This window comes from Calonectris borealis, chromosome Z (assembly GCF_964195595.1).
Source record: "Calonectris borealis chromosome Z, bCalBor7.hap1.2, whole genome shotgun sequence".
Lineage (NCBI taxonomy): Eukaryota > Metazoa > Chordata > Aves > Procellariiformes > Procellariidae > Calonectris > Calonectris borealis.
The window spans coordinates 44,536,042-44,680,220 of NC_134352.1; the positions used below are offsets into that span (position 1 = coordinate 44,536,042).

Here is a 144,179-nt window from a genome sequence, read left to right on the forward strand (position 1 = left end):
ACTAAATAAGAAAAAGAAAAAACAGACTATTCAAAAGAATATGCCCATCTGAAGCTATACTAAGAATTACAAAGTCCATTTATTTATCTAAATACTTAAAAGTCTTTTTTCAAGATCCAATCTACACCCTTTTCATTCAGAAATACTGTATTATCTGTGGGAACGAGACAGAGTTAGCCAATTTAGTGTTAGCCAATTCTTGGTCTGGCAGGCAAAAGTAACATCTGCTTCATGCCCATATTTTTCATTCTTGTTTTAACAGTCATGAACACTTTCTCAAACTGAAAAAGAACAGGGCTTTAATTCAGATAAATTAAGATTTCTGAACTCTGAAAACTGCACTTAGAGTTATTCACCAAATCAGAAGAAAATTGATTTTATTCCCAGAATGTCACACTACACAAGTACCAGACAAGGTTTCAGCAGTTTTGCTCATCCATTTGCTTTTGAGTTTTGCAATCCCAAGAACACCAGTAATGACAAGCACTCAGGGCCATACGGTTTAATCACCTCAGCCACCTATATCATATAAGCACTACTCCAAAGAGCTGTTGAAAACCAAGAAGTCTTCATACTAAGAAGGTTAACAATAGTAAGTTGATCACTGATGACTTGGGAGTAGAGGACCTTCAGGAAACTAATCAAATCCTGAATATATCTTCTCTTAATACTCACACTGTGGAATATTATAAATTAAGAAATATTTCCAAATATAAAGGAGCAAAGTAAAATCTCTCTTTTCAGTTTCAGGAGAGTTTTATATATCATGTTCTCCCACTCTGAGAAAGGAATTACGTAAATATTTATATAGGGTATACAAGCACTGCAATACACTAACAAGAAACAAATATACTTGCCAGGCAAACAGAGTGTTATATAAAAGGACAACTTCTGTAGAACATATAAAACCTTCCTTCACATTTAAGTACAGATTTTCCCTGGACAGAAAAGGATCAAAATATATGCTTGCATGATTTCCTGAAGCTGAGCCTTAGATGACTCTTATTAAAAAAAAAGAGTACAAACCCTCTTTTATTACAACAGATATAACACAAAAAAATGGGTTTTTTCCAACATAAAGAAATTTCCTCTCTCTTTTATCCAAGATAACACAAAGGTCCTGATACTTAACAATTCTCATTAAGATCAGACTTTTGTTTTAAGAACTGTAATCACTTCAGGCTCACCTGAACTTCAAGTGCCACCACATTACAGGACTTATATATCTAAGACACAATTCTTCTCTGAAATGTTTCACTCGCTCTTTCATTTTGCAAGAGATGGAGCAGAAAGATTGAACCAGAGAACTAGGCAAAAGTCCTAGGAAATCTAAAAATGTTCCACACAGTTGAAATACACACACACACACACGCTTTCAGTACACAATACTATAATTACATGGTCTCATGCAAATTATAGTAATGAAAACAAGGGCGAGTTAAAAAGGAAGAGTAATAACATTTGCTGATTAAAACTGATATAAATTCGATCTCAGCCAGTCTAGAAATGTATCCTGTAACGGACCCTCTTAAGCAACTAAAGGAGAAGGCCCTGGAAGCTTTCAAAGATTCAAAGGGAAAAATGGGATGGAAAGAGTAAAAAAAAAAAAAAGTCATTTCATAAACCTGGTATATGATTTGCATGGTACACAGATCTCACAAGACAACAAAACTACACCGTTGCATACATGAGCTGGATGAACAAGGACTAGGTGGTAGAGATTAATTATATCAGCAAGCTCATATCTTAAAAAACCTTTGATGACTTTTGCCAATAGCCAAAAGCAAAAAACAGCCATCAGAAAGGCTGAAAAACATGTATAACTTGATCAGTTAAAACTGACATCTAAAAAAAAAAAAAATAAAAATCTTTCAGGTAATCACAGCAGACTGGGGACCTGCCTGGCATGAGATGCCCCCAAAGCACACTCATCCTCCCATGGTGTGAGAAGTCCACACTATCTAACTTATTCCTTTGAAACAGCAGTCAGACGGAATATCCTGCCATCAAGAATTGCACACGGCTGTATTTATCTACATACAGCCTGTATATGTAATGCATCCTGCTTGACAGCCCTGTTAAACATTTAAAGACACACACTAACTTTTAATGAAAACATGGTTTCAGACTACACAACCCGCCTGATGCACTTCAGCTTTCCAAAGAAAGCAAAGTCAGTGCCTGTCAACTTTATGCAAATATCTAATAATTCTCTTCCAGACTGCAGGAAAAGTTCAGGGATGCAATACAACAATACAGGATACAGCTCTGGAAAAAAAAAAAACCACACCCAAACCAAAACCCAATCATAATCAGTAAAGAAATCTATTGCCCTGAGTGAAGTCAACACCTAAGGCATACTGGAAGTCTCTCCAGCCTAGGATGTTTCAAAGGTCCAAAATGTCTGAAAAGCTCAAGTGAAGCCATTTACCCTTTCACTTTTATCCTGGTACTGGAAAAGGAGTGAGGAAGAGTCTCAAAGCACAATTTAGGAAGGTACTCTAGCTGCCAAATTTTCTATTGTAAGCTGATGGGACTGAGGTGGCCAGGTGCCTTTGAAAGTATCCCCTTTAATTGCTTTCTTTTCATTAAATCTTATAGTGAGTAATACTCCTTATGTCTTATAAGTGAATAACACTTGTTACAAAACTAGTAAGAATCTAAGCCCAGGTAAAGGACTGTTTTCTTTATTTCACTTCCAGAGTATATTGTAAATATTTTTACACAATATGAACAGCAAAAAATAGTGCATGACCTACAGTAAGTCTGAAGAATCTTATTATTTCATACTAGTAAAAACAAAGTTTTTACACTTTGAAATGTTTTTAATGTAATCCATGCAAATAACATAAAATAAACCAAAACACTAAAAGGATTCAGTGACTGCATTTAATTGGTTTTCCACAAACCAGGATATATTTCCAGAGGCAAGTGTTAGTCTTTCTTGTCGCAACAGACTTTCTTTTGTGGATCCTTTTCCTGAGCTGCCAAAAACGTTTGCCCCTTGGCAGGCAGCCAGCTCTGATTTTAAGCCCATAGCAGGAGCTATTCTCTAACATGGTTGCTTTCACTGAGAGGAGCTTTCTCAGCGTTATACTGGTGGTTTCTGCAACAGTCAGCGCATTCTTGGAAACATGCTTTAGCTCTAAATTAGGGATGAGATGCTGTAATACATTGCTCTAAATTTTGCACGCCCGTCAGCAGTAGCTTTTGAAGCTTTCAAAGTGCTGCAAGATGATCCTCCTTCTCCATTGCCCTCCTGCACTTCAAGGTCTCCTTGAAAGTGGCAGCAAATGGCACCAGGGGCAGGTACCTGCTCACCCAGTCCATCTTCTCAGTGGAACGCCTCTTCGTGCTCTCACATTATGTTTCTTCTAACAGCCTCTCCCAGCCAGCAATACTGGCTGAAAATCAAAACGCCGAGTGATTTTCACACCCACAGTGGATTAGTAAGGAATAGACTTCAGAATATTTTTTTTTAATGCAGAAAACAGTGTGAGGTGGTAGTAGGTTGAGCTGGAGAAAAGAGATTCTTTCCCTGGTGGTTAAGAGCAATTTGAGATAGAAAATACCTTTCACGCTTGTTTATTGCTCTTCCAATGGACAGATTACTGCTGCAACACATGACCCAGTGCTTGGTAGCATCTGGCGAGAATCTTATACTCTCATCACTCTTGTGATTTTGAGAAGATAGGTTACCAGAATTTCAGTATGACTTCTAAAGCACGTCTCCGTATTTTGGGAAGATTGCTCAGCATTTCTTCACGACCGCTCAAGCTCATCTAATCACACATCACTAGCAATCACTAGGTCCCTGTTGTCCCAATACAAGAAAAGGACAAGAAAATTTATGAAATACCCTTTTGTTAATAAGCGTAGTTGCAGCCAAATTCAATTCTCTTAAGCTCCAGCCACTTGTACCACAAGTGTGGTTTTGCATGGCTTTGCTCTTGATCTTCTGCTGTTTCTGTGAATTACTTGATGTGACCTAAAAGCATTTCAGGATAAGTTTCTTGGTGAGTGCATGCAACAAAACACTGTATCATAATCAATAAGTAGATGTCTGAATGCTAAGAAAAACCTCAAACTACTCTCTTTAAGACCTTTGGCAGGAATTCTCAGGAAACAAGGTCAGAGAAGTGGCATTTATCCATTCTCCTTCTGCTGCAGAAAAGAACATATCTGCGAAATCTGTTAGAGTAGAGCTATTCACGTTCCTCTTTTTCTTCCTCTGCTTCCACCACCACAAAAAAAAAACATTAAAATAGCCTATTAAAAAATTACTTTTTACCGTACTGCAGAGGGAACTATGAGGCCTTCATCCACTTAGACTTGTCTGCAGTATTTATTTAAAAACATGAATTTTTAAGAAAGAAAGGCAGCTTCAAAACCACATTCATCTGACGATTTTCTTTGGACATTAGAAAGAGAAGAGCAGATAAACAGAATAATCTTATTCCAGCCTTCTTTGGCTTAAACAAAGAGCTCCTTCTTTAGCTATGAGTGTCCTTTTGTATTCTGTATTTCAAGTATTTCATGGCAAGTAGTTATACAGATCAAACTATCTTGAAGATTGTTGGTCGCCTTACAACTGGTCCAATTACAATAACAATTATTTTTAATATCATGAATCTATCCTTGCTGTTGATTGCAATTAAACATTCACCTATTTTCTCGAGAGTGCAGATTTAGCTTTTTGTATACAGGTATTACCTCCACGTTTCTATCTTTGCATTTCCCGATTATATTTACATAACATACGGATTATATTTTTGAGCACTCCTTTCAGCAACATATTGTTTATGAGAGAAAAAATTTTTTTTATTATCATCTTTCCCACCTGCGTTGTACTTCACATTTGACTTGTTTCTAAAGAAAATAAACCAAAGCTCAGAGTCAGTTTTCTACCATTTTTTGTTCTATGAAGATGAAAACAGGTTGGGTTGTGGGTTTGGTTTTTTCTTTTTTTTTTGACAGTTCATATTAGAATTCAGAGAAGGCACTTTTCAAAAGCATTTTCATAACCCAAGTATTAGTTGCAGAGCAATATGAGCAAAGTTGTTTAAAAGTGCAACTACAAAGCCTAACTGTATACCCTAATCTTGGCTCTAGACCTGAGGCTTTCTCCCTAAACAAAAATACATGCAAGTAAAAGGTAATTTGCCCAAGCGAGACCAGATGAAAATCAAAGGACTGCCCCTTTAAGAAAAATTTATCATCCTTTATCGCTCTGAATGGTTGCATTACAGCTCTGCTATTTTTGTGCTTCAGTTGAGCAAGTTACAGATATTAAACAGAATGGCACATCACAATAGGACATGAATTACAGCATAATGAGTGAACACATCTACTGTATTATTATACATAGTCACCTTTTATGTATTATGTAAAAGAACCCAACTTGAGAGATCTAGCTCATTTTTCATTTCAAAAGAATCTTGTAGAGAACAGTTACAGTGTCAATTACTTCAGTATCACATAGCAGATTTTTTGAAAGCTGTAAGGTGCAGGAGGGCCAAGCAGAGGTAAGTACATCACCAGTCACTTGGACAGCACTGATCTTAACACACAGCAGCAAAAAGCAGCAACAACAAATTTCAACCCTGTTGTGCTATCCAGCAGTATAACTGCTCTGCTTGGGATAAATAACAACACAGTGTCAGGACTACAGCCTCTGACAGGCTACACCGAGATCTTACCGGTGTCTTGGGAGGATCTTCACCGTTATACCCACCATCCTATGTTACAGGTAGCTGCCTGCACTGATGAGGGGCTTTTATTCAGTAAAACTGATGTCCTGTGGAAAATAGGGCAAAGCAAAGTGGAACAAAACATTCCTTTCCAGGAGGAAATAATCATTCCCAACAGTAGCTTGCAAAAATAAGGTTGCCTGCAGCAAAGAGGGAGGCAGGTTAAAACTGATTGCATCTTTAAAAAGAGATGACAATGTTTTCAGAATTTTGTTACTACTTCTCAAAACAAGGGAGCATCAGACTTTTCAACTATCGGACGCATGTTCAAGCTAATGACTAGGCCACCCACAGACTATCCTGCACAAGCTCAAGCCTATGTCCACCAAAATTTACAGATGCTTACACAGAAAATAGTATTTTGCCTTAACTTCTTGAATTATAATGGCTCATATGACCTTGTGATATGTGTTTCAGTTATTAAAAGAAAGATTTCAGCTGCAAATAAGCCATCAGAAAAACATAACAAACAATGGAAACTGTACATTATACATGGTGTCTCCAAATGGAAATGACAGCTTTTTTTTGTTCAAGATAAAATATTTGGTTTATAGATGTCATTCATTTGTAGCTTATCTGCATGCCATCCATGCAATAGGATGCATGGATAGGTGAAACACTTAAATAGGCTAACCATTTTTATATAGCTGATAGTGGTTTAACAACCGCAAGAAATATAGTTGTCTTTAGAGGAATAACTTCATAATCTTTTATCTACTGAAAACCAAATACATTTTAAGGAATTTATAAATATTCCTTTTACCTTACCATGATAAAGAGATTTACTGCAAACATTAATGTACCTACTCACCACACATAATTTATAACAGGGGAAGAGCTTGAAATTCTTTTATGTAAACAATCATAGATTTTCCTATGGTTACTAAAAGGCTGTTTAAAACTCTTTAGTAGCAGGGGACCTTGAAAAACACTGTTTCTAGCAAATCTCAGTGTTTCCTTTAACTTTTGCACAATATTTACCCTGCTGACGCCATTTTTGTCTCAAATCCCTACATAAACAAGGTCTGTAATAAAAGCAAATATATTTTCACCAGTTTCATATAAAGCAGGCCTGGGAATAGAAATGCAAACAAAGATACTGGTGTAAATTAATGGAAGCATCTTCCAACTCCTAGAGCTCATCAAGTACCTTCAACCATCTCCATTCACAGAAAATGCCACATTTACCCTAACTGACAGAACAGAAAATATACAGGACTCCAAATATCATACAACAACCAGACTTCCATAACTACCACCACCTGTTATTATAACTGATGAGCAAGGATGCACTTGAAAGAAAAAGAAGAGACACAGTTACACACTTGTTCTATGCCCTCTATTCACATAACAATGCCTAGAGAAGGCTTTCAACTACAATGCAGTCTTTTGTCAAAGTTCACCCATCCAGAATCTGGGTTCAGAAAAGGAGAAACTGTTGTGATAATTTATTTATTAGAAGGATGTTTAGAGACTCAGAGTAAGCTTAATATTTTAAGTTTATGCCTGGGAATCTACTACAAGCCGCCCTGTTACATTAAGTCCTCCCAAGAGACTAGTACCTCCAAGAGTAACATCATAGTGCGCAGGAAGCACCAACTGACAGACATTATGATATCCCTCAGGCAGGTACCTCATTTTATACGTGATTCTGCATAATGAGACACAACGTGCAAGCGTTCTGGATTCTGGAATATCTATAGATGGGTCAGGTTTTCACACTAGCCTGTCTTTTGATCTCAAATTTCCTGAAGCAAATATGTTAAAATATGTTTCTGTCCTTTATGTAGTCTTCCACAGAAATAATGTTACGTAGTTTATAAATGAATGCCTAAGTAAAAGATAATAGTTACACTTCCCACTTCTAATCCATAGATATCAAAGTGTCTCATAAAGAGGCATATTTATCAACTATATTTTAATAAGAGATAAAAGCTAAGTTAAAGTAGCTTCATGGAAAAATTTCCATAGATTTCAAAGGAGGACATTATCAGAATATTTGATTAGGAGCCACTGTGGAATAATTGATCCATTACAGCCATTAAAGAATAAAGAAACGTGATTTACATCAGAGTCTAATAACCCATACTCCAACTGAAGTTACAGTTGTAGGCATACGTAATGTAACAGAAAGAAACATCAAACATGCTTTTAACATCTTCTAGCTTGGTTAGAATAGGATTGTTGGAGTTGATACCATGTCTCCTAACCTCCAAGACAGCTAAAAAGGGTCCCAGTCCTACCATAACCAATTGATGTGAAAGTTTATTATAACAATCAACTGTAAAAAAGATTAAAAATTGGCAATTAGTTCAGAGGGACCTTTAGGCCCATGGTTCAGTCCGGATCTCTAGAACCCGCAACTGGGACACAACTTTATTTGTATTCTGGCAAAGCACAAAGATCTCAGAGAGGCCCAGGCACTGTACACATAGAAAAGGCAAGCCTCGCATCCAAAGAGGCTGCAACCTAGGAAACAAGATAGGAAAAAGACACAGACACACAGATATGTATCTGATGGCTAGGGTCAACAGCCTGCAATGTTGGCAATAGCCAGCACGCAAGCTCTTGCTCTGAGTTCAGCAGAGCAGGGGACTGAATACGAGCTGCCCACCTCAGCAAGTGTCATGCTCAGGGTGCCCTCATGCGGGAAGGGAGCTCGTCATTTCAGCAGAAACTGAGCTCTGAGTCATGAGAAAGCTTCCAGATGAAAATTTGTCTAAAATGCAAATTTCAATTTAAAAAGTGAAGTAGTATCAATTACCTGAGGTTTCCCAGGAAGGAAAAACGTAACTTTTTTTTTTGAGGTACTTTTAGTTTGTTTGGGGGCTTTATTTTTTCTTTTTTACATTTTAACTGGCTGTAATTTAGAATCGGAGAATCATAGAATATCCCGAGTCAGAAGGGACCCATGAGGATCATCAAGTCCAATTCCTGACTCCACACAGGGCAACTTAAAAGTTAAACCATGTATCTAAGAGTGTTGTCCAAAAACTTCTTGAACACCCACTGGCTTGGGGCCATGGCCACTTCCCTGGGAAGCTTGTTCCAGTTCTTGACCACCCTCTCAGTGAAAAACCTTTTCCTAATATCCATTCCGAACTTCCCCTCATGAGCTTTAAGCCTTTCCCTCACGTCCTATCATCAGACAACAGAGAGGAGATCATCACCTCCCACTCCGCTCCCCCTCGTGAGGAAGTTGTAGACAGCAGTGAGGTCACCCCTCACTCTCCTCTTCTCCGAGGTGAAAAAAACTAGTATCCTCAGCTGCTCCTCCTAAGTCATGCCCTCTAGTCCTTTCAGCACCTTTGTTGCTCTCTTTTGGGCAAAACCCCTTTCATTTAGTATGGCAAGGTTGCAAAATGAAACAAAAGACCAATAATAGAACGACAAACATTCATCCAGTTGGGCTAGTAAATAGGACTATGCAGCATACACACTGTGACAGAGTAGCTTGAACACTTAATCTGGAACACGAACTCACTTTTTTTCCTAAAGAATATGTTGCCACAAACCAACACTGGGTTAGGGCCATATAGAGATGTGGGGTAAGAGGCAGAAAAATGAAATATTTTCTTTTATCTCCAATCCCATATCTTTTGAACAAATTCAGTAAAATTCTTAAACGAATTAACTCTCTTACACTCTGTTGCTCAATTATGCTAGTACTTACAAAAAACAAAAAGCGGTAATGAAAAGATTTCTACTTTTTGTTGAGCTGCAAGTACAGCAAACCCAGAAATTGCCAAGCTGCTCAGAGGCTTTGGTTGGACACAATAGACAGCTGTCCCAAGAAGCTGAAGGGCCTACATAAAACTTTTTTTTTTAAATAGAAAAATATTATCAGGAAGTGATATAAAAGACAAAATTCCTTTCCTGAAAGACTCACTGAGACTGTAGCTCAGAGAAAGGGCATATCTCAGATGAGGTGGCAATGGCCAAGAGAAAAGCCCTTGTACGGACTGAGAATGCTCCCATTTTACAATCAATCCAGACCACAACTCTTCTAGATGCTTTAGGGCAAAGGCAGACTTCCTTGCCTCTCAGCTGTTACCACAGGCGTGGGAATGCCCCTAAGGCTGGAAGACATAGAGCTGCGGGTGAGATGCACTGGGAGGGGGTCACCAGATCATGTGAGGGTGAAAGCCATACAGTATGCCCCTGAAATCAGAGTCCCTCTGTACCCAGACAGCTAGGACCACCAGGCAGAAAAGACTGATGGTATGCTCCTTAAGTCTCAAATACTTCAGTGCCACCAAGGTGGGTCAATATTTCAGTAAGAGATAACAAGAGAAACCTAAATGTTCCATGAACATTTTGTGTCCTTCCTCCTCAAGAAATCTTACTGCCACAGTGTGAACAACTGGGTTGGGAAACAGATGATAATCACGAGGGATTATCAAAACCTGCTAACATGAATAAGTGCATCATGGAACACATCCCTACTAACAAGAAGAAGTAGCTATCCTGTATTTTCAAAATAATATGGAGTTACTTATCCCTTAGTGTGTATGCTTCCTCTGCTAAGTAGCTGCCTCCCACCAGTCCTGCAACAGCTGGAATTCAGCAATAAATAAGTTTTCCCTGGACTGTGCCTGTGGTTTGTCAAGTGCACTGGACGAAGGTGCTATATAAATGTCACTAGTTATTTTAGGTGATTCCCTAAGGGAAAGCTGCTATAAATTATGTAAGGAATAAGTGTTACCACACAGCTAGCAGTAGTCACATTATACTTTCAGGTCCTCAGAAAAGTATTCAGCAGTCTCCTCTCATCAGACATTAATAGAGTGATGAAAAGTTACACGGGAGCAACAAAGCACAGGTGCCTGTGCTCTGTTATGTACATCCAAGGTGCAGGAGAACAGAGGGTTGTTCTTCTCTTTTGATTTGTGGGTTTGGTTTGTTTGTTTGTTTTTTTTTAATATGGCAGGTACAGTCAGACTCATAACTCTTTTCTGCATAAGAAAATTCAGCCATCCATTTGTTTCATTTCTTCTGGGTGTTCCACTAACAACCTGCTGCATTCCAGTCGGGTACCATTCCAGGTACCATTCCAGGCACCTAACTTCAATTGCATCAGATGATTGTTTTTTTTTCATACCTAAAACCAGTGTGAGGTCACACAAAAAATTTTCTTGGGTTGTTACCATTGCACATTGGTACATTAAACAAGTTCTTTGAAAAGCTATGCACGATGGCCAACAATGACTTCTCCGATGGACTGATGTTCAGCTTCAGAAAATACTATGTTTGAAAAGAAAAAAAAAAAAGGGAAAAAAGAAAGAAAGGAAGGAAGTTGATATGAAACAACTCTCCTGGTGATCTATCAAGCCTGCACATGCATGTTCACATTCTTCCAGCTGCAGACTTGCCCAGCCCGAAGTATACAAGTACTTGTGGCAGGATAGGAAATTTTCCTTTTGCTAGGCATTAAGAAAAGAAACGCCTGATCTAGAAGACAAGGCTGGTAAAATTTAGCCCCGTGTGAGAAGGCCGCCTGTGTTTCACATGGAACAATTTGGCTTTTAATACCATTTTCCCTTACTCTTCCTGACACGGTAAGTGGAAGGATCCTCGGCAATCCTTGTCCTCAAGCCACATCTCTCACAGCAGTGCACAGTAGCAGCCAGTACACGCTGACTACGCTGAGCTGTAATCATCTTGCCTCCCTCCTGGGAGCCAAAATCATCTTCCCTTGCTGTTATTCTGAGCAGCTTACAGACTGCATAGCTGCAGTCTGGGATACTCCACCAAACCCAAGTGCTACGGACACGACCAGCGACAGGCGTGGAGGAGAAGCATCTGCCATACCTCCAAGCTCAAAAAAATCCACACACTTTGACTTATAAAAGAAACCAGATGACCTGTCTGGGCTGAGGGAGTACAAACCCAGAGAGTCTAAGCAGGCTGGAACATGCTGCATTAGAGCTTGAATGATGTCCAGTTTTCTTTTTAACTATTGTTTTTAGATAAACAGTATCATAATAAATAGACCTAGGGAGAAGTGCTCGTTTTTCAGCTGCAGAGAAACACTCCAAATGAGTGTTTTCTGTTTGACAGCCCTTCTCTCCCACTCTCTTCACTCACCTTCCTCCTCTCCCTCCCTCACACCAAACTTTTTTCCAGAATAAACATTCCTTCACTCCATTACCATTATACATCCTTTATATAGGCAGGTCAAGCACGTAGGAAGGACGGGAAGAGACCTATAGATGGAAGAGGACTATAGATGCCAATGCCCTGCTATCACATGCATCCCTTCATAAATGTATCGTGCTTCACCTTAAAAGCAGTCTGCTTTTTTCTTGGCGGTCTCTGGATTGGAAAGCTGCTCCAGGGCCTCCTGCTCTAATGGGAGCCTCTTTAATTCCAGGCTACACTGTTTTCCTCACTTGTTTTTCATGCCAGCATTATCTTTCAGTTGTAATACCTTTTCACCCTTGATGAATAGACATCTGAAGCATTTTTAGACGACGTTTGTATCTGCTCTCGGTCTGCCACTTTGCTAGATTAAAAGGACGTAGGCTTTTCTTACATGACACTTTCTCCATCCCCTTGATTTTCAGTCTCCTGTAGGCCCTTCTCCCTATCAGTCCCATTTTCAATTAAGTTTTTTGAACACGGGTGGCCAGGTTTGTACTCACTATTCAGGTGAGGTCTCGCCAGTGCCTTGTATCATGGCAGCAATACTTCCCTATCTCTGCTGCAAATGCCTCTCCTGACACATCCTAGACCACATTTGTCTTTTTCATGGCTGTCTCCCGCTGGCACGTTGAGCCCAGCTAGGACTCCCAGCTCCTTCTCCTCCTCCGTCATTTCCAGCTGATGAGCACCTGTGAAACTTGGTAAAGCAGAAGGGTCAGCTAGACAGAGGACTGCTCCTACTGCATCTCTTTATTTAAGACTGCTCAGAGGAAGAGAGAGACATAAATGAGTCTGTAACAGCTGTCACAGCAGTTGTTACAGCCAGCCAAATCCTGAGAACGCTTTCCATTCCCATTTGCTGAGCAACCCCCAAGATCAAGACCAAGCCACACGCAACAGCATCTCTTGAACACTGAACACCAGCTTTGGGAAGGTTCTCAGTGGGGGCGGAAAGAGTGAGAAAATAGCAGCGGAGTCACACACAACCCCCCAAAAAACCTAAAATTGATACGACGTAGAGAAGCTATTCTGACTGTTTCTTAAAAGCCTGAATGAAACAAGCTAATTTGCAATGGAGGTGGGCATTTTTTTAATCCAGCAAAGATGTGTGCATAGGTACATGGGAAGATGACATTAACGTTGCTCTGGAAAAAATATTTTCATTGAAATATTAACATCGTTGTCCACACTTAGGAGACTATACTGTAAAACGAGCAGATTTTTGTGTATAGTATTGCTTCATGTGTTGGAGAGGAGAAAGCCTGGTAACTATCCTCATTCTTTCAAAGTCACTATTTTGTGTAAGATGGCTAGCCATGCCATCATTTAATATCACAAGAGGATTCATGTTTGTTTATTCTAAAATGAACTTTGGACTTCATACCCAATACCTTAAAGCCATGCTGAAACGCAAGGAAGTCTATTATCTTTATGCCATGTGTTTTAGGATTTTTTTTTCTCCCCACTCCAGCAGAAGACTGACAGTTTATAACGCAGTGGTGCAACTGCCTCATTTGCACATTTACAGTGCTTGGTAAGGGGTTGAAATGCTTGATTCCCCAGAGGTCCTCCTTGTTCCTTCCCCAACAGAAAATGCCTCCCTGTATTTCAATGCAGCTGTGACAAACTTTTCCAAATAATGGATATCTAGCCTTTAGATAATGCTTTTCATGCAGAAGAATGTAAAAACACTTTACTAAGGGCTCATGCAAATAATTTCATTGCACACCAGGCAGCACAGAGCAGAGCCTGGAATCAGAAGCGGAGCAGCCTGTTCCATGTGGCACCTCCAGCCCCTGGCCCTGGGACCCAACTCATCCCTATGCACCATTTCTTGCATAAAACGCAACCTAAATTACAATAAAAAAGCAAGACAGAATTGTTGAAACCCCTCAAAGTTTCCCTAAGCCATACTGGACAGACATCCAAATGCATTCAAATATACTGCCAAAAATCCATATTGCCTTTGCTGAGGAAATGAGGTAACACCTTCGACCACCAAGTCACGCTGACTTTTTTTTTTATGTCAATAGCACTGTCTGAAACCTGGCTTTCAATAGCAGCCATATCACCTATCCCCATTTATAGCATTACTGTGGATTGTGCCACAGCACATTTGTTATAAAATTCTTCAAGAATAATGACAATAAAACCAAGACAATTACTCCTCTAAGCACTAGCATTGGGGTGTTTTTTAAAGAACAGATTTGATTGAAAGGTAAAGATTAGCTTTAAATTCCTCCACCCCTTCTTTTATTTGAATGTGAAAAGAAGGTGTAATACAGATGCTTACCTTAATATGACATTAAAAGACAGTTTGGGTCAATATAATTACTGTAGAACAGCAGAATTTTTTTTTAAATCCTTAAATATTTGTACTTACTGATTTTACCCTTCAGATGCATTTTAGCGTTCTGGGGTAATCAGGTAAGTCCAAGCCACAGATGCAGAAGTAACTACTAGACAGTCCCTCCCTTAACATGTATACTATGCATATAGTATCATAGGTTAACCCCCCCCAAAACAAGAAAAAATTTATTTCTGCAGCAACATTTTAGAACGTAACCATGTGAGTCAAAGTGACCCCCGAGAAGAGCTTCTTTGCACTTGACGGCAGGTTTATGGACGTCTTGTAAATGTCAGACTACACCATTTTTAGTAATAAAAAAAGACACTATAATACTGTTTCCTTGTAACCAGGACAGAAAATCATTTGGTAAGAGTAAGAACATTTATTGGTTTTGACATAAAAATTTCTTGCTGTGAGGTGGAAACGCTGTACTCCAAATACCGGAAGAAACGTGAAATCTCAAGGGTTATGTTCAGTAACTCTTGGTTCAAAAGCAGACGCGGCAGGTGCATTATTTAAGAGCTTGTCAGAGATGATCTTCTACAGCACACTACTCCAGGATTCATCTCCTGCTATGCCTGGGAAGGGGATTCTCATGTAAATATATGGCAGAGCTGGCTGGCTGTACATCAAGCCCATACTGCCCAACTCCCTTCAAACCACCACGGTCACTACAAAATGTTAGTATCAGAAAGGGTCTTCAGTACTGAATGCAACTACTCCTCCCACATACCCCACGTCACAGTGGCTCTTTGGCTGAGCTCTTCAGAGTGCATTTGCTCAGAAAAATTCAAAGCGACATTTTTCTCAGGAGCCACACTTGATGTTCTAAAGCGTATTTTGTATTGCTGAATTCCGCGCTAATTTGGTGCCACAAAGACGTAGTATATTCAATGCAAATGAGAAACAGTTGCAGCCTAAGCTACAGCTTTGAATTTCCTGAATCCTGCACATACAAAAACTTGAGCATGTTTTATTTAACATTTTTTTTTCTTTTCATTCTTTTAGAGCAGAAATCCTTGAGTAAAAGCTAGTCACATCAGGATTTCAGTAGGGATGATCACAAATAAACATGCTAGTAGAAAAACAGAAGAGGCTCAAAGGACCAAACTGTTAAAACCAAACCAAAACAAAACACCCAATCCAAATGGGTTGATTGGGTCCTCTATGCCTATAGCAGTGAGCTAGATTTTCAGCTGTGTAAGCCATGGGAGCACTGCTGCCTTCAGCACAGATGAGCTCATTTGTGCAAAGGATCTGACCTGTGTTTCTGTAGAAGATACTCCAGACATACGCGGATCTGCACAGCTACCTCTCTGTTTCTCTCACACACCCATCAACATTTCAGGAAGAAGGGATGTCCTATGTGTTTTGGGTGCCAGAGTGAAAACAAACACAAAATCCAATTTGAACTATTCCAGTACAGACTTAAAAAACCCTCATACAGGCAAATCACAGCCAGTGAAATATATCTTTTTTTCTTTTTTATATAACTGAGTAGCTTAAAAAGAAATAGGAGAGAAAAATCACTTTCAGCTAAGAACAAGTAGGAGAAATATAATTTAAAATTGCATATTTTTAGAAAATATTGTTTTGATGGGAAGTGCTCCCCTTAAACATGTCTATACTGGCCAGTCAGAAAGGATACAAAGATTAGAAAGAAATGGCTTTCCTAATGTATCACTGCACTAAACAACATTTGAGAGGGGAAGAAGAATACAGAGAAAGCCATGGTTGTACCTTGAATATGGAGTATGCTGGCCACATGTTTGTGGCACAAAAAATATCTGCCACAAAACATTTTGCACAAAATTGTGCTCTGCAGAGGCAAGAGAAACTAAAAAATGAAAAAGAAAGGTGACCCAATGTACGCTTAACTGAAAAACAGAAAGTAGCTCTGTGCCATCTCTCACTTGCACTGAACTCTGAAGGGGAAAAAATTAGGATGATTACACATTTAACTGCAGTAATCCTGGATTAAAGTATTTAATTCCTAGGCTGTTTACAAGCCATCAATACAAACATTAATAAGCAGATATATGGCAGACTGCTTTAAAAGTATATTACTTCGCTGTCAAAACTAGCTCTGGTACAAATCCAGGAGTATGCAATGTTTTACTCTTTTTAAAGGACGGCTTTATCTTAAGGGTTTTAAGCAATCTCTTATGCCCGAACTACTACATAAAAATATAACATCCTCTGCAAACATTAAGTAGGTGGTTTCTCTTTTGTTAGCAAATGGAGTATATACCCTAGCCTTTTAAATTTTTGAATGCCTTTGAAAATAAAAGGTGTCTCCAATATAATATTTATAACAGGTAAATTATATCTCTTCAGACAAGAGTAACAATTAACAGAAAGCATCTGTACCATGTTTACCTTTATGAAGCATTATTGTACTAAGTAGCACAGAACCTCGATACGAGTGAAAACTTAGATTATTCTGGGGGACGTCTGGAAAACTCTTCACTGTTAGCTCTAAGGAAACTGATAGCTCTGAAGGAAACTTGCCTCTACACTCTCCTCCATGAACAAGTATTGCCCAGTCACTCGCAGTACAGGTAAATGACCTCATCAGCTTAAGCCTTGCTTTGGCATTTCAAAAAAACCAAAAAATTCCTCAGCCTGGGTTCACGTACCGGCAGTCACCATGGGCTGGCATGTCACAGCAGGGCAGGCTTACATGCCTGGGAATTTCCAACATGCACAATGTCGCTTTTCAGAAATGGGTTACGGGAGAAAGACTTATTCCCAATTTCCCCCCGGATTTTTTCCATTTCTCCTGTTACGAATAGCACAACCCCTCCCACAACCCCCTCCCCCCCAATAGTGTATAAATTAATTTCCCCTAGTTCACTTTAACCTGTGTCTTAACTCAATGGAAGCTGGGTTAACTTCTTGATCTAAACCCAACTGTAGTCAAGAGAAGCCTTTCCACGGGCATGAACAGGTTTTAGCTCTGGATGGGGAAACCCAGGTGTGACGCTGCAGTGCGACACCGCTCCCCACGTCCTGCTGAGCTCCGCAAACTTCAGCAGGCGCGGGAGCAGGAATCGTCCCCAGTTCCACTCTCTCCAAGGTATGGGACAACGTAAAGCTATGTATCAGACGGGAAACTACTCGGGAGGCGTATCAAACAGGAGGTGGCAAACTCCTAGGTGACACGGCCACAGTCTTGTGGCTGATGCCTCCAGGAGTTCAGAATCACTGCAGTCAGGTAACTTGGGAAACTATAGATTCATTGATTTTGCTAGCTCAGAGTAATTTTGTGAAACTCTACATTGTCCCTCAGTGACAAAACTGCAAAGTATCTGTAGTGGCATGCTCTGCGACTGACTGCCTGTTGTCCTTACAGATAGCATTCTGCACGCTTAACTGAGATTATCACATGCAAAAAGAATGAGGGAGGGGAAAAAGAATAGAAAAATGCATCTTAGAAGTTACTTATGTTTAATGCTTAAAAGTCTGAATGCACAAACAATAATCTACCATTATAGAAGTACTGGTGGTCAATACAATGCATTAGAACTATGTACAATGACACAGTTTAGTATCAAAATCTTTCTACAATGTAGAGTATTACGAAACTGTTAATGACATCAAACACTAAGCACTTAAGACACCATTTTTTGCTACCACATTTGGAACTTCAATGAACAGTCCATTTTAACTTGCAGCATCAATCCATTTCTAGTATGAAATTAAGTAATTTTCTACTTATACAATAAGATTTATCTACACGGGTCTTTTGATTTTGATCCATAGCAGCAAAGGCACTGTACATCAGCAGATCCACAGACTTAAAGATTTTTTTTAAAGCATTCAAAAAAAAAAAAGTCACAGATCATAGTTTAACAGCAACAACAACAACATAAAAAGATAACACGTTGTCTCTGGCACAATGGCTCAGTCTGCGTCCGTTTTAGGGACATCCAATCAAGACTTGGATTGAACTGCTGGCGAACAAAGCAAGTCCTTATCCCAATGAGAATCCATTCCTTTTTGTATGTCGGAATGAGTACTCTTGTAAATCCTACCTCAGAGGTCATTGCTTTTGTAGTTTGTATATTGGTAGGCATCCATTCTTATTTCAGTGCAGTTTCCAAAGAACATATCAAATATTTTTCATAATCTCTTGTAATTGAAAAATTGCCCAAAGACACATATCCCCATTTTCAAGGAAACATTGCAAAAGTTTCCAGAAGTAACAAAGGTGATTCTTTGAGGCAACTTATTGTACTCTCTACAATATAACAAAGAGAGGTGTTTATATTAAAAAACCTAGCCTGACACCAAAATGCTTTATGTTTATCAACAGAAAAGCATTGAGAACAAATCTGTACACAAGATGCTATATTAACATTGCAAATATATAAATTAGCACATTCTTACTTAAAGTGAATTTAATTTAGATGTGAACTGAATTTGCCATTCATCACAGGCATGTAGATTACTGGCTACAGTTTGCAATTTCCTAAGTTTCCAAGACTGTCTAAAATAGTTAAGATACAGCATCTTCCCACCAAATAATTATACTGTAATAACACGTAGAGGTCTCATCCAAGAACAGGACTAAAAAATATAACAAAGTTTTTTTTTTTTAAATAGAAACTACAAGTCTATTTAGTGTAACTGTAACTATCTCCTGAACATCCTTCTCCAAGATCCCCAATTCATCCACCTGCAAAAACACAAATTATACAATGCACCTTTTAAACTAAAGCCGGGCCAGACAGCTTTATTTAGTCAGTTCATTGTTAGAAAGCCTTCTTTAAACAAAATAAATACATTACAGCTATAATACATAATTAATGAGTCAAGTTCACTGTTAAGTATGCTTATTCCATCTTCTTCCAAGTAAGCTATCTGACAATTTGGTATCACAAGTTTTTAATGAGCACTCACAAACCAATAGCAAGTTAAGAAGGTAAAAATAAATTCCACAACTGTGATGAGCATTTAAGGTCTCTGTTTAGAAAGAAAAAAAAAGAATATACAGCAAAGTGCTAGGAGAAGGAGTTCTGTCTGCATTCAGATTTGTCTCTAATAAATAACTTCATAGACTGTAGCTTTCTTGTCCCCAGAGCCAGTGACAATGTATTTGTCATCCACAGAGATATCACAGCTAAGCACAGATGAGGATTCTTTGGACTACAAGAAAGAAAAAAGAAAAAAGAAAAAAGAAAATTACGTCTTTCCAATCCTTCAATCCAGAAGAGTTTGAAGATTAATTGGAAGAGTTTATAGAGAGGGAATACACCGAAAGCTCATTCAAATATTAGTACCGTAGTGGCAGCTTTTGTTACAAGACTGTTTCTCCAAACTTGTTCCGTCTAAAGCTCTAAGGCAACAAAAAATAGCAGCGGAAAGGGAAGTGAATGTTATGGACCTAGAGATAATCAATCAATCAAACAAAAAGAAGCAGTCCTTTCTACACACTTTACAAGCAATGAGCATTTACTAATATTTTATACGTTAGCTTTTACATAAAAATGAATGGAAAGCCATCTCCTTCTTCTTCTTCCTTACTTTTTTTGTTGTAAACCAGAAATCTGTATGAAGAAGCCCTACCCACCCACAGGTATGAAACAAAGACACTCCACAGAAATAACTGTATCTCCTCTCACTATTTCCCCAAAACAGAAGACAAAAGCCTTGCACAAAGGAATTCACATTATTGGGGAGGATGCAAATATGAAAAGAAACTGTGGTAGAATAGGATGTGCAACAGTGTACAGCAGGTGAATAGAAGACAGGATACACCAGGATCTGTCTCTCCCAGCTTTTCTGTCTTTTCTAAGATGATGTGTACGTATTGTCACATTTTACTTACTGTTTTAATTCATGTTTTCTTCACATAACATATGTCCACATTCTTTTCTGCCTGTCACTGCAAGAGCTAAACACTTCTCAATCATGCTAAGTTTTTGCCACGAAACCTCTGCTGTTCTGCATAGGAAGTTTCTTTCTCTACTCCTCACTAAGAAAGCTGCACTGGGGTTTTATGGGAGATGTGTTCTTGTTAGGACGATTTGGGCTTTCTATGGGAGGTGGTTCCGGAGCTGAATAGCCTCCCACAGAAAGCTAAGAAAGCTCAGACCTCAGCTTTCTCATGTCAAGGCAAACTGTGCTGTCCCCACAGGTGGAGACACAGCAGGTATCAGTACAGGTGAGACCTGACCATTTAAACTGGAACACCAGTTAACTTAATTAAAAAAATTCCCAGCCTAGAGGTACCTGCAGCCAAGAGAAAAGAAGGACATGCCAAAAATCCCACTTTTCTTTAATGGCACTGAAGTGCCATTAAAATCGGGCACAGAGGGATTAAAGACTATAGAAAGGTTACAACTTCCAGCTACACTCCACGGGGCTCCTCCGTAAGGATACAGTCTTCAGCTCAGGAGTCTGTCCAATCCACTGACTTTATGTATCTCATCCAAGAAAAATACACGTGCTGAATATGACTTTCACTCGTTTAGCTACATTTTGGACCTGCAGTGAATGCTCACTTAATGACATGACTTGGGTACTGTATTACAGCAATACGCACAAGAAGGGGAGAAAGAAGGGTATTAAAAACAATTTCAGATTAAAGGGCTGCTTTATTTTAAGAGCCTAATTACTCAAATGTTAGAAAGGACAAAAGCGTACCTCTCTTTAATTACAGCAAAGTCTTAAAGGAACATAGTAATTAGCCAAGAATTTCCATTTAAAAACTCCTTAAGCTAATGACAGACCCTGAGATGTGCAGCTCTACTGCACTGTAACGTATGTGGAAAACAGCTTTTAGGAGATTATTACCTGGAATATACTGGCTCCATAAGGTGTTCTCCAGGCATTAAGAAGATTATCTTTTCCAGTGCTTACAAACCATTTGCCTGCAACAAATTGTTTAAATGTTATTGTTGCATTTTGTTTTCAAGGAATGCACCCCAAGAAAGAGATTAATCATAAAAACAATGCATCTACACATTAATGGGAAACATATCCACAGAACAGTTGCATTCTCATCTGATTGCACGACGATGTTTGATCACAACATAAGCAGTTCACACAAAAAAGCAGTCATGTAGAATTTTTAAAATAATTTTAATACTTAAATTTAACATCTATATTTTAACTATACCCCTACTTTCATTTAAAGGTAATCTTGAACGAATTTCTCAGGAGGGAAAACGCTGGCATAGAAAGATTTGCTTACCACAGTGAGCAAATTTGAGGGACAACACACAGCTCTCGTGAAGATGCAGCTGATACTTGTCCGGCTTAGTAACATGCAGCACCTCGACGTTACTATTCTCCATTCCTACTGCCAACCACTCACCAGTTGGACAATAACCCAGTGAGAAGATCTGGAATGAGCACAGCACATGCTTCAATCAGTAAAGAAATAAGCTTGAGATATTCAAAACCGACTCCTGCTACACTGTTAACACTATACAAAAACATATTTTGGTCTACTACAGTTTTAAAAACATGATAATCCAATTACTACAGTAATCAAGATAAATTAGTTCATGTAAACAAAGCTCAATTAAAACCGTAATAGTAAAGCATTGAATCAAGCTATAAAAGTTAATGTCCTAGCTTATCTGACAGCATTTAAAAATATTTTTATAAAATATTTTTGAACAAGAATCTACAGAAACGGGAACAGATTGCACACAGGAACACTTTAATCTGGCAATTCTTTTATAAAAAGGATTCTCCGCTACTCTCATGGGAGAAGTACTAATCTGTCAAATAGTTATAATCCAGAAAGATGTTTAGCTGCCACATCAAAAAAAAAAGAAAAAAAAAGTGTGAGACTAAGTGAAAAATTCTTTGGAGTTCTCTTTGAGACTGCTTTTTTTGCTTTAAAAGAAACCCAAAAAACAAAAGTGCTTGTTTTAGAAAACCATGACAGATTTTTCTTAACATGCCAAAGCTTCTGAGATTGAACCTGTGATGTGAAGTCATGTTGCTGTAGCTGTCTCCCTTCTCTGAGATCCCAGGATCTGACTGTATTGTCCAAGCCTCCCGTCCATAGTTTGGTGCCGTCATTAGAAATGTCAATGCAGCTCGCTCCATCCGTGTGGCCCTGAAATTGCCTAAAAATATTGAAAGAAGATATGCACATTCTCACACTGGAAAGAGTTGGTTCTGAGCATGTATACAAAACACCTCCTTTTTCTTTCAATCCCTGACACGCAGCCATTAAAGACAACAGTAACGTAGATTCCAATAGCAATCTGAGATTAATATAAACTCTGGGATGACCACGTGAGTTTTGTGATGAATTGATGAAGCAATCAGGCCAGACAGCCAAGTGCTAATTTGATTTCAAAAAGCACGCTTTACGAGTCAGATACTCTGGGGATCTCTGCTGCTGACTGTGTGATACCCACTATTCGATTGAAAATACCCCCCTCCCCCCAAAGGAATGTAGCATGATCACCAAAATTCACTTAGTTTGAGAAGAATCTGCAGGTCACCAACAACGCTGGAAAAAAAGAGCAGTCTAAATGGGACCATTAGGGAGTAAAAGCCTGCTTTTACATGCAATACTGATATATTACATAAAACAACATAAACACAGTGCAGTGCACAGAGAAGGTGTGTATGACTGGCTCCTAGCTTACTGTAGGAGCTGTAGTGTTGAGCAGCAACCCATATGCGACGTTTGCAATGCAGTAATTTACACACATCTTTACCCAAGACATATTTGCTGGAGCACTGATTAAAGAGATTGGAGTGTGAGCACAGTCTATCGCAGGGAAACAAAGAAAACCGTCTGTTCAAAGAACCTACGGCAGTGTCAACACCAGCTGATCTTAGGAAATTATAGTTATGGCCTGCTCAACAGGCCTGGAATTATGAAACTCTCAAAACCTATAAACAATTATATAGACTTTCGTCAAGGTATTACCATGGCTATTGCCTAGCAATGAAATACTGGAAGCAGCTATGCAGACACCATGGAGAAAATAGCATATGTACGCAGAAGAGCACGTAAGGCCGTGTTTAATTAATTCTTCACAACCTGAGGATCCAGTTCTGTCGACCTACCTTACTAAAGTTTGGTTATGTAGATCCCACACTGCAATGTTCCCATCGCTACAGCAAGAGAAGCAGACCTTGGAATCGGGGCTGATAGCTAGGGCATAGCAAGCCGGAGCAGAAGATGTCAGCTCTGCTTTGATGCGAGGAGTTGGAGCTGCCAGGTCCCAAATGGATAACGTGCTGGCTTCCCCGCCAACGATCAGGGTGCGGCCGTCAGGGAGCAATCTGCAGGAACGGATGTAGTTATCTCTGTTCTGTGGAGACAGAAGCCATCAAGAGATTACTCATGAGGAAAGGAAAACAGCATTAACATGAGAGCAGAAATCCATAAAAGTATTGTATTCCCTCCTGGTTTTAATGAGCCATTTATACTTATGACAATGATAAAGTGTATTAATGCCAGAAAATTACATGACATTAGGGAAGTACTTAAACTTGATCTACAAAATTCAGTAGTGAGAGATATTTAATCTTAATTAGCATCAAAATGCAAAGACCTGAACCCAGCCCAAAACAATTCAAGATAGCTGTATTCGACAGCTTGTGTAGAAAGTTACATTTTCATACTCTGTTTATTTCAGCACATTAACCTCTCAGCATGGGGGAGTACCAAATTCCCTGCACACTCCCCCCTCCTCTGTTCCAGTGAGACTTGCTGCCACCATCTAGGAGATGTCAGAGGAAAATATTTGGGCAATTTTCTTCATTTGTGTAGCAACTTGTGTAGCAATTCATTATATGTCTACATGTGCAGCACAGTTCTCATTTTACTGCCTCTGTAACAAGAAGCAACATCTTACCGAGAACTGGTAAGTGACACGAGAAAAGCTGCTAACAATGGTTCATCTTGTTAGCACATTAAAATAATTTGTGAATAACACTCAGGGATATTTTTAATTGTCACATTAAGACAGGGCAATGCATTCACACACGTACACAGACACAAAATACGTGACACAATCTTCCAATATTCTCAGAGAATACAGCTGCAAGACAGCCATTTTTAGCATGAGAGGATATCAAGCTTTAAGATTGCCAACAAATGTCAAAGTTTATAAACAATATTTGCTGTGCTGTCTTTGATCTTTCCCTCTACCAATACAATTTTAGGATATTAAAGATGTTTTGATTCATTGGGGGGAAAAAAACACAAGGAACATACTTCAAACTCAGTTCTAAAAGAAACAACAAAATTACAAATGAAATATCAAGCTTTGATATCAATGACAGCACTCAAATAGCCACTGTTTTTTGTACCTTAACGGTATTATTTCAACATTAACACAACCTGATCTCTTCTTGCAGTGTCGTATGCTGCTGTTCACTTACCAGGCAGTCCAGCTGAGAGACAGGGCTCTTGTTGCCAGGGTGGCTGATGTCCCAGACTTTGACGCATCCCTTCCCACCCGTGTAGACGTGTCTTGTGGGGTTGCTGATGGTAACTGCACACACAACTTCTCCGTGGTTCAGAGTGTTGATCTGACGGGCATGGCGAGGGATTCCTGGACCGATGAGGGCGTCAGGAGGGAAAGGAACTGGCTGCATCTGACCATCTGCACTTACATGAAATGAGTATGCTCTGAGGGAAAGAAAAAATAGGGGGTGATTTAAGAAGTTTTTCTTCAAGCCTATTTAAGAAAACAGAATTAAAGGTGTGTTTCCATTGCGGGCAGTGCAGGTTGTGCACTTAGCTCCTTTTGCAATCTTTTTAGTCAGGTGAAGAAGAAATTATTTATTTATCTGTAGCATGGCCCTCAAAGCATAAACTTCTTTTGACATGGAAAGTCAAGCACCATCTACCAATCAAATGAGCTTTTACAACTCATGCAATGATGATTTCTGGCATGAGTGAGGATACACAACGCTACTCTGAAACTTGGGGCACGGGGCGTCCCGCACATGCAGAGCAGGGAAGAAAGGTCAGGTCAGGGTCCCCTGGAAGACAGAAATAGTTGGCTGGCTGCTGCAGAGCATGGCAGGTAGCTCAGGGCCAGGGGCTATTTGGCTGCTCGCTTACTGACTCTAATGTGCAAACTTCAGCTGGACTGCTGCCAAGCTGCCCCGAACGTGCCGCGGGTCCCACGCCCCTCGAGCAAAACTGCCCAGCGCTGTACCGAAGGGTGCAGTGAAACCTCCACCGACAAGGAGTTAAGTCCTCAAGGCACGGTTGCTGACATCTGACATGACAGACCAGCAAAAATGCACTGGAATTTTCTTCCTTCTTTTGGGCTTGCTGCCTTTCTTCTTTTCTTTTTTTTTTTCCCCCCTTTCTTTTCTTTTTTTTTTTTTTGTGTGGACCTGACACAACAACTACAAATCCCAATTTCTCTTGCCAGAATCAGAGCTCTCACTGAGAAAGAATGTGTTGTGTGACTGCTAGTTGTGCCACCTGTGAATAACCTATCAACAGCTTCATCTCAAAATATTTTCCAGGGAGAACAGTTAGGTTGTGAAATTGTCTTGTTCCGAGATGCTACCTAACACATCACATCTAATAAAAGAGCACAAACCTTATAAAAGGGTTCACCTACACATACCAAGGTATGCTTAACAGAAGGCTTTAGTTTCCTTAGACCTAAAAAATCATCATAGTACTGACGAAAAATCCATTGTCACAATGGTGGGATGAGAAGAGCTCACGAAAAAAATAATTTTATGAGAATACTTAGGAAGATCACTTCCTTAACTATTGCTTCAAAGTCACTGAAGAAGGCGGTCTTCAGAATTCAACTACTGAATTTGTTATTTAAGATTCATAGCACATTAACACTAGAACAGTAATTTTCAGTGGGACAAAATGCAACTGCATTTTCACCTTTCTGTCCTATTCCCAGAGCTTCACACACTCTTCTCATCCTGCACTCTGTTTCTTGTTCTGGCAGGTCTGAGTGACAGATCATATCACCATTCTCATTTTTTGACATTAAACGCTTTCAGGAAAGACTATGACAGATTTCTGTGGTTGTCAGAAGCAGCAAACTGCCTATATGAGTAGAATTAGGGTTTGATTATCAGCGCAGAAATCTGAAATATCTTCCTCCTTATCTCCCTAATTCCTGTTTGCTGCAGTAAGGTGCTGAAAAAAGCAGCTGACGGTCACCTGAAATTTCTAACGAAACAAGTGGAACTTCACTATCACCTTTTCTGATTTCTGTATGCAGTCACTCTCTGCAGAGCCATGTTGAGCACTGAGTGTATGATACTCTCACCAACCAGGGTGCCTTTTGGCATGCTTATAAAGTACACAGGGAGCATATTTAACAATTACAGAAACAAAGCTTAGATCTGGAGTGATCTGTGACTACATTATTCTCACTCTATTCATTACTCCACACCAGCACATGTGATTAAACTGTTGCTTTGTTGCTTGGTTTGATTTTGAGGTGGTTGAGTGGGTTTTTTTTTTCCATTCTGAGAACTAACACCGCATGTTGCTTATTTGAAGTACTCTAAATATCTTACAAATATCTGACACTATAAACACCTGGCGAGCACTTTTTTCTTCTTTTCACATTAGCTACCCTTGCTATTTATATATTGTACAATCCTCAGTGTTTTGATATATCTCCAAAGTGAAAAGAGAGTTATTAGGGGCTTGTTCCCTGATGTGCCGCACGCTGCCCCCTCCATTTCAACAGACACTCAACAGTGTGGAGAATTTACACAACTTTTGCTCTAAGGGAAAAGGAAGAGTAAATGAGAAAGCAACAATCCTGAATGATAGCTGTGAAAAGTACCGCACTTAAGATGAAGAAAAATCAATGCAATTGTGCTAAAACAACCACAGATTTCAAAGGTTTCAGGCCCTACAGCAGATAAATGACAGATATATTTAAATGTTTAAAACAGTCATCAATACGTCAACAACATTCAAAAACCTTGGAGACGCACCAGAACTGAACCGGTTTGATTTCAGTCGGCCTCACATTTTATTCTCCCCATCTCTAACATGAGTGAGATGCGAGCAGGGAGGTCTCCGCACCCCTGGTATTGCTCAGACCACAGCAAGCAAAGCCTGGTAGAGCCGGTCACCCCTCCTTCCGAGCGACCGACTGCACCAAGGGTGAACCTGAACCCAGCGAACATCTGAACGTTTCGTCAAGACATTTCTAAGTGCCCGCTGCATGTGTAGGACGAAGAATTTTCAATGCAAGCAGCTGGTCCAGAAGCTGCTCTACACCAATTTCCAAACTCGCCTTATGCAGCCACCTACCAGGGCAGTGCAACTATCAAAAAAGTCGACTTGAGGTGGTAACTAGTGTGTGACATCTGAAAGAGCTGGACGTGGTTTAATGATTTGTATGACACATTATGTAGAAGAGGAGTTACAGGCACTAGGACTGATTGCTTGTCACCATGATATATTATTAATCCTGCACGTCCGCAAGCTCACTGGCAGGTAAGCGTATGCATTTACTCGCATGCATGCAAGCGTGTGACTACCCCCCAACCACTCCTCCACTAACACGTTCACACATTCGAGAGTGAGAGAAGGAATGGCACAAACATCCCCTGCCCTTCAAACTCCCCAGTATTAGCTGGTCACAGTTTCCCACAAGTGTCACGCAAGAAATAGAACTTGAGGACCCTTACATAAAATCTGGATCAATATGGTTTGCATCACTGTTTTATTTTTTCCCCTCTCTAACTCAAGAGGGATGTAAGCAAAGAGTTCTTCATATCTGTGTAATTCTTTTTCTGAGGCTCACAACAAGCGAAGCCTGGTAGAGCAGGTCACCTTTTACGGTCAGTTCCATCAAGGATGAATTTGAACATTATGATACAATAATTCTTTCCAGTATTTTCAATCAAACAAAACATTTCAGTGTTCCTTTCTCTGCACACTGCTGTTTATAGCAGCTGATAAGTTTGCAAGTAATTGCAAGGCTTTTGTGAACAAAGAAATAATTTTTTTAAACGGAGAAGCAGAGTACAGTAGAGACGGAAAGCTGAGATCCTATTCCAGTTTGCATTTCCATATAAGACCAACCAGTCAGATTCAGCATGTTACACCTCGAAGTCCAGCTCCTTTTTCCATTTATTTCTCTCTCCTTCACTCTATACCACCCAGTCCTTGTCAGCTGCTATTAATCTTCAAAACAAATTTACAAATGCAACTTTAAGATTAAACAGCATTTATCCTGCCCTTGCCAAATATCAATATTTATTCCTATTCACACAATACTTTTCAGTAGCTAAGGGGAATTCCAACCAGCAAGGGAACACAACTTCAACAGATGATTGACTTTTAAAGTTGAACGTTTGATACTTACGGTTTTCCTCCTGGGATGCCTGTGAGATTGGGAGGGATGCCTGGGACTCGCATGTGATGATGTGGATCAAAACCAACCTATAGTTTGCCCCAAGCAAAACAAAAAGGTGTATTAAAGATGGAGTTAGGCAAAGGAAGACTCTTTACTTCATGTTCTCCATAGCATACTCCCCAAATTACAAAGAGACTGAACTAAATTTAACCCCGCAGGTCTTACATTTAATATAAACTGCTCTCAACACCAAATGCACTAGCAGCAAACACTTACCACTGGAGATCTCCCGTAAGCTGCTGCTGCTGCTGCTGCTGCAGCAGCTGCACTCATTTGAGGGGAAATATTATGTAGACCAGCGTAGGCCGCTCCAGGGCTGGTCAGCTCCCCATTCATACCAGCATGTGGCACGATCCCAAACGGAGTTGGATAAGGACACGGCACTGCCATAGGTGTCCTTAAACCTGAAGCTATTGAGAGGAAGAAAAGAGAGAAGTCAAACAGCCAGCCCAGACCCATCAGATGAAGTGTGAGTTTGGCAAACAGTAAAATATATATATCTATATCTATCTATCTATCTATCTATATACATACACACGCTGTATTACAAGTGCTGAAGAACCAGCTCAGCACCCAGTTTAAGCACTGTAATATACTGCCTCGTCACTGTAGATTTAAAGGGAGCCTGGTTAGGGATGAATGGCCACCGATTCACGCCATCAAAACATATGGACGCTCACCTAGCGGGTCCACACCTGGGGGTTTGCCAGGCACTGGCCTCAGTCCGGGAGTGGAGTTACTGCCTGGAGTTGGGGCATCAGTCCGTGGAGTTGGGGTATTTGATTTAGACACAGGAGTGGTAGACTTCTCATTCTAATCACCAAAAAGGAAAAAGGAAGACTGTTAGTTATCTTACTTTTTTAGCTAGCGGTGGGAAAGACAGCTGACGACAACCAGAGTGTGTGTGATCAGTGAGATACAGCTTTTAGGTTTGGGTTTCAACAGTCCCTGGTAACGAAAGGAAGCTGCAGAGACACTGAAAAAGTCAGAATGGCTTTGGGAATTAACTACAGCCTTCGCAGCTTTCCTCATCAGGGGCATCCGTATGATTCAGAATGAGGTCCGTGACTGAAAATCGTTGCTACCTGATAATTACATTGGCAGCATATGTGAGATCTGTCCATGGTCTCACTCTGCTCATGGTGGACCTGCTCCCATTACGATCATGAGTTTCTGTGAGAGGTCACTGCTCGCTGGACAAGAAGAGCAGGAAAAAAACTCACAACTGACCAACAACTCATGCCCAAATGTGGTGCTGGAAACACAGGATGGAGACAGTGATGGGTATAAAGTCAGGAACTGTGCAGTGCCGCTCTTGTGACAAGCTTGTTCATCAGACAAACCACTGATTCCCTGGCCCGAACCTGTCATTCCATCACCCTTCCTGAGCACAACATTCACTTCAAGCTTTCTTTTTACTTATTTTATTCCTTTAAATAATCGCGTACCCTGACCTGTGAAGAACTGAGAGGGGAGTTACTGCGCAGCTCAGGAAGGTGATTAATTGTGGTCACAAACAGGAAAGGAAAGAACACCCCCAACTTGCAGGCAGCTCTTTTTTTTTGCACTGTGATTTGCGATGCAAGTCAAGGAAGGCTCTTGTAAATGACAGAGTACTTTTTGGATAGAAAATAAAAATTATTGTTGTTGTATATGGCCCGGTAATTCAAACAAAGCTAACAACCAAATCACATCCAAGCAGGGAACTGAATTTGCTATAAACCACAGTACAGGAAAAACAGCTCAAGGAACCTTTCTGTACTCTTATTTATTCTCAGAATGACAGTTTTTCATTTGGGGGAGGAGAAAAACATCCCTGAGCACAGCACATCTATCATCTACCCACACCACCAGTGAAAATAACCTCCTCCTATCCCAAAAAAAGGCTGTGGACTTTCTCCTTATTATCTTATTAAATTCCCTTGAAGTGATAAACTAAACAAATTTTAAATTGATGCTTCATAGTGTTTTACTGATAGCTGTGGAAATCCAAATTGCTTCCAGACAGAAATCCAGTAAGCACGTGATCAGGAGCATTTTGAAGTACTTACAAGGCTAAGTTCTTTGGATTTGGAGGAAGGAGTACTGCTGGAGGATGCAATAGACGCCGGACTAATTGGTGCATCTTTCTTCAGCAGTCGTGTCTTGTCCAAGCCATTCTCCCGTGGAGAGTGTGCTGGGCTCCCCCGAGGAGAGGAAGGATCCTAAACATCAATAACGCGGGTTAGTATAAAAACTTCATACTAGCCACTAGTGCTTGTCTTGAGCAATTCTCACTTTGGAATGAAGATCTGTCATAAAAAGTGTCATCTTCCTTCAGTCCTTAATTGACTTAGCTGATAAAATTGTAAAATTGAGATGGATAATGACAGACAACTTTTTTTTTTTTTTTAAAGTAAGCCTTAAGATTTGGTGCCATTAACCATGAAAAATAATGTTAAAAATCTATGGATATTGAAATAGGCACGTAAATCTCATTTGTCAGGTGACAGACTGAAAAAGTTTGAGGCACTTGCCAGACCTGATAAAGTTCACAAATGAAGTCATGGCCAGAGTGAAAGAAAACACAGATACCGTTACAAGCTGCATCCTATCTGCTGTGCAGGGCTGGCTTCAAATATCTCAAGAAGACTTTTGGTTCATATAAGAAACAAAAAGGTCCTTTGCAGAAATAAGCGTTACAGGTCCGATTTGCATTCTAAAGAAAGATGACCTGACTGGATTCTCTCAGGCATTTCAAGCTCCTTTATGAAGGCAAAGGCTGTAATCTTATTCATATCCCCAATACGCACAGAAGCCACTGAAGACACCCCCACCACCACCACTGTAAGGTACAAAACCCACCATTGTGTATACCTCATTAGAAACATCAACTACCAAGTTGTCATCACTCTTTTCACCATCACTGTCCTGCAATGACAAATCACAATGTGTTAAAAACATTTGTTTGATATCCCAATGTCTCTTTAGTACTAAGAAAAAATAAACCAATGAAATGCAAGGCTGCTCACAACTATGCAACATAGCATTTACTCTTACCAAGCTTTATATGGTAACAAAATCATAACATTTAAGTCACCTATAGTGCTTCTCCTTAACAGGTTGCCACAGCTATAGCATTATTCCCTGTTTTCACACTGGTGAACAAGGACACAGCGTGAAAAAAAGTTGTACTGCACTGAGAAGCAGAGCCAAGCTAGAGTGAGATCTACCAAGTCCCAGCCTAAGTAATGCTCAGTCCTCTTGTCACATGCCTTCCAGGTGCTCTATATTTATATTGTTAAAAACACTATCAATCCTACACACCGAAACCTTCCACCTAGCATAGATGTAGAGGCAGGCAGTAAGAACCTGTTAAAAATTTGACCCTCAATTTTAAAATTAATTATGCATCAGGAATCAGGTGAAATTACAGAGCACACTTAAGTTCGACAGAGTAGACAATTCACTCACGTAACGAGCTGCTATTTCCTTTTCTTCTGTCTTCTGTTTTTTACTATCTGAAGAATAATCTGTTGAATTTCTGTGCTTTTCTGCTGTTCTGAAACTGGCTGAGGGAGATACAGAAGAGCTCTGCAGTCAGAAAAGAGATGGAGAAAACATCATCAGATGCTCATACAAAACAGTGGTTCATTTGTCACTATACAACTTAATACAACTTAACCAGATAACATGATTTGTTCCCACAGACAGCACTTTGGATTTTAATAAGTGATAGCTACCCAGCAAGCGTCTTGCATTAAAAGCGCACAATGCATTGCAAGAGACACAGATAAAGGCAATCAGCCGACGGATCATAGTTGCTATCTGCAGTGTCAGTGGGAGGAACGTAGAGCTACTTTGAACCATTTTATGAATACTGTGCATTGGCCTGGTTTTGGCTTGTTTCCTCGACAAATATGCAGGGTTAAATCAATACTCCCAGAAGAGGGGGACGGGTGTGTATGTGTATGTGTGTATGTTTGCCCGTGTAAATCAAGAAGAACAAAGTGGCTCAAGGGAAGTCACCCTTCAGCAAACATTTCTAGCAAAAAAAGGAGCAAGCTTCTAAACAGTCTCGCAGCAGAGAAGAACAGGGGAAAACACCTAAACTCATTTTATTTTGGCACCTTTTACAATTACAGGCTGTGCCTGCAGTAGACGGAAACACAACGCAGTGGCTCAGGGAATCTCTTGCAATTCTGCAGCCCTCGCTTAGTAATGATCCTTAAAGAGCGCGCATATGGGACAGGAAAGAAAGGAAGGTAATATGTACTTTATGCACTGCCATCCAACAGTTCTGCTCTATTCCTCTAAACAAGGCAGGCAACGTTTATCAACTCCTACCATATTTCCAAAGCTTGGTGGAGCCTGTGTCTTGGTATACAAAAAAGGAAGTAAGGAAAGATGCGACGTTCCCGCTGGGATTGATTTTAGCAGCAGCAGCTTTTGGCCCTAGTTCAAGAAAGCATTTAAGCATGTGCTAAACTTTATCTCACACTGAAGTCAACGGTCGAACATACATAAGTAAGGATGTGTTCAGGCATTTTGCAGAATTGGAGCTGACAGGAATGAAGATGAAAGTAATTCTCAGTTGAAAACCTGCTGACTGTTGCCATCTCTCTGTCCTCCTTATATAAGTGGGTGGGAGGAATAACAACCAAAGAAGTCCTTACTGCTGGATTTTAGATCCTCCCATTCATCCAGAAACATTGGTTTTGGGGTTCTTCCTCCACGCACTATGGACTGTTGTTCCACATAGAACTGCGCAACACAGCAGTTTGATTTTGGGGTTTTAACTGCACACCTCCCTAAGTTTATTTTATAGCTAGTACCAGGAACGCAAACCGAGAAATTAGCATTTACATTGTGCAATTTCTGTTCCATCGCTATTACCAAATTTCTTCTTTTCCTTAACTTATTACACCACAAACTTCTGGTAAGGATTAAGAACACTTAACCACAGAAGTTAAGCTGTGGTTGTTGCCCAAGTCACATGAGAGAACATTTCTCCCTGCTGGGACACTCAGGTCCTACTTTCCACTTCTCTAAATTTTCCAAATCTTGTCAACAGCAGCTCAGATTAATAAGCAGTGGAATTTGCAAAAATCTTCCACCTTTTTGATTGGTAATTGTTAATTACCCTCTAAGTATACTGAGTGGAAATAAAAATTTTAGAACAAAGCTAGTGCTGAACACAGCCTGTGCCTTTCCCATTGGCCTGCCCCCCTGCGTCTCTCTCTCTCCCCCTGACAGTATAAAATAGGTAGACAAGAATTTCCTTTCCTGAGCAAATGCATCTTAAAATATGTTCACTGATTTAGCTTTAAAGCAGATCATTAATCAACTATTATAGTAAATGACACAAAATTAAAATGTTATTTTTTGCTCTGAAGAGACAACAACAAATGTTAAGACATTTGGAGACAGTAGTGGCAGTAGGCACAGAAGCCTTTAAAATAAAGGCCAAGTAGAAATGCAACATTAAATGAACCGATGGCTTGAAAAATGTATTTGTTTACTGCAACAACATAGCATAGTCTTTTGCAAAAGATTTTAATAGTATGCTCCTATTACATTTATATTCATTTACAATTTGGGAGGCAGTAGCTTGTAATGTGAATTCAATTCATTATTTCTCAGCTTCATCCTACAGAAAGCAATTTGCTTTAAAACGAAGAAAAATAATCATCAGTAAACTACAAATTAGAGTGGTGTCTAAAGAATTAAAGTAAACTACCACACTTATTTAAATAGAAATATTTATTTTCATAAATTTGAAACCATATAGTTTCATTTTTCACAATCTAGTTAGCTATGTGCTATAGATACCATTTTAATCTTTGATTTCACTGCTTAATAACGTAATAAATTAAAGCTCCCTACTAGAATGATAAAGAGGCTAATTATCACTAGCACTTAAAGGATGAGCACCACATTGGGCACTGGGGCAATGCACACTGCTTAATGGTTTCATTGCTTCAAAGATGGATCAGACCTGATACCAATATGGAAAGATCTTGCTGCGGTATCTCACCTGACATTAACAGAAAAACGGACACAACTCACCTCTTGACAGCAGGCAGAATCTCATTTCCTAAACTGAAATTTGGCCAGTGTACTAGGACTAACATTATTTTGCCTCAAGAGTCAATTACTACAGAACAAATCTAAACATTCTCAGTTTTAACTGTGCTACCCCTTTCCTTGCATGGAGCCAGTCGATCAATGCTCCCGCAGTACTAGCTTCTTTTGCCTTCAACACGTAATGCACCTGCCACATCAAGATCTCTGACTCATGGGATCTCCGGTAATGGTGCCAACAGATCTAAGCTTATCTCTTATGCTAAGCAATAACGATATGTCATGTACATAGTCAGCGAGCTATGGTCTAGATCTTCCTATGGACCTAACACCTACTATTTTCAGTGTGCGAGGGACAACATTATTACCCATACTGAGCTCCCACTACTGTTTGCAATAGCTTTTCAGCCTATAAACACTTGTAAGGATCTATCTTCAGTGAGAAATACCGGGGTGTAACAATGTTCTCATGGTTTCCACTGACATCAGATTCCTACATATAATCTTGTACCCACCCACACCTTGGTTCCTGAGTGTGCAAGTCTACATACTCCAGGAGAGATCCTTATATTTGCAGATCGTGGAGGAAAACCTCCGTTGAAGCACACTGTTTACTTGTCAGACTCTGCCCTGTTCCTTGATTAAAACATCGGTGCTCTCCTAACAGCTGCCTTCAAGAAGCTGGAATAGGATAGCTACTCAGAGAAATTAAGCGATTCAGCATTATGACTTGGCAGGCTGTAACTTAATGGGCCGAAGTCCTCATTTTAGTAACTATTAAAATTTATAGAGAAATAAAGTCTTTTCACACTGCTGTTTTCTTCAATAAAATGCGTTAATCTACTAGAGAGTAGCATTTTCCTACTAACCAACACTGGGTTTGCTCACACATAATAATTAGATCAGACAGAGGAAAAAATACTCTTTGGTGAAAGCAGGTTATATTTAGTTTCGGTTTTAGCAAAACGTACCAGTTTTTCGTATTAGGTAGAACATTTTTATTCATGTTAAATACACCACGAAATGCTGACAAAAAACAATATACATTTATAGAAATACACATTTTTATATACATTTATAGAAAGACTGAGCATGTTGCTTTGTTCACATGTGTGTTTCTAGTCCTGGACCCACAGTATCTTTTGCCCTCGGCTGTAAAGCACGGCATGCTATGCTTCAGTCTCTGTCTTGGGCAGTGCTCACTGAAAAGATCTCTCACCGCAAGGACCACTCTGCTTTCTCTTCAACATTGGCAGGGCGCTGCTCTTGGCGGAGGACAAATTTGGCACAAATTAAATGAACATAAAGAGGTCCATATAAGCCTCTTATGCAGCTGTAAAATGCTCACTAGTAACGGGGCAAACATCAGCGTGTTCGCTATCCATTTGGGATAATTAATACTTCAAATTGCCCAGAAAGGAAAAAAAAAAATTCACCGTTTTATCCCCAACTTCCACTGGAAGTTACTTGCATTAACATAGCTGACTCACACTGTAACATGGCAGAAAAGAAATCAATATGGTCAGATTGCGCAGCCATCCAACTGCTCTCAAATCCTGCAAGCCCCAACTCCCCATATGTTAGCTCCAGCAGATGAAGACCTGGCCTGAGCAGACTAACTGATAATTAAATGAAATCAGTGTTAAAAGTAATGACTAGAGAAGAAGGATGAAAAGCCCTCCCACATGATAAAGCTGGTAACTCTTTAAAGCATTCACGAATATGACCGTTCCCCAGTGTACCCTTACTACTATGCCAAAATGATGTATTTGGAGTGTAACGATTAAAATAATAATTCCCAACAAAGTGGGAATTACGAGATAATTGACCATCCTGAAGTATTAAGCAAACTGCAGTAAAAGCCAAGGATGCTCAGTACTAAGGTCAATTATGGTATAATTATCTGAATGACATTATTGCTGTTACAAAGTCTGTTGAAAGTATAAAAGAAACTATGAAATTGGATACAATACGCATTGCAGGGAAACAACCAGGCAGTAACGCTGCTTGGTGGGCCAATGTTAAAGATGGATGTACCAGCGCAGGAGCTTGGACTCAGGCACTGCTCCAGGCTCAGGCTTGCAGCACTTAATTTTCTAAGATAAAACTGTATGCTTAAATCAGAAACATGGGAAAATAAAAGAAGAAGGGGAAAAAAAAAAAAAAGCGCTGTGGCTTCTGCCAGGAATGAGACGGAGACCACTCTGGTGAGTATAATGAGTGGTATGAGGAGGGAGAGGTCCCACCAGAGAGGTGACAGGACAGGGCATAAGAAACAACCCAGCGAGAGGAAGGGGCAGTCCAGCGCAGCCCACCGAGACCACGCACCCAAGGAGAAAAACCTGTAACCAAGAGCTCCCACGTGGCAAACCTTCTGCATGGCTCTAATTATAAGGCAACGCTCATCTGTCTTAAAAAAATGCATTTATTTACATCCACCTGTAGGCACAGGTACATTACTTTTATTAAACTGAAGGAGATGGGTGTGAAATGCTGTGGGCTGCTCTATAGACACCATATGGAGCGTCTGCATAGTGGTTGTGCTCCTGAGGTCACCCACACCTACGCTGCTACTATGGCTTTTTGTTGTTACTATTATTATTACTATTACTACATTACTATTATTGCTATTACTACATCCCAGTATCCACTCCTACCTCACGGGTTTTGTGCTCTTTACTTTAATTTTCCGACATCCCCCCTTTGCTGTCCTTACTTTGGCGAGCGGGTTTTCCTTACCATGCCTTCCTTTAGGTATATGCAGTGGGTCGTGATCAGCTGGCACAGTCAGGCAGTACAGCCTGGGGAGCACCTCTTCCAAAACGGCTCACCAAAGGAGGGGAGGCAAGTAGCCAAGTATTGTTCCCACATATACCACCAATCATAGCAAACTTTTAAAATGTTTTCACCTCCCCCTTTTCCAACTTGTTTCTCTACTTACCCTAACTGAAACCCAACTTCCACTCAGCCATACGATGATCAAATTTTTTTTTTGTCTCATTCGCTGCCTTTTCCCTGTAGCTGCATTTTCAGGTACCAGACCAAGTCTCAGTAATTGTTAGTGAAAAATCCAACTAACTAGCTAGGAAAGATATAGAACAAAGCTGTTTTTAACATCACATGACCCTGTCTGAGCTAACTGGATTGAGTTTAGTAATCAAGCGTGTGATAATTATTTTTAATACAAACTATGATTAAAATGCAAACTTTGAAGTTTTATACAGCATTTTTACCCACTAATTAACTTTACTAATTGCAAAATTAATGAAGTTAATTAGTGGATAAGGGAGTCATAAAAAACATCAAAGTCTAGATGTGCAGTGCTGCTGCAAGAGCAACGAGACGACCATAAAGAAGTCCAGAATAATGTGTAGGTTTAGCAGTCAGTCTTCGAAACACAAGTGTTCTCAAAAGTTTTACATGAATAGAAGTATAGTTATGTACACACATTATGTATATGTGCGTGTAATTTCTTTAAAAATATCCGTGCAACTGTTTACACTGGTGATCTGCCTGCCCTGGTGATACCACTGCAATATTTAATCTAAGCTAATTCAAAGCATCAAATTCTACATGTTATAAAATGAGTGATAAAATGAACAATAAACCACTACGGTTGTACACGTTAATCCCAGTCATGTATTTCAACATACACTTATCCATTTGCTGGAAAAGCTAAGCGGGCCACACAGCAGAAACTGGAGATACCTAGCAATTTTGACGTATAATCCTATCAGCATGGGCTGTTGTTTCTCTGGCCCCTCCTGGTGTACAGGTGCATGGTGATGGCAAGAAAACTAGGTGTTTAAAGCAATGGTGAAGGCTGCTAGCTAGTCTTTCACAGATGGATTTTTGCAATAAATCCTTTAAAATACAGCTTCTCCAGTAATCACTGGCTGAGGGACATAACACACATAAGGCCTAATCACTACTGACACTGTGAGGGTCAAAGGATGGAGAGAAGAACCGATGCAGCTTAAGTACAAGCAGTGAAGCAGTAGAGGAGCACAGCTGTGAGGCAAAAAGGAAAGACAGGTTTAGGTTAAAGTATATCTTAGCACAGGCACATGAAGGTAGTGAAATCAAGGAGTGTGGCAAGAATAACAAGCACCTTTGGTAAGCAAGACAGTTTGAACAAAGGACCTGGTTTCAGCAGGGAACAAAAGAAAAAGAAACAGACAGGCAGGAAAAGGAGTTAAACATTTCTGATAGGTTTACAGAAGCTTCAAAGTTCACAGATTACGTTTACCATCAAGTCGGCTCTCGTCCACATCTGCCAACTCGTAAATATTGAATTTAATTGATGGTGACACAACCCAGCCATTGTCAAACATCCTCCCCTTTAATCCACAGAGCAATTCACCTGATCCATTCCCCATTCACCGCCCTGTGCTTCAATCTCCTCCCCTTTGAACAGAGCCCAAACGAAGACCACATGCTTCAGTACACAGCAGAGCAGGTAATTTGGACAGAGTGAGAAGATTTGCAAGAAGGTGTTAAGGCACAAATTGCAACTGGTATAGGCAATACAGCGAGCAAGCCTCAGGGCACATGCAGGCTGCAAAGGAATTCTGTCCCTAATGATCCCAGAAAAGATAAGCGCTTCTGGATAACAACTGCGTTAAGTGTGGAAATGCTACCAGACAGGGAAAACCGTGCTGCTGGCATTTTAGAAAATAAATGCCAAAACCCGAGACAAACCTGCATGTTGGTCATCACAGCATACAAACCCCTAAATGTGACTTTAACCAAAATCAGACGCACTGAAATGGAGGGGTCAAAGGCCACCGAGTTACAGCGATTCAGAAGGACTGAGGGTAAATATCATCATCTTCAGAAATCTGAGGAACAGCGCAATGCCAAGGAAACACGGAACTACAGCTCTCCTCTCCTCAAATATTTATTTGGGGTTCCAATTACTCATCTTTCATGCTATTTCCTTCAGCAGAGACCTGAAACAGTTTGAGCAGCTCTAGCAAAACAGAAACAGAAACAGAGAGGAGAGTATTGGGAGTTAACTGGGGAGAAAGAGCGAGGGAGAGCATGCAATCACAGGATAAGAGAAAAAGCTCAACCAGCCGGAGCATTCAATGCAGCAATTTAATTGTGGGCTCACCACCACGAAAGGGAGAGAACAGGCTAACCACCAGCCTGCATTACGGGCTTTGATTCAGTGGCGTGCCACAACGCAAGGAAAAGCAGCAGCGTGCCGTCAGCGTTCTTCAAAAGCCGATGATGGATGTGCACAGAAAATTCCCAACATCCAACATATCTCCAGAATATTAACACTAATTACATTTTCAGAGTGACTGAAGTTGAACAGAACACACAAGGTAATTCGGTTAATTTTTAGAATAGTAAGAAAACACTAAGGAGGGAATGTTTTATGATAGCTGTTAAAGGCCTGTGTCAGTATGCTTTACACTTTGTTAAAAAATATCTGCAAGAATCACAAAATCCCTCTGAAGAATAACCAGCTTTTGCTTAGAGCCCTCTTTTCAGACCGAGCACCACAGTAAAACTGTTATCCTTTCACTTTGCACAGTGATTAAAATGGACTGTACGGCACTGAGCCAAGCTGAACGCAAACACTTTCCTGCAGCGGCTCAAGCCACAGGGGTTATAAAAATCTCGTCAGTACCGGCAACAGAGGTTAGGAGGTAAAAAATACACACACCTACGCCCCCCAGATTTTCCATGTTAAAGCAGTAATAATCAGGCTTTAAGCATTGCCTTCTCCAGGGATAGCTAAGTGGATTCAGTTTTCATGTGACAGGTCCTAACAACTTTGTCCTGGGATTTACGTTCCCTATCCAATTCTTCATTTTGACCAGAAGCATATAACCTAGCACTAATTAGCTTTTTTTTGTTGCTTTAAAACCACAGAGATCATGTCTGAAGACACTCCCACGAGACACTCCATTTAGCTGCTTTCAATCAGGTACTGTGCCCCAGTGCCCCACATTTTTAGTTTTGGTTACATCAAACGTAGGCTATATTCATGGGAAAGGCATCAGTTCTGAGTTTTCACATTTCTGTTCCCTTCCAATCTATCCATATGTATCAACCCTTCAGGGAAAAACACTTTCATTTTCTTTCCTTCTGCCTGTTTGTCTCTAAAGGATTTCATAGTTGTTTTGCTGCAGAGATGACCTAGGAGACGATAAGAAAACAAAGCAAATTATTGTTTTAACTGAATACTTCACGGATAGAGCTGATGATCTCTTTCCACGCTTTCTGACTTGTTCCCTCCCTTCCCCCCATTTTTAATCCTATTTGTTCCTGACCTGATCAGTAGAAAAGTGATGGGAAAGGAGGGAGCCTTCAAGAGGCTGCCGTGATTACAAAAAGCACCCTAACATTCAATAGAAACATTCACTCCACATCCCAGTTACTTCAATCAGCAGAAACATGTTCACATGTTTTTCTCAGGTATTAACTAAGAGGCTGGCAATTCGCTCATCTCTTCCCCTATCAGGTCTCGTGTGGCTTCTGAAGACCTGATATATTTTATGCTTTTCTAGTACTTTACATAATTTAGGAAGCCAGAGCTACTGGTAAGCGCCCAGTGAAAACAGAATTCATTATGTGACCAGTCTCTTAATTGAGCAGGTGGATAAAACATGGCCGGGTGCTACTAAATATTTGCAAATTCCCATTCATGCTGATTCTGAAGCAAAACATTCTCTCAAGCTTCTATAAAAACATCTTCCAGAAGTAAATCTTTGAGCACTACTGTTCGCCTCTCTGCCCAAATAACATCCAAGCCCATTATATCTGCCTCACTTCATCTACACTCACTTACTTGTGTTCCCAAGACCCTTGTTCAGGAAATTATCCTATTTCCTATTCAGGAAAGCACTTGAGCAGATGCCAGATTTGAGGCACACACTTTGATCTCAGGGAAGTCACAAGGCAGATAAAGAAATCAGAAGGTGGTACATACGTGCTGAACTTTAGATGCCTACTGCGTGCTACTCTGAATCTAGACCTCAGCCTACTGCAAAAATAATTGTCCCCAGTCTCATTCTTCAAATCAAGGATTCTGGTAAGTGGAATGGATGGAAGAGCAGTGGGAACATAGCTTCTGCAGTCATCCTTAAAGCAGTTACATCAGTATATAATAGTACATTATATGTTCAACATCCACTCTGAAGACTGAAAAAATAAAACAGAGTCCTTTCGGCCAGATTTTCAGATGCACTGCAACTCCCGAACATTCTAGAGCTTTGCCAAGAGAAGCAGCAGTAAGCTTTTACTTTTCTGGGCCTTTCATAATTTATATTAGACAGGTCATGCTGTTAACTTTTTAAACGTTAAAAGCACAATCAAATACTAACTTCAGGCTAGCTGGAAATGTTTTGATGTCAGCAATGAGCAGCCAATACATTTTTAATTCAGGCTAGAGGAGAGGAAAAGCAAAAATCTCCCTCTTGTACTCCCCCTACAGTCTGCCAAGTAGTTAAGTGTGATAACTGGCGCGCACACACACATGACCTTCTGTTCCATTCAAATGAGTTATCTTAGATAATTTGTGAAGACTGTTCTTTCTCATTTAAGTACTTCATAATACGATCCATCTTTCCCTTTGCTTTTGTTAAGGGAAGACTACAGTAATCCCCCTAAAACAGCATTCTGGCAAACGCTCCTAAATTATGTAATTCACTAGGTTCAACTCTACTGTTACAATAATTTTCAAGGAAGACGGGTATAATACATTATCATTATAGCTATACAATCCTGAGTTGAATTTTCCTTGGCTGAATTCCTAACACTTTAATGCTGAAATTGATCTGTTTTAAAAACATCATGTGAAAGGTTTTTTAAATACCATACATGCTCAAGCTCTTTACTTTAAATGGTTTAGAAATGAGCTGGTGGAAACAGGAGACAAAAAAAAAAAAAAGTCGTCTTATGTTCTCTAATCTAGCATTAAGTACATTTTAAAGAACAACAGGCATGTTTCCAAACAAACTATTGCAGTGTACAAATTACCCAGCAGGGATGGAGATAACAATACCTATGGTGCGGGTGTAGATCTGAGAAGAAGTTGACATTTCATCAAGGTTGTCTAGGAAACCATTTTTTAAATTTATTTATAAAACAAAATGAAAGATGTTTATTTCCATTTGGGATGCCTCTAGAGAAGCTGGCAAGTAACAAGTCTATTAAAACGACAAGTTCAAGGTACTTTTCTTTTTGACTGTAAATAACCTCCCTGTGAGCCAATGAAGAGTGTGGAGATCAAAAGTCCAAGCAGCACTACAAACCCAGGAGTTACAGAGTTAAGGAAAAGTCTCCCCAAGCTTCCTCAATAAGGAAAAATTTCCTCTAGCCACCATTCACTTTGGTAGTGCAACAGCAAAGACAGGCATTTTTGGACTTGCTTTGGAATATGTTAAAAACCAACACCTGTATTTTAATGGACACCTAACCAAGCGGCTTGATTTTATGCAGTCAGGAATTATTTTAGTTGCAAAAACTGATCTAGATGAGACTGAAGCAGCTAAACGGTGAGAAGGCAAAAAGTGAGCTGGGAAGGATGCATGGGATAACTTGTAAAATGGATTTCTCAGTTGGGAAGGGTTATTAAATCCCAGATTGCAGCAGTTTGTCAGTGCATTTCTTCTCCTTAGTAGCTGCCAAGACCATGACTTTCAAGGCACAAGTCAGAATAGATAGCAAAATATTTTCCTAACGCAAGGCTTGACTACTGTGATGATCTCTCCACACACCATCTTCAAATTTGACATCAAGGTAGGGCATGCTTGTCCTGGTAAGTGAGCGGGGACCTTACATCGAGTACACAAAGCACTGCCAGCAAGTCTCTAGCTATAATTCAAAAGGCTGAGCTGTAAGTCACACCACTGCTTACTAACCAACATCTGGGCTGCTTGAGCAACAGTGGACTCTGTTTCCTTGCAACACCACCTTGCTCACTCTCAGTAATAAGCTAAATCTTGCCCTAAGACAGAGAAAATCTTGAATTTTAAAGTGGGTCTTCATTACTGCTTCCCCTACTGTCATGGGACAGATTCTGAACCTGCCCAGTCCATCCCTCTCCATTTCACTGTCCCTCCCTGCCCCTTACATTACAGGGTGGGAGGTGAAGGAAAGGCTTTCAGCATTTTTTGTGACTGGTAAGACCATCAGACTACTCATTGTCAGTAGACTTTAGTTCTGACAGTAAACGTAAATTTCCATTTAAAGACACCTAGAGCACCAGATGGAGCCCTTACAGTGAGAAAGTGTAACAAGCTCTTTCACAGCAGGCACAATTGTATCCAGAGCTCCAGCCCGCAGATGGAAATCCTTCTTCCCTGCCTACATGCTCTCCCCACAGGGCACTTCCACTACTGACAAAAATCACATTCCCGTATCCACCTCTGGGACTGCTCCCTCCGCAGCAGTGCTGGAGGTAGCCGGGGAGAGCCGGTCAGCAGCCCTCGCCGGGCACCTTGCAAGCTGGCAGCAGAGCACCGTGCTGACAATCCTGATCCGCGGCTGAACAATCTTGCTCCACGTATGGAAAGCGGCAGAGCCCTGCTAGCATGGCCCCGGGCCACAGGTAACGCAATGGGGAACAGCCCAGGCACAGTGCTGGGCTGCTGGAGTCACGCTGCTGGCGGTGGTGTGCTACCACGACGGGTTAGCGTTAGCCCCGGGGTCTCGGTGGTGTGCTTGGTGGCATGGTGTATACGTGCTGCGTGACAGCTGGTTAGCCCTGGGGGGACATGGCAGGTGTGCTCTCCCTGTCGTGATCCCCCCAACAGTGCAGTGGGCTCCTGCCGATTCTGCTACATCTACAACCCTGTGCAGTATTGAAGGATCCACACACAAGCGCAATGTAATCGAACCCCAAGGAAGGATTAAAATTCAACCAAAGCTCCTCTTCCGGAAAAACATAGAGAGATTAGGTAGTCAACTGAAACAGGAATTAGCCCAAAAGGACTGAGCTAGCAAACCAGCCCACACAAGCTACCACCAGAAAGAAGCATGCATGCACTTGCCGTGAACGGGACTCAAGTCCACTGAGAGGTTTTAAAAGGAAGAATTAGGTAAAAATGGATCACAAGGTAACGCTGGTCCTTGACCAAAAAACTAAAACTGGGAAGGAAAACTGTGTTTATATTTGGGAAATTTAGGTTCAGTAGTCTGCTCTTTTGTCTGATCGTGTGAAGTCAATTAAGCCTCTTCATGCCTCAGTTCATTATCTGTAAAATAGGGATAATTTCAGAAGCCTAGAGAGCGTTTCTTTCCCTTACAGGGTTGTTGTGAGGATTAATGTATTGAAGATTTGGAGGTACTTCAGTATCACAGGGATGGATCCATTAAATATCTTAGACTGAAATGGAAAAATAAAAGGGGGGGGGAGGAAGGGGGAGGGAAATCAGCATTCCTTGCATCAGCAAAAACACAACTAGACAACTAGAGCAATCCAACTACTGTAACAGAGTGCCTATACTAAACTCCAGAAACTAATACATCTACAAATAATAACTTTAGCCCATTCTTAGTTTGCATAAATCTGTATCAGACAGAGATAGGAAATGTAAAAGAGGAAACTCTTCTGCGTCGTATGTAAAACTGCCATCAGCTAAACTCATGAGAACCTAAAGCCACTACATCTGAGATGTAACTAACTTAATACTCTGAACAAAATTTCAGGAAGAAAAGACTGCTGGTGGTTGTTGTTGTTTTTTAAATTACCCACGGGTAACAGAATTAACCAGGAAATGTGCTATCCGCAAGCTAGTCTTTGAAACAATTTTTCTCAAATTAACCTTATGTATTTGAAATGTGAACAAAGCCAAACCTGCAGCTGCCTAATAAACTCAAACCCATACTTCAGAATGTGTAAGGCCTTCTCAAAGACAGCCAGATGTCAGATAAACCTCCCTGATTTCAAAAACGCAGAGCCAGTCTTCCCATCATCACTCCTTTTACTATAACCCACCAAGTACACAATCTTTTATTGCTTTGTGCTATGCAGTGTTTGCACTTACAGCACTCCATAAATAAGAAAAACAAACAGGGTGTGTGCTTATCTGATTAAAATCCAATGTAAATTATATGCAAAATAGGTGCAGCCCACTGGCTCATGGCAAGTTGCCAGTGAAGACCTTCTGTGCTGAAGGTTGTGCACCACTGATTTAGGGCATCCTCTCTCTGTCATACTTCTGTTTCATTATTTTACAGTTTCCTACGCTACATTATTGAATGTTCTTTCCTATTTCCGCTCTTATTCCTAGCTGGCCAGTTTAGCACTCCATTTTCTTACTATCTGACACTATCTGAGACTATGCAAAAAAATCTTGCACCGTGATGCATAATCACTTTGCGATTTGGGCAACTCCGATCCAATCTCAACCTATGCAGTACGCCACTTCTCCCTCTCCTTCTTGCTCCTGTAATCATTCAAAACTATTGTTACTCCAATGGAAATTCGTTCCAGAAGCACTTTCCTGCTTCCACGTCTTGGCTTCCTGAAACTCGTGCCTTCTCCTGGTAAAGCACAGCTTGGGGCCCTTCTTACAGGTCTGTAGGCAAAGCAGATTAGCCTTAAGAGCTAGCTCTGTGTGATCAAGTACAGGGAAAAGTGTGTTTCACATGCAATCAGAAAACGATCCAAGCTTGATTAAAAAGCATCCAGGCAATGCCGCAGAACATTCACGAGTTATTTTTCTCTAAGTTCTCCCACAATTTAGATGATCCAAAACTGGGTTTCCCAGATGTTGTGCAGACATGATTATGGAATATATTTTTTTGATTGGGCTTTAAGTCCCTACTTCTCAGAGATTTCTCATTTTTCCTTCATTCAAACTTGAAATTTGCTATGAGAATTTCTTTAGTCCCCTGTAGAATTGTTCAGGGTATTCCCCAAAGAGGGAGACAAAAAGAATTGGGGATTCATCATGCACAAGCTGATATTTACAGTAACACCACTCCCAGTACATGTTTGCTGGAAATAGCTTGATATTTCTTCACTATCTTTTAATATTTATAGGATTAATAACAAATTCAGGCCCTGATCCCACAGTATTTAACATCTGGGCAAAACGCTTCTTGCTGACGTCCACAGGAGTGTGGTTTGGCACAACAAACACGCTGCATGTTACAAGAAACCTTAAGCAATGGCAGCAGTTAAAGGCAGTTTCTTCCTTATCTCTTTTTGTGCTTCCCTTCTTTTCTTATTGTGAAGAGACTAGGAACAATATGGCAACCATAGCAAAGGGGAATAAAGAAAACACTCACGGATGATTGCTCAGAGTGGGTCCATAAACGCCACGATTACCTCGCTACTACGGCGTTTGGTTTTAGGACAACTTGAAGCTGCACGAAGGCAGGCAACAAAAAATACCTGCACATGACAATTTTGGTGCTCCAAAACCCTGCGGGCACCTCAGATACCACCAGATGCACACGCTACAGCAGAGGCAAGGAATACCTTTGTATGCCTTCAGACAGCAGTACAAAACCGTGTCTTCTCCTTTCATTGCAGTGGTGTCTTCACCCCTGTGAACTCTATTTGCCAGTTTCCAGTTGACCTGCACAACACTCTGAGGTTGATTGCTACAAGAAAACTATAGCTGGAATAACAAATATGAAGCATTCTCTTCTGCCAAGCGGTAAGACCTTCCAGATCATACACTAACTTCCTCCACGACCAGCCAAGGTAACCGTATTTCACAACACATTAAATGCATTAAGGGTCCCAAGCAAACAATGCTCAGGCACAAAACTCAAGAGCCAGAGATGGCTAGAACAAACTTGCCGCTCTTCCGGGGCCAAAACTGCCTTTTCAGCAGATATCCTAACGCAACTCTGCCTCTATTCTCTGCCATCCCTCAACTTGAAAAGAAACGACAGCTGGCAAAAAAGAAGCAGTGACAAAACTGTGAGTCAGACAGAGGTAAAAAGGTTAGTCTCTGGGAGCCAGAAACCACAAGGATAGGCATCTTAGACACGTATTTTTAAATGCTTCCTTTCTCTCTCCTTCTTCTCTTCCTAAAAGACCAAATGCAAAATGAAATCATCTTACAGAAGGACAGCCGCTTCCCCCCTGTGCCCAATCATTCCAGTCACACTATGTTGTCCAGTAACCTGCATTGATAATTCCTCATGAATAAAATGGCAACATTATCATCCACAGCTATGTTGTTGACATGCTTTTGCTATTTCACTAAAAATACCATTAATTTTCTGGCTTCACAACAGCTGAGCTACTCCCCATTTGAATATACAAAAGAGTATTTTGTTTAAACCAAATTAAAAGCGTTCCAGTAAATGACTTCAATTTTGCTGGCTATACTACTTAGTGTATACTGTTCTATTTAATCCTCTCTTTTCTCAACTCTAGCCCTTCTACCTCCCCCCCCTTTTCTTTCTTTCTTTTTTTTTTTTCCTCTCCTTTCCTTTTTAAACTTAATCCTTTCATGCCAGGAACTGGATTTGCCCAGCAAGACATCCACAGTCAGAAAGAGCTTCAAAAATGTGGTGCCAAAAGAGCTACGGCAATGGTGAAATTGCCTCCACTCTGTTTTTATTCACCTGTGTTTGCCAAAACATATTTAGCAGCAAGGAAAGGAAGGGAAAGGGGAGAGGGAAGCACAAAAATGCTGAACACACCTTCCATTTCCCATCCAGATAAGTGTCGACACTCCCCATTTAAGTCGGAATGAAAACCACCATTACTGCCAAGCCCTCCTGGCATCTCACCACTTTATTTGTTCCCATTTGTATCTAATGCTTTTGTCAACAGTTCAACAAAAGTCAAAGCAAACAACCCACTACAAACACTGGGGGTAACAGCAACAAGCATGAATCCTTCACAATTATCCAGCCCAGCTGCTCAGTGCCTGTCCAGGCTGCTTTCATTTACAACAGTGTCAACAAAAGGCTGAAACCCAATAACTAGGTGGGTCAATACTACCACTGTAAACCCTCCGGAGAAGGAAATGCTGTTCTCCTGCTTTACTGCTTCAGCAAACATGCAGAATAATTCAGTTAGATAGACAAGTGCTTGCCTAATCATTTGTTGTGTGAATTATTCAAGGCTTTCCCCGTAAACTACTAAACGATGGCTCTTCAAATATTTCCCTCGAACCACCAGATGTCCGACAGGAGAAAAGGAACACTAGGCACAATCTGACATAACAGAGGACAACGGTAACCTATGATCTTGGAAAGCGTTAATGTTCAGAGGATTAACGCCTTCCTACACCTTGCTTCTGGTGCCTCTGCATAGAGAGCAAACAGCTTTTAACATACAAGCGCTAGGCATGCATCGGTCTACTAGCTGCCTGATCTTTATACAGCATAATCAAGGCTGCTGCCTACGATTTTTCGTCCTCTTTTTTCATGCGAGTTGTAAAAGAGTTCTCCCCAGAGAATACGTAAAATGTGGATAAAAATAAGCACAGTAGTTAGTCAGGTGGATGCAGAGAGGAAACACGCATTTATTCCCATCTCTCTCTCTCCCTCCGCTTCCCCCCCATGCTCATTTGATCTCCTCCTAATCACCCACCTTAGCGTTTCTTTCTCGGCAGCCACCAGGCGAATGTTCATGTGCTTTTCTCCAGAGATTTCAGGAGGGTTCATGTTTACACTTTCAAAGAGCAGCACAAACTAGTCATACAGCATAGAACTAAGTGCTAAGGATTACATCTTTTACTTCAATTGCCTCTTTACTGTGGAAACAGCCATCCCCAGATGTCTGCTTCCTTGTTTTTGTTGGCTTTGGTCACAACCGTAACATTACATTAACATATTCTTTTTAAACTTCATGTAAACTTTAAGAAAATGGGCAAATTAGATAAGTGGTGCTTGTTTTGATTTAATCTCGCTATTGGCAAGAACAACCCTGGATATGAACAAATGTTTTTCCTAAGACCGGTTTACATATACATCATAGTGCAGTGTTGGAGGGATACGTATCTTGAGCCAGAAACAATATCAAATACACTTACAAATATTTTATTTTTGACATCTAAAGTAGCAGTTCTGTATGCTGAATAACTAGTATTCCAGAGAGAATCCCTGGCAGTTTTAAGACTTAGCAAAATAGTAAGAGAAATTCTGTCTGATGTCAAATTAAAGCACATATTTTTGTTTTTGTAATTAGAATCTGTAACATATTTTGTTTGTAAAACAAGCAGTTTTACACTGATAGCACTGTAGCAATCTCTGGAGTTGTGTGTTGTCAACATAAAGAGCCTTCTTCAATCAAATAAAGTTTTCTTCCTCTTTCTGTCCAAAACAATTATGAAACACTTGTCTACTAAGTAGCCGCAGCTCCGGCACTTTGTCATCGCCTCATCGCCACAGCTGTTAGTACCCGTTTCAGCCCTACTCTGCTTCGTGGGAAACTTCAGTGAAATTTACTATTATAAATCAAGTTATTGCTATTTGCAATGCTAAGTTTGTTTATCAGTATTAGCAGGAGCAGTGCCTTCACTGTTAGAGTCATTAGCAGTATTTGCAAAATGGTTTAAGGTCCATGGAGACCAAAGGCACAACAGAGAGGTACTATAGCACAGAAAACATTTGGTATCAAAAGGGGTGCAACTTGCACAGATGAGCTGGGAAAAGCCTGCACAGTCTGATGCTAGATACTCTGAAAAGAACAGGGAAGAGAGACAACACCATACAAAAATGTCTCCTCTTCCTCATCCCCTGGAGCAGGAAGAAGGGTCCAAAACTGGCATCTCCAGCCTTTGCCACGGCTGGAGGCAACGCAGTTACCAGAAAACCTTCATGAAGCAAGCAAGAGTCCTACAGAAGGACTGCTAAATACTTAATTGCTTTCAAATACCCTGCGGTGTGATATAAAGCTTTTAGGCTACCTAGGTGGTGAGCACACAGTGCTTTTTATAAAGGCACTAAACTGACCCTGGACAGGCTGCCTTTATGCTGAAAGCAGGGTGTCTTTGCTACTCTAAGCCAATTATGCATCCTGACAGGGCACTTGGAAAGATACCGTACTTCAAGGGAATGGCAGAAAAAGGGTTTCTCTCACCCCACAAGGTTTACTGTAATTGATTTTAAAGGGATTATTTTAAAATTATTCAGACATTGAATTCCTCTCATATTTTGCAGTATGGGACAGCAAAGCTCGTTACAAAATAACATCTGCAGGTCATTGCAAGAAACTCTTTTCTCGAAGCAGGGGAGGAAAAGCAAAACATTCATTTCCTTGAGGGCTAAAATAAATTGCAGTTTGGTATTTTTAAAACAAATAGAGAGGTGGGACAGAAAAACGGCATCAACAGGTATGGTTTCAGCAAACATATTAGGGAGAGACAAGAAATATAAACACACAGCTATAATTACTGCAAACCAAATACAATGGTTTCCTAACGCCTGGTGGTGTAACATCACAAGGCAAAGCTTCACGTTATTTAGGTCAGCGTTGGCTTTTCAACTCAATGCAAGCAATGATTTCTATATAGTCTGGCCATCTCGTTATTAAAATAAAATGAGCAAAGGACTCGGAAACATGTTGCTGTAGCTGCCAAGTTTTGTGTCGTGTGTGGTCTGTGCCAAACTCATACCACACATCCCTGCGGACAACCCTTCTTTTGGGGGTAGCTGCAATCGGGAGACACCTCTCCTGGCCCTTCTTCCATATACTTGTGCTGCACCTCTGCAGCACGCACCAGCTTGACAAAACAAGACACCACCAGCAAAATCAGTGTTATTATTTCCTTCGACCTGGCAAGATTAATATAGCACAGAAAATACTGCAAGCCCTCTTTCAAAAAATACAGTGGCTTGAAATATGCCAGCTTCACTTCACAGAGAAGCTACAATAGACCGCTCACCCTGCGAACAAAAGAAGGAGCAAACCATGTCGAAATTTTTCCCTTCTCCCTCCCCTCCACCCCACTTACTCATAAGTACGCATTAAGGAAACTCCCACAGCTGCATTCACCGCCTCTTGAGAGGCAGAAAAACAGAGGTACAGCTGTGCCTGCTAATACTTGTATACAAACAAATAGCATCCGACTGGCTGCAATACCTCACTTAAAAGCACCTTGGTACTCTTTGATAAGCTTGCAGCTCAAAAAGAAGTGATACAGAGCAATCTGCCATCCTCTTAATGCAATTAGCAGATTAAAGCGGCATTTCACTTCCAAGACTTCATTAAAACACTTGATTGCATCCAGCATTAGCCAACGATACGACATACACAGTGTTCCCCCTACAGTCCTCCCGGAGACTCGGTGGAGAGCGGCAGGGCAAGCCCTCCGCTCGCAGCCAGCGGCCGGCACAGCGCCCGGCGCCGGACGCAAAATCTGCACCCCGGTGCGCCGCAGCGGGGGCGAGGGGGAAGAAAACCCGCCCGGCTGCAAGGGTGCTGGGGGGACGCTAACGACCCCCGCGCTGGCGCACTCGGTAATTGCTCTTGGAGGCGGTGGGAACTACCTTCCCCCGGGTTTTGCACCTCTGAAGCACGGCCGCGGACGGGCCGCTTGCCAGGTCGGCTATCATACCGCTGGCTTCTGTGGCACGTCTCCATTTTGCGGTTTGCACGAGACCAGCTACCCCTCGACTTCTGTTGCCGCTACAACCCAGTGAGAGCGAAGCCCGGGAGTGGTGAAGTCCAGTAAACTGCGGTGCCGACATGAGCACTTATTTCAATTTTCCCCTCAGATTATTTTTTTCACGGCAGACCGACATGCCCAATAACACCTCGACTTAGGAGAAAATTTTTTTACTCCTTCTCTCGTGAAGCCAAAAGCAAGCTAACGGCATCCCAGCCAGAGCACCCTCAGGCCGAGTCCCTCCACCGCGGGCAGTGCTGCCGGGAGGGACCCGGCTTTGCCCCCTCTGCCAGGCGCTGGGGCACCCCTGGGGGACCCTCCGGCTCAGCCCCCGCCGCTGCCAGCCCGTGCGGCTCCGCCGGTGCCAAGGAAAGAACAAACTAAAAAAGATTAATTCGCAGATGTTCATGCATTTCACACACAGGGTGCCCTGTGGTCCGTTGCCAGGGCAACGGGAGACCACCGGCGTGCGCTTTATTGGCTTTATGAAGTGCGTCTCGGGGGCTATAGTCCGAGAAATGCTGCATGATAATTGTCAGGCTTTTCAGAAGCCTTGTTTTGTGTTTATCCACATTTAACCCTCTGAGTGTCATTAAGAGCATCACTATGCACGTCTGGCGCACCGAGGAAAGTGGAGACGGGGAAGGGGGGAGAACACGCACACGGTCTCCGCTTCCAGCCCAGAAACCCTGGAAAACGCGTCCTCGGCGCCTGCCTGCCCGGCATTGAAGTTTCGCCCACAGGCCGCAGGCAAGCTGGTCCCCGGGCTGCGGTAGCGCAGGGCTCAGCACAGCGGGGTCTGGGGACAAAACCGACACCGGCAAGTGCAAAGGCAGCACAAGTGCCACATTGGACTAACAGACTACTGACGGCAGGCAAAACATGTTCCCTCAATAACTTCGAAAGAACGGGGAAAAAAAAAAAAGGCCCACCAACTTCCCAGACACGTTACGAGAAAACCACATTCTCATTTTGAATCCCAACATGTGACACCAGCAAGCCAGCCACGCCGAAACCTTTACCACAGCCCCTCCAAAACGGCGGTCCCTGTGAAAAAGGAAAAGGAAAATCCCGCGTCCAGGCGACGGTCGGTGTGGCAGTGCCAAGGGCTACAACATCATCTATAAATTCACACAAACGAGCCGGAGCAATAAGCCGCCCAGGACTCGGCTGCTCCGCCTCCCCCATCGCCCGCTTCCCATCCTCTCCGCGCTCCAGGCCAGCGTCGGGCATCTCCTCTGGCTGTCCCCTCACCGGCCGAGCAGGGCTGGGGACGGAGGGATGGGGGTTAAAATCACAAATGCCAGAACGCCCGCAGCAGCAGCCGCCGCCGCTGGTGACATCAAGCGCTAATCCAGCAGGAGAGGAGAGGGAGAAAGCCAGGGTGGCAGAGGGGATCAGTAGAAGAAACTGCTTACATTCAGGCTCGCAGGAGAAAGAGCACGCAGAGACAATCATTTCCTGGGAAAAGCTAAAGCCTAACAAGAATTTACTCTGCCTCCTTTATTCAGACAACCAGCCTTTTTGTGGCAGGGGCTTCCTGAGTGACAGGAACCCAGGGCCCCTTAATAGGATTTCCATATTATTTCCAACACCTGCCTAGAAGTTATTTGTTTACATTGAAGGAGGCGAGATTCTCAAATCAGACATCTGCTTCTAGTTCAGGCATATCTTAGGAAACCATCTAGAAAGAAGCTTTGTTGCTATGGAGACATTTTTATTTTCTTCCCTTAGTTGGCTGAAAAACATTAGCATTTCCAATTTTTTGTTCTTCAAAAGGCCAAATGTCACTCAAGAAAACACAGAACTTTTCAAATTGCTATGCAGAATAGGCTAATCGAGCTTTAGATATTTAATTAATTATTCGACTCAATTAGAGCTGTACCGGAGAGAAGCGGGAAACACGGTGTAACTTTCCCGCAAATTCCCCTGAATGGCCGATTCCTGCTGGCTGGCCTAATTGCCTCTTCCCTCAAAGCACAGCTAAAACTTTGTAATTCACGAGGCGCTCAACAATCTGGCAGAGCAACTTGGGAATCAGTCAGACTACTCATTTCCTTCAACTTCTTCTAAAATCAACCTAAGGGACTGACAACACTTTGACTAGGAATATGCTTCTTTCCCAATGCCAGGGAAGAGACAGGAAGAGTAATACAAATATTAATACAAATATTAACCTACTACTAGCATTCGGTGACTTTAGCCAGAGGACAGAAACTTCCAACGCATGTCATCCATGTCGCCAATTCCAGAAGGTAATCTGTCCTTCCCTCCCTTTAGCAGATAATCAGTATACCCAAGGAATCCATTGCTTGCATAAAAAGAAGGGATATTTCAAGTTACTTCGGATCTAAGGGTTCTAAAGGCAACTCAAAATCAAAACGCTAACTGCTGAATACAACAAAAAACATGTATCACAGCACCAACAGAAATCTGTAAGGCAAAAAGCAGCCATCTGGTCTGTGTCCCGCTTTGACAAAAATTGTTTATTTTCTCCCATTACTTTGACTAACACCTATTTAACCCGACCTACAAACGTGTTCTTCATCCAGATACGTTCACCATGAGTAAACTGGTGTAAGCCACGAATGCCAGCATCCAAAGTATGACTTTAATTGCATAGTTACAATGAGGAGAACTTCAAAAGAGATAATAAACAAATTCATTCCCTTCCTTTACTACTCTTCTCCCAGCTATTACATTGTCAAAGCCTTTGCACTGGAGAAGACCTTTCCACCCACCTCCTCACCCTAGCAAACTTCCTCTTCCTACTCTACAATGTGAAGTCATAATCCAGTGTTATCAACATCACAGCCCGTTGCCATGGAAATAATTAGACATGACTGCACAGGTTAGAAATTACAGCCCCTGTGTGTGTGTGCCTTCTGGGTGAAGAGAGCATCTGGAGAGAGAACATTTGAGTTACCCTAAATCACCAAGTGGCAAAATAAAGTTTGATAGTGGGAAGCACTGCAGGATTTTGTCCAAATGTGGGCAACTGCCGAATAAAAGCCACCCTGCGGTAACTGGCAAAAGGGTGCAAGGTAAAAGGCCAGCGTACAGTTGACACACAGATGGGGGGGAAAAAGCTATTGGGTAAAGGAAGTGAGGCCACCAAAAATGGCAGAAGCAGCTAATTCTTTGATACCAGAGTACATGCTGTTACTTTCATAGGAATACTCTACACTAAATTAAAATTCCCAGATGACCTCATTAAAAAGGCAAATGATGTGACACTGAATGAAAGAAAGAAATGTAAAACTCGGGGGGGTGGGGGGAGGGGCGGGAAACAGAATAAAAAACGCACCAGGGAGATATATACCTGAGGTTCAGTTTCGTGTTCTAAAAATCTGTTAAAAACCACAGGGCTTGAATGACGTGCTACAAATCTAGCCATGAAAAGGTTATTAAGGAAAAAAAAGCAGTGCCAAAAAATCAGCTCCATAAGATAGACCGAGACAACAAACAGGACCCTGCTAATTAATATTTGTTCTGCTTCAGCAGACAGTTACTGGACGAGACTGCAACAAACAAGCATGTCTCACCCAATCACATCATTAATCCATTCACGTTCACCACCTGAGGACCAGCTATGCCCCACAGATATTTATTCATCTGTTCCACAAACAAACAATTACAACATATTTTCCGGAATTAGGGCACCTGTTACATTCGGCACAGCTTACATGCCCAGAGGCAGATATCAATTAATACTGAAAAAATTACTGTATCGCAAGCCAACAGAAGTTACTCATTATATTTTGATAACGCCACCCCCAAAACATCCACGAAGATCAAAAACACAACTCTTGCAGAGCGAAGTTTTGTTCAAATATGCTCAGCTTACAACTACCACTCCATCATTACAAAAAGCAAAATACACGCAATGCCTCGTTTCCAAACGGAGAAAGGCATGAGCAGAATGCATGACATGAGTGTGAAACGTTTGGATTTTAACAAGTCTGTGAAGTGCTTTTCAGCTGAATGGTATTAAAGTGGCAAAACTACAAAATTATCAGGAAATAAAATTCTGTACATTTCTTTAGGTGTGTAACAGATAACTATATTTCTTTGGCTCGTTAAATACATACTGAATGCAAAGACATCTGGCTGGACGCTCATGCCACTAGAAGAAGTCTCATTTAAAAGAAACCTGACAATTAAGACAAAGTCCACAGCAGTACATCACGGCAGTTTATGTGGTGTTCCTCCACCAGCAGAAGAACAGTCTGAGCAATTTAATTACATTTGGTAATACCCAAAAGACTTATATGTTGGGTGCTTTGATTTTAAACTACCTTGTTCTTTCCAGAAGAATTACACTCATACAACTTTTTTTTTTTAAGTATCAAATTACAGCTGCAGGAGTAAGCAGCTTACTCTTACTTAAATACTAAATGAACAGAGGTCTAAACACTTAATAGTGGCTAACAGCTTGAGAAGCTAAATTGAGAAGCACTGGAGCACCTGCCTCCACAAATGTAAATGGAATGTGGGAATCGCACCCATTCACTTCCCCTGTATCTGCCACACATGTAATTATTAGCCTTCACACAGACTGAGGCAAAAGTAATCGTATCGCTAAACTCACTCGAATTTGCCCTGACAGACTTCTACTTCACTAGCATGTTGGACAGAAATTCAGCCCAAACCTGCATTTGATGCATTGTTTCAGATCCTTTCATTTAAAACTCTTTTTTTTTTTTTTTTTTTTAAGAGGAATCTCAAACAGGCTATTTTATTCCTGCCACAAGACTGCAACTTTTAATTATTGGCACTTGCTGCTGCTGAAACGGTAACCCCCAGTATCAAAATGAATCGAGTCTCCACTGCGTTGGCAAGTCTTAGTACGGGCATGGTCTCTGCCCCAAATAATTTACAATTTGGGGGGGAGGGGAGGCAATGCACCACATGAGTATAAAGAACAACAGATCTGGATTAACAACAGAGGCGGTAAAAAGTTACACAGTCGAATCCTGTGCACGAGGCAGAGATTCAGAAGACATTGAGATTCTCGAATAACCTGCTCAGGGACCCCTGGCTACCTCTGGCAGGCCCGCAACCCAGCTGGCATCTGGGGGCTCCTTCGCTCCAGCTGCTGCTGCGAGAGCCACAGGAGGAGACTGCTAGCGCTGGACGACTTTCTGCCACGTGGTGCTTCTGCACACAAAATGCTTCCTTAGCTTCTTCACAGGGTATGTTTTACAGAAGAGAGTTTGTCAGGGACCAGAGAAGCTTTTGCCACATTTGTCCCAGGGAGGGTAGGCGAGGACCAGGGCTGGGGAGAACAACATGCCTCCTCCATCAGCAGTTCTTGCAGGAGGTGGAAAAATCCTTGCAGGGTGCAATGAGCGAGCAAGAATCCACTACAGAATAATCCTTTTCCTTCTTTTTCTTTTTTTTTTAGTAAAGAAGTTTTACTGCTTTGAAAAGCGGACAGACCGAGTCCTCTGTGAAAAGCTGCTCAATTAACTACAGAGCTGTTCGTTGGTCTTTCTGTCTAAACACATTACACTCCCTCAGAGCCCTTAAGCCACGGCTGCACTTTGAGCACAGCCCTGGCGCTTGCCACCCTTCCCTTCCCTTTGTCCGCTCCGCAGGCCCCCCACTGCACAAAGACGCTCCCGGGACCCAGGTTACCACGTCTAGAGTTTTCCCACACTTCGAACTTTGCAAAGGACTGAATCCAATACAAAATCAAAGAGCTCCCAAAGCCGCCCTTCTCCACAGCGCTTGCTGTGCCGATGCTGATCCACTACTTAGGAATAGCTCCTGGACAATCTCATGTTATCTGGAAGGTGAACTGCTCGCTCCAGGGAGGTGCTGGGAAGGATGCGAGCCCAGTCTGGCTTACCAGGCAGAAAACGTCACGTTTAGAAGAGTGATGCAAACTGCCTTTTCCTTGGGCTGAACCAGGAGAAGGGTCAGCACTAGCACAGCTAGAGACAGAAAGTTTCGCGGAGACAACTGTCCAGCAAATCCAAAGCGCTGGAAGTGGTGGCAAAAAACAGGACACTTCAGCCAAACTCCTTTCTTTGCAGAAATGGGTAGGGTACCTTTGTTATCCGAATTGTACACGAAAACGTAAATTTACACTTTATGAGCTATTCTAAAACCTGCCCTGCTTAATAACCTGTATCAGCAAGAAAACACTTCAAAGTGTCTCTCACAATTAAACCCAGGCACAACCTCGTATAAATCAAAATTTTGCTACCATATCAAAACGTTACACTGGGGCTGTATAACATTGCCCATATCCTCATTACATGCTACACTAATTACTACCAGCAGATTCAGAATTTTCTGCACATTAGAGGCTTTTAGAGGAGCTATAAAAAATTTCAGGCACCATTAATTTAAATTTGTATTGAAATTTCCTTTTGACAGATGGCCAAAAATTACTTACTATTTAGAGTACCAGAGCTGCCTGTTTGCACATTAGAAGAGGAAAGGGAAAAATTAAAAGCAAGAAGGAAATTTATGTCACGTTCATTACCTGTTAAATGTTAAGGAGCATTATCCTGCATGAATAAATTATTTCATACAAGCACACAGACTCCAGCTGCTGGCAACTGGCACGTTCTGGCTGACAAAAACCATCTCAAGTCACACAGCAGACAATCATAAAAAGCCTCTCTTAACCAGGAGCCACTTAAGGGAGGACAGATCGATCGAACAAGCGACTAACTGCTACTCTGGGCATCACTGAAAACATTTAAGGAAATTAGCAAACTATTTCACCTTGCAAAGCTGGCAGCAAGCCCCATAATGCTGACACACAAGCCAACTCACAACCTGAACACCGTGCAAGACAAACATCTACTTATCATTTCAAAGTAAATTGGCACAAAGTAGCGATGCCCTCTCGAAGCTGTGTGAATAACAGTGCCTTTGAATCATTCCCAGATAAAATCAGCCTTTTTGGTATAAACACTCCCCGTAACACCCATGCCAGCATAAACACCCCAACATCCCACAGACATTACGGAAACACAACTAGCGTATTTTGTTTAAAAACAGCAGTTAGCATATACCAGCACTTCTCCTCATTCACTTTCTTGAGTGAAACGCTCGTGGTTCCAACTGTACAGGTATGCAAACTCGCGAAAGAAACCAGGTGGGTTTGCATTCCCACATTTAGGTATCTGCCCTGTTTTTTTGGGTGCAGGAAAAAAGAAAATGGACTAAACCTGTCCGTTCACGGCGAACGGGGGGTGTGCTAGGGAAATCCTCGTTAATCTGCGCCCAGCCTCGCTGCATAAAGCAGTAATCCCAGTCTCTAGCCATCGTGACAAGGAAGCTGAAGTGAAATCCGACACGCTGTTGTCCTATGTCGGCAGATAGGCAGCTTCACCGCCTTTGCTGCTCACAGTAAAATCTGACAGTTCCTGTCAGCTGCTGGTTGTTATGCAGGGCCATGTGGGTAGCAGCAAAGCTGACAACCCTCGGCTCAGCTGCGCTCGGCTGGGACGTAGCAGAATGGGCGCGCTGGGGAAGGCTGTGGGACACGTCCCCACCTGGAGCTGCCGGAGAAGCAACGGCACAGCCCCTTGCACGGCAGCCCCGGCCAGACAGGACTCTGGTGGGGGCAAAGCCTGTGCCTGGGACCGTGCTCCTCCCGACGCCGTCTAGGACACAGCAGTAACGTCTGCCTGGCAAGCTCCTGGTAACCTTGCTTACTGCAAGACTCGTGCTGTGAACACCTCTTCTGCCATTTGGCCAACCCCAAGAATAAATTACATCTTCCTAAAAAAAGCACCACTAGAAACTTGACAAATGGGTTGCAAGTGCTCTATGAGGCGGGCATAGGTCTTGCCCTTTGTAAGAGAAGCGTATCTTTCACTTCCCATTCACCATCACCTATAAAAAGGCTTAATCTTATGCTCCTGAAAACTGTGCAAGCCACTCAGGCTCTACTCTGTAACTACACCCAGCTACCCGGAGCTGGGCAGGTAACGGCCTAGCGGGCAACAACGGGGTCTGCTGCGCGTGGGTAAGCTGCCAGCAGCAGCGAGGAGAGCAGACCGATCCAGGAGAGGGCAGGGCCAAGAGGCACCTCCCCACTCGCAGCACTGAAACCCCAGGGGCCTCTGAGAGACGCTGGTGGCTGTGCAGTATGGACAAGCATCCCAGCACATACGCTGAATCATAGTCATCACTGAACGCTCAGAATTACACGAGCCGCAAGACGTGTATTACATCTACTTATAAACACTGCCATGCACAGGATGGTGCACACACGTATGCTGCGAAGTCATTCAGAGCCTGAAAATTAACTTTTGGAAAAGGAAGGCAGGATCCTCAGTGTGACTATTGCCTTCGTCGGGGTAGGGAGCGGCAGCTCGCTCCTCTCCAACTGCTTCGGCAAGTACAGCGGGCAGCACCCCCCCACCCCCGCCGTGAGCGACGGAGCTCTCCTTCCGTAACTGCATTATTAGGACATTTCAGAATTACAGTTTACAGCCTCCAAATGACTTAAAACTACTGGCTAATTCTTTCTGTCTCATAAGCTTGGGCAGAGATCCCAAGCAGCCCTTTCCTTATATCCAGGGATAGCTTCAATGCTGTTCCATCAAACCCACTGCACGGCACGTCGCCTGCCATCCCAGCTACCCTGCAACCAGCCACTTTCTAAGCGCGGTGCACAGTCTATACAGGGCTCTGCTAATCAACACGAGCGCCACAACCCGGTTTCACTTTGTGACTTTTTCCGCCACTTGGGCCATACTTCAGAAAAATGCAGCGCGCAGCTCTTTCGAGCCACCCCTTACAGCTACGAAATGGAGTCCTACCTTGATGGAGTCTCTGTCTGCATGCAGAGCAGCCCCCGTGCGCAAGGAAGGGAGGAGGTGGTGGCAGGAGATGGGGAAGTGGGGGGAGAGAGAAAGAGAAAAGTACTAGTTAGTTTACATAAAATTACACATTTATCATACTCAGAAGAAAGAATCCTGATGTCTGTTAAATAATAAATTGCACAGATGTTAACTTTTCTGTACAGTTAATTATTAATACGGTACAGCCAGATTTATAAAACCGGATTTCTAGCATTTGAACACAATTTCTGGCTACTGCTGGTAGGTAATAAATACTGAAGCAATTAGCTAGGAATTCTTGTGACAATTCCTTGGTGTTTTTTTTGTTTTGTTTTGTTTTGTTTTGTTTTAAGAGGAGAGTTTAAAAAAAAAGAAAAAAGAAAAGAGAAACGAATGAAACCACAGGCTCCTCTGGCAGCGCCTACCTCTTTGGTGATCGTTATCATGGTGCTTCTTCTCGTCTTTAATTGGGAGGTGGGACTGCCCCCCCAGCGCACTGGACAGTGCCAGGAGACCAGCACTGCTGCCGATGGGTGGGATGGCTGGAGGCTGCAAGCCCGAGGGGTGCGGAGTGAGCGGCACGGGAAGACCATGTCCATGTGACAAATGCTGGGCCTGGAGTTGTTGCTGCTGTGAAAAACGAAACACAGATATTGAATTTGTTCAGGGAGCCGGGGGTTGTCCGATTGATGCTGTACATCAAGCGTGATTGATCAGCTCAACCAATGCATCTGATCGAACCAGATATCAACTCTCACAAACACCCTGGCGTTTTAAAAATGTCCATATGTTTGGACACAACGCAATCTGCAAACTTCAGGCTGAATTAAAAGAACAACAAAAAAATTTAAAAAAAGAATAAAGGAAAGGAATTTTACAGTTTTGGTGAAATTTTTATTCCTCTGACACAGGTATATATCGTTTTACTCTTTCTAGCAGAAACACACCACGTACACGTCTAATCAAAATATATGTAACTATAAAAGCAGTTATATAATGCAAAAAAAAAAAAAACCTGAAAATTGAGAAAATTAGTGTTAAACAGTTCTCCCAGCGCTACTGCACAGCATGCAGTGAGAGTTAATTTGAAAGAGAAAACCTGAATTAACAATCCAGAAAAGGAAACTGGTTGCAGCCACCGTTTTAAGCCCTTTAAGTGTCCTCAGCGGTACTTGAGCAAATTACTAAAGAAAATCTAATGTAGCAAGGCTTGGGTCCTCCTGTAGGCTTGCTCAATAATGCTGAAATAATTGGGCACTCTGTGCACGTTTAGTGATGCTCGAATGAAAAGCTAGAGGCCTGCCCTTGTACTCTTCTCTAGCTGCTGACTCTGTGTTGTGACAGGTTTATTTGAGTGGGACTGTGATGCATGCACCAGTAACTGCGCTGACAAGAGTTTAAAGTCATTTTTACCAGTACACTGGCAACACACAGAGAAAGCCCTTGAGAGGTTCGAATTGGAGTGCTTGACCTCAACCAGGGTTGCATCAAGCTCTGTGCTATACTAACCATTGCGGGGTAGGTAGTTTGTTTGTTGCTACTGAATGGGAAGGCGGGGCGGTGTGCGGGAATAAACAGGTGAAAAAGCTATGTTAAATATACCCCAAGAGGGATCTGTTCAGGTCTAAGGCTTGCCCACTAACCGTCCAACTAACTTCTGCTCATACAGTAACTAGGTTAGCTCTGAAATCTTTTTGGTTTCAAGCAGTCACTGCTCAGGACCTAGGGTAAATCAGATGATAAGTCCTCCAGGATTGCTCTCCCCCCCCCGCATGTCTGTATAAGGGACTTTGGAAGAAGAAGAAATAAAAACTTAACTTGCTTTGCATAAAAAGATTCCATTTAATTGCGAAGATTAAAGACCTACTTTTATTTGTTTTTCACTTGAATCTAAATTCACTTCCCACCTCGCAACCCAGCTCTTTAATCAATCAAAAGACAATATGCTGTTCACTTGATTTTTCCCTCCCCTCCCTAGCATGAATCTTTACATAAGGGTAAGCTGAAAGTCAAAGACTGCGAGTCACAGACAGCACGCTGCGTAACTCGTGCGGCACGCTGCAGACACGACCCCCCAACAACCCCCGGTGAAAGTACAGGTCCTTCTCTTACACCTGGAAATACAACCCAGGCAGTGGAATCAGACTGGTAGTGACACGCACATGTCATCCAACCCAGAGCAGTGCCAGGGAAAAAAGGGGAACAACCCAAAAGGGAAGTGAGAAAAAAAAAGTTAAAAATACAAAAGGGGGAGGGGGGGGGAGGGGGGGCAGGGAAAGCACGAAAAAAAGAAATCCAGAAAGAAGATTCTTCCAGGTGGAAGAGGGAAGGCTCAATCCTGTCCTTCCTTGTGAACCCACGTCAATCCAGCAGGTGCTCTGTCTTGTAGAAAACATCAAACACATTTTGCTTGCTTGATGTTCTTATGGAAGGATGCTTCGTTTCTCAGAATTTTAAATTAACTACAACAAAACGAAGCAAGAGCCAACAGTATATTGTTCAGCTTTAGGGTTTGAATGGGACTGCCTTACAGCAAAGGAACAATCTGGCATGCCGGATTTGATGAGGGAGGAGGAGAGCGAGAGAAAGAAAAAGAATGAACAAAACAATCAGTGTTCTGGAGTCTCAGTTTAAACAAGGAATTTCCCGTTCCTGTACGAGAACGTGCTATAAATCAGTGCAAGAAGATATCTGCCTGAATCTGCCAGTGGCTTGAAGCAAAGGCTCTGAGAAGAGCCTGAGGATATCAACAGCGACAGAGTTTTCCCCTTGTTAACTACTTCACTGGTGACCAAGGTATACCAGGTGAGGGACACTCATTGCAAATACTGTACAATCTGTACAGATCTGCCTACAGACCCAATCTGCATTATATGACCTCCTCTATGGATACAGGATGGTTTCCGAAGAGCTTGAAGAAAACTGCACTAAATCCCCTTTTTTACTGCTCTTTGTTGGGAACTTCTCTACGTAGCTCAGCAAGACAGCAGCACAGACTGCACCTTGGATGTACCGAACGTCATTGATGCCTCCCAGACATAATATGGGCATTAAGAGTAGTACGGGTAACAACACCTCGGTGCCTACTGGCTTCAGATGACCCAGAACAGCATGGCTGGCCCAGTCCCTCTTGGCCAAGAACCGATGCATTTTCACTGCAAGTTGAATTGCAGAGCGCCCTGAAAATAACTGAAGAGAGCAGGAAAAAAACCCCACACCTTCTCTACGCCTTCCTTCCGTAAAGAACTTCTCTGAAGATATCAAGCTCTTTCATGGAAAACGATGAGAACATGAAATCCTGAAAGAACATGGCCCCCTCAGTCACAGAAGTGTCATTCACTGATACAGCAGAAATTTGGTGCAACTTAGTCACATCGCAATGGCACAAAGACAAGACTTTGGTATGAAAACCAGACTGCTAAATAAATCTAAGATAACACCCAAAATTCCATATAGACCTGTGTGCCCATGCCACACAGACACAGATAACGTTGTGCGTGTTGTTAGACTGCAGTGCGACTAAAAGTTCAACAACAGAAGGAGGATCGTGTACCATTGCATTGGTACAGGAAAGGACTATGGCTCCTCCAACACGATGAGCAACATTGTGCCGCAAAAGCGAGGCACTCGTCCAAAAACAGAAATGACAAGAATTCAACTGAAACACTGGGCAGGCTTTTGTTCTCAGAATACAAAAGCAAAAGGAAAAAAAAGTATTACGATCGCATAATTAAGCGCTGTTTGCTAATATGCATACTCAAGAAGGTAAAGACAAGGTGTCAGCGCATCTCAAACTGCCATTTCCAGACCTCTGAAATCTATTACTATATTCAAGTGCCCACAACATTCACACTTGGTTTTGCTTTTCCACTGCCCATGGGTGTAACTGCTGAGCATCATCAGCTTCCCGGGTGGCCTGCACATAGCTGCTTGGTTACAGGACAAGTTATAAAAACATAGGCAATTCCTTAACCCACTGGGCATCAGGTTAGTGCTACAAAGTGGTAAAAAAAGGTGGTCTCCTCTAGTCATCAAAATGCCAAAGATATGGACGAGTAAGACAACTGACAGATATTCTCTCCACACAGAAATATTTCACTGTGAAAGAAAGTTTAGTTTCTGCCTGTACCATGAATTTAGATCATAAAATCTGACATAATTTTAAAACTTTCAAGGAAAGCCTGAAAATGAGCCAACTGAGCAACCACATAATTTTTTTGATGTTGCTGTAATGCTTTCACTTCCCACTCCTCCATCTTCTCTTTAATTTGTTATCCTTAGTCATGTTATTTATGAACTCTTAGCATGTGGTTAACTTGAGACAATCCCATCACAGTTGACTACAGTATACATAAAGTCAAGCATACATTTTCAGCATCAATGCATAATAGGTGAAAACTTGCAAAGGCAGTACACCAGGCTTTATTACGCTGTAAATTTTCCAAAACTATTTAAAAATAAAAACAGCAACAGTTAGCTCCAAGAAAAATGTCCTACAGAATTGCAAAATAGATTGCAATGTTTTTAAGAAACAACCAACACACAAAAATATAAGAGCAAGGGTAAACCCTGCAAGCAGAAAGAAGCCAAAAAAGAAGACTGCGTTCTTTTTGGTAATAAGCTTAGGAAGATGGTCATTTAAATCGGTTCAGTAGTAAAAACTGAAGTAAAACTTTCAAGACATATTAACACATGTCAAATAAAGATAATATCTGGTTGCTACTAATCTGGTTTTTTGGGTTTTTTTTTTGTTTTTTTTTTCTTTTTTTAATTTTCTGTGTATTCTTCTAGGCAGTCTACAGTAAGGAGTAAAATAACTCCACGGCCATGTCTAAACAAATGGGTAAAAAGGCTTTGCAAAAGGTTCTTATCTGCATATCACTAATTTTTACAACTGCAATTCTAAATATTGATGCTTAGCTTAATTCTTTTCCCAACACATCTTAAGAGATCAAATTTAAAGTAAAATGTGATAATAAACCCACTACCAAATTAGCTTCTAATGCTCTCTTGTTATAGTCAGCACATTCAAAGCCTATTTTCCTGGAAAAGGTTCAAGTTTTTACTGGATACTTTCCAAGCAGCTCTGTGTCACAGTAATCTACCACTTTTCCTCTTACAGACCCTGAAAGCTCTCATCCATTATCCAAACAACCTGAACATACTCCTCTAACCGAAGACATTTCTAACATTAACAAACTAACGTCTGAAAAAGATATCTATATGCATGTGTGCACTACCCATAGCTGCAATACTGCTGGGAGGGGACCTCAAAAAATCTGGATAAAATAGCTTAATTGTTTGTTTGAAATTTGTTAGATGAAGTGATTGATTGCTCAGAGTGAATCATTAGTAAGACAGCATACAGATAAAACAGTAACCAAGATAAAGAGGAAATAAAGACATAAAAACAATGGCTCGAGAGTACACAATATCAATGTCAATGGTTTAAAGACCAGCAAGAAAAGGAAGTCCGTTGGCACACACAGTTATGAGTGTGCTTAGGATGATATGAATTTTTATCTATCGTGCCTGTTCTCACTCCTGACATGATGTGCACTGTTTGTACTTCCTTTGTACAGTTCTCTCTCTGCTGGCATACCATTACAAAAAAGGTTTTTCTGATGTTAAGATACAACACGGCAAAACAGCCTACAAAGAGAGTCACGCAGCAGTTCCTCCAGTGGAATGGTCCTGGAGCTCTATGCATATATATCATATGATTGGTTTGCCATAAGGAGACTGTGGTACAGATGTAGGGTAGAGCAACCTACTGTCCTTTCTCTTTTAAGGGAGAGTGATAATTTTGCAAATGAACGTGCCCAGCGTGAAAGAAAGGCATCAGAGATTGGTGGGAACTTTAAACACTCATACGCAGATGATCCGGAAAACACAGATGTTGTTTCCATTCACAAAGGGGAATGAATGCACAGGTTAGACAAAATCTAGGAAAAAGAATGAAAAACAATGAAAAAGGAGAGAGAATAAGGAGGAGACAAATAATAATAATAAAAAACCCACTAAAAAAAAAAGGCAAATGCCAAGCTTCCTACTCCCTGAGAATCAGTGATTTCTGCCTTCGCGGATGCTGATTCTACAGGAGGAAAGCAAGCTCCACTGAGAAAACTACGGGTGGAAGGAAAAAAATCAATAGCTGTCATTCATCAGAAGGGAAGCATTTAGAACTCCTACATAAGTAACAAAGAAACTATCAGAATCATATCTCTACAAATTGCCTCAAAGATTTTCTAAATGATGTAGGAACAAAAAGTCAACTCCCGAATCATATTGTGGGATGAAAGGCAATATATGCAGAGCATATTTCCGTTCTTAATCATATATACAGGAACATCTGTCAGGATACATGTATCACCATTTGTCCTCCCTTCCCCCCTTATGACTATTTTTCACCCAGTGAAACAGTGTAGATAGAGGACAAAAGTAACAAAAAAAATTAATACAACCCACTACACCAAATAAACGGTTTGTGGTGAAAAAGGCCAGCATTTTAATACAGGAAAAACCTAATCCCCTGCAAAAGGCCAAGTGCACCTTCCCCCACAATCTTGGAGTTCAGTAGTTCCTTCTTCTGCTTGCAGGACTCCTCTCCATCTCAATTTCACACCGGGGGAGGAGGGAGGAAGAATTAGGCTCTTTAGAATCACCTTCTATTATCATTTAATAAAGGGCAGATATTCTGGCATAAATTATGCCACTTAAGCTCTCTTCTCTTTCCTTCTCCCCCACCAATTGCTAGCTAAGGAAAAGAAAATCCACATCTCCTGCAAGAGAAGGCAGAAGGCACCAAATGCAAGTAAGCTCAAGGTCTTATCACACCAAGCGCCACTGGCGTAAAATGTGCCACACATACCAAACCTCCACTTCAAAACCTCTTCACAAAGACCAACGCAGAGAAAAGAGTAACAGTGGCAGCGACCAGGTATCTTCTGTTACAGATGAACAGATGGTAAAAATCAGTTCTGGACAGGTAGGTGCACACCGGTTGAAGTACCGCATTTACCCAAGCGCTCCGCTCATGTCCTACCCACGGACACTGCGAGGAGATTTTCTCTCCTCTGGACTGACAGTAGGAAAACGGTGTCCCCGTTGTGACCTTGTGAACCTTGGTCCTTTTCTTTAGAACAGAAAATGAGAGCAACGCCTGTGGTTTTCCCAGCAGAGTCCTAAATAACCTTCTTCTAAGATCCTCACGTGAAAAAGTTTCTGAAATCCTGGGCTACATAAACATGACTGAAAAGTGAAAAAAGTACCATCTGAGATGTAAAACAAATCAAACAATAAAAGCTAGAAGAAAAGTTAAGTAATGCCACTGGTCGCAGAGAGACCTGAGTTGCTAAATCTATAAGCAATTCTATCACTAGAGCTTTTAATGTGGCAACTATAATTCACTTCTAAGCTTCCTCACGAGCCTAAGAGCCATGTAGTCTTAGCATAATAGAGATGCATCTTATGCATCTCACACATGCATTTGTTTAACACATCTTTTAAAGTCAATCCTTAGCAAGTCAAATTTCAGGATAGCAATTACTGAGAAGCACAGGCTCCGTAACTCTCTAGGTGCTAACACTGTATTTCGTCATGCTTACAACACACCAACACACACTGTGTTGGATTTCAGCAAATTGTCTTTGTTTGGGATAAAAACCTGGGTTATTTGTATTAATCCATTCTTTCAACTCATTCTGTGTCTTTAAAGACTGCCATTTCTGGTGCAGCTCTGGTCCTGTGCACTGTAATGCCTGCTCTTCTCGGTGGTGAGCAGCCTCTTCGCACAGGTCAACATTAGGCGTTAGGACATGTGAATATACCATTATCTCTCTCCAAGCAGGTTTCCTTGAGAGATGTAGTGCTCTGTCTCTTTAATGTAGTGCCCATTATTCAAATAACTGAAACCTAAAGTGATTTCTTTTGCTTTAGTGCAGTTTCCCAGTTACAGCAGCTTTGATGAAGGAAGGTCTTGTCAAGGATCAAATCACCTGGATTTAAGTCACAGCTCCGAGACTGTGGAAGGGCCACTTGTTCTCTCTGCCTCAGCCTCTTCCAAAGGTAGAACAGGGAAAGCAGTACTCCCTTGTTTCAGAAACGTTACTGGAGTAAGTTCATCAATGCTTGTGATGCATTCATATACTAAGGAATTGAAAAGTTCACCAAACAATAAGCAAGGAATTATCTCCCTAACAAAAGTCAAAAATTCTGAAATATCAGACAACTTAAAAGATTTAAGACCTCTTAAATTCCTTCTTCATGGATGAACTTAACATCTGGAAATACCTTCCTTACACAGTACTTTAGCATCCATCCCAGTTAAGCACTAAAGCCCTCGCTTTAGCCTATGTTTAAGACCGAAGACATCAGAAGAACTACCCACATACTTGAAGAAAAGCAAACACTTAACTGATCCACTCTATGGAGTCCTGGTCCTCATTCGTGGCTGTAGGCAACAGCCTACGAAGTGTGGTTGGGAAGAAGTCTAGATGACAAATATACAACCCTGTTTAGGGGTGATATCAGAACTCTGTGGTATGAAACCATGACACAATAATAACTGTCTTTAGGCTATACTGTACAGTAAGGGTACATATTTAAATAGGCTGCATCTCCACTGAGTACATAAACATTGTTGATTTTGCAGTGAAGCATTTTTGGGAAACCCTTCCCTTCACTATACCTCAAAACCAAACAGATCCTTTATATACTTTTTCTTCTTTTCCAAAGCACCGGTATAAGGCCATCACTGAAGGTAGTATGTGGCATATAATGGACCCAGAGTCTGATGGAGTACGGCAAACCTGTATTTGGTTGCAGACAGCTTCCACATACTGGAGTACAGACCACCTTGGAAACAGTGTTTTCTCCTTCCTACTGTGTGTGAAATGAGAGCATACAAAAATAAGTCATAAATAAAATATTGCATATGTTCATGCTGTAGAACATGAAGAAAATTCTCCACGGGACTCCTCATATCTGCACTGATTAATCCTAATTCAAAAAAAGATATGGTGGTCACATAGCTTTGGTGCCAGGATTTGGAAAACCTTTAGAAACATGGAGGCAGAAGTCAGCTCTCCTGCCTGATCAGATACAGTATGTGAGCCGTAACACTCATGTCATATGCACTTACTTAAGCATAACGAGCAGGGCCTCTGGCATCAGCATATTGGCAGTGAGATGTAATAAGTGGTTTGCACTTCACACTGCAACATTACTGACTGCTCCCATAGTGATAGACCAATATAATAAATTCAGTAGCTACCACAGCTACTGAAAATAGGAGGAAAAGAGGAAAACAGTGGCAGCCAATTGCAAGTGTAGAACAGCATTTAAAATCCATCCTCGGAGTGGTTTTTCAGTCAATATGGAACCTGGAATTATTTACATTCTAATTAATTCCCTCAAAAATCCCTAAAAAGATTGTGTGCCTCATTTTCAGCTTCTTTAGATCAGGATAATGCTGCATATGGAAGAGATTTATTTAAATTAGGCCTCACCTGCAAGGCTCTCTCTGAAGCTGGCACCTGGGAATAAGGGGAGAAGAAGAAAAATCCCTACAAAACACCTCTTTCCCCCCAAAAAACATGGTGTCTTTAACCTACCCAGACTTCAGATGAGTAAGTCAAAACACAAAGTGCTCATCCAGAAGACTTCTGTGTCTACAATTCCTTCTACAATTCCATTTCAGGCACTAGGCAGCGTCAAAAAATTTGCAGGACCACATGATCACACATCCTACATGATCACACATCCTCAATATACAAACAGCAAACAGGAGTAATTAAACGGGGAGGAATGAATTTCAACGTTTCTTTAGGGTACACAAAGAAACACAACTCAAAGCACATACCCATTAAGTCAACCTCCTCTGCCACCCCCCCACTGTGACAACCTGTGTACAATGTACCACAGGCGGCCAACTCGTTCTACAGCGTTTAAGCTCCGACCACCACTTAACAGGCCTTTGAACAAGCAGTACAGAAGGGCCGGCGAGACAAGTGACTGTTGCCCCCATGCTACAACACACTTCCTTGTTCTACCGCCCTTCCCCATCCTCCCTGAAGCTCCCGTTTCGCAACGCACGCGCCTGGCAAGAACGACTTTGCCACGCGAACTGGAATTAAAACATTCCCCCTCAGCTGCATTGGTTCAACCAAAAACCCCTCGCTCTTCCTCACTGTGCGAGCACGCACGAGAGGCAGAAACAAGCCACCCTCCGCGAGGAGTGGGAGATGCCTCTGTACGCTAAGCACCAACGCAACCGGTGGCGGGAGCCCCGGATCACACGACAGCATGCACTGATGCCAAGTTTATATTACAGCTCGTCTGCACTTATCTCCACTGCACCGCTTTCAAAGGTTTCCGCGCCTGCGATGGCATACTGTTATTTTTCCAAACAGGCGTTGTTCTCCACAGCTGTAAAATGGACTACTCGCTTGAAAGCAACCAAAAATTACACGCCTTTCGAGATGGGTCAAACCTCAGCCTCAAACACAGGGTAGAAATCGTGACAAGCAGTGTATTAAAAAAAGGAACTTTATGGCTTGATGATTATATGTGACAATACAGAAGGAGTCCTTTCTTCCAGTAACTGCCATTTGCTTATTTTTAAAGAAGATAATAAAAGTGACATAATAAAACAAAATACTTAAAAATTAAACCAAAGCCATTTTTTTTCACTCAGATGTACAGGATGGCAAAGGAAAAATCATTTAAATCATTTCCTTAGTAATACAAGTAATATTTAAATAGATTTAATAGTGCTGCTCCAAACCAATGAATTATGAGTTTAAAACCTATTAAAATGTAATGTTTTTTTCCTGAGCTGAGGAGAGAGAGATTTAAATCCACTGAATTTTAATATTTCAGCTTGAGCTGCAGGAGGTAGAGAAAGTCCAAATGAACTATTCCATCAGCACCATTCAAGCATGAACATTTTAATCAGTTTTACTTCCTTGGAGTTCTCCAACACAGTTTACGCTGTCATTCTGAAAGCACTTAACACAGAGGGTGTGAAAAACCACCAAGGCTTGTTATTGCCTTCACAATTGATGGCAAATAATTTTGCAGACTTCCTATCATTAAAATGTCACTGCTAAAAATTGAGGTTCAGCATTTCTTGTGCTAAACTGCATTTTCTTTGAACACCATCACATACCTGTTCTTAAGTTTTTGGTACATTTATCTCTCTCCGTGTGATAAACAGGCACACAAGCAGTAGCCTCCATTTTTGCCTTACTACCCAACCACAGTTTTTAAACAGAGGGGAAAAAAAAAAAAGACCCTGACAAAATTCTTATAAAGTTACAAGTTAATTCCCTGGTTCCCTTATTAAAGGGAACATTCACACAGCATGTTCCGATTATATAGTGCAATGGATTTAAAAAAACAAAACAAAACAAAAAAAATTCAAGAGAGTTAGACGACTCAATTTAATAATACAGGAAATGAAAACATCATTCCTAATTAGATCATATTACTGATTTAAGGCTAGAATTTGTGTGTTGTTCCAACAGTGTGATCTTGCAGATTCTAATTTAAAACCACGGCAGCTATGACACATGACAAGATCAACTGGATACATCACACTGCTCGTGCCGATACACCCAGCCTGGGAAGGACCTCTGGATGCGCACTACAAATTGCTCCGAGCAAGAATGCTGTACCACACCGTCCATGGCAAACACCAGATGCAGAGTCTGGATGCCTGCAGATTTACAGTCCTCCTGCAGCATGCTGATGACACCTAGTTTTGGTTTAGTTTTTCTCCCTGCATCTCTCCAGAAGAAGATAGATGGTATTTAACTTGTCTCAACCCGTCAACAGTTTTAAACTGAACATGACCTGTGAAAGAAGTCATTATAACTGTGTTTCATTCCATTAAACACAACTAGTTTATTGTCAGGAGAACAAGCAGTCTCTCCGGGTTCCAGGCTCACTTCAGCATTTTGCATTTAAACTGCACGGATCAGTGACTTGGTTCATTTACCAATGAAGATAGAATAATATTGCAAAGTTAAAAGGTGCTTCATCAGATTCCATTAAATCAGAGCACATTCATACAAAAATATATACATGTGAAACACAAAGAGAGACATGATTTGTGCACATTCGATTCTTTTCTTGTGCCATCCTCCATTCTGGTAAAATCCATTTTAAACTCAAACCCAGGGTTCCTCCGTTCAAACCGGAAGGGTTTAGCACGAGTGAGGTGAACTGAATAGGGCCCCCCAAAGCACAGAGAAACGTAAGCTACAGTTATATTTCGAAAACTCAAATACTGCTTCTGTCTTTGTCTGATACATAGCTCAACGAGTAACTAAAACACATATTTTTAAAAACTGTAAAGAGCAAATGAACTTCAGAAGCTTTTACAGTATCACAGGGTTAAAAGAACACAAACTGTCAGACCTACCAAACGGCAAAATAGTATAAGACAACGTAATTAGAGATACAGGAAAGCAATGATTTCTAATTACATTCTTTGTTTTATTTTTATGGGTATTCACTTTACAAACTATGACAAGCCTTTTTTAGTCCCATCCTACATTTTCAGACTCTAAATCTCTCTAAGTGCAGACGTAACATTATTGCATTCATGCAACTAGAACTTAAGCTTTTTTGATATCCTATTTATTCCTTTCTTTTCGATGAATCTCCTAAAGATCAGATTAGATTACTTCTCTTTAAACCTGATGAACACAAAATTTTCAGTCCGTATTGCTCCTGTTTCTCTAAAACTCAAGAGAGGGCCACACAACATTTCCTAAGTCAACATAAAACAGAGGAGTGAAAAAGGCAGTAGAGCAAGGTAAAAATCAGTCTTGTGAGGGTGGTGAGAGCTGTCCCATTTTAATGCACAAAACCAAAATTCAGACATTATGAAAATTTGAGGCAACAGAATTTCAACTGACTTGAAGAGATAAATCGAGACAGCAACAAACAAAACAGAAAATTTACTTCTGTCTGATCAGGGAAGACCAACAAAAGTTACTGCCAGGCTCCCAGACAAGTGTCGAGTCTGTTTATATTTATTCTGTGTGGTTTAGTGGTTCATGAAAGCAGGATAAACTTAAATAATGAGTGCAATAGCCAGTATCTATAACATCACATGTTCTACATCAATCAACGCACTCTTTACTAGAAAGCAAATTGCTTTTTGCAATCTCCCTAATACATACAAAGGTGAATGGCAAAAATGTACACAAATAGACGGTGAAGTATGCATACGCATGCGTGTGCACGTACGTACACACACACACAAAATGGTACGTGCACGTATACACACTCGCTATGTACGCACATGCAGCACACACACAGAAAAACTTTTTTAACGAAGAAGCCAACCTTTAGCTACTTACTTTATGCAAAGAACGTTAATATAAGGCAATATTTTTGGTTAGGTAATGAAAACTAATTGGGAAATTATTCATCTCCCACTCTCCCCGCTGGAGCGTAAAAGACGTACAACAAATGTTATTCATGATTCTACACGACTCGCTCCGATTCACCTCCTTCTTTCTAACGGGCACTTCAGAGAAAATAAAGGTTACTCTTTTCCATTTGTATCTTCTAATTGACTACCAGTGTTTTCTTGTGGTCAGAGGGATACAAAACAGAGTTAGAAACAGCCTATTAAAAACAAGCTACAATCAGTCCGCTGCTCTACAGTACCGTCAGCAATGATCAGAGAGTCCTGATTTCCTTGTTAAAAGACAGAGGCATAATTGAAGCAATATCTTCACTTCAGATTGATTATTCGGCGACCCTTATCCACATCTTCACTCAGCAATTTGAATTTTAATGAAAGTAAATGGAATAATTAGCATTTCAAAGTGTGTTTGATACACTGAATAAAAAAAAGGGAAAGACTTTTATGTATAATCTGTACACAAAAGAAAAAGCATTTGGGAGGGCGCAGAAGATGGGAAGTTCAGTTGTAGTGTCTTCATTAGAGTAACTTAAACAACTGCTTGCACCAACTGCATAATTATACATGTGAATAATGTGCTATTAAGCTATGACTTCTCACCTTTATTTTATGTAGTGTGAACAGCCACTGCTTTCGTTGTTATGCCTTTCCTCTCCAGTTGTAAAATGTAAACACTGTGGCTGCCCACACCTGTAAAACCTCGCAGGACTGCTATACCGGGCTAATACCGCTGGCAGTAAAGCTTTTACAAGAGAGTCTCCTCCACACACCCGTATTTGTAGCTGACTGGGAGCAGGGTGCCTATGAGGGCATGGTGACAAGTCGTTTTGCTGTCAATTTTGGTTGTGGGTTTGTTTTTGTTTTTTTTTTTTTTTTTTTAAAGAAAAGTAACAGCTATTTTTTAATGTAAAAATAAAAAGCGTGGCAAATATTCACAGACTTGGGCCACCACCCGGAAAAAGATGTGGGCCGCAGGGATGGGAAAAACCCTCCTAAAGCACAGTGTGTCACGTGAAGGCTACCTGTTACAGTGGCTGCAGAAGCAGACTGGCACACAGTATGCAAAGGAAGCAACGTTACTTAAAAAGGACAACAAAAAACACAGATACCGACCCAGCTTCAGGGAATGGACACAACACAGATATTAATTACCCCCTTCGTCTTCTCGACACAGTGCAAGTCAAAGTTTTTAGGTAGTAACCAGCTTTTATGAAGATCAAGCTACTGAACTTCACCACTGCCCACAACTTTTGCCCACCTGATGGAAATGAGTTCATACAAGAGAGAAAGAAAAAGAAAAGCTATTTACAAACACTATTAGAGCTATAACGGAAAGACCACATACCCCAATGATTGCGTTCAGTTCTGCCATGGTCACTTGCTTGGCACGCTCCACAGCCTGCACCACTTGTTGCTGGTGCTATAAATGAAGATCAGAAACAGAATAAAATTATTTGTTTTCTAAATTATTAAGCATCGATTCTTCCTTTTATTTTTTTTTTCTTTGCTTTTCAAACACATGCAGGGCTTGAAATAACTATTCTCTAACAGACAGTCACATTCTGTGTCGATCTGCAAGAGTATGGGGAGGATTTTATCAGGTCATAAATTTATTTATGCCATTACTTGCCAGGAATTGCTCCCCTTGCTCCCCAAAAGAGCCATTTTACAACCTGGCTAAACGGGGAACTGTCTTCCTTTTGTTCATCAGCACAGTGTGCTCTTGAATTTACATGCCAACTTAAAATGCAAGCCACTTTCCTTACAGCCACGGAAACATTTTGATTTGGAAAAAAAAAAAAAAAAGGCATACTGAAAAAGAAAGGTATGTATTTTCAACAAGCACATGGCACCCACATCACTGAAGGATATACAGATTCTCCTTCTTGGTACATTTCAAAGCAGCTCAACCGTAAGAAAGAAATTTAAAATGCCATTCACAATTCTGTCAAACACGTGAAAGAGAACTAATTATTTCAATCCCCAACATGTAAATTTTAATAGCTTTAAGAAGTCCATCAAAAACACATGATCTAATTAACAACACAGTTTACAAGCTTCAGTGGTTATATTATCTCATTTTCAGTGATACTGTATTCCTGCAGTAAATCTAAAATTGCTGTATGCTGAAAACTGATTGATACTTATTTGAAAACACCAACTACAAATAAAATAAGGTCCTCATCTTGCAACCAGATCCGTGCCTGTTCGGAGCTCCGCCGGTGGCAAATTCATCTGCGCAGGCAGCCTCGCAGGATCAGGATTGCACGCGACAAATTGGTGCCACAGGGGGTCAGGGAGACCCGCAGGCAGGCTGTGCGACCCGCACCGGCAGCGAGTCACCTCGGACTTACAGCCACAGGCTGAGCACCGGCAGGCGTGAGCTCTCGCCTACCTCGAGAGGTGCTGAAACCGTAACGATGGAACGTCAGGTCTGTATCCAAACCAACGTCTAGATGTTCTTTGGTGCAAAGTTTAAGGAAAGGGCTGAGAGGGTCTCTTTGAAGCCTCCAGTTTGCCCCCCCATGGCTGTGTACACGGGCAGAGCGGAGCCAAGGTACAGCCCATGCAGCAACACCTCCCGTGCGTCCTTACCAGGGGCAGAAAGCTGCGTAACATAAGGTGGGGACCCAAATCCTCAAGAATTCCTCCAACACAAGAGCAGGTGAAGAGCATCAGACAGAGTCCCCAGCAGCACCCTGAGCCCCGCTGGGAGAAGGGGCCGCAAGGGTGGGCTCCGCTGCCTCGGGGGCTTGGCAGTCACAGGTTTGCCAGTTCTTGGTGCAGCGCACAAACAAAAATGGCATTTTCACTTATAAACTCTCTCCCATAAAAGCCCTCACGGTGAGGAAAAGCAAGCCTAAAAATCCACCCGTAACTGTAAGAAATGCTGACCTCAACTACGAAAAATGGATAGATGCAAATAATGAAGGTGGTAATTTAGAAACACTTCTGGAAGGAAGAAAATGGTTTTAAGGTTTGTTTGTTTTTAAGCAAAGAAGAATTAAATGAAGGAAATGCCAGGAGAGCAAATAACATACTGCTGCAAACAGAATCACAGCAGTCCCATTTAGAGTTTGTAAAGCTACAGTGCTAACGTAAACCAAATCTGCCACTTATAAGTAGACAATATAAAGAACAAAAAGCAGGCCGAACAAAAGCAAATGTGTTCTTGGCATTCAGAAAAAAAATTTTAAAATGCAGTGGTGTATCACCATCACAGATAACCAGAAAAAGGAAATTACGGTACTCAAGCCTCAAGTTCCTGACGACGTGCTATCATCTCCAGGTCATCACATTAAGGACAGATACAGATACAGCTTTCATCGATTATGTAGCTGAAAGCCCGGTGACTCGTGGCTCTATATGACAATGGGGTGATCATAAAAATTACACCACCATTTTCTGGTGGAGGTCAGCCACACTAAAAATGGGTCATAGCATTTTTGATCAAGCCACCAAAAAAAAAAAAAAAAAAAAAAACAAAATACAAAATGGGTTTTAAAAATCTTTAAAATTATTAAAAAAAAAAAAAAATCATTTACTGAGAGGTTTACAGCCATCTTTGCTTTCCCACCATGTGCTAGGCAATGTTTTTTGCACTGAAGTAAAGAAAGGGACCTAGCTCTTGATTTGTATATATGAGCGTTCAGTTCCAGCACCCATTTACTTAAATCCTGTTCCCAGGGCCATAGGCAGGAGAAGAAAAAACTTCTGAGGGACCCACAGAAAGCCAGCCTGAAAACATCAAAGCTACTGTAGAAACTACCCCAATTTTCATCCAGGTTTTGGAAAAATAAGTCAACTCTACAAGAGTTTGAATGGTTTCCTTTCCCTTACAGCAAACATACAAAGAATGGCTCTGAGGAGTATTTGGGAAAAATATTTCATTCCCAGGTGCGGGGAAGAGAAGGCGGAGGGGCAGAGTACCAAAATCTCACTTTAAGATTTCTGCTGGAAAGCACTGTAAGACAGAAATTCCCTAAGCAGCCACATAAGGCATCTTTCATTGATTCTAATAGGTTTGGGATCAAGCCTTCATAGAGAGGAGAAAACCCATGGGCTTTGTAATGCTGAACCTAAATTAGGTATGGTAGAGACAATTAAAACTTTCCTATTGCTAGCTGCTTTAACATTGATTTAATCTTCAGTGGCAAAAGACCCAAAATAGATGGTCTGTAATTAGCCTCTCCATCACTTCCACCTCGTCGCAGCAACGGAGCAGACTCCCGCTCAGCTCCCCGAAACCCAGCGGGAGGCCTGCCCCTAGTGACCCGGGGGCTACTTTGAGCCACAGGCACAAGCCACACACTCCAGTGGATAAAGACCCAGGACAGCAGTCGCCCTGTGGGGGCGAGCCCACCGGCTGCCCCCGGTGGTCCGGAGCCCGGGGCGGGCGGGGGGCTCCACGGTACCCACCCCGGCCCCAGTAACGGCTGGAGGTCTCTACAGACAGAGAAGGAGCCCAACCAGGCTCCGGGGACCCACTGCAACGCAAAGCCATGGCGAGGGGCAGGGAGCCCCGGGGCCCGCTGAGCGGGATGGCAGCCGGCTGGCCCAGCCCGCGCAGGTACCCAGGGACGGACGGCTCCAGTGCTCACCGCGTGCTTGAACGCCCTTCCCGGCCGGCGTGCCGGTAGCCAGCAGCATTATGTTAAAACCAAGCAGTATACATTAGTCTGCCCATCAAGTGATTGCATAGCAATTTACAGCCAAGTAAAAACAGCAACAACAAAAAAAGGGTTACTTTTTTTCCCAATCAAATATAGACACAGGGTTTCAGCTTTCACACACATTTAATGCTAGCCTTCCTCTGTGCACACAAGCAAATGACAGACCCATTTTCTTCAGTTATGGGAAAACAGTATTTTGCATTGCATTTAACGGGCCAGAGCAATGAACTCAATACCCTGCCCCACCTGTCATGCAGACTAGTATCGTTTCTCCTTTTTAACTTCTTCCCTGTCTCTTCTCTTCACCCCTTTTTGCTGTCTGTAATGAGCAATGTGTCTGCACTTGCCCTGTGTCGGAAAATCACCTCCTTTCAGGCCCATGGTAGGTAGCAACAACAGAGACCACAAGAAGGATGTAGGCTTTTTCACCATCACATTGTCTCACCACACTGTCTTGTCACCTAGCCCTGGCTCCTGCACAGGCATTGCAGCATGGTGGAAAATACCTGGGCTTTTTATACCATGTCAGGCTCCCCGCAGCTCCCAGTGACAGGGGAGCCGTGCTGGCAGCATCCCAGCGGCCAAAATTCCCCCTGGCACGCCCATACCGATGCTGGTGTTAAAAACACCTAATTCCAGCACTGCCAACAACATCAAAAACTCACCGAACAATTCACTTTGCAGAAGCAAGCGGGCTCTGCTATGTTTTATTCATATCATTTTGTTGTTGTATTATCTGTTTAGAGGGAGTACAGACGAGGTCTTCCTTAAGAACTGCAGCAAAACCATTCTGAAAAGCCCGATCTCGACACGGCATAATGAGACGAGGCCACGCCAAAAACACTAGTGAGAACCAGAGAGCAAACACACATTTACCGTGGAGTACAGCACACACTTAGAAAACTAAAAGGGACCAGCAGGGTCACTGCATGCAGGCACCGTAACTCAGACAAGATATAATAACCACTTCATAAAAATGTAAGAACATTATTAGCAATATGTGCATAAATTGCTAGTAAGATGCCCTCCTTGGCAGAAGGATTAAGGTATCTGACAGCTTCCTTGTACTTACTGTTTCAGCTCTACTCTGGGGCAAATCTAAAATGGAGGAAAATTATTTCGTCTTCTTAGCCTCTCGCATCTCAGACCAACAATGACTTCCTTTTGAACAGCATGTAAGGACTCCTTCTCTGCTTCTACATAATGGACCTCAAATTCTTCATCCAAATTTACTGAACTTTAGAAGCACCTCCAGGGAATGTATGTACAGAGAAGAGCAAGCATATTACGGCTCGTATCTATCTTGTAAAAGGAAAACCATCAACTAATATTAAAGTGTTTGAAGGGAAAAGACTGCATGCAGCATTTCCTTTTATATGTTTGTTTGCGTGTACGCATGCCAGTGCTTGGCATTTTATTGTACTTTTAAGTATATTTGACCACTTTATCGTGCACGGGCAACTGAAGATCCCTATTAAAGAGCAATCCTTCTAGCTTGTTACTAGCTAGTTCACTGGCTGCTGGAACGGACAGCGCACCTTCCGAAAAAGTTTACTACAGCCTCCTCCAGCCTATGTAATGCTTCCATGGAAGTTGACAGGGAACAATACCATGAACATTTGCCTGGCTTCTCAAGCAGCTTTTGCGGGTCTTGCTGAGGTTTTGCAGGGTGTGCTGAGCTCCAGGTTGCCACAACTACATCGTTAGCTGTAAATCTAACTCCAGCTTGCGTGTGTCTCATGAATATAAACACAGTCAGTATTTACTCAATATATGAGTATCTCCAGCCACACTGAACAAATACCACCATCCAGCACGTGAAGTTGTTCAGCCCTCGATAGCCCACAGGGTACCACGATAGCTACAGGTTGCAGCCAGCCACACACACCACCTTGACCAGACAGGAACCAGCCCCAACTTGAAAGCCGCAGGGTTGTGCAAGTATCACACTGTGCTGCAGCTGGTAAATTCAGCTGAGAAGCAGCATAAATTAGCAGAGGCACGATCTACAGCTTTAGACCCAAAACGAACTGCATCTTACCGGCTAGATCATTCGATGATGTGAACATTGAACAATCTATACCAGCTGCAGCAGATCAAAACTAAGTTAACTGAGTGCTAACAATCTCCAAGTATTTACCTACAACCTTGCAGGCACCCCCTTCACCTTATGCAATAGGAACCAGTTTGAGCACACTGGTATCTCACAACTGGTGTCACAGGGAGGTGGAAAATGGCTGTTGCACACAGGAAGCCTGCAACCAGAAGTTGAAACAGAAATTGAACACACATCACCCCTGAGGTTCATCTCATGCCTCAACCACAAAGTCACTCTTTCCTATCAAAATGGGAAGGTCGTATTTCGTGCTGCTGTTTCTTAGTCTGCCTAAGTCAGAGTCAATGTAAAAATAAGATACCACTTGACGGCGTATTTAGGCAGGTTAGGAACTTTATTTTCAATATATGCTTAGATGATGTACAGCACAGTAAAACTGACCGAAGCCTGGAGAACTTCCTGAATACCCTCCTGGATTGCCCCCTAAAACAAAGCATGCATTAGTACACGGTAGGGTGATGTATTATAATTGCATCCTTTTCACGAGATCTCTAGTGATTTTGGCCACAATTTCTTACTTCTAAGTGAGTTATTGCAAGCCATTGATTCCGTACAAAGTTAACAAGCAATAAGACAAGTTAACCTGGTGCTATTATGAGGCAATAATGTTGCCATCAGTGCATGTAACCACTGTATTTTGTTCATTTTTCCCTCAGGCACAATACAAAGAAGCCTGATCACATTTTTCAGCCACTATTCCACAATTAGACTGTATGCAAAATGCATAAACAGCAAAAGCACGCTGCAATTCAATTCTCTATTAATCTAGATGATGAAATAAAGAGGCTTCCATTAAGACACTCGCTTTTTAAAGACACGAATTAGATAGAAACCAAGAAGAATACTCAAATCTGGAGATCAGCTCTCTTTCGCCTCATCAGCATATGCCAATATAAACTGATTTAAATAAGTGTTTCTACTAACAGAGGTCAAACAATCACAAGATTTTCCTAACCCCAATATGAAAACTATCACGATCAGTGGCACTGTGAAGACATGTGAAAAATTTTTTTGTGCTTCCCCTTTCAATCCCTCTCTGCTGTGTAGTCCCCCTCCCCTCTTCCTAGGTGAACTAAAAAGCACACTTGCCTCCAGGCAAGACGAATGTGTACGCTGGCTTTTTGGAAGTGCTCCCCTTTGTCTTTGTCAGTGCATGTAAAAACGCTGAAGTTGTGAACTTTTTTTGACCCCTCCATCTCCTCTGTAGCCCAAAGAGCTTTGACACCTTGCAACATGCACAGGGGAGGAGCTGCAAGACTTGGGAAATAAGACCTGCAAACAGGCAAAAGAAACTTCATGGGCCACAGATTTAAAAAGTAGAGGCTCACTGGCACAGAAGCTGTATGAGAGCCTGTTTTCAGATCTAAAACTGCTTAACTCAAAGCTCTGATGTAAAGCCTAACGAAGTAAACAGCAGTCATTAAGTACAATGATGCTGGTGCGCTTAAACCCTCACTGGGTGGTACTGTACCCGTGACAGAAGTGGGACAACATCATTTTCTAAATTCACAGTCTGGATCATCTCAGTTGTCTACCTACATAGTTCTTACAACTAGCATATTAATGACAAGCTACTGCAATGGCTAAGTCCTGAATTACTTTAGAATTGCTCTCCGTGCCTAGTTTGATGGCCAGGAGGTTGTTAAAACAGTGATCGGGGCCCTCGGCTCATAGTTGCCAAGCTCCTGCATGTGAGCACCACATGGGAGATTCTCCTCGATGGAAGAAAAGAAGGAAGGACAACGTGCAGCCTTCACAGTGCCTCCTCCCTCTAGGGCGAGGACTTAAAATGTACCAATACCAAATTTCAGAAGAATGACTCCAGGGCGATTTAGCTCCAGGGACAGGAGGGCACGATGCATATGGAACAGAGAAAAAGGAGAGAGCCCATGCTCACCTGAGTGGGACGCCACTAACATCAAAGCTCAAAAACCTACAGCCTTTTTTTTTTTTGCCTTTTTTTTTCCTCAATTCCACGTGAGTGTATAGAGGGGGTGGAGGCTGGGATTTCCAAAATCAAAGGCCAAAATCCACCAGTCACTGCAAAGCAGAGACATCTTTCTTCAAATGCATTCTAAGCCCATGTAATCCCTTTGCTTGTCTAATTGGCAAGAAACACCTACTCCAAGAAAGCACATGGGCTGGGTTTGTGGAAGCAGGGCAAGCAGAGCAGTGTGACTTACTTGTGTACGGTAGTAAAGTTTTATTTAGCATTGCAGCTGAAAATAGCATACCAGTACCAGCAGCAGTATACTGATACAAAGTTTCTAAACACGGTATCCCATACTCTGGAGAAAATGTCTCTGTCATGGAAATGCTCATCCCATGTCTTTGCCAAGATCACAGCTTTGCCTGCCAAGTACTCACCCCTGCCTTTGTTTCAAAATCGTGTCATTTTAGTGCTCACTTTAGCATGAGTATGAATCAGCTTTACACCTCGTTTTTATATGCTGTGCTATTCCTGCACAGCAAATAAAACTTCCTAACTAGATGTATAGAGATTCTGTAGCAGTCAAAGTAGAAAATCAACAGCTACTCGTTTTAGATCCATGCAGGACTTGAATTCTGGTCCCCCAGCGATGTAACTAGATCATTACACATCATTTAGTTTCCACAAATCCATCTTTATAAGCAGAGAGTTCAGCGGTGCTCATGAACATTGTCAGGTTCTAGTTTTGATAGCGTTATTCTCATTTCAAACACACACAGATGCACACGTGCATGCACACACGCAGCGCATTGGCTGAATGCTAATACCGAGCACCCAGCCTCTCGTTTGCAGCAGGATGAGCAGATCTCTTGAAAAGCAATGGCACTTTATGGAACAACTGAAAAGGTAGCAGAAAGAGTCACAGCATGTTCTCAGCCACGATGTTTTACAGATGCAATGCACAGAAATACACCTTCCAGCTTTGACTTCTCAGCTACCGATTCTACTGAAATGAAACCATGCGTTAAAAGAGATGCAGCCAGCCTGCGCCAGCAGACCCCAGTCTCCAGCCCCTTTCCTCCAGCACGGTGGGCAGGGCAAGCCGTTATGGACCCGAAGCCCCCTTTCATGAACCACGCTTTCATTTTACTTCACACATGCCTGTGGCTCCAAGGCTCCCTCACTAGCTCCCACCAACTCCCCCAAGTCCCACTGCACCTCAAAGTATCTCCTATGCGCTTAAGACAATACCAGTGTCCTGGTTTTGGCTGGGATAGGGTTAAATTTCTTCCTAGTGCTGTGTTTTGGATTTAGTATGAGGAGAATGTTGATAACACACTGATGTTTTCAGTTGTTGCTAAGTGGCCTCCTAGTCCAAGGACAGCTCCCGTGCCTACTGACTGAGCTAGGTACACAAGATGGGAGGGAACATAATCAGGACAGCCAGCCCAGCTGGCCAATGGGGTATTCCATACCATGTGACCTCATGCTCAGTATATGAAGGGTAGGCGTGATCCAGGAAGTACCGATCGCTACTTGGTTATCGGTCAGCGCAGGTGGTGAGCAGTTGCAATTGTGCATCACTCATTTTGTATATTTTATCATTATCATTATTATTTTCCCTTTTTTTCCCCTGTTCTATTAAACTGTCTTTATCTCAACCCACGAGTTTTCCTCACTCTTACCCTTCCGATTCTCTCCCCGTCCCACTGGGGGTGGGGGGAGTGAGTGAGCGGCTGCGTGGTATTTGGCTGCCTGCCAGGTTAAACCACGACACCAGCAAATCATAATTTGGAGAAAATGAGTGCTCAGAGAAATTAGCTCACAGCGAGTTTCAATCTTCTGTCTATATTCCCCAAATACACAGAAAACACAAAAGGATTTAAGGTAGTAAGAAATCTGGGATGCAGAGAGAAAAAAGGCAGGAAAAAAGCTGAATTTGTATGCCGACTAGTCGGTATACCAAAACAGAAGTTTCTGCCGAACTGTAATGCCTGCTGCCAAGAATGTAGCACAAATCATGCCCTTCTAGCGTTTTTGCAAGCTATCCTCTGATTTCAGACTGACAAAGTCGTAATTGTGAGAAAAACTGCACTGTACATGGCAGCAAAGTATTTAAACAACTAAAGTTTTGCTTAGTACATTACAACATATTGCATTTCATAAATATATTTAAATGATATTATAATGGACTTGGAGAAGATCATGAAGTTATAGTGATAACAGCACAGTGGAAAGTCATCTACAAGCACCAAGAGATCCATAAAGAAACAGTCTCATCACAAAGTCCCACTTTTGTAATAGATAGGTTGCGGCAATTGTTTAGATCAGCACTAGTACAAAATGACTACCTACCTCTTGGGACAGGAAGGGAATGACTTGTGCACATATAGCATTCAGCCTCTTGACAATTTCTGCCTGCAAGTGACAAGAAGAAAAAAAGTTAAATTATATAAATTCTCAGATGCGATGGTCACCCATGAACACAGAAGATACTTTTGTTTGGTTTTTTTTATCTCTAATCATTCTCTGGCCAGGACAGATCATCAAAATAACAAAAGTATTTGGACACCAATTCAACAATACCTAGGAAGCTAATAATTTTTGGCTAAAAAGTTTTCCTTAAAAAAACAGAGAAAAGTTAATTCTGATTATGCAAAGGCATTTAAAGAATAAATCTTCAGGAGATGTAACAAAAAAGATAAACAAAATACAGTGTATCAAACTAAACTCCCTCCTAAGAGGCAAAAAGAAGGATCATTTCAAATTACAATGCCACTGTAAGCGAAGGGAACAAATAAACCAATTACTTCTATACTAACACTGCATATCATGAGGACGTTAGCAACGCAATATACAACTTCACTGATAATCATTCTACCACATATTTTAGAAAGGGATACTGCAGACTTGTATCACATATATGCTGTTATCAAACCCGATGTTTGCAATTGTGATCAGAAATTAATACAATTCCTTAATCAAACAGGAATTGTTACTTTCACGTTGCAATTGTGACCAGAAATTAATAATATACAATGCTTTATTTCCATCCTAGAGATCAATTCTTATTCTGTGTATTTAATCTGCAAATCTCAATAGAGGCGGAGGAGATTTGGAGAGATAACATAAGAATTACAGCTCCAGTAACAGAATATTTAAAGCCACATAGACTTTCTTACAATAAATCATAACTTTCTTACAATAAGAGGGTTGAGGGTCAGTTCCTCATTATACGGTAGGACAGAATGCTCTTCCTCTTGCAAAGTCACTAACCGTATGACGAAGACATACAAACTTGTGCAATTTAGGCTTCTTTCTTTTAACAGCAATCCTTCCAGCCTTTTTGCAATGCTGTCTTTTAAATTGCGAATGCTTAGAGAAGAACCTACAGAACAGAAAGGCTCAGAACTAGCAGTAAAAAAGTCAGAACCCCATATAAAATAAATCTGGGTTCAAGGAACATCACAGTTACAGCGCTCCGTAAGCAGAAGACACAGTACGCTAGAGGCAAGGGTACGTGTGGAACTAACTCTGCCCCCTTGTGCACGCTGTCACACACTCGAGCTAACACACGCTACTTTGCAATACAACTTCTTCATTTCTCTGAAATCCATCTAAACTCCTGTGGGTTATTTATACAGCAATTTCTATGTTACACTGTCCCAGTGTCTTCTCACTGGTCCTCACTGTTTATGCAAGTCCTCATCTCGTTAAAGTTAGCATTTTAATACATTTTTTACATTCACCTACCTCACCTTTTCTGTTTATTCAGCAGCACAGGTACCTTAAAGGACACTTGAGAATATGTTCTGTTCACCACACAGCTAAATTACGCGCTAATTTCAGAGGTCTATATATGCCTGTAATATCAGATATCCCACAGTGTAAAACTTAAATACCCCTTTAAATAGACGGCGTTCACTATTCTAGTTGACAGAGAGATTTACGAACTGCTTGTAACACAGAGCAGTACAGGGAGCGACAAGATGTGTGCATCTAACCTTCAGCCAGAGAGGCTGCACGATCCAATACGGCATTACTTGAGAAACAATATTTGATTAAGGAATTGTAGACCGTAATATAATGCACAGCTCCAAATTACCTGTGCTGTAGTGGTTCAAGCACCATTAATTTAGTCATTTCCAAATTTTGGGTCCCAGCCACGCTGCTATTTTTTTTTTAAAGGAATCTCCCAAGTGCTTTAAAACCGAAGAGAAACCTATGAGTCCTGCTCTTCCAGGCTTTTCCAAATGAAGAGAAAACTCCAAAGTGCCGCCATCCTGACTTGAGCTGAAGCCCTTCTGACCTGCCATTTAACACACCTATGTGCCTTAGTAAAAAAAAGGCACGTGATGCTTTCCTCCGCTGCAAAACAACTCCTCCTACCCATCCTTAAAGTGCCTGTCGCAACGTTACCCACCTCCGGCGCAGCTCCTGCGGGGAGCCCCTGCCTTGGCTGTGCTCAGCGGGAGGCCGCTCCTCCACCACGGCCGCGTCGGCTGGGGGCCTCCACTGCGCTGCGCAGGAACCGAGAGCAGGACTGGCTCCGAGTGCCGTGCAAGAGCCCAGTGTGTAATTTTAAAAGGCTTGCAGATTCATAGATTTCAAGGCCAGAAGGGACGGCTACAATTGTCTTATCTGATCTCCTGAGTAACACAGGCTGTAAAACTTCACCGACTTCTCCATCCAACCCGTAAATTCTAGGTCAGCCAGAATACAGCTTAGTCAACAAAAATAATTTTATTCAACTCGCTTTGAGGCATTTCTTCTCAATTAAGGTACTCAACCCCAGCTATTTCAAGCTATTTCAGCTATGATGTTTTTCTTTTGATCACTTCCCTCCCCGCCCCCCAAGAGAAGAAGTATGCCTCTCTTCTACTGCTCTTCTGGCCAGAAAAGTGGTTGAAACGTGGTTGCTCAGTATTTCTACAAGAATTCACCTCCGGCAGATTCTGAGCTTGGGAAATGTTAAGCTAAAAAGCGTCTTCCAAAAAGCTGTAAGTAACTGAAAACAGGTGCTGAATAGGAACGGTTACACAACCATAATAAACCTCTCGATACCAATCCCACCGGAGTGCAGGACAGCGAGTCTTTTCATGCTGTGCGCAGGAAAGTGAGCGGATGGAGACAGCACCCAGCTCGACCTACAGAGGAGAGAAAGAGCTCGCTAACGGCCTCAAGAGATGCCGAGACGTTCCCCAGCAGCATTTCTCAGCCAGGCCCGGGGCCCGCTGGGCCGGTCACAGCAAAGCTGAGAAGCCCTCGCTACGCTCAGGCAGGTGTTTACGCTATTTCCTTATTAAAACGGCCTTCCCTTCCCCTAACAATGAGCGTCCCCGGTTGCGCGGTTGTGCGCACAGTTACCTTTTATCACTCCGCGCTGGGGCAGCAAGCAAGCAGCCCAACCGAGCAGCACTGGACCGCGGCACGACCGCGGCACGGACCACAGGCAGCAGGCAGGCGCGACGGAAAACACTGTGCGCAAATGATAGGAAGGACGTTGCACGGCCCGTGCCGAAAAAATTTTAAACCAGACATTTTCACGTCGTAAATGCAAAGTACCCTCTGCCTTGACGCTGCGACTGTTTCTGCGATTAACGGTAGGGGATAATGCCACAGCAACGAGCCCGATTGTTTACCACAAAACACGCAAGAGAAGGAGTTAGCCGCCCGAAGCTGGCCAGAGCGGGTTTCTTGCGATGCCGCCCTAAGACTTGAAGGTGTAGGTACCGGTGACGTAGGGCAGCATCTCGGTAGACCTATTCCTCCTGCCACCGTTCCTCTCTGCACAAGGTACAAAGTCAGACACAAAATAAAGCAGGTTTCTACGCTCATACGGATTTTTAAAACCCTACGTTTAAAAGCCAGTTTAGGATCTTCCCTTTTCTCTTCGACGTCAGGCCAACGGGTTTTTCACGATCAACCTAATTGGCAGGAGAACGAAAAAGCATGATTTCATAAAATCAGGCAGCCGATTCCTCACAGGGAAAGCCAAAGTTGCCTCGGAAACACGGCTGCTTCCGCGGTCATCTAATTTGCCTCTTTTGTCCCATGGGACCAGGCTTTGGAGAGGCATCATTTATTTACAGGCCTTTCCACTGGGCTTCAGTTATCGGCCAATAATACTGTGGACACACACACGTCTAATGGCCCATGTTTTGAAACCAAGTCTAATCTGATGGCGCAGCGCCCAAACTCCTTTTCCAGCATAGCCATTAAAGGATGTAGGTTATTGCTGTTGTCACCATTGATATTTGTCATTGTAATGTAATTAGGGCCCTAAAATGATGCATTACAGCCCTTGGCACAGCTTCTATTAAAATCTTTTCTTCTGCTCACTGAACTGCGACCTGCTTTCTGATGAATAACAGACAGACAGCTTTAGGGTGAGGAGCAGATTCATCAAAGAAGTGTTTTTCAGCTCTGGAAATAAAATAAATAAATAAATAAGTAACAGAGGGCAACCTAAGAAGAAAAGCACGGGGGGTGGCAGGGGGAGGGGAAAGCACACAGCGCATTTGAATTTCATCTGACCACTTGAAATTCTGATTGCATCTGATGAATCTTTCTTAGGACAATATATTCCCAGCCTGTGAATCACATGGTTAATCAGGGCTCTAATCTGCTATCCATCAGCCTATGCCAGCACTGTAACTTCCAATCAAATTTATAGGTTATGTGGGTCACGCATCTCTGAACAACTACATTCACGGATATCCCATTTAAACCGGCACAGATTCTGAAATGCTGTTGTTAGGGTTACTGAGTGTTATAATACTATTCAAAGCTTTATGAAAGCTCCTGATAAACAGCTGCTAAATTATTGCCTGTGGATACAGCGTGATGCTCTGAAATAGCATTAATGGCCCAATAAAAGGGCGATTGTTCATGCCAAAATATAAAAAGGATAGCTTTTGCTGCCAGTTTGTCAAATATGTTAACAAACACCGACACTTGTATTACTCCTTTCCCTAAACACAAAAGATGTTTGGTTTTGCATAAAAACACACCAGCATGGAACCAGAAAAGATGAGGGAGACGCAGGCGGGGAAGGCTCGGGCTGGGATCGTCTTTTTACTTAGCTAATGCAAGCTTGTACTGTTTGCATCCTTCGGGAGACACCTACAGAAGACACTATTTTAACAGTTTTGAGCTCTTTACATTGCCACTTACGTGGCATCTTTTTTAAAAAGAGAGAGAAAGATTAAATATTTATTACCTACAATGTTAATAACTTTTTCATTTCGCTATGCGTATAAAGAGACGGTAATAAAAGCACTGTGCCAGAACCCGATCCAAGTAAAGGAACGAAGACCCGTACCAGTTAACAGTCCCTCAGCATAATTGCAGGGATACAACAGAGGAGTAACAGCTTAGGTCCCCGATTCAGCCGACAAAATCCTTCTGATCAAAGCCGATGGCTAAATGGTACTTAATTGCCTAAATACGCCTAAAAACCTGACCTTGACGTTCGCAAGTGCCTATGAGGCATTCTGAAAAATGTTCAGAAGATGAGCCTGTGGGCATGGCTGCGCCTCTGGTCCCGCGAGGCAGCCCAGCCCCTGGAGGGGGCTCGGCAAAGATGGCCCCTGGGGAACGGCCGCGGCCCCGCAGCTACCAGCTGTACGCGGAGGGGAGCATGTGACGGACCATTAGACTCCTAAATCCCTTTGAGGATGGCAACGTAGGGGTTTAATTCAATTTACCCTTGCCACACACAGCTAAAATAGGACATAAGCACATGGTAAAATATGGGAATGTGTTTAAGTGCCTTGATAAGTATTTTAGCATATGTCCGAATTCTTCGCACAGATGGGGACTAGAAGAGAAGCAAGAGTCATATAAACTCCAGATATCACAACACTCAGAAATGTTCTATTACATAGAGAGTTCAGAAACAATTTGTTGCTTAAAAATCTCCATTTGCATTCTTTTTTGGCAGAGGGAAAAAAGAGAATTGGGATTTTATTTATAGTATATAAACTTCAGGAAAATATTTTCACTATATTTCACAAAGTTCCATAGTTATTACAATTATAAAAAATTGCTGGTAAAGAATTACCACTGGAGGCTGTAGGTCTGTAGCGGAATGGAAACAAAACTACTATATATGTATTGTTGAAATAAAACAGAATAATAAAACACTATTGGGAAACCCATTTCAGCAGCCAGTAGGAAAAAGAATATATGCAATTACACTTTCAGAAAAATAATCTGCAACAACTGTTATTTCAGGTTTAATTTGTTCTACACAATGCAGCCTTTGCCAAAAAGATCAATCTAGTTTATTAAGTGCTTACCAAGAACACATGCACACACCCATAATATCTAAACAAGCATTTCACAAATTAGTGAGAACAAAAAACTTTATTACACTGTATGAGACATATCACGATTCTGAATAAAGCAAGCAAAAAAGCTAATCTTAGTATTTCACAGAAAATTAACTCTTCTTTCATAAAGAAGAATGTGTTTTGTTTTAATCACAGACTGTTGTTTGGAAGTGCTTATTCCAGTTCTACAGAACTGGAGGAAATACTGCAAGCCCTGAATATAAAATTTCACTTCAGCCCTAAAGGAATGGTGTTTCAAAACTGAGCCACAAAGACTCTAGTCTTCTAGTCAAAGAGAGTAGGGGGAAAAGTTCTCTGGTGAGAAGGATACTAAACAGAAAACAACTTCTTCACTAAGCCAATTTGTCAAGTTTCGGAGACTTAATCTGAGCAATGCATGTACTCGTTGAACGCAAGCGGGACTACCAGACTCTGCCAAACAATCGTGGGTACATTCTCCACCTCACTTTCCTATCAACCTTCTTTACAAACATCCCGGCTAAGCTCATGAAGTACTGTAAACTTGATACCTACCCTTTTTAAGTTAATTTAGGTGCTTATTTCACACAAAATACTGCAGACAGCAACATAAGCAATAAATTGGAGTGGCAGAATTTTCAAAATCAATTTTCTAATGCACATCCCGATCCGTGGGCTGCTGAAGTAAGACATGGCTTTTATTTAATGTCTCAAGAACCACGTGGAGCTCAACTGAGCAAGAAAAGATACATATTGCATCATTCATGATTAAGACAATAAAAAGCAAGTCAAGTAAGGTGACATATAAACATGCTTCAAGCCTGTCACATCGAGGAAGTCGACGTTTTTTGTTAATATCGACTTCTACCAGCAAGTAGGGGAACAGGAATGCACAACCTGAAGATCCCTCAGTTGTTCAGGCTGCCACCAGGTAGCAAGCTGCACCCTGCCCAGCCACAAGCACCTGCAGAACATCCAGAAAAAAGGCTGCAAGTGGAACTTGAAATGGCAGAGACTGGCTTCAATTTCCCTTCCTCGAAAGCAGCAGGAAACACTTGCTGAAAAAGCAGACGGAAACGAGTAAGAAGGGGACACTGCCACAGGAGGTGCTCTTTCCATCAGTAGAGCTTTGAAGCCCCCTATAAGGTACTATCCCTTCACCTATCAGCAATCCTCAGCATTTCACAGCAATACTTGTTTTGTGAAGTATGGCCTCATAACACAGGGATGAGAAGCTTCCCCTGCTCTCCATCAGCTGAAGGAATCTGACTTGATAGTTTAAAAAAACCAACAAAACTTTTTTTTTAAGCTTATAACCTTAAGCGCCATCACACTAAGGCAGCTTCAGCTACGAGTTCAGTCTTTTGCATCTGTCTCCTCGCTGCAATTAGGTCAGAATTTACCATTTTAATCTTTCCCATTACAGCTGAAACACAGCAGCACATGCACAATCACTGCTGCCTTACTACTCAACTCCTCCCCTCACACATCCCTCCAAAGAGTCTGACCACAGTTCTTCTGCACCTGCTGGAAACGGCACAAGCCAGTCTGAGCCTGTCCTTGCAACTACATGCATACAGTGGTTTTAGTGCACAGTTTTAATTTAATTGGATGCAGAAAGTCCCCTATTTCTTTACATCGCAAGTTCGTACTCTGTTTCTCAGGGGTAGCAGGAAAAGTAGTCAGAAAGAAATACTGCAGATCAGTAGTTTCAACGCGTACATCGTGAAAAACTAAAAAAAAAAAGGTGTGAGAGAGAGTCAAAACCTGTTCTCAGTAGGCTTACGTTTAACTTGAGGTGTCCTTAACTGCCCTGGAAAAGTATTAAGGAGGCACCATTTCAGGAAACAGCTGGAAATCTCTAGCAGGTCAATCTAAAAGAAACCCTGCTTTTAAAATTTACGTATATAGTGCTTAGGAAAGGGGGTTCTGACACTCTTTTTTAAATGCTACCACAAAATAAACACTAAAATCGTTTTCCCTCTACAAAATAGAGCTGCCAGTGTCCACCTCTTGATCCCCACCAGCACTTACCTTTCATTTGCAAACAGACACAAAGGAAGGCTCAGAAGTAGCTACAGGCACCCATTATCCTACATCCACTCTCCGTATTATGACTACAGTGCTTACTCTGAGCAGTATGCTCCAAATGTTAATCACCGAGAAGCTGATACGCTATCAAGGTTGAGAACTGTGAAGCTTGTGCCAGACTTCCAGCTACATCTACAAGGTTGTACCGTTCAGTTTTGAAGCTTGCAGAAAACACTGCAACCAACGGTAACACGTAATAGTCTGACAAAAAAGAAGGAAGAAAATTTAGTTTCTCCAGCAAGTGTTGTGTTGTTCCAGGTTTTAATGAACTGCATAAAGCCGATCAATAAACTTATAAAAGTGGCAGGCAGAAGTCCCCCATAAAAACAGGAAGAGCAACGTGACTGCTGAACTCAATTTATTTCCTTCCAGATTCGTCTGGAGGCCGGGAATCAGCCCTTCTGCATCAGGAACAAGGTTACTTCTTCTCTTCCACCTCTGGTTTCCTTTGCTTACCCGCCTCAGCCCTGCAGGTCATGAAAGGTAGAGCCCGTAGCCTGTCTGATTCATTGAATCACACTTGATTAGGTTTGCTCGCAGCAAAGATACATACTAGGAAGCAGCACACTGATCTATTCAGTGGATTTGTTAGGTCTGGTTACAGCAATTCTTACAGTGTTTGAAAACTTCGTCATGTTTCGTCTTCAATCCCTCATCTCTTCTTCCTACCCAGCAATTTCACACTGCGTGGTGAATAGCTATCAATTAGCTTAAGAAATCCAGCAAAAAAAAATGGTATTTATTTCAAGGAAAAGTAGAAAACACAAAGGAAACAACATGTTAACTCCTTTTCCATTGCAACTTCCTGTTGTACTACGAAAATGAGCAATACTCAGATGCAATTTCCACAGATTAAGGTAAGAGATTTTTGTATTTGACGTAACAGATAAAAATCCTGCCCCATTTAAGCCAGTACACAAAAGCCTAATTTTAACAACACCCCAAAAGACATGAAAGAATAGTGCAGTAGGTTTTATAGCAATTGAATGCTATAATCAAGCTTCAATTTTGGATCCTTGCAATGACACAAATTCAAATTAGGCATGTTACTATCTTGATTTTTAAGCCAAGTGGAAGTATGATACTTGTTAATTCTTTCTGAAGATAAATGTTTCATACTCGGTGGTATTCCATCAAGTCCCAGTTTGTGGAATAAAGTGATCATCTGAGAATCAGGTTACACTTAAGACACCTTTCTCCCCTTCCCACTTAGAGAGCTCTTTTTTTCTTCTTTTTTTTTTTTAAAAATCAACACTTAACAAGTGAAAGTTACCTAAAATACTAAGGGTGTATAAGCAGAGCACATTTTCTTTTACTGCTGCCTCATGATTTCCTCATCCTTCAAGTTGGCAATGCCACATTTCTACTGAAGCACCACCCGTGAACTTCCATACTGCAGCACCCTATGGATGAACCGTCACCAGCCTCGTCACTCAGGGCTTACAGCGTACTGCGTATGATGACACAGCCAGTCAGTATCCCGATTCCTCTCCTCTGGAGCAGGTTGCCCTTAGAGCAAGAGGAACAGTACCGAGGAGCTGGCAAGCTGAGCGCATTCATCCAACAAGGAAAGACTGGAAGTTCCAGCATTTCACACATCTCTGCCGCCACTCAGATGATACTGATCCATATTCATATTTTTTAAGCAAAACACTCGCCACGATGACTAGCTCAACGGGAAGGGATTCTTGATGCAGCAGAATACTGCTTTCCTGAGAGCAACAACAAAACAACACTCTGTAGCTCTGACTCCTATTGAGGAGAAAATATTGATATGAATTGTCATGGCTCTTAATTTCAATCATGGTGGAGCATAACTACCTCTGTTGAAAATAACTCAGTTCGGATTTCAGCATTTCTGCAACTGGGTTTCTTGCTATTTCTCCCCTAAATGAAGGAGGACAAGGAAAGAACAGGTAATTTTATCCTTCAACGTGTGCATATCTAACAAGTGGTAGTTTCACTGGTGAAGTACATCTAAAATAATCAGGCAGTTTACGATTTTCTTTTTAACCTTCCTAAGAAGACATATTTGCAAAGCAAATGCTAAGACATTTGTAAGACATGCATGTTTAAGATGTTCAGGAAATTCACTTGTCCAAGACAGCTGGATACACTACGTACATCTTGATGTTCAATTCATTTGAATGGCATTCCCCCAGTAAAATTCCTGCCAGGACAGACTCCGAGTCAAGCAATACTAAATGGCATTTATCTTTAAACTACATTAGTATTATTCAAGTTTTCAAATACTCTTCATCCAAGAGGGATTTCAATTTAAAGAAACACAAAGTTTAAGAAAACGCCATAAAAAGCAGAACAGGAGGCATGGAGCAAAGGAGAATTCTCTGGTTGGGAAATGTAGATTTCATGAAACCTTTTCCAGTGCTGTAGCTCCCTGTGAGATCACACTTTGTGTGGAGAGCTACTATGAACTGCATTAATTTCAGACAAATGCTCAAGGTGCACCATATGTTAAGTGTGCTCTTCATCATACTGCACTTACAGACTTCAATAAAAACATCTAGAACGTGGAAAGTAGGTCAAATGCAAGCAAATGAAAGGGGTAAATAATCAACTCTATAAACAGATCAACCATGTGAGAATAATATCAACGCATTTCCACTTAAACGTGTGATTATCAGAAAAGGCATCAGTCAAACAGGATTCCTTTGTAAAGTTGGTCCAATTTCGCACCCATGACTGCCCTATAGAGACGTCTGGGCCAGAAATATGCACCCATTACACACCCACCAACTATGCTGTATCTGCTCTTGAGACAGAGAGCAGGCTTTCGCTGTAGCTTTTGCACTTTAAACTGGCATAAAAACTGGCACTGAAGAGGCTCTCCCCCAATCCAGCTACTCCTGCCCACCTCACCCCTGTGCTGCTAGCATTTTTGTGGGTATGTGGTGAATCCAGAAGGAACTTACCCAACTTAAAACCCGCCTCACCTCCTCCATTTTTGTTTTTTTTAAAATACAAATCCCACCCCAGACCCAGTTTACCGTGGGGTTACCCCAAATGTGGGATCACCCCTTTCATTATCCATGCCACCTTCTGCCCGCTTGAAGCGCGCAGAAATCTTCAGTCTCAGACACACAAAACCTCTAAGCTGAGACTTTATGCGAACACTCCTTTGAATCAGAGAACAAGAGCACGGTTAAGAGAGCAAACCACACAGCAGCACCCCTGGCAAGCTGCTCATCTTGTCACAGACACCGATACTTCTCTGGGCATGGGCATGGGAAGGCGCGCCGTTTCACTTCCTCCACTACCCTGCGACCAAGACGTATTGCTATCAACCACATCCTGAACTCCACCTCCACCTCTTGGGTTAGCATCACGGCCTGGTTTAGCTGCAAGTTTCGACTAGTCTTTACAGTCACCTGTTAGATCATCTGGTAAACCAAATCACCGACACCCAATTGCACAGTGAATTTCAAAACAGTAAATAAATAAAAACTGGTTTACATTAGTGGTGGACATACTAGCTCTGTAGCGGTCAGACGAAGAAATTAAATGCTGTGGTCAAAACTGTGAAGAAAACACACTCATAAAACAATGCATCTTTTTTCGGTTATAGCAGACAGCACGACAGACAGCAAAACCACATTTCCGTGCCTGGTCGTTTCTTTTTTTTTTTTTTAACTGGATCTCTGGCTTTTTGCCATGGAGTAATTCTACGGTTTACCGAAATGCAGTCTCTGGGCTTGTTAATTTCATATTTAGTTTGCTAGGTCTGTAATCTTGCCACCCTTTTAATCAAAAAAGGTTTCAGGCAAGCGTTTATATGAAAAATACTCATTCAAATCCTAACATTTTTACCCACAAAAATACACAGAGGTTGTATCTATTTTGGTTTATGAGAATCTGTTTTGCACAAACTATTATAATTATTCCTTTTCGTAACAGCAGCTTCCCATGACAATTAGAGACTTAGTTGTGCTATTCTGTTTGCATTAGAAATTTGCCAGAATACAAGAAAGGAAACCTTAAAATCATTGAACTACCTACTGACTGTTTGCAAACCTGTTTGTGTATAATCACTATCTGTTTTTCACAAAGACAACAGAAAAGGCCGGGGGGAGGAGGAAGGGAAATAGGTTTGATGACTAGTGGATAGCTAGGTTGCGTTTCCTTTGTGTGAGTTTCAGTGAAGATAAAAGAATGAGTTGGGAAATATTAACCTTTAATATAATGGGAAGGCAGTTCAAAATGACTGATTTCTGTCTTGAAATAAGTCAGTTTTCACTACTGTAACATACCATGTTGCGTAGGTGAAAGCAAAGGAAAGAGAAGTGAGAAAACTTCTCTATTTTTTAACAGTCACCAACAAGGGATACAGTGACTTTACCATCACAAGTATAACTTGAGCTCATGAACACAAAACTGAATTTGCCTTAAGCTAGCCGCAGAACTGCCCAAGAAGCTGGAGGAAGAGCCAGCACAGTAAAACCTTGCTGACTCCCCAAGTCAGCAGGATCTGAGCAAGTCTGTTCAACAGTGGTTAAAGCACACCTGTGAGTACTTCAGTCATACTCTTGAACACCATCCACATGCACCAAACAGCACTTTATCTTAACTCTGTACCTGTAAACAAAGTTTTAAAAATAGATGCAATTTTCTGCCAATGCAGCCCAAAGCAATACAAAATTACTCTCAATATCCACCACAGAACCTGTGTAGAGCTCATTTGATATGGTTGTAAATTAGGCTTTCTCCAGCTCTACTGACTAAGCTAGACTGTACACTGAGAGATATTATAGTCTTGCTAAATTCACAGCTGTTCTGCCTCCAAAATTAGCACCCTTCTGAGGAAGGGTAACCAAGAAAGGTAGCAGCAAAGAGATGCTCCGACAGAGAAAGTGACCTACTTTACCTTCTAAATCCCACTGCTTCACCAAAGCAGAAAAGCACAGCGGTGTTTCAGTGGAGAGCACCAGATATCAAACCTTCCTCCTATATTATGCTCGGACTAGTATTTCTTTTCCAAAGTCCAGTTTGCATTTATGCTCAAAACTACATTTACAGCTTCTCACACGTGTGGAGTATTCGCATGCTGAGAAGTGAAGACCCAACCAAAGCTGCGATCCTCATTGTTGAATACTAAGCTGGTTTGCCTAATCTTTTGACAACTCACACTGTCATTATCTTCCTTCAACCTCTGCAACAAATAAATCAAGAAAGAGCCTTGTACAGATTCATTGTCTAATGGGCAGGTAGAAATTCAAATGAGGTTAAAAACAGACTGGGAAACTAGCTACTTGAGATCTATACCAAGAGCCTACCTCGGACTAATTCTGCATAGAACCAGGAGGCACAGAAAGGTTTAACAAACCCTGTATTTTCCCTGACTTTACAATATAATTGCTTGCACTAGAGAATCAAGATCCCTCTGTGCTGCAACCACTGCACGTACAGCAACAAGCCCCACCTCTGGCATTTGCCAAGGTTTGGGCATGCGGGAAGAAGGCAGGGACACGCTACCAAAATGTTAGAAAGTTTGTTTCCGTTACCCCCAAAAAATCCCACCCAGGTAAAAAAGTAGTATTATCCCATTTTCCAGATGGAGAACAGAGGCTGAGAAGATAGACTACCAAGGGCAAACTTCCTTAATACAAATCAAAGCGTTGACTGCATTACCACTGAAAGGTACATCACTGGAGCATGCTAATTGCAGCTGGAATGGAAAAAGACAGCAGAATTCACATGGGAGGCAAAATGAGGACAAAACTGTCTTGGGAAAGAGCACCCTGCCCCAAGCATCTTGCAGTCTAGAGAGATAAACACAGACACTTCTAAGTGACTCCCATGTAATAATATCTCACCTCCCATTTCTTAACATACTGCTCTCCAAAAACTCCTGCGTGGTACGGGTTACGCTTCAGGAAATAGTATTGCTTCCACTTCCCAGACAGAGAACTGAAGCAGCAAAAGCCAGAGGTGAAGTCTCCAGAAGGTATGTAATGGGATTTTTAAAAATGCCTAAGCAGACTAGACATGTAATTCAGGCAGAAAGTCACCAACAGACAGATGCTCAAGAACATTTTCAAGAATTCTTAAGCACAGGGGGGCACCTACCCGTACCTATAGATACATAAACGCACCTTTCACCTTCAAAAAAAAAAAAAAAGGCACATCACATATAAAGGCTGGAGCACCTCAAGAATTTAGGCATTGAAATCCCAAACTACAATCTTCACCCCTTGTCTCCCCACTCAGGAATGACACAGCGCTGAAGTCACCAGAAGTGCATAGGAGTCTCCATCTCCCGCATTGAAGCTCCCCACTAACCCTGCCGAGTCCCCTTCCCAGGCATGTTCAGAAGAATCTTTGGCTCAACAAGACCAAGCTCTTTGGCATCCAGCTCACAACTAAGCCCTGCAAACACCCTCCCACTGCAACTCCCTCAACTCAATGCTTCTACACCCATGTCCCCCAGGGAGCTGAGAACCACTACCAGAATTATTCCCACATGAAATATAGCAGCAGCACATTAAAAAAAAAAAGGAGGCGTGGAGAACAGATAGACTTCTATGTAACAGCTTAGTGGTTAAAGAGTTTCATCAGAGCGTTATATACGTGACTTTAATTCTTTCTTTACTTCTCCTTCCCACCTCCTAGGAGAACACCCTGTCTAATAGGCTTCTGTGAACTCTAGGAAGGAAATACTCCCAATTCTTCCACTGGAGAAGAAAAAACCCTTTTCCAATTCCTGCTCACAATCATCGTACATGAAAAACCACCATGGGCCAAAACATGTAAATGGGTTTGGGGCAGGAACTGGAACCCAGCACAACTCCTTCCAGCTGGCCAGAGTCCTTCCAGGGCGGCAGCACAGCATGCATCTCTCCTCTTTCAGCTCTACTGAATCATTAAGGATCTCACGCAAACCGGACAGCTTTCTGCTGGGTAACCCAGTTATTCTTCTGAGAGAGAAGAAACGTGGGTCTCGCTAGTAGACAGAAAAGTAGCCGAACTAAGATGAACCAAGAGCGTTGCCTTCCCCAGCTTTTTTGTTCGTTTTTTGTTTAAGAAAAATCCGCACTATGCTTATACTTTAAAATAAAGTTTAGGTGCCACTCTTCAAAAAATGACTCTGAGACTACCAAGCCAAGGCAGCATGTCCTGGCAGCACCAACTTTGGTGTCTCAGCTTTCAAGCAGTGAGAGATTTAAGACACACCCGTGACCTCAACATTTCCCTACGCGTTACCCTCCGTACGGGCTGGATTTCTTTGGCTCCATGCTGAATCGCTTAACTCGTCCCACACGCCGCAAGCACCGCTCTGCCCTCGTTCAGCTGGCCCTGCAGCCCAGTGGTGCAAAAGTGCCTGCAGCATCGCTCCCATCTCGCTGCAGACAGCTGTCAAAGCGGCTGGTCCGAGGTCTCACCCTTGACAGCATAGTCCAGAAGCGTGCACCTGGATCCCCCCCAAGCCCCAGACCCTGGTGGCTGCATCTCATCCACCTGGGAGCTTTCTGCTTTGCTTCACATTAATACAGAGAGGTATTTCCTGCATCCACAGATTTTCAGGCTCTCCAGGTTCTGTCGCAGGCTTAAACAAACCTCATGACCCTTAATACAGGGCATACTTACAGCAGTATTTTTCTTTGAAAATGTCTAAACCAATATTATCCCAGGATTCTTCTCACCCACACAAAAAGACTTGTTAAAAATCAGTGCTTTAGAAGAAATACACACCTGACTTCCAGGCAGAAAACAGAGCTAAGTAAATAGCAACTAAACAAAGGACAAAATATCATCATTTCATACCTTCACAAGGCCTACATGTCCATTTGGCTGAAGGCATATTTGAAAAAAAAATGTTGCATATGCAAAGAAACTGGACGTTTGTATCTGCAAAGGAAAGTCTTATGTCTTTCTACGAGGTAGGTTTTGATGGTGTATAATAACAAGGCTGCTAATGTTAGTTTGAAAAGCACGTCTGAAAACTCACCTTCAAGCGGAAACCTACAACCTCAGAAAAAAACCACCCCACATGTATGCTCGTGGGGGCTCTCCTCTTGTACCATCTTGTGATGCTGTTGCTCTTTACATCTCTATCTACACAATCAAAACTAAGAACAAGAACGATTGTCAACCTCAGTCAAATGTGGTTTTAGAACAAATGTCAGAAACAAACCATTCCCCAGAAATTTCAAGGATGCCACAAGCACAGAATTGTAAGACTTCTTCTTATGATGACAACAAGTGAAACAGGATGCATGTTTTGGTGTCACAAGTCTACAGAGATAAACCAGGGTAAGTTGTGAGGGGGAAAAAAACTAAGTGTCTTGCAGAGAAGCATGGAAAATGTCTTTCTCCTCACGTTGTCCACGTAAAAGACACATTATTAGCTTTGTTCTCCTTAACAGCCATCTCTAGAAGCACATGGAAACCGAGAGACACAAAGGAATCAGGGTATCACTCTTGAATGAATTAAACCAAGAGCTTATAGGCAATTTACTTTTCAAGAGTAACACCTCCATATTTACATATAGACAAATACATAACAAGTAACTCTGACATAAAAAGTCCTTTGATGTTTTGAGAAGCCAGTGTCTCTTCCACCGATAATGTCTTAGAGCAACAAATAAGCAAGAGACTCTCATCAACGCCTGGATTATTTTGTTGTTGTAGTTGTTGCTGTTTAGGACAAGACTGAGAAAGAAAACATACAGTCTGTCCCCAGAAATTAAGAAGTACTGATAAAAACTGTAAATAAGCAACATGCTCAGATTGTAACAGCTTTCTGCAATTAGGACAGAAAGCCTACTGGTTCAACTGAGTATAAGAATAAACAATCTATTCTTTGTGAACACGCTGACACAAACATACGGGGTGTATTTTATGCACGAAGTCTTTCCAATCTTCTTGTGTTATTCAAACACTATGGACTGGTATTTTAAGAAGAGGCACCTACTTTGTATCTAGTCACATGCTTTATAAAATTACAGAAAGCAGAGAGCAGTGGTGTTGTAGCTGACTCTCTTTTACACATCAGCACAGTGCCATCTTTCAAACAGGGCACTGTGAAAGTGGATGGCTGTCATACAGAGTGAATGGTACTGCAGGGAAATAGGAGACGTGAGAAGAAAACCAATTAACGAGCTTCCTCCAATCGTTCCTTGTTCTCTGCCTCCTCCCTCAAACCAAAAATCCAGCAGAAGCGTTTTGGCCAGCTTTGGCCTTATTCTCTTTGCTTTCCTTCTCCAAATGTTATCACAAGACCAGCCCCCGCCCCTATTTCCAACTTTTATCTCCAAATACAATTAACAGAGCAGCAGGCAGGAGGACAACTCAAGTATCTTTGGCGTTACCTCCTGGTAGCCTCTGGGGTGTAAGGACGAAGGAAATCCCATAGCAGTTAAGGCACTGCTGGACCTCGTCACACAGCGGACAGGAGGAGTCCTCTTCCCTCCTCAGCAAATACATACTCATTCAATATTCTATGATTCTCTAGAGCCTCTCGTCTAATAATGAACGTTAACAAATTAAATCTTGCATCACTCCCCGTCATGTAAATATCATCACCATTTCAGAGAGGGAGACAGAGGCACAGAAATGTTAAGAGACTTTCAAAGTGCTGCAGAGCGCAAGCACACAATCAGAAAACCCACAACTGCTAATTTGTTGCATGCTTTAAATTAAAAATGGCCTCTTCACCAGATCCAAGGCAGTCAAGCCCCTGGGCAGGCACCTGCAGGTATGGAGAGCAGGAAACGGAACAGATACCAACACTGACTTTTCTCTGCAGACCCACGGTGCTTCACGAAGGATGAGTACCGAACTCACACCTCTTCATCCTGCAGCCGCTGTAAAAATCCAGCGGAGCCCCACATCCCTCTCAAAGCCAAAACCACAACATAGCTTGGCTCAACTGCTGGATTCAAATGACCACCTTCCCCATTTGAATCGAATGCTAAGTAGGAGTAATTGGTTGACCACCAAACAGAAGCTACTGAGATAGATAGGTTAACTGGACATCCAAATATATTAACCTAGAAGACCTCAGTTGGCTACCTGCGTTACAAAGAATGAGCAAAAATGAAATTCCGCCTCTCCTGCCGAGAAGCAAAGAGACACGAGAAAGACCCCTTGACCCCCAGCTAAAAATTCACTCCAACTTGCCTTGTGAGTAATTTTAAATAACGCTGTCACGTTAACGTGGTAAATGATGGCTTCAGCCATTGAACAACTGTCAAGAAGAACATCCTGCAACCCAAACTTCCCAAAGACTGAGGTCCGTGCACCATCGCACAAGCCTCCTCCCAGCTGCTGCAAGGGGGGACTCGAGGATCACATCACTGAGCCAGCTCCGTGGACTTCAGGTTACCTGCTCTTCCCTCAGCCCCTGCCGAGTCTGTCCTTGTGACACCATGGACACCCCGTAATGAGTTTTGAGGAAGGTTTCTGCCTTGAGGACAAAACAGACCCAGGCTAGACCTATTTGCTGTTGTTCCTGGGTTTTAAATTGTCAGAGTTAAGTTTCAATAGCGTTTGCTGTCACTCCCTACAAGTACAATGCTTTATTAAGTATTTGCAGAGAGCACATATTGGCCCTGCTATGTTCTGATTTGTTGATTTTGGGTTCAAAGATGGAAAAGACAAGGGGAAAGGGGAGCCTTGGCTTTCCGAAGTACACTTCTGCCATAGTAAATCTGGCTACGCCTGTAATTGAAACCCAGGTGATGTCTTAGCGACAGCCTCACCATGCCCTCTATGCGGTGCCGCTCCATCACTGGCTACGCAGGACAGGGTCAGAGGGGTTTTTTTGCATTTGCAAATTCTCCAAATGACCGAGACACTAAGACAAGCCAGGCACATAAGCAGACAGAGTAAGTGCAAGAGAAGTTTATTGTATTTAAGATGACAGAAAGAGCAGCTTTTTTAAAAACTAAATGCTCTCAGTGATCATACACAACATGCGCACAGTACACAACACACGCCAGACAAAATCCTAGTGGCAGGAATTATTGTTATGCAGATTCTTTATAGCATGAAGGGGACAGATTTTGACTTCTGCTCAACTGTGAGATGCTCTGCTGAGGTTTTTAAGCAAACACAAGAAAAAAGAAAAACACACGTTCTCATTGCCAGTGTTCCACATCCCAATCATAACAGTGAAAGGTTTTGCTCCTTTGAAGAAGTTGAAATCCATCCAACAAATGTCAGAAACCCTTGGCAGCATCAGATCCTGCAGAGAAACCATTTAAGCAGACCAAAAGAGAGAGGCCAAGTTAGAAGACCTCCATTCAAAACTATGTCCTGTGTTCCCTCACCTTCTAACACAGAAAGGGGAATTGCCATCAGCATGATCTGTGCCATCTTACGATATATAATCCACAAAAACTTACAAGCTATGATATATAAGCCCCAAAAACTTAACAAGCAATTCCAGAAAGAATATGTATATATTTTTAATTTGGTATTACCTTTTCTTAGGAGAGGACACCTCACACATTTTCTGAGGATAGGAAATTATGACAAAAGTTGCCTCTGTATCTCATACCCAGCTCCCCTGACTTTATCATGAATCTCGGGACATTTCACTCCCTACTTGCGAGAAACGATTATGGAAGAATACTGGAGGAAACACTAAAAAGCATGAGCCAAGTGCAGTTTGGCAGCTTAAAATGAGAAAGAAAATAAAAAGAACCCCAAATTTATTATTTTTATCTCATGATTAATTTTAAGCCAATCTCATGATTTTCTGGGGACTGGCATGATTTCCCATTTGGAGTTGGCAATACAGCATACCTTACAAATACATAACCATAAAGAGACCAATTCAAGTTTACTGTGGGGACTATAACTTTGACTTGCCTGACATCTGCACATTTAAACGTCTTAGCCATAACACCAGAGTGTTCAATACTAGAGCATTACATACCTGTCCTGGGCTAGGAAAGATGATTCCTTATGTCTAAATCCTAGCCACGCAGGCAAGAAAGCACTATTTAGAATTCTGTTTACTATTTGCGACATATTTCAGTTATATTTAAAAAACATTATCCAAAAAAAAAAAGTTATGGACACCTGCTTTTGACATTGTGCCAAAATGCTTCCTGCTACACTGACCTACAGAGTTTGTGCCACCACTAACATAAACGAAACCAAGGGAAAAAAATTATAGAAGCAGCACTTCAATATACCAGCGGAACTGTAAAAATATCGTCTTGAACCAAGACAAAACCTGTAAAAATACACAGATAAACAGAGAGACAAACAGGTATTCTTAAAATCACTTCATATTTTTGTATTTTAATATAACGATTAATTTTTAACTCAAACATTCAATTTTTTTCATAGACTAGCATTTCTTGAGTATAGATAGGTTCAGCTTCAAGTATACTGTCATGTGTTAGTTAATGTAGGTATCGGTTTATACATCCTGTGTTTCACATTATCATCTTTGTTCTGCTTCCACTGTACCTTGTGGCTAAATAGGTTTTCTGAAAGTCAATGGCAACAGATGTGCTCAATCTGCAGACAGCGAAAGAAGTGACTTCTGTAACAATTATAATCATGCTGTTCACAAACTGGCCCAATCTCTGTGATAAACCCAATTCTCTATTACATCCACAAATAGTATATCGTATCTTCTCATTAAAAAAAAAAAAAAAAAGTAAGACCAAATTGATAATTCTGGATTCTCAATGTTCGACAGCCTTGTTCTTAAGAGTCACAAAATCTGTCTCCCAGGTTTAGTGCACCGAGTCCATGGTACACACTGTGATGGACCTGCGCGAGCACCTCCTTCACTTTTTGTAACATAAACTGAAATCAGAATCCCTGCCTCGAGGAGCTTACAACCGCAATTATTTCACATGCCTGAATCCTTATGTTTAAAGTTATTTCAGTTGCCGAGCCAAGCAGCCAAACATTTTCAAGCCAGATTTACAATCGCCTCTGCAGCCTTAATTCTACTTTCCTAATGTCTATTTTGTGCGCTGAAAGAGGTCCTCTAGGAAAACTGGTAATGAGATCAGCGAGTGTATAACTACAAACTGCACCACGATGCACATACACAATGGGGCAGGATCAAGCTCACACAAATGCTGTAAAGCTTGGGCACCTCATCATCCCGATACCTCACTTTGAAACCTATCTGCTTGCTAATTAACATCTCTTCCTGTGCTGAACAGCACTTGTTTTTTGCCCCCAGAAGGAAGGCAAATCTCACCGCACTAAATGGTGCAAAAGTTATTGTATACAAAATGGTGACAAAGCGTCTCTCTCCTGGCAGGGAGTAAGTTTTGACTGTTCAGCAGGAGCCTTATGCCGGAGCCGCACCTCCAGCCGCGCCAGCGGACCCAAAGAGCCAGCGGCGGTGCCCGGCAGGAGGACGGAGGTCCGCATCGCCTCCCTCTCCCTCTGCCTTCCCTCTCTCCCACCGCTACCCAAAAGGGGCCAGGGGCTCTCGCCAGAACGGTGCCCCTTACTGCAAACAGCAAAGGTGATGGAGTTTCCTGCATTTAAAAAAAAAAAAAAACAAATTGCAAGAATTTTTTTATAGGGGAAGGCATTAGGCAACCCTAACCACAGGGTCACGGCTGGCCCCCTCTGCAACTACAAGTGGGCCCATAAACCAGTCAGTGAGGCAGCATTGCGGCAATTAGCATCTTTCAAAGACAGAAAAATGCTTTTATGTTTAAGCACTGCAGAGCACAGCCTTCTGCCAGTAAAAACAGCGCGTATGTCTTAATTTAAAAGTTTGCTCAGCATGTTTCGTGCTACTTCCTGTGTCTTAAGCATCTGTCTGAATTGCCAAAACAAGTGGGGAAAAACACCACTTTGCTTATGAATGGCAAAACCAGGGTGAAATGAAGTTCTTGTCCTCATGCATGTTATTCTGCAGTTGCAGGGGGAAAGTTTATTTCAACAGTAACTCGCGGAGAAGCGGCAACAGCAAACTTCCCGGTAATTAACAGGACCTCTCCACAGAAAGGCTGTCTAACATCTACACCATGAGGAAAAGGAAGCACAGAATATCGTTTCAGAAATTAGCAGTTATTAGCAAGTAAAAGGTTTCTGGTTTAACTGCAGAATAATACGTTTTCTAACTTTTCATAAGCTTCTAGGCTTTTCTGTTGGCTTCAGAGGCTAAATAACCTAAAACTGGGACAAACAAGCCTCAGTTGTCAAACTGATTTGACAACCTATTTTTTACATTTTGCGACTTTGATGGAAAAGCCGCTTGTTTTTCTCTTCCTCCTTAATAGTCCTGTGTGAGCTGCAGTCTTCAAATTTCACTTCTAATCTCTCCCATTTTGAAGTTTACCAGTTCAGTTCTGACTACCCACTGCCTGTATCTCTATTAAATCTTTCCTACTGTTTATAATGGAGAACAAATTCAGCTGGTATAATTTTAGCTGGCTCTCCAGCTATTCTTCAAACAGAAGACAATATACACTCAAGTACTGACTGTGTTAAAAAAAAATGTGCACACATGCATGCACACACATTCACGCCAAACCCAGACCATTGCCAAAAAGAAAGAAAAAAAAAAAAAGGAGTATTTTTCCATTACACAGGTAGCGCACATACAAACGATTTCTCTGTGACGTATGTGTTTTATGGCCATGAAGATGAAAAACGGCCAAAACTCTGCCCTAAATTAAACAAATTGATTCCCATCTTTACCCCTTTACCAAAATAATTTACTAAGGCTTAAGAAGCAAGCAGACTCAGGGCTGGGATGTCGTACGGCCCATATATTAACTCAGTCGGCAATAAATCTCCCCTTACTCTCCATACTACTTTCTTAAATAGCTCGCTATAAAGCCCCAACCTAATTAAAAACAGCTTTCTCGGCAACAGTGGCCTTGATTTCACTTATTTACACATTAACTGCAGCCTCCGTTTGGCCAATCCAGTCTATTCCCCGCACCACGCAGGGCCTTTTATCTGCCCTGGACAGCATTTTCTCCAGCAGATGAAGTAGATGCCGATTGATTTGCTGTCGAGCATGGTAAATTAATAGCAACAAATTGCTGAGGGCCCCATCTCGCTGCTCCACCATGCTTCGGCAGTTTTGCTTTATTTGCTCCATGATGGGCAGCAGTCAGGCCTCTTCAAGTCAATTTCTTCTTAACAACCTGCAATACTTTTCAATGGTGAAAATAGAGCCGTTCCTTGTAAGTCAGAAATCAATATCCTATTGCCCTTAGAAAATGCTAAACAAGCAGTATTGGCAATCCACTTGGTACTAGAGGGTATCAGATATAATGCAAATCCATACTGCTTCCCTCCTCGTAGTTATTACAGTTTGCTAAAAGGTTCCTAATGCCATTTATCATCATTTACCATCGACTACTGCAGCTATGATTATGATACCCTATCAGCTAGCAGAGCCCTTTCATTTCTATCCAATTAATATTTTAGCAGCACTCAAATGGTTGTTGCCCAAGTCTTGTAATAAAATTTACATGGATTGGACTGAATTTTTTTTTTCACCGTGATCTTAAAAAGTCATTTCATTTATTTTTTAATACCCAGCTTCTAAAAAGATCTGAATTTTCTTTCAAAAACGCTGAAATTCAACATTCTAGCATGCGTATTAGTTCAAAGACGGAGGTCTAACCAAAAAGAGCGACTCAGAATTTAATTATTGCCGCCTCCAAAAAACATAATCAAAGTCAAAAGCGAATGCTGTATCCTATTTATGCTTTCCATCAGTCCCATTCACAAATATCTGTTGTCTGTAGCCAAACACACTTATTTTAAGCGATAATTACAATTCTGAATTAAAACCTTCAGCAAGCATGTTTGATTACAGCAATTTAAATAAACTGTTTACCGTAACATTAAAACGGCCCAATTTCAGAAATTAAACCAAATGACCACCACCACCAAGTAGCAACAGTGATTTAGAAACACAGAGCAGCATGTCAACTATTCATTCATAAACTATCCGCTGAGCATCTTAGAAACAAAACTTAAAAAAGCAACTTAGCAAGAAATGGGCGTCTTCAGACCACGCTCAAACATTCATATTTATGCCAATATTGAAATCTAAAACTGTAGGGAAGTATCTGTTCATGCTGCGACCCAAAAACCCTCAACTCGATGCCTTTTTTTTTTTGGAATGTGTCTATTTTGAAGCTCTATTGATCCTAGAACAGAGTATCAGAGAATAGCTTACTATTTTAGGCTATAACACCACATGTCACAACATACCCACACTTGTCTTTAAAAAAAAATACAAATTACTAATTCTACCAGTCTAATGCTATTTACTCAGTTACCAAAATTTAAATTAATTATGTTCTCAAACATAATTGTTAAAAATTGGCAACATTATGCAGGCTTAATTAAGATTAAATCCAATTTACTAAATGTACTTTAATTGGTACTAATTACATTAGCTTTCCTTTCAGAATGACAAATTCCCCATAGGTTTCACTTTAATAGTCTTCTATCAGAATCAACACAGGATGACTGATGATGAGCATCACACGGGGGGTGGGAAGAGAGATGCTCTTCCCCCCGCCGCCCCCCCCCCCCCCCCCCCCCCGACACACAGGCACACTCACTACCGCTGCTCTCTGCGCGTTTATCCTTTTATCAATTTGCTAAGTCACAGAGTCATGACTCCATCACAGCCATCATTTTCTGTTCCAGTGAAAAATTTCTCTAAAAATAAATACTCTGTGGCTGGGAGCAGCGAAGAAGAACAGAAGCTTTAACAGAAAAATACACAAAGGTTTCAAATATCAGGGCCACCAATTACTAGGGTACTTCCAAGGACTCCAGGGAGTCCTGCTCTTGAACCCTTTGAGACGCAAATCTAATAAGTGAATAAGCCTAACCTGATCTTGAGAACTAGGCCCAATTACGCCGAAGGGCAACTTCACTGCATTATTGCCTGCTTTCCATTACAAGGGCATCCAGCGAGTACATCTGGAAAAGAACCTGAGAGGAACCAAGGCTGTCTGCCCAGAAAAACAAATAAAGACAGATATGCCTCTGCGCTAAAGTGAAAAAAAGAAAGAAAATATAATAAGTAGGCGGTTTGCAGGGCTGTCTGTATTTCATAATGTGATAAACTGCCCTCAGGATTTTTGATATGATTGAATTTAGAAAGCGGGGGGGAGGGGAGAGAAGGGGGGGGGAAGGGTGAATTGCTCAATTTCAGGCAAGTAAAATTCAAAGATGGGAGAGGAGGAGAAGGGAATTTAAGGTGGAAGACTAAAAAAGTCTCGCGCACATCAAATGAAGCAATCAACGCTATCTAGGTAATATACCAAATTGGACCCTAACGCTGTGATCATAAAGCAAGATGGGAAATATTTTGCAGTTGCTGAAGCAAGAGGAGAAAGGGGAAAAAAAACGCTGTGGCGGTAAAAAGGGAGACGTGAGACATATGAAATTGATACCAGATTTAAGAATGATAGCGAACAAGTTTTTTAGCTGCAGCTAATTTGAATCAACGTCTGACAAAATATTTAAGTGTTTTGCATGAAAGCATGATACTTAAACTACTAATTTGAACAGACTGAACAGTAATGGAAAAAGGTGTTTAATTAAAACCCAGTCCTTTGTAATCCCCAAACTTAGTTGTGACCAAGTATTTAGTTTCTCCAGAATATCACTGACGACTCCCTCACCATAACTGCATACAGTTTCTGAAGTAAAGCACTTAGAAATTAAAAGTTAAAAGGGCTTTCGCTGTGCGTGTTTTTCTCCCCACTTAAAACAATTTAATTCCACATTGCACTTGCAAGCTGATTTTGCCCCTCAGAATTTTGTGCAGTCACTGTAAGTCTACATACAACTAATTGCTGTAAAAACAGGGTACCTAGAAATATAAACAAGTTTGACTGCAATGCTTGCTTTCATACACCTGTAAGAATTTGCTACACAGGTGGTCTGTAAGGACTCTGGTCTTCGAGAATTGTTTCCATATCTATTGGGGTTTTTTTGTTCTGTTTTTTTTTTGTGGTGTTTTGGGTTTTTTTTGTTAAATGGGACCTGAAACAATCTGGCTATTGATTTGAGAACAGACCCAACACCCCTGAGAGTCAGTGACCAGTCTTTCCACCGCCACCCGTGATCAATCAGGTCCAGAGAGTCACCACGCACATACAATCTGACCAGCTGCAATCGCAGCCTTTTCCACTCAACCGTTTGTTAAACGCACTTGTTGAGTCTTCACGGTACCTGTGAGGAGGACATCTGAATTCAACAAGTCTACGTATATGTCTATTAAATAACATGTACATTCAAGGTCCCATAAGTTTGGAGCTGCGGATGCAAAACGCTTCGAGGCAGGAAATCCCGCAGTCTTCTTATTTGTATGCCATCTAGTGCAAATGGCCCTAATCAGTACTGTGGCATTGGGACGCTAATGGAATACAAAATATACTAAATAATAAATAACATGAAAAAACATTCGACTTGTATGTCTGCTCTCAACAAGATAAAGAAATCTTATTTCCACAACCCAGAGAAGTTCCAAATCCCTAACTTTGAACAGAAATGCGTACAAACCAATTTTCAGATGGTCTTTTTTCTCCCATCCAACCATTTCTTTATTTCTGCAGTTTACACTCCCCAGCAACGCTGGCGAATTGCTCAACCGTTTGCTAAAATGAGCTGTCGGTATTAAATTCCACCATATAAAAAGTTCCCTCACTGGAAAAGAGGTCAGATGTTTAATTCATTCTCCTCTACAGAAGGTTAAAAACACACATTGCTGAATAAGAAACTCTGATTTACACTACTATGCTCCATCTGACTAATCTCCTGCTAATCTTGGCCTAAGTGCTAGACTTCAAGGCACAAAATCGAACAGAAAGCTCATTTACTCTTCTGTGTTTGAGATGCTAAGACACTGGTTTTGGACAAAGGTCCAAGTAAGCAGCCTGAGGGAAACAGGCACATGGCTGTGCATCAATTGCTTTTGTAGCTCCAGCTTAAATCAGTCCAGGTTAACTGAAGAGAACGGTCTTTTCCACATGCAAATACAAATCCCTGGACACCTAATAAGCATTCGTGGTGCAGCTATCATCCCAAAAAGTAAACCCTGAAGGTTCGAGGTCAGGCAGATCTGAAGGTACATCCCACATACCCATCCCTATTCACATACACCCTCCCCGTGCAGTTTAGGACTGCTTGCATGTGCGGAGATTGCACGTGGAAAGTCAACCGAATAATGCACAACTGGTAGCCCAGACCGTAACCTATGCAAAGCCCACATACCATACGCAAGATGAAGTTTCAGGGCCAGGTTAAGCACAAAAAAATTTCCAGTGCACTCAAGCATGCAATTAAAGCAAGTCACACAGAATACACATCTGTTTTAAGACTGATGGGAGAGAATTACATAGACCATTCTTACACGAAACAAATTATCTACCTACCTGTTTATGCATCTCTATATTCAGCCCATAGGACATCTCGTAGTACTAAGAAAGAAGAAGATGAGTCTATTAGACGTTGCAATTGCGAACACCGTTCCAAAATTCACTTTGACTCAAACATCATCTGTACAAAAACATGCAGACCTAAAAACATTTATTGGCCTTGAAGAGCTCCTGGAATTCGAAAGAGCATTTCACTGCAACCTTTTTTTTTTTCTTCCTTTTTTATTTACATTGCTTCGTGTCAAATTTCCAAAGAACAGCCATAAAACAAGGAAAAAAACAGACAACAAAAAAATCACGAAAAGTAACCACAACGAGAGTTAAAGATTAGAAGCAGAAAAAAAGCCACACAGAAAATGCTCAAGATTTTATTCCCTAGCACACATAAAAGATGCCAAAAAAAACACCCGAAGTGCTTGAAGCCAGACACACATATAAATCAGCAACGTCCAACAGACCGGTTATTCAATATTTTAAATTAAAAACACAAAAAAAGCCGCAATTAAATTGCTGGGATGCAAAAATGAAAAAGCATGGAAATTCAGAGCCAAAGCAGCTACATCAATCTAAGTATGTCCTGTTGTGCCCAAGTATTGCGGGGTACTCAGTTCAGCATGTAACGTCAGTACCAAACAATATCCACGACTTAGGCGTATCAGGCATGAAAAAGACAACTGCAAGCCTTAACATTTGCTTGTGCTCTTGGTTAAGGATTTTTCAAGGTTACTTACTCTTTTTGTAAATACAAGAGTGTTATTTGTCACGTACGTATGGAAAACGGCTAGTCCTTCATAGATGTACAAGAGAGCAGATAACAAGAGCCCCTCTGGAGTTATCATGATCCATCACGCAATTACGTATTTAGGGATGTCTTCCTATGCACATTATATAACCAGCAGACCACAACCATTGAGGAAATCCCTTCCGCAGCTGAGATCCCTGCCATTCTGAATTTAGTGAAACAATGAACCAGCTGCCCAGGTGCAACAGTTCCTCTAGGAAGTAGGCTTCGGGTTTGTATGCGTACATGTACAATTTTGGCTTACTCCCATCACAGAAAAAAATATTATCCCAAACCGTTTTAAGGAGATATGACCATTGGGAGAAGTCAGCAAAAGTGAAAACATCATCCCCAGGTAGACTACGGAAGTTGCACACGGCTTTCAAGGGCTGACAAGTAATCTGCTAGCATTTGGAAGAAATACCCCCAGTTGCTTAGAAGGTTAAAAAGCAGGTTTCACGCAGAAACTAAGTGCTGCAAACAAGTTATAAACCCCTGAAACTAAGGATTTATAATGGAAGCACTGATGCAACCTCAACAACGGCAGCGCTACTATAATCTTTCTGTTCGCCTCCAGCAATTCGAATGTATTTCGGTCTCAGTATACCAAGCTAATAGACATTTTGAATTTGTTATGCAGCTTGCTTACCATGACATAATGTCGCTGCATCTCTGTCTTCTCACTGGCCAGTTTTTCACATTCTAGCTTTAAACTGTTCAAGACATAAAAAGGAAAAGGCATGGGTACTTCGTAACACAAAACTGACATTCTTCTGAGCACAGGTTACTTCCCTTTTCAAGCATTTCTCCAACACAAAAATAGAAATGTGCATTCCGGCTCTTGCTTGGGAGTTCAGGGTGGGGTTTGTAGTTTTCCTCTTTCAAGAGATACTGTGCAACATCCGCATCTCCTAAGCGAACCGCATACAGTACACAGGAGAGTATTTTTCTCTGACAAAAAAAACCCAACACTGGTTCACAGAAGCACGCAGGGGTTCATACCTATAACATTTAAGCTTGAGAAGCCACTTACAAATCCGTAATTTGGGTTTCAGAGTTTTTATTTAAATGAGTTTTAGAAACACCTCTTGCTTTCACTCAATCCACAGAGGAATCGAACACGTATCACCACTTCAAGGAGCAAAAAGTTGCTGGGGGTTTTTTTTGTTTGTTTTGGGTTTTTTTTTTTTTGCTGTTACTGATGACAGAACTGCAAGAAAAACACTGCAGGTACTTTAAGGAATATCGTGGTAAAAATGAACACCTCCGCTGGCTTTTTTGTTTGTTTTCAGAAGCCCGCTAAGCAATCCTGTCAGAAGTCACTTGTCACTTTGAGGACACAGCGCTTTTCCACCTAAGGATAATGAAATAGCTCGCCGCCTCACTTCCAGGTTATCAGCACTTGACATGTCAATGAAAGGCGCGAGGGGGCCGAGCCAAGACAAGATGCGTGTCCTGAGCGGCATTTTGAAGAAAAGCAGAGGACGAGCCCAGCCAGCCACATAATTTTCCATCAACTTCCCCTCCGCGTCCTCCCTCCCCCCCCCAAAAAAAAAACCAGCCGCAAACCGGCGCAGGGCGGGGGAACAAGAAAACCCGTTCGCACGGTTCGGCTCGGGGCCCCTGCGAGCCGCCCGCCCGCCCGCGGGCCGGCGCGGCGGCGGGATGCGGCGGGGCCCGCGGAGGGGTGCCCGGCTGGGGCGGGTCCGCCCGGTGCCCGGGCTCCGCCGGGGGGTCCCGGCGCCCCCGCCCCGCCACCCCCCCGGGCAGCGGCGGTGGGAAGCGGCGAGAGGCGAACCCGCGCGAGGCTGGGGGAAAAAGTAGGCAGCGTTACCTGTGGTACTGAGCCTGCAAAAACTGAAACTCCTCCTTAATCCGATCGCAGGACTCGGAAATGGTGAATTTAAAGGGCTGCGCTGGCTGGTGAGGCGCCTGCAAGCAAGCAACAGCGGGTCTTTTAATCGCCCCCTCTCGCCCGCCCGCCCGCAGCTGCCCCCGCCCGGTCGCCACCCCCGCCCGCCGCGGCCCTCGCACCCGGGCTCCGCCGAGGCGCAGACCCCGGCCCCCAGCCCGCCCCCGGCTGCTGCCCCGACGGGGCCGCCGGCGGTGCGGGGCCGCCGCGGGGGGAGGCGTCGCCCGCTCGGACCCCCCGCACCGGCGGCAGCCGCGGGACGCGGGGCGGGCGCCGGGACCGCCGCGCAGCGGGCGCGGGCAACTCGGAGGAGCTAACCCCGGCCCGGGGCGGCGGCGGCGGCGCGGCGGACAACAATAAGAAAATGGCTACAACTCCGCGGTGCCCGCGCCGGAGCGCTGCCCGCGGGGCCGCCGCCGCCACTCACCGGGTGCCGGGTCTGCGGGTACATCTTGCTCAGGTCGCGGATCATCCACGCCGCTTCGGGGGGCGCCGACGGCCGGAGCGGCGGGGATCAGAGCTGCAGGCGCGGCGGCGGCGGCGGGCAGGGACGCCCCGGCCCCGCCGCCCCGGGGCTGGCGGGGCACCGCCGGCAGCAGCGAGGCGCGACGGCGGCGGCGTCCGCGGCGCGCGGGGGCCGCTGCCACATCCCCCGGGGGCGGTCAGCGGGCGGCGCCGACCGGCTCTCCCGAGCGCCGCCGCTCCGCGGGCTCCGGCGGGCTGCGAGCCCCGTGCGGCGGCGGGCGAGGAGGAGGAGGAGGAGGAGGAGGCGGAGGAGGGCGGGGAAAGCCCCTCCGCCGGCGCCGGTGCGCGCTCCGCCAGAGATCCCCGCCGGCAGTTTTCTCCCCTTCTGCAAACTTTTACGGCTGCCGGCGGCTCTCCCGCCGCCGGCGCCGAGCGGAGCGGAGCGGGGCGCCCCGGCGGGGCGGGCGGGCGGCCCGCGCGGCGCTGCCGCCGCCGAGGTGCGGAGCGGAGCGAAGCGGAGCGGAGCGGAGCCCTTTTGTGTGGCGGGCTGGTCCTCGCTCCTACCGGCCGGACCGCATCGCCCGCGCTAGCGCTGCTTGGCCGCTCGTTTTTCGCTCTTTTTGGGTTGTTTTTAATTAAAAAAAAAATTAAAAAGCGAGCGAGAAGGACGAAAAAGACGATACGGTCCGGGCTGCTTTATTTACGTCTTTTTTTTTTTTCTTTTTCCCCTCCTCGCCTTTCGAAACTCCGGGAAGTGGCGGCGGCGGCGGCAGCGGCGGCACCGCGCGGAGCGGAGCGGAGCCCCGTGCCCGGCCCGCCGGCTCGGCTCGGCCCAGCTCGGCTCGGCTCGGCTCGGCCCGGCCCAGCCCAGCCCAGCCCGACCCGGCCCGCCGCCGCCGCTCCGCGCCGCTCCCACCGCACGCTCTGGCGAGGTGACTCCTTTGACCAAATTTAGCAGCGGCTGGTCATTAACATTCTGATACATATTCACAGCAGCCGGAAGGCAGCCGCCCGCGGGGCACCCTGGGAGCCGCAGTCCTCCCGGCGCCCCCGCTCCCCGCCCCGCCCGCACGCCGCCGCGCCCGGGACTTCTCCTCCCGTCGGGCAGCGCGGCACCGCCCGCCCCCCTCGCGCGCCCCCTCCGCCGCTCCGCCCATGAAGGGCGTCGCCGGCGACCAATCGGCGGCGGCCGCACATTAATCGCCGTTCTGTATTAATGCCCATCATTTCGCCGCTGACAAATGGGCATACGGGCCCGAGGAGGGGGGGGGGGCGGCCCCGGGCTCAGCCCCCACGTGGGGGCCTGACGCCGCGCGGGCCCGCAGCCAATCAGGCGGCTCCCCCTGCCTCTCCGCTCCTGTTTGCCCGCCGCCCGAGGTGGAGCCTCGAGATGGCTGGCGTTCCGCGGCGCCGGCGTTCGAACAGGGGAAACATTTGTTCAGCCGTCAATCAAAGTAACGTGGGCCGGTGTCGGCTGTCGCTGCCGCCGCTGCTGCTCACACCGCCTCCTGCGCGCGGGGCGGTGGCGCGGCGGGAGCGGGGGGCGGCGGGGGGGCGCCCGCCCCCCCCCTGCCCCGCCCCGCCCGCGGCCACCGCCGGCCGCCCGCGCCGCCGGGGACGCGCGCTAATTAGGGGGCAACGTCTCCTTCAGGAGACAGGCGCGGCGTGCCGGTGCACCCCCCCCCCGCGCCGCGGCGGGCGGGCCGCCGCCTCCCGGCTCGCGTTCCCCGGCCCGTCGCGGGGCTCGTCGGAAGGAGCGGCGCTGCCGCCGGGGGCGGGCGGGGCAGCTGCCCCCCGCCTCGCCTACTGTGAGGGACGGGCGACCCCCGGGAACCGCTGGCGGGCGCCCTCCCGCCCTCGCCTGCCCTCCCCTCTCCTGGCTGCGCGGTGCCGGGGCAGGCCTCCCTTCGCAGCCGCCCGTTTAGACCCGTTTACAGCCAGAAGGCGCCGAGGCCGAGGCGGAGGGGCCGAGGCGGGGTGGTCCCCGGCCGTTTGACGCTTCCTGGGCCGCTGCCTCCCGCCGTGGCCGGTGCCGCTGGGCCCCGCCGCCCGGGTCGGGCGGGCAGAGTGGTGCCGCGTTACAGTCGCTGCAAGCGACGTGATGGAAGGCTTTTTTTCCTGCTGGCTTTACTTAAGGGCCGCGACCTTTACTCTGGGGAGCGGTGGCAGCGAGAGGGTGTTACCTACTCCCAGAGTAAGGGTTAAAGACTGGACCTTTAAATGGTGTCCTGTCAAGGTACGTTGACGTTCGACGGGGCATTTTCTGCCGGCGTCGGACGGAAGGAGGGCGGCTGGGTCCCCAGGTTTCTGCAGGGGCAATAAACGCACCTGGAGATGAGCTATGGAAGGGAAGGGACAGGTAACTGCAGCCGCGTCTCACAAGGCGGCTTGGCTGCGGTGGCTTCCGTGGTCTGCAGGCTGGGGAGCAAGCTCCAGGAAGTGTCTTCCCGGGCCTGCACGTCGCATGCCTGCTGCACTGCTGCCGCTGGCAAGCTGTAACGTGAACGCCTGATTTCCCCCCAAAAAAAATTCTGCACCTAGTGGTGTTGTGTCCTAAAAAGACCCCAGAACAATTTTTCTGCTGAGCCCTGCTGCAGACAATGCCGTGCAGCGATGCACACGTGAGGGATAGGCTCAGACTTTTTTTTTCCCCCCCTCTCTGTGCCTGTCATGCTTAGATTTCCCTTCAAGCAGTTTGTATTCCTGATGAGCTGCAGTTTAAACCTGCATGCAAAATAGATGAGGTTTAGTCACGTCATTTTTGATGCCAGGATTCCAAATCTATAGTCTCAAAACTTGCACTCAGCAATCAGTGCCCTAACAATGGCAGCTAAATTATATATATTTAGATTTTTGGTCGTCAATTCTTTTACTGCCCACAGATCTCTGGCTGAGGCCTGCAGCTGCCGAGCACCTTGAGGTCTTGATGGGACCTGCCACCCAGGTTTTGCCACTGAGGTTTTGCCTTGCTTCCATGACCTCCGAGGGCTGGTTCAGTAGTCAGGAGCTCAGAAACTCTGAAGCAGAGTAGCAGTGGTGCTGACGAAGGTGGCAATGGTGTCCACCTTCTATCACTGCCTAGGGCTCGGAGCTGCAGGAGGCATGGGATGGAAATTCCTCCTCTTTCTGCAGTAGAGTTTGTAACCAAAACCTGCTTCCTCCGTGGTGAGTGCTATAACAGCTGGCATCTGGAGCTGTTTGTGGCAACTGATTCTGAATCCTTCTGAAGGAATTTTTTGCCTCAAATAGCAAGTGGTTCACTGGGAAATGGACCAAAACACGTCCTTTTCACCTTCTGTTTTTATACCACCAAAAATGTCTACACTTTGGGGTGTTGCAATACTCAAGCCTTCAGCCTACTTGCATATTTCGTTTCTGCTGAAATTTTCATATTTACCAAGTTCATAATCAGTGTTCCAGTGGGATTTAGACCTCCGAATATTGTTTAAAGACTTGGAGATAAAACACCTGCCTAATTACAAAAACACCCCTTCTCATGTGTCTAAATCTTCCAGCACCAAAAATACTTAGATTGGTCATGAGCACCCTTTACTAGGCAGCGGAGCACTTCCAACCCCTCTGAAATAGAGGACATTCACCATGTTCCAGAATCAAGTCTTGACATTCAGAAGTATGGCTGCCAAATCTGCAAATGCTTAAATGCCTGTCACCCAAGTGCTTGAAAGCTGTGCAAGAACAGAATAGAACAACTTACTCTGCAGAGCCGCAAGCATCTCTGGAAACATCATGGACCAGCTCAGCGGATTTTACCATCAAATCTGCAACCTGGAGAAGGACTAGTCCATTTATAAAAAGCACTATATCTGAAGAAACTGAATTCTGAAAATAACAGCAGGATTCTTTGTTCCTTGTCGCCCTGCATGGGTTTGGCATGAGGTACAGAACTCCAAACAGAAAGGTATTCAACACGTTAGAAGGCAAACGCATACAGCTTTTTGGTCAAAGCAGTCCCTCTTCTTCTTTTGGAGGACAGTTTACCAGCAATGTTCATCGACGCTTCAGCACTGTTCACTCTTGCTTGCCCATTAGTCTTCAGTGAATTTGTGTGGCTAGAAGTAGGGCAGAGTTTGGTTTGCTAAGCTTTAGCAAGATGTATATATCTATATATTTAACTCTTTATGTTAATCACTGTGTATTTTTGCACGGTTTTGCAGCATTCTGCAAGATCCATGAAACGCAGAAGTTTAAGAGAAAGTGCACTATAACTTGCCACTTTTAAATGATGTGAATTAAGATCAGAATGTCAATGTCATTCTATTTTCCTATCTTTTGTCACTTCTGACACAGCCTTGATGAGTCTTTAAATATAGGCTGTTTTGTATTTAAAGTTCCTTGTTTTTTCCTTCTTCTATGAAAAATCTTTTATGGTAGGTTATATAACCTGTACTATTATCTAGCAAGCGGAGAAGGTAGCTTTTAAATGTTTTACACATCTTGCTAAAGATTTCTCATAAGTGAATCGACTGCAAAAAATATTTAGGCAGTTTTATATGCACAGTAAGTATGCTGAGTTTTGACTAGTGTAGAAAAACCCTTACAAAATATCACAGAGGAGCCAGGGGTTGCAAAACATCGCATCCATTCTTTTTCTCCTGTTATCAAGAAAAGCAACTGGTTATTTCAGTCCTATTAATTCAGAACTAGTCTGCTTTTGTTTACATTCGAAGCCTAAGGTCTGAAATGAACAGAACAATGTGTGCTTATATATGTATTTTATAGGATAGCTGTTTTCCAGCTAAGATTTTCTAACCCACTTTCAGAGTCTGGTGATTTTTTTAGAGTGGAGTCATAACCTTAATACAGAGATTTATCAGTGCCAGAGGACCTTTAATAAAGGGTCCAATCCTGAGGCCATTTTGTATGTAACCCCATAGATTTCCTGTCTGGAATGACTGTAGCTGAAGACCAAGAGTTGTGCCTAGCATTGCAACTTATTATGGTTTATTTTGGGACCACGTTACTAGGTCACCATGCTTTGTCAGCTGCGTACTCGCACACACACAAGCACATGCACACGCACACACACACACAAAAAAAATAAAGGTGTTAAACTGATAATCAGTTCAAAATGCCTCAGAGTAAATCTTACATCAATACACATATTTAAGTGCACTGTGTAACAAGTGCTCTTCTTATCTTTCAAAAAGATAAACTCTGTGAGGTTTTCAGTTGAATTGGCACCAAGTTCTCTGGGCTTAAAAGTTTTAATTATGGTGTTAAGCCAGGTTTTACTGGTAGAAGAATGTAACAGTGTGACACACAGTTTATGTTCTTGTGTTTTACAAGTGCTATCAAGTGACCCTGTCTCAGTACGTTTTTAAAACACTTCCTACCTACAACTTTCTAAATTAGTCATTAATGGCCTTAGGGGTATGCTGTAGCCAGTAAGCACATTAAAAGAATTTATGATAGTATGTATAATACAATGATTTATATGTTAATTTATATGTACACAATGAGAGTTTTGCATGTTCCAAACTATTTTTCAATTAAGTCTTTACATTCTTGTTTAACATTACCAAAGTCCCATTTTATTTAGTTCTTTTATAGGCGCTGGTGGTTTGGATTCATGGTCTTACATTGTTTATTTCTGCTTGATTTATTACATGTAAACTTCTTCCAATGACACAATTCCACTTACAAGAAACTCACTTGGGATGTGACAGGAAAACCTCTGTTAAAATCCACAGTTTTTTCTGCAGGAGGGATAGCAGTTTAGGGCCTATCATATACTGGAAGCTGGATTTGCAAACTTACGCGGTACAGAATGGCTTAGGCAGATATTTGAAATTGAAGTAATTTTTCCTAGACAATGCTCCCTTTCTCATTGAAATCTATGAACTAGCAGTAAGGAATATTTTTTTCCATGGCAAGCCCATGACAAATTCTTTTGGAAGAAAATTTAACTCCCTTGGAGAAGTCTAGTAAAGTCCTATGCCATCATTAAGTTGCGTTTACGCTTTTTTATCAGGTTTGAGATGTGAGTGCTACCTAGTCACCCCTCACTTTCTGCAAGGGAGTGACTTAGTCTTGAGGCCCACCTGCAACATTTGCTAAATGGATGTAGCCATAAGGCTGTTTATCCCACATTTTGTGGCAACATTCTCCTAGCTTGCAATAAACATGGAATGAATGCAATAGGGCTCGAACTGACTAAGCTGGACTTTAACAAAGCGTTTTCACACGATTATACCTTACAGTCACATTGCAGCTAGAAAACAAGTTACACCCCTGATGAGAATACAATATTTCTTGGTGCACTTTATTCATAGGAACAACGGTAGTCTCAGTAACTTAAAGTGCAGTAGTGAATTTGCAGCATTGGATCCAAAACTTTCTTAGCTTCCAAAAAATTAATCAGATGGTTTCACAAGAAAATGTATGGGCTGGTCTAAGTGCTGAAAGCCAGAGTTATAATGAGGAAGAAGTCACCCACTCACACAACACAGCCTCCCTTGAGTTCACTCACAATTAAAGAAGAACAAGGATTTCCCTCTCAGGAGTGATGATCGTATGAAAACACATGGCTTACTGTTTTACCCCACCTTTCAACTTTTCTAACCAGGTTTCAGTGCTTACTGCAACGTTAGGAGTCTGCTAGCAATATTAGAAGAAAAGGACAATGGATTTAACATGCCTTCTTCCTACCCAAGATATCCATGCCCTTGAAGGTAAAAAAAGTTCTCCCAGCCCTTGCAATATCGTTAATGAAAGTCACTGTTTAGCCTCTGGCACATACTAATTACTGAATAAATCCAATACTTTGAGTTAAGTCTTTGACTCAAGATTTCTTAGGTGCAATAAATACTATTTCACATTTTTCAAAACTTTAGCTTTTCAAAAGTAAATATTAAGTTGAAAAGGGAATTTTTGTCACATAATTTTGATAGAAGAGAAGGTATCACTGTTTGGAAATTAACATTGTCAAATGATTTATGTTTTGTCATGCAAGAAAACTATATAAACTAACTCAATTTTACAAGTTCAAGATGCATTAAGTAGGATGAGGAAAGCTGTACTGAAGGATAAGAGGCCAAAAGAAAATAATTTAAAATGAATGTAATATATCTTTAGTTTAATGTTCTTTATATTGATTCTATTAATGTTTCTGAACTTTGGCAAAAGTGAGTAAACTCTGCAGCACAAAAATATTATCTAGGGCAAAACTCAAAAAAGATTTTTAACTTATTTTCAAAGTGTAAATAAGACTTTGAACTTCTCTTTTTCACATCATATACTGCAAATTTCCTAGTTGCTCTGAAAGGGTAAAGACACCATTTCTGTTTTAATCTTCAATTATATGTTGAAGTTGACTTGCATGCTCTCATTGCACTGCAGACTCAGCAAGGAGAGGGAATCGGATGTGTAGATACTGCCTATTGTGAAAGAGTTTTATTTCCTTTACACCTTCCTTAGGAGCAACGTTCATGAGTAAGATGTACACACCTCTTTTAGCAGCTATAGGATTACTATATAAAAAGATCAATGTGTTTAGCAGAGACTGATTTCAACAAATAGCCGCTGTATATATGTTTATTCTTCTAAAACAATGGAAAACTTTAATTCAACAGCAGTGTGTTTTCACCTATGAACAACCTGGGTTGTTCTCTAAATACACTTTTCCTTCCTAAGGAATGCGAAGAATAGTTCCTCTCCAGTTATTGTTCAGAATGGAGATGGTTGAGATGATGTGCTTCAAGTAAATTTATTAGTTGCAATGTAAACTTCCCGCTGTCTTACAGGAGTCCAGGCAGTTTTGAACTTTTAGGGTATTTCAGCATTGAAACTTTTAAACAGTAAATGGATTTTGAGAATCACTGAATGCATTTTGCTTCTATTTCTGTGTTTAATGAGTACAGTGACCCTATATATGGACAAGGACATACCCATGGAGTCAGCAATCCTCTCTTCAGAAAATGGTCAAAATTAGGCTTTCGTAGATTATATGCATATTTGGGGATGATGTGAAAAATATTGCCAAGTCATCAGATTATGTCAAAGCAGCATGTGAGGTTACCTTTCCGTTATCCCTGTTCACCTGGGTCTGGAGAGCTGAGAGTTCATGCATCATATGTTGCAGCCTTGCTGTCCTGGTTTGGGCTGGGATAGAGTTATTTTTCTTCCTAGTAGCTGGTATAGTGCTGTGTTTTGGATTTAGTATGAGAATAATGTTGATTACACACTGATGTTTTATTTAGCTGAATAGTCACGGACTTTTCAGCTTCCCATGCTTTGCCAGGTGCACAAGAGGCTTGGGAGGGAGCATAGCCAGGACAGCTGACCCAACTGGCCAACAGGGTATTCCATACCATACAACATCATGCTCAGTATATAAACTGGGGGGAGCTGGCTGGGGGGCAGCAATCACTGCTCGGGGATGGGCTGGGCATCGGTCGGCGGGTGGTGAGCGGTTGCATCGTGCATGACTTGCTTTGTATATTCTGTTATTATCATTATTACTACTATTTTATTTTCTTTTATTTCAATTATTAAACTGTCTTTATCTCAACTCATGAGTTTTCTCTCTGTTACTCTCCCGATTCTCTCCCCCATCCCACTGGAGAGGGGGAGTGAGCGAGCAGTTGTGTGGTGTTTAGTTGCTGGCTAGGATTAAACCACGGCACTTGCCTTTCTTGTCCTTGACACATTTTTCTTTCCTGCCCCAGTACCAGAGAGGAGCGCAATGCGGAGTCCAGAGTATCTTCCGTGGGATGGAGAGCTGCTGTCAGTCTCTTGTCCACCTCCAGGATTCTGGAAGTGGTGAGACTCTGTCTCGTGTTCTAGGTGTGATTTATAGTAGGGGTCACAGTTTGGTCTCCCTGAAAACTGAGTGCAAACAAGGCAATTCTCTTCACGGGGTGCTGGCAAATGGACCTTCACAATCACACAGTTACAGAAAGTAAAGAGGAGATTATTGTTATTTGAAGGACTGTTTCTATCTGTGTAACTGGGTTTACATGCAGTGATCCTCACTGGGTGTACTCCAGGTATCAGCCAGTCGTTTAACTCACACCTGTCTCAAAGGTAAACAGTGACATTTTGTTCCTGATAACTAACCCTTTTGATCGAGGCAATCTCATGAACCTCTGTAAAGTTTACTTAAGAAAACAGTGAATGGAGATTTACTGCCTAATTGCTTGTAGCTCAAGTGACTCCACTGAGTTTAATGGCACTGCTTTTGATGAACACTGGTATAAAAAAGAGAGAAGGGGTACAACCCACAGGATCAAACTGATTGGGAAATAAACTTGAGGGGCAATCAAATCGCTTGTTTTCTGAACAACCTGCAAGATATATTGGGTTGAACTTGATGTGAGTTGGCTGAAAACAAAACAGGGAGTAGTTTACGAAACAAACTTTTTTTTTACTTTCCTTTTTTTTTTTTTTTTTTTTTTTTGCTTTTAAGAATTGAAAGTGCCTGCCGTAACAGAGTTCCTATCAGAAAGGGATAGAGTAAAGCTGAAGATAGCAAATTAATAGTACCCCCCTTAATAAGTCAGTCATTTCCTGAATCAAAACCATGCTACCATGTGGCCTGTTCAAATAAAAATTACTGGACCAGAGCCAAACACGAAAAAGTAATTGATAATGTGTTTTTTCAGAACCCACCCATCCATCAAATGTGTCACTCCTCCATAATACTTTATTGCCCCTTCTGAGGAAAGATCTTTAAAATTCATTGTGTGCACTTAAAAACAAAGTATCCTTGTCCTCATTTATAATGATTCTCTTTTAGTCTGGGTTTGTTTTGTTATTTAATTACATTCTCTTCTATCGTGCATTTTTGTACAGATAGTTGCTGGAAATTTCTGCTGCTCTTAAACAAAGAATCTTTTGTGCTGTATCAGCTTGCATTTTCCCTGGATTGTGTTCTGTTGGTGTCTTTTCACTGACTTCAGCACTGGAGTATTGTAGTCATAGCTTCGCTAAGTAGACTGTAACAAACAGATTCATTGGCCCTTTCTCTGTGCTGCATCTTATTAACCCATCTGTGGGAAATGCTCTTTACATTGTTAAGGCATATGCGCTAATACAAACAATACATTAACCTTAAATGGAGGAAGCTTTGAGACTCCTAATACAATAACCTAGCAGAAACCAGAGTTTATAAAAGTTTTCTACCTACCAAATTTCATGGATTTTTTTGTTAAAATGTGCTGTACCTATTTTCTACATCAACCTTTTACTATTGCCTTTACCAAACAGATATTATGAATAATGCTCTCTAATTTCTTAATACGAGATAGCATGGGAGAGATAAATACTAGATTCATTCAATTGAATTGATATATTTATTTTTCCCCACAGTTAAAGAACAACAATGAACACAATTGTAGGAAGATTATTACTCTGAATTAGAGGGCAGTGTTCACAGATCTATTGTATCAGTTTTATAGGGGCTGCTAATGGTAACCCTCAAATTACAGACCGCAATCTAGTTAAGAGGTCAAGTACTGTGATCCTAATTAATTCATAAAGAAGTGCTTTGGATTCTAACCTTTAGACTGCTTTTTCATATTATAAAGTGTTAGAGCTCACAACTTGTGTACTGAGAAGAATGTAGGTGCTCTGACGATGCAGGAGTAACAGCATCTTGAGCAGGCAGAGACGAGGATGGATGTGCAGTTCTGGTAATGGAGAAGAACTAGGGGCATACTTGAACGAAGAGAGACCCTCCCCACCCCCCCTCAAATGAGATGTGCATGGTCTCTGGATCCAGGAGGGAGGAATTTGTACTCACACACTGTCTCTAACCCATCCTTTCACTTTAGGGAATTCTTAGCTATAAATTTACACTGAATATGTTTCTAAATTTAAAAGAAGTGCATCAGCTACTCCCGTCCCGGGAAACTAAAGGCCCAAAAAGAATAAAAAAGAATTTTACAGCTCCTCCACCTAGGACTGATTAGCTAAAATGCAATAACCTCAGCCTCTAATTTGTCAAACAGAGTGTCCAGATCTTTGAATCAGATATCAAATCAAAGTAGGGAGCAAGTAAATGGGTATTAGAAGTGTGTTACCAGCTCCGCCACTCACTGCCTGTCTTTGAACAATTTATTTTCAGTTTTGCTAAGGAAGTGTGATAAGACTTGTTGTAATTAATATTTGTACAGGGCTGTAGAATCTGTAAATTATTTATCGTATTTCAGGAGGAGGGTCCAAGGTTAGTACATGTAAATCCAGGAACCCATGCAAAGACATGCAATTCGTGTGCCCCTTGGCTTTTGCAGAATTGCAGGGTTTCCTTGACATCAACACTTGTTCTAGTCTCACACTACAAATCTGGCAGTGTCTGAGAAGCAGCCCCAAGAAGCTCTAATCTAATAGTTGTAACTGAGTCAATAAAATGCTTTAAGCGTTTGCTTAACTTCCAGCCCATGAGTTGTGCTATTAATTCAGTGGAACTGGTCACTAGATTAAAATTAAGCTCATGCCTAAATGCCTTGCTGGACTTTTACCAGATTGTTAGGTTTATGATTTATGATTTAGGTATCTTCCTTAAACTTGCTGAGATCAGATCTCCTGATTTAAGAATTTATGGTCCAGCTGAAAGTGGCGGAGGACTTAGATTTCTATGAAAGTCAGTTTGGGGCAAGAGATCTCTCAATATTCACAGGTACTTTTACTTATCTAAACATTGACTAATTTCTGTTTAGTTATCTAAACTTTCCAAATGCTACTGTGTATGACTTATACTCTAGTAGCTCATATTTAGTCATTTTATTTCTCTCAACACAAGGCTAAAACCTATAGTGCTATAAACCATCGTGCCTCAGGCACCTGCAATAAGGCTACTGCAGTTCACATGTTTGAAGATCTGGCTCCTGCTTGATACTACTTTTAATGTCAGTGTTACTATTTGTAGTACAGTACGTAAGTAATGCACGTAGAAATATACACTGCATATTCCACTTACGGAGCAGTCTCTACTAATTGCAAGGAGCCTATTGCGGGTAATAGGCACTACTGAACAGTGCATATTGCCATGCAGTATCAGACTTGTAAGCTGTATTTTAAAGCTGAAAAATAAGGCTTTTACTTTAAAGTAGGTATTTGGTGGTTTATCTCCATAAAAACAAATCTCTGCATAGCTGTAAGATTCCAAGGTGTAATTTAAAACAATATAAGGTAATAAGTAGCAAGAAGTGTTTTTTTAGGTAAAAACAATCCTCTGGTGTTTTTTGTCCAGCACCATTCCAAGCAGTGGTCTGAAATTTACTATCACAGGTCAAAATTCGAAAGATGAGTGGTTCATTTGCACTATGGGTTGCTTTGTTTCCTGTTGAATAGATAAAGGTGTAGACCACTGAAGGTCTGTGATACAGGAATATTTGTACTGGAAAGGTGCTGCTTCTTTTAATTACCACATTAAAATATCAATCACTCAGTATGCTGTAGGCAATTTCTACTTCTTTCTGATTAGCTTATGGGAATACATGCATTTATTTACATTTACATTTGATATGGCAATTTACTTTTTAAGAAATGTGCAGTACAGCGACAATGAATAAATATTTGTTTCAGTCTTTTGGGATAAAGGGTTTTATTATTATTCTAAACAATAGAACTTCAGTTAAAAACAGAATAGATTTTTTTCCAATAGTAATCTCATTTGAATGTTTTGATTTATCAAAGCATTTCATGTTTACTTAAAAAAGACATTTTCTGCTCCCTGGAGAAGTCCATAATGCACTCAGTAAAGATTGAGCATCAGAAAAAATGTACTCAAACACCAGAGTAAAATTCAGGAAAAACCGTTCTGGTTTTGCTTTGGTAGATACGCATGTTGTTGAATGTTAGTGATATACATTTTATGCATATGTTACACATTTCCTTTTGTGGTCATCTAAATAATGTAACTTCTTTTATTCAAAGTATAGCATGTATACTTTCTCATTCAAAGATACTACTGCTGTCTATTGTAATATTAAAATCTTAGATATTTCAACTGAAGAGAAGTAGTACAACTTTGGAGAACCGTAATTCTTTTCACCAGTGAAACTACCTGAGAAGTTGCATGTGACTAAACTGGAGTTAGAGCATTTTCTTAATAGTTAATTTGATAAAATCTAGGTAGTTTATGTATGACTTAAGCTTTGCCTGACTGGAAAATGGCATTGTTCATTAATGAATAGCAAATCTACACAACAGCTTAGGACAGGAATTGAAGAATTCTCTACCTATATGAAATTACAGAGGGAATTTAGAGAGCTAAAATGCAATTATTAGAACTGGAATGTGGCCAAGATCTTTGGGTTAACTTTCCTGTTCTTATTAGAAGCTATATATTAGATCCCATTTCTTGTCTGTCTTTGCTGTACATTTGCTGTATTTTTTTAAAAAATTCTGAAATTTTTTTTTTCTCTTTTCGTTTCAAGAGAATGCCAGTTTCAGTGGCTGGACATAAATGTTTAAAAACATGTAGTTACGCTTGGTCTTCAGCACTTTAGCAACCTGTTTTTAAACAGTGGTGCCAGTTTAAAAACAGTATCACTGAGAAGTTTCCAGGGCTCTAGTAGACAGGCTGAAGTGAGTAGGTACGGTCAAGACTTACATAGTTTTATATTGCCTCTAAAAACATAGCATGAAGTCCTTAGCCTGTCAGGTCCTCGGTAAAACTCTCACTGACCTTGGTGAAGGGAGGATTTCAGAATGACACTGTTGGTGCTTACAATTTTAGCACCAATCTTGCAGTACTTGGTATTTTTATTATATTCTCGGCTCCGAGTCTTGTTTGTCATGAAACTCTCAGCTTCATTTTTAAAAAGTCTGGTGCTAGGGCCAAATCTACAAAATAGTGTTGGCCCCAGATTCAACTAAAAGGTTTTGTGCCCTATGAAGACACGTTTGTGGATCTTGATTTTAGACAACCACACCTTATACCTTGCTCCCCTGTTAGTCTCTAAGTCCACTGGCAATTAGCTGAGCACTTGCACAGCTAAAGCAGGAGATGCTGCAGGTCCCCAAGTCGCTCTGCCCATGGCATACACGCTCTCTATCTGCTCATAGTTTTGCACCCGATGCACCAAGCAATACGTCTGTAATGGCAGATCTAGACAAGCTGACATGCACCCTCCATGTAAACTTGAATGTTTCTAAAGTAGCTGGAGCTGTAAATTACCGAGAGAAGCAATATTTAGGACATTCTGGGCATTTCCCACTCGTTTTTTTTGGACAGCTTTGTCATGCTGGCTGTTATGAACATCATCATGGCCAAAACACGTCTCTGCCCTAGGCACAGGAACAGCCACCTTGCCAAGCCAGAACTAGAAATATGAGGGAACATAGTACAAATTCAGCTCTGGTAGCGCTTCGGAAGAGTGCTGAACTGCGCCGAGTACACTGACGAGTGGGGGTTGGTGTCGGCTCAGGATCTGGGACTCGTGCTCCCTTCCTCTAACCCTCTCCACATACTGGAGACTAGGGAACGGATCCAGAGCTGTGGATCTGCTCAAGTGCCTAAAATTTATTTATGGATTAACCTTTGATTCTATAGTTGCAAAGAAGAATTTTACACACAACCTCTTAAAGGAGAAGCTTACAGGGCATCTGAAAAGAACCTAAATTGTGCATTTGAACAAAGGCCAAAAAAATCCTCATTATTTTTAACACAAGTAGATAACTTTTTGGCCCAAGTCATGATTTTTCAGTGCTTAGCGTGCAAAATGTGGGAGACAGTTATTTCCATGAGGCTGTTCCTTCGCCCTGAGCAGAAGGTAGAGGTGTGCCAGTGCAAACTGGCTATAATGAGTATCACCAGCCGTAAGCATCCCTAAAAAGTTTTCCATCTTAATACCAACTATCTTATGAGATTTGACAGGATCAGGAAAAAGTTGGTACAATATGTCTGGTGGCTGTATGTTTATTGTATCAAACCCTGCTTTTGGCACTTGTGGACACTAGGAGATCTTACATCATTATTGCAAGTCCTTTAAAAAATGAAAGTTCCTTTCATCTTGATACACTATTGTGTACCCCAGCCCTCTAGCAGAAGAGCGCAAGCCTATGTAATAATATGTACCTCTAGCCACTAATGAAGGCCTAAAATATGTACAGGAATTACATTACAGGCTCAGTTCACTAGGCCAAAATTAGTTGCTTCCATTTAATCCAGTTATCTGTTTATGTATTTTTCCTGCACTAATCACTAGAGCACTAAGTCTGAGTGTTTCTGTGATAACTGAGAGTATCTCCCTGGAGTGCAATCAGGTTCCTACCATTGATATGCGTATCTGAAAGGTCCTGAAGTTTTTAGCTTTCCTGTAGTAAATAGCTCGCCTTTAATTGATACACATCTTAGCCATAAGAACACTCAAAGTTTCTTATTTAAAGAACAGAAAAAAATGAAGGACTGAAAACTAAAGAAAAATAGAAGCACAGATTTCTTTATACCTTATTTGAGTGAATGTGTATGGTTCTTTGATCATATCAAAAGAAAACTGTTGATGACATGTGCTGAAAAATAAAACAACATAACATATGGCTGAAAGCATATCAGCATAGTACTTCTGGTTTTGCACCAATTTCTACTGAATTTTCCTGAAGAACGTTTGCTAATATTTTACAAAATATATTGAACTGTTCTGATTTTTGCTATTTGCCGTTATGACAGCTTTGGAAAGAACTAATTCTTTTAAGTAGTCTACTGTTGTCATACAATTTTTTAAACTTCTTTGACGCTGAACTGCTTGCTGGATTAATTGTGGAAAGTACAAATTACAGACCAACATTTGTAAAATACAATGTATGAGTTTTAAACAAGGTGTATGTCCTATACCGTATTCCCAGGAGTGGCTGACTACAAAAGTACAAGATAAATCCAGACACAGTGATACTCCTTTCTATGCAATCTTTAGAAAGGTTTATGTGATAAATGCCATATGATGAGCTGGGGTGTTTCACACTCTGATGCTGGAGGTACTAATTCCTATGGAAGAGAGAAGTAGACTGTTCCCCGTCACTATGGTTAAGGACATCTTTATCCATTCAAATTGAAAGACATAGCAGGAATCTCCAAACTCTGTGTATGCTAGTCTGGTCTGTGACTCTTTTAAAGGCTATAGTTTTTTTCATTTTTATGTTTTTCTCCCTAGTCCAAAGAACTTAATAAATAATAATGCATAGGGTGAAGATCACAAACATACTATATTAACAGGCATTTTTTAGAATCCATCACCACACTAGCAGAATTTCAAAGACATATAGCTTTCAACAGCAAGAGCAAGTTTAGATGGTAAGTTTGTTCGGCTTTACTGTTAACTTTAAGTAAACTTATGTAGTCTAAGTCTTTTATATGCTTAAGGGGAAATGCTGATCTAAATAAATTGTACATAATTATCTGCATTTAAATTCTTATTAGCAGTAATATTTAATATTATGAATTATCTTCCAGTAGAAGTACTCTTACGGATTTCAGCCTTGAATTTTGGAGTCAGTCTAAGTTTTTAACAAGTAAATCCAAATTTATTTCCTCAGAAGATTTTAAAACATGGACGAGTGGTGTTGTTGCTATTTGCATAGCAGGGAACTAGCAGTAGCCAAACGGAATGACCTGCTTGTGGCAACATGGGGAGCTAATGGCATAGCCTGGAAAAGAAATGGAGCATCCCAAAGATCCATATCCTGCCCTGTGGACTCTGCTGTCTTTCATTGTTATATTTTCCATCTATGGAAACTATTTCTTTTTCTGATTTTTGGGTTAAGTAGTAGTCAGGAGTTATTAAGGAAGCAATGAGATTAAAAAGAGGGAGAGTTTAAATTTTGCAGTGATTGTGCTTAAAGGCTGTATGTGGAGGAAACCCATCTATTTCATACTCTGCATTTTAAAAAGCCACTATACAATGACAGCTTGTACCTTTGTGCAATGCAAGAAAACTAATAATTGAAAACCTCTGAAGGGTTCATGTCATGTTTTTAATGTATTCCTGTTCAGTGTTCTGAGTAGAAGTTTTGTTGTTGCTATGGGTAGGGGATAGATTGAACTGATTACATACTGTGTTATAAATAAGTGTATTTTGTTCCCTGAGAAATGATTCTTCCTTCAGTAATAGGAAAAATAAACAAAGGAAAAAGGGTACATTTAAGGTTGCTGTCAAGTCTTAGCTATTCCTAGACTTCCAGATTTCTGTTCTCAGCTACAACGTTTTAACAATAAAGTATTTTCCCTTTAGTTTTAAAGGCAATTTCTAAATGGTTTAAGAAGAGACTTCTCCAAGTTAACCTACAGCTGTACGATTGCTAGATAAGCCCTTTGTCTGCCTGAACTGCAAGGAAAGGTGGGAAAAATGTGGCTTGGATCTATGTTTGCACTCCTGTGATTTTGGGACTGCCAGGAGCCAGATTGGGTTTGGCATAAATCAGAGCTATCTAAAACTGTTCTGTCATTGCTGACTACCTGAGACTCTGTGGGATCACTCATAACTGAAGGTCAGGGATAGTGGGCCACGCTCTGGAAAGGCGCTTTAACAAATGGGGAACGCTCAGCAAGCCAGCTAGATTGGTTTTCCAGATGGTTTGTACCACTTGAACAGAGGCAAAAAATGTCACACTCCAGGTGTGACGGAGGCATTTGCAGAAACGCACAGTTCTACTTTGAATAAGATTGCTTGGGGAACAGATAGTGTTGCAGTGGCTCTCTGGAGTTCAGTGCAAGGTGCAAACCATGGCCAAATGAATCTGGTTAATGCCTTTAACCAGCTGAAGTTCACATTCCTGCAGCTACACTGCCATTGAGATCAAAGTTAATTTAAATCTAGCTGAATCACGTTGACACAAATTGCAGTCGCATCTTGTACTGGGGTGTAGACTCAGCACTGGTCATGCAATATCCACTGTCTTTCAATTTTTTTTATTTTTTTTTTTGCTAGGCGACTCTTGTCTCTTTCGTCGAAATGAGCAATTGATCTTGTTATCTATCCTGCCACTAAGAGATACATCACAGCTCACATAGTGGCTGGTAATGCCCATATCAATTCGTGACAACCTTACAGTTAAATCTTAGCTGCAGTCATCATTAATTATCAGGGGAATATCTTGGTGTCTTTTCTCTTATTCAGAATTTTTAGCCTTGCTTTCTATGTAAACGGCATCTTCACGTTGTCAGTAATGATAATGAGTAAAATAAAGTTGAATTTTTACAGCCCTGTTATCTCAGTGGGCTTTTAAAGATGCATAGCACTTCAAGGAAGAAAGAAAAAAAAAAGAAAAAACACCCAAACCCAAAACATAACCAGAAAAACATGGAGGGATATTATTAATCTTTAATTTCTCCGCTGAAATGCAGCCACATATAGCAGAAGACAAAATGTGATAATTAGTAGGCCACACAGAGCTGCACTACATGGCCATCCAGGAGAGGAAAGGAAGCAGAGAACAGCATCAGGCAAACCACATGGGGAAGTTTAGGTAGACCTCGATACCCGAGCTGCAATTTAGCTGTGACACTGACACCGACGTTCACAAACATCTCCTTGGAATGTACCTTGTAATGTCTTTATTGACCACAAATACATATATATTTTCTCTCAGCTAAAAGGCAGTGCACCCAAAGCAACTGTTAAGAAGTTAAACAAAGGAACTGTTTACATGACCAGCTATACTATTTCCTGCAGTATTTCAGTTTCTATTGATAGCTCCTTAAAGGATTATGTTTATCAAGATGAAAAATGGTAGTTACATTATTTCATTATAAAGAGGTAGACTTCTGTATCTGAGCTCATATTAACGTGTTCCTGGAAGAAGAGAAAGAGATACCACTTATTCTCTGCTACGTTACATATGCTCTCACATATACTATGGCGATGCACAACACATCCAGCTTGGGCATAAAAGATAAAGAAAGATTGTGCAATATTCACAGACAGCATGAAACTAAATGCTCGTTTTTCAATCATTTAGGCATTTCCTTCATAGTATTTTCCTCAGGGGACCTTATGTGGCATAAATATGATGCGTTCTCTGCCTGTGTCTTTTCCTCCCTTTTGAATGTTGTGTATTTTCTTACGTGCATTGCCGAAATTGCCTAGTTCTAATGCAGGATCATACTTCGCTTCCTCACTTGCCCGTTTGTCCACTCTGGGCTAATGTTAGTAAACATCCCTTAAAGACAATCACTTTTAATCTTGTCAGAGATGCCTGTGTTGTGAGGGTGAAAATTAGTTATTAGCTTAGCTTTTCATCCATGCATAATAGGATGTTAAAATCAGAGATGTTTGCTTGGGGCCATGAGAAGCATCCCACTCTGAGCTTACAAGTTCTGAATTTATAAAATGCAACTTATTTAAAATAAACAAGCAGAAGGCAAATGCCAGTTTAAAATGAGAAAAAGTCTGTTTTCTGTATATTAGTCTTTGTGTAAGGAGTTTAAGGCATCTTCTTGACTGCATTAAAAGAAGAAAAATACGCTGAATCTTTCCCGATTCTTATCCCTCCCCCCACCTTTGTTATAAGAGCTGATCAACACACAAAACTATGCCATGTTCTTCTTCCCCCGGAATGGGGTTGTCATTGGTCCCTTGCAGCATTAGGCATCCTTAATCCTCGTGCTGTACCTTATCAAATTAAGCCCTGGGAAAAAAACAATACCAAGACAAAGCCTGAAGAAAAACCCAAATGAAACCCATCCCTCACAAAATAGTGTCAAAGCCTCCCTTTGCACCTGTATTGCAAGGTAAAGCTGATGTCATTTAGAGAACATATAACTTAAAGGGCCTTCTCTTCCTTCTGCAGTGGAGCATCTGTGGCAGGATGGGGAGCTAGGATCTCCCTCTGCAAATACCCACAGAGGAGTGACAACTTCCCATTTTCCTTCACTCTTATTCCACTTTAGTTAAATCAGCCACAGCAAAGGATGTAGAGTAGGTGATAGTTCCCTCAGGAATATTTATGTTAGAATTGTGCTAATTGGCAATGAAAGCAATCAGTGAGTTCAGACGCTTTCAGAGAGACCTCTGAATGTCTCAATGCTCTCCTTTGTCGTCCCCAGTACATGCATAATAAAAATGGTTACTGAAGAAACACAGGTAGGCATCCTGGCTCCAAATGCGTGTATAATACAAAATGCAGAGTTGTACACCAGTCTGCTGGATGACAGGCTTGAGTATTTGGATTGCCTACCAAGTGTTGATGAAAAGCCACACAGATTCTTAATTCAGAAACTCCAATTTTTCCTCTGTTCCTGTGTTCATTTTCTTTATCAGCAGGGGATGACTTACACTTTCAAAACTGATTAACATTTTAAAACTGTGGGAGCACTTTGTGTGGCATTTCAAATTATTTTAACCCTTTAGCTCTTTGCTGAAGCTCCTCTTTGGTTTTTTTCTCTTTTTCCTTTTTTTCCTCTTTGGAATACAGGTTGTGCCAGCATCTCAGCACTTCCAGAAAGTAAGCATTTTGCACTACACAGAAGACACTGGAGACATCAGTTACATTAACTAAATTTTGGCAGTACAAAGAGGTGGAGGTTTACCTTGTTGTCTAACCTACCCACATGGATGAAGGAGACAGTCTTGCCCTAAGGCTTTGAGAGACCCAACAGTTTCCTTAATCCTTTCCCATGTCCTGTTTGTCCTCAAAATAATGTCCCTGATATGGCTGTTTAAAGACAACAGGACTTATCCTTTTCAGCACATTTTCCCCTCAATCTCTTTTTTTCTGTTATGCCCTCTCTCACATGCTTGAACACATTGATGTATGGGCAAAGCAGGGACTCGCCAGTACCCAAAGATCCATCTTCCAACTGTGCTCAGCTTTGCTCGCAGGCAGTTGAAGCTCATTCTGAAGCTTGGCTGAGGAATACTATTCACTTAAAAATAAACACAGTACTTGAAGGCATTTTTCCATATCCATAGACAAACGTGTAGCTGCAATGTACATGGGATCATTTGCAGCTGAGGAAAACTATCAAGCAATGCCTACAGACTTGTCTTTAGTCCACTCACAAGTGCTGCCATCTGTGAATTAAAAAGGTCAACATCTGTTCAAGTCCACTAATGGGGTTGATAACATGGCTAAAGATACGTAGAAAGGATCCAATTCCAACGTTGTTTGAGTAAGGACAATCCCCATTGACCTTAGTGGGACTTGCGTTTGAGGACCCACTTTGTCTTGTGACTCCAAACATGAACAAGGACACTGGTCACCAGCTGCTGGTCTGCAGTGCTCAGCAGTGACGCTTAACACTGTAAATATTAGTTTATTTTGCTTGGTTTTTGACTTTTTTGACAAACACAATGCCAGTAACAGGAGAGCTTTCCTACTCTCTTGTGGTTAAGAACACAGGAACAAAACTACATTTCTGTTTTTCTAAAAGATACTGTGATAAAAAGCTGGGCACAAGTCTCCTCTTTTTTAGCTTATCAGTGTTAGGAACTCAGAAAAGTTGTGCATGGTCCAGTAGTCAAGGATAGGAAAGAAAAAAAGACAGGAAAGGGACATTTTGTCTGCATCTAAAGACGAAGTATCCATTTCTCAACCTACATGTCTTTTAACCTTTCCCTCTTTCACTTTCCAACTCTGCTTTAGCTGAGCTTCACTCCTCAATGCCCAGGTTCTCCCTCAGGATTCCTTGCTTTGGAGACTGCTGTTAGCCCTGTCCCTGCATTTAGTCATGGGGATGTTGGTTTTAGTATGTATTTTTGTAACTTATTCAGTAATGACTTGCTACCATTCCTCAGCATATGTTAACCAACAGATATGGTAAACAGAAATTCTTTACAGTCGTGCCAATAGAACAAAGAATAAATGGAAAATGCAGAACACTGGGGAGAACCAATCAGGGATGAACTTAGTATTCTCAAAATTCAGATATACTTTCTGAAAATGTAACTATTTTGACAATTAGTTTTAAAAGGAAAACTGTGGTTTTACTCTTTTCCCTGGAAGAATATACTGCACCTGATATTTCAACCAGTTTATCTGTGTTTCATTAAATAGGGTCAGGCAGGAATGAGAGGAAGTAGAAAATCATGCTTGTACCATTGGAAAAGCGAATGCCTTAAAAAATCTTCCAAAATATGAAAACCTTCAGCATTTCTCAAAAGACTAACTATTTATTATTTTATCACGTAACTAGTATTCTGAAATATTAGTAGCTTTGTGAAAATTAGTAGCTTTTTTGGACATTTGATTAACAGGTGTGAGCAGCACTTTTTCAGGCTTTGAGGCAGGTAATTTACAACTTATTGTAGGGGAAATGGAACAAGAGGAAAGAAAAATAGGAATGCTTCATCTACATTTCTTCCCCCTTTCTTTGAAAAGTTTCATGTTAATATTCAGGAACAATTTCCCTTTTCTAATGTTTTTCCACTAGAAAAAATTGGTTGTCCATTGTAAATAAAAAGTAAGAAATCTGCCAGTTCCCTTTGATAATGGTTCTGTTCTTTCCCCCAACAAAACTCACACAGAGAGTTTTTTCTTTTTCTTTCCTTCAGAGGTGAAAAGCATTCCTCATTAGGAAGAGCAGATGCATCCCATCGTAGAGGGTTGAGGGTTATAGATTCTTTCAAGCAGTTTCCTTTCTCTCCAGGTACAAATTGTTTAACTCCCAAGCATTGTCAGTGTTCTGAGTGTTCACGTATATAGAATACAGTGTCATTGGAAGCTCAAGGCAAACCATGTGTAAGAATAAAAAAACGTATTAAAGCGTAAAAGCTAGTGAGAACATAGTGCAAATACTCCTCATAACCATTGCCCAGCCTGACTTCCTCAGAGGAGTTAGACTGAAGTAGTTACATCAGGAAAACAGGCACACTACTGGTAGGTGTCAGTATTCGCCTCCCTTCATCCCTGCATAAAATATTCAAAAAGATAAATACAAAACCCAACAAAAATTCTTCCTGCACTTTTTGATAATTTTAATTTATTTGAAAGAGGATATGAACCCATATTCCTTTTCACGCTCATTCATATTTTGAAAGTTTGTTCTAAAGTACTTTTTCTCTTCAAATTAAACACATTTCCTGGGGACATACATATCAATTATTTTGTAACTCTACAAAAGCCAACAGTACAAATATTGCAGTCATTTAATAAACACAGGGCTGAAACAATATACTGAAATTATTCATCACCCGCACAACTTGTCGTATAAGATCTTGAAACAAGGGAAGAGTTATACTCTATTCAGAAAACATTCTCTTAAAGTTTGCATATAGCCCCTTTTATTTCCTTGTGAAGTTTTAAAGTTCCCCACACACATACACTTGCTTGGAGCCTTATGAAACTGAAATGTCAAGTGAGAGTTGCTTTATATCATGTTCTGTCAATCAAAGTAAGCGAGGCTTTATGCATCTGTTGCTAGTATATTGGCACTTTTTGAAGAGTGTTTCGGAGGGAGCGAAAATAAATAAAGATCCTTCAGGCACTTTCTCATTTATGGATGAGGAATCAAAGCAGTCTGAAACTTCATTTTCAGCCTGATACCCTGAAGATTGTTGGCTGATAATTCTGGATGGAACAGCTTATCTGGGAGGATTAGGGAGAACATGGGCTTCCTATTACTGCTGGCTTCAGCCTATTCAGCTGGGCAGACTCTGTCACACATTATCTGTGCCTTTACATATGTCACTAATCTTATCTATATCTTTTCAGCTCCTTCTGTTGGAGCTGTGGTTTTCTGTACCTAAACCTCCCATTTCTTCATTACACCAGCTGTATAGGCATTAGCCTTCTCTAACAGCCTTTCTGCACCATGTCATTCAGTAATGGCTAGTAATGCAAAGGTATGAGAAGGTAATGGTAGTGCTTTATCTCAGATCTTACAGGCCTCACATCAATATATTAAATGCATACCTCCCTTCCCACCAGCATCCTGAATCCTCCCCCCACCATTTTTCACCAAATCCGCTTAACAAAATAAAATCACCTCAACAATAGAGTATCTCTGCAATCATTAAAAATAACGGAAGCAGGCTATTTGGGGGCAGGTGTATATGCTGGAAGGGTCAAAGTAGTTTGTAACCAGCAGAACAAAAACATCAGTACCAGAACTAATCTGGAGCTTCTGCCATTCTCTCCTGGATTGCTAATTGGCATTACAAATTTAGTGGTGTTGGTCACTAGGACAAAGTAGCTTGGAAGAAAGAAAGATCAAGCCCTCTGAGAGACCCTGCCCTTTTCAAATTTTAGAGGGAAGCCCCTTCCCCACACCTACTCTCAGATACTTCCCCAGCTCCAGCTGGCTCCCTGCCTGCCGAGCTAAGCTCCATCCTTTCTCTCTGATTCTGTCTTTGCCTTTCAGTCTTCCTGCCACACCGCCACTCTGGTGTCCTCTTTCCTTCCTAATTAATTTTCTCCTGTTTCTTCACCTCCTTCAGCCATTTTCAACTTACCTCATTCTCTGTTACTCTAATAAAAATGACAATAAATGAATTTTTAAAAGTGAAGGAAATGGAACTGATGAGGTACCACTTTGCCCATCTATTTTCCCTCTAACAGTGTTTTTGACTGTAAGGTCTTTTGGGCAGGGGCTGCTCTTCTTGTGTGTTTTCATTGTGCCTAGTACAATACAAATCAGAAAAAAAGAAGAATGATCACTTGGTCCTTATCTTGATGGCTTTTTTGGGTACCACCAGCGTGGAAACTAGAAAAACACATGCCACTGATTTCTGAATAACAACTCACTCAATAATATTATCTGACACTTTATTTGCAATTAGTAATTCAGCCAGTTCTATATATGATTAATTTTAAATACATTTAAATAATTCTAAAGCTGGGAAATTTTCCTTCCTGTTTTTACTGCCTTCGCATTTTGTTTTACTTTAAATTTCCAAGTTATTAGGGATCTGTATCTTGTCTGTTCTCTCAAGGTTGAAACAATAAGCTTTATCTGAACCTGACAAACATAATTTCTCTTCTTCATAAATGAATGCCTTGAATGTCATGGTTTCCCCACCCTGCAACCACAAGCCCAGTCAGGGCCATGTCATTTAACACAGACCCATTTTTTATTCTGTGACAAGCAGGAGCAACAGGAAGTGTAACCTATATCCCAAAGCTATACAAATGCTGCTGAATTATATAGGCGAGACAGCCACAGAGAGTTGTGTTTGCTCCAGCAGTGCTGGCAACTGCAAGAAATAATGTGTTGCAGCAATGGAAGATTTCCTTGACTACTTGCAGTCTTTCAGAGATTTGGAAAAGCTTGTTGCTGCGGACCCTGCAAGAACTGCTGTTTTTCAGCGTACACAGGACATTCATGGTCACTCAAGGACGTAAGGAAGAACTTAATTTCAGATGCTCCGAGGGAAATTGTTTTCACTTTTCTAATCCGGTTGATTTGTTCTTCCTGAGGCTCTTGTACATGGACTTTTTCAACAAGCACTGGAATAAACTGAGCGTTTGGTATAGAGTTCACTTTGCCCATGCAGTTTGGCCAGCTATGCATGTCACCAACTGAAAAGTATAAACCTAAAGAGGGCAGGGCTAACTCTCATCAGTAGAGCGGAATCCAATGTTTCATCAGGTGCACCTGAACCCCTTTATGATACATAGAGTATGAAGAGATATATAAAGAATCTCTTAAACACTTAATTTATAGTCAGCCCTTGTCTGAGTATGTGTCATTTATGAAAGGATAACACGTGGCATGTGGACTCATCATTGGTCCAAGGTAGCAGAGGTTATGACTTCTAATGCTGTTCTCAGCCCTGCTACAGAGTTACTACATGACCTTGCACAAATCACTTAACCTTTATGTGACTAATTTTATCCATCTATAAAAAGGGGATAATAAAATTTTTAGCTACACACAGCAGGATGATGAGAATTAATTAATGCTGTAAAACTCCCTGAGAAAGAAGGCTTAATATACAGGGCCTAATTCCACTAGTATTCACTTTCTGGCTCTGTGTCTTGAGCAGTTACTTCTAGCGGAGCAAAATTAGTGTAAAAAGCTACCGTCTGGATTTGTTAGCATTATTGAGATTCACTGTGCTTAGATATGAAGTTCACACAAAACACTCTTAAGAATCAACCCAACAGAAAGCTCAAGCGATTCATTGTTAATCCACATACACATAGTATATCCACATACACAGAGTACAATCAACAACGCGTAAACATTCAGAATTTCATAGCAGGGGCTCCAAGTCAGCATATGTAAAAATAGACATCTGATTGAAAGCACCTGTCTGTGTTACTGAAGCTGCAGGCAGCAATTGGGTGGCCATATGCCCATGTGCATATGGGAGAAAGAGCGTGCATTGCTCATGTGGTTCTTCAACTTCCGTTTTTTGAAGTTTGACCCTAAAACTTCACTTCTTCTGGGTTGCGAAGTAATTTTCTAAAATAAAAGAAATATAATTTTCATTAGAAAACTCAAGTTGGAAATGTAGTATCATGTCACCTACTAACATGTTGGAATTCTATGGGATATGACTTCATTCAGCGTAAGGTTTTAAAATATGCAGCATAAAGAACTAGATAATATCTATGTCTAGTAGTTGGAATGAGGGTTGTCTTTGGCCTACCAAAGACAACCACGCTCTCTTGACTCTGCTACTGGTATGCTGTTTTACAGCTGGCGGTCCGAATCATCAGTCCTAATCAAATTTCCATTCCCGTATATCAAGACATAAAGAAATCGCTATATGGTATAGAACAACCAGTCTTCAGTATCCTAATCTGTTGTTTTACCCAAAGTATGCAAGGATTTATGCTCAAAATGATCATTTTATTTCTTTCTAGTGCTGAGGGAGAATTTTCAAGTTACTGTGATTATTGGAAACTCCATCAAATTAACAATATGTACGCACTCAAACCAGATCATCAGTCCAAAGTTATAAAACTGCCAAGAAAGCAGAAAGCACCAGTCTTGTCTGTAGATATCAGTAATACAATTGCCTTAGACTAGCAGCAAACCAACTGGTTAACGGTTCAAGATCATGTCTGGTGTAACTTGAAGTACTCCGTGGCAGGCCCTAACTCAAGTGCCCTTTCAAATTAACCTCAGAAGATTCTTCATCATCAGGAAAAATTAATTCTTTATGCAGTGGAAGTGATTAACCTTGAACCTTCAAAGTCAAGATGGTTGGAAGGTATGTGTGTGGGGGGGCGGGATTCTGCAATCTCCAAGATGTTTTAAAACTGATACATCAGGGAGAAAACAAACACAATAAATATGTCTTTCTCCTTAGTTGGCTTTTGCAAAGCATTCTAGCATATTTTGCTGTAAAAACGTTTTCTCTTTTAAATGATCAAAGCAGCATGTGATCCAATCAGGTAAACAACTGCAACAAGCCAGAACAACACAAATACACTTAAATGTCCTGTTTACTGAAGATGTTCATTGAAGATAATGATGCACAGGTCCCAGGAGATTTGGAGAAAAATAAGTAAACAGAAAGTAAAATCAGCTTGATGATGTCTACGATAAGGTATGTGGGGTGGAGGAGGGTGGTGGTGTCATTTTTCTCTTTTGTGTTTTATTAGGACTATGAAATTTAGGGCAGGGGGGCTTTTTGTTCTAAATTTTCTACTTACAAGGGCTGACTTGGTGTTATGAATGTCTGAGGGCTAGATTAGTTGTGATTGTAGAAATCTCTATCATGAGCCAAGAAAACTACTTGCAAGCATAGTCAGTCCTTTATAGCTGACTTGCTATATCCTTTTGCAGCTTACGTACTTATGTTAATATCAGCAGAGCAGAAGAATATAGCCGAAAGGGCTAAACATTGCCAAAATAGCTTACCTCTAAGCATACTCTCCCCTGGGTCAGACGAAATAAATGTGCTGTTCCTGGAAAAATAAAATAATAATAATAAACTAGTAATAACAATAATGCAACACAGACTATTTCTGTAAGAAACATGCAAAGCTAACCCCTAAAAAATTAAATGTGAAGTATTTTTAGGATGTTTTGGTTTTCTATGTTTGTTTTGATAAAATAACCAAAGCATATAATTGCATTGAATAATTTCTTCTCGGGCTTCTCCGTTTATTCTTTCTCTGGCATCCTTTATTCCCTGTATCCCTTGACACATTTCAAGAGAGGATTTAGGGAGGTGCTGATTATTAAAGCAG

The 144,179-nt window shown here is 41.9% G+C and overlaps 1 protein-coding gene across 7 annotated transcripts; it reads right to left on the reverse strand.

Moving 5' to 3' along the window:
• Window positions 1–17,677: 17,677 nt before the first annotated feature.
• Window positions 17,678–116,236, reverse strand: LOC142075809 (transducin-like enhancer protein 4). 7 transcript variants are annotated; one of them, XM_075137756.1, is made up of 20 exons: window positions 116,098–116,236; window positions 115,593–115,690; window positions 114,408–114,471; window positions 112,975–113,019; window positions 85,551–85,613; window positions 75,822–75,896; window positions 61,458–61,659; window positions 61,012–61,028; window positions 32,064–32,183; window positions 31,467–31,520; window positions 30,662–30,814; window positions 29,291–29,423; window positions 28,827–29,020; window positions 28,560–28,636; window positions 24,616–24,865; window positions 23,293–23,540; window positions 22,187–22,334; window positions 21,446–21,596; window positions 21,046–21,122; window positions 17,678–19,395 (listed from the first exon to the last, which is right to left on the reverse strand). In XM_075137756.1, the coding sequence occupies exons 1-20, from the start codon at window positions 116,140–116,142 to the stop codon at window positions 19,288–19,290; spliced, it is 2,322 nt and encodes a 773-aa protein (XP_074993857.1). In that variant the 5' UTR covers window positions 116,143–116,236; the 3' UTR covers window positions 17,678–19,287. The 7 variants fall into 7 exon arrangements, with proteins under 7 accessions (XP_074993857.1, XP_074993856.1, XP_074993859.1 ...); XM_075137755.1 differs by having other exon boundaries at window positions 61,458–61,662; XM_075137758.1 differs by lacking the exon at window positions 112,975–113,019.
• Between the last annotated feature and the right edge of the window lie 27,943 nt (window positions 116,237–144,179).

Bases quoted from the DNA above. Each gene is read 5' to 3' on its own strand.
- LOC142075809 (XM_075137755.1), bottom strand. From the start codon at position 116,142: ATGATCCGCGACCTGAGCAAGATGTACCCGCAGACCCGGCACCCG. The intron at 115,691-116,097 runs GTGAGTGGCGGC...GCTTGCTTGCAG, and splicing joins ACCCGCAGACCCGGCACCCG to GCGCCTCACCAGCCAGCGCA. The intron at 61,663-75,821 runs GTATGTGGTCTT...CGTTTTTCACAG, and splicing joins AACTGAACGCAATCATTGGG to CAGCAACAACTCCAGGCCCA.